This window comes from Pristis pectinata, chromosome 8 (assembly GCF_009764475.1).
Source record: "Pristis pectinata isolate sPriPec2 chromosome 8, sPriPec2.1.pri, whole genome shotgun sequence".
Lineage (NCBI taxonomy): Eukaryota > Metazoa > Chordata > Chondrichthyes > Rhinopristiformes > Pristidae > Pristis > Pristis pectinata.
The window spans coordinates 94968778-95080669 of record NC_067412.1 but is presented as its reverse complement, the minus strand read 5'-3'; the positions used below and the strand labels follow the sequence as shown (position 1 = coordinate 95080669).

Below are 111892 nucleotides of genomic sequence, written 5' to 3'. Positions count from 1 at the left end.
CTAAACATAGGCTAACTTTAGAAAATTGGTTATGTAGTTGTGTTTGTATGTTGGTTTGAGAAGTTACCATCTCTCACCGTCCCAGACACGAGGCATTACTGCACCACGCACTCGTTTGTTATTGAGAACAGAATAGGGTCTATTACTTAACAGTAATATTAAAGTGGTAAGGTTGTTGCTTGCAATGACCTTGTTTATACCGTGCACGCATGTTACATATACACGTGTCCGAAAACGCGAACCATTAATTGTAACTATTGAAAGGTTTTGTAGTTGTACAGTGTTTGCAGGGTCACACTCTGTTGGTAAAGCCCCAATTGTTTTCTTCTTCTTCAGTGGAAAACCCATGTGAAACTAAAAGCGATTGTAACGACACCAAGGGATTTCAGCTTCAGTGGACCAGGCACCCTTTGCTTTATCTACATAGGGTTTGAAAGGGGTAGCTTGTTACCGGGCTGGTTAAACAAAAGTCTTTATATAACTTCGATCCTGTTGGCAAGTCAAAATACCGCAGATGCTGGAAATCTGAAATAAAAACAGTGAATGCTGGAAACACTCAACAGGTCGGGCAGCATCTGTGGAGAGAGAAACAGTTAACGTTTCAGATCGAAGACCCTTTGTTAGAAACCAGTTGCTGCTACTAAGCAGTCCCAGCATCTTCGTTTTGTATTTCCAGATCGTGTAGGATTATGAGTGGCAAATCTCAATTAGGCTGGTACAGGCTCACAACTTAATCTTACCAACAAATAAAACAAAGTCAATCAATCAAAAGAGGATAAAGTAAGCATATATCCTGAAAGTTATATAACTAGCAATGAAGCCCCACCCCTCACCTCTTTACACTGGCTACCTCCTCTCTGACCTTTCAGTCCAGTTGAAGGGTCTCAATTTAAAACATTTACTGCCCATTTCCCTCCACAGACGCTGCCTGACCCGCCGAGTTCCTCCAGCAGCTCGTTTCTTGCTCCAGATTCCAGCATCTGCAGTACCTTGTGCCTCCGTCTGGCAGTGATTTAGAATAGGGGTCTTTCTCCAAGCTTGCTGTCTTCTCAAACAGCAGTGAAGATACTGAGACCAGGGGAGTTGAACTGAAGGACCCGACGTCCAAAAACTTCAGATGCCAGAAATCTAAAATAAAACTCAGAGAATCCTGGAAATGCTCAGTATGTCAGGTGGCATCTGCAGAAACACCGACTTAATATTTTAGGTCAATGACTTTTCAACAGCACTGCCTAGTGCCTGATAAAAACTGGCAGATTATCTGAAATTGTTGAATTCAGCATTAAGTTCTGGATGTTGTAAGCTGGAAGCTGAGATGCTGTTCTTGGAGTGAAATGAAACAGATATATGGATGTGATTCTTGATGCAGAATGTGTCCATAGAATCTATATTGAAACTATTCAAAACACTGCTTTCAGTTCAACAGGAGTGTCTTGTCTGTATTCTGTTAGATTGATGCTCTGGTCGATTTAGGCAGCATGTTTTGAGACACAAATAAGATTTCTTTATTAGTCACATGTACATCGATCTTTATTAGTCACATGTACATCGAAACACACAGTGAAATGTATCTTTTGCAATGGAGTGTTCTGGGGGCAGCCCGCAAGTGTCACCACGCTACTGGCACCAACACAGCATGCCCACAACTTCCTAACCTGTACGTCTTTGGAACGTGGGAGGAAACCGGAGCACCCGGAGGAAACCCACGCAGTCACAGGGAGAACGTACAAACTCCTTACAGACAGCGGCCAGAATTGAACCTGAGTCGCTGGCGCTGTAATAGCATTACGCTAACCAGTACACTACCGTGACTACACTACTGTGCCTGTACCTTGTAATCCCAAATGTACCTGGAGTTTTAAGGAAACAAAAAAAGGGAAAAAAATAACTTATATTTAATGGAGGAATCGAACCTCACCAAGTCAGTAAACTTATTAAATTGGATGAAATGAACCCAGATTAGTTGCCAGATAAGTCAAAGGCTTGTTATTTTGTTAACAAAAAAATTTATGTTCTGCAATCACCGTACCCAAGTGGTGGACGCCAAGTTGGAGAAAAAAAGCTGAGACGGAGGTCATGATGGGTTTTTGAATTTTTATTTGAAAAACACAGCAGAGTAGGCAATAGGATGGCATGAGAGTTATCCAGGGGATGGGGTAATAGACAGATTGCATAGCATTATCGAAAAGGATATAAGGTTCTGTCATTTTGTGCTACATTTTTCATTCATCCTATTTGTGGCATCTTGCTGTGCACAAAATGGATGGTACACTCACTGCACTGGAAAGTTTCCCTGTAGGTGGCATATTTTGAAATATTCATGTAATCTGAAGAGTGGCACAGTGGGGCAGCAGGTAAATCTGCTGGTTGAGAGATTGGGTGGTCTAGGTGTTCAATTGCTCCTGTATATGCTTGTACATGCAAGGTCAACATGCAGGAGAAGCAAGTGATTAAGAGACCAATTGGTATATTAGGTTTTATTTCAGAGAGTTTGAATACAGGAGTAGGGAAGAGTTATTGCAATTATCTAGGGCCTTGGTGAAACTACACCTGTAGTACTGTGTACAGTTCTCATCTTTTCTTTTCAATCTTTTATTAATTTTCAAACTACTAGCGATAAATACATATAACATCGGTAATTATGCACGAAATACAAAGAGATCGGGAGGACAATCATGACATATGTAGTCATAAAGAATAAAAAATATATTCTAGGCCCCACGGTTTCTTGGTAAACTAATATATTACAAAAAAATCAAAAGGAGAAAGAAAAGATTTATTATATAAAAAAACCAAAATCGAAAAAAATTGTAAGTAATAAAATGAAACAGACTAAAAAAAAATTCAAAAGAAAAAAAACTGGACTGATATTTCTCGACGAACAAAGAGCATTATTATGTTGTCAACTCTGCTCCTCTAAGTTCAAAGATTATTGAATCTTGTCCTCTTTTCTAAAGGAATATAATGTGACGTAGAAGGACTGCAGTGAATATTCACTTGACTGACGTTTCCCGGAGGAGGAGAGATTGAGAAGACGGGATCTGTGTTTTCTAGAGTTTAGTTTAGAAGAATGAGAGGGCATCTCATCAAAACATACAAGGTTCTTGAAGGAATTAGCAAGACTAGATACAAGGAAGCTATCTCCCCTAACTGAGGAGGGCATGGTTTTAGAATAAGGAGCTGGCCATTTAGGTTGTGATGAGGAGAAACTTCTTCACTGACAGAGTGGAGAACGTTTGGAATTCTCGATCCCAACGGTCTCTAGAGATTCAGTTGATGTGTTTGTGCAAAGTAGAAGTTGATAGATTTCTGGACATGAACTGAATCAATGTTGTGGAAGTAATGCTGGAAGATGGTGCCAAGGTCAGAGCTCAGCCATGACCACAATGAGAGAAGGGTGGGGGGGCCAAATGACCACTCTTGCTCCCGTGTCTTACATTCTTACAGAAAAATGCCAAAGTAGAGAAACTGTTTCTAATTTTTTAGGTGATGTGAGCATTGGTGTCAGGTCTAAGTTCAAGTTTATTGTCATGGGCAAACATACCCAGGGTATAAATGCCATGAAAATTACCTTTTTGCAGCAGCAGCACAGTACGTTACACACATGACAAACATAAATTAACATAAGATTTCTTTACTAGTCGCATATACACCGAAACACACAGTGAAACGTATCTTTTGCGTAGTGTTCTGGGGGCAGCCCGCAAATGTCGCCACGCTTCCTGTGCCAACATAGCATGCCCACAACTTCCTAACCCATACGTCTTTGGAATGTGGGAGGAAACCGGAGCACCCGGAGGAAACCCACGCAGACACAGGGAGAATGTACAAACTCCTTACTGACAGTGGTGGGAATTGAACCCGCATCGCTGGAACTGTAAAGCGTTACACTAACCGCTACATGACCGTGCAAGGTTAAAGTAATTCAGTATTTATTGTCCAATTACCTTGAGGAGGTGGTGGTGAACTGTCTTCTTGAACTATGCAGCCTATGCGGTGAAGGTACTCCCACAGTAGTATTGGGTTAGGTAGTTAGACCCAGTGACCGTGAAGAAATGATGATATACTTCCAAGTCCAATGTGACTCAGAGGAGAAGCTGCAGGTTTTGTTCTTTCTATGCACCTGCTGCCTTTGTTCTTGGTGGTAGAGATTGTGGGTTTGGAAGGTGCTCTTGGAGTAAGCCTGGGTAAGTAACTGCAGTGCGTTTTGTAGATGGTGTGCACTGCAGCCACTGTGTGCAGGAGGTGGAGAAAGTGAATGTTTAGGATGGTGGCTGGGGTGCCAATCAAACAGACTGCTTTATCCTGGACGGTGCTGAGCTTCTTGAGATTTGTTTAAGCTGCACTCATCCAAGCAAGTGGGGAGTCTTCCATTTCATTCCTGATTTGTTCCTTGCAGAAGGTTCTTCCTAGTTTTGCCTTAATACTGTGGAAGTATGGTACTGCTCCTTACAAATCTTCTCAGTTGGCAGTGTACAAAGTTCATCTCATCTTTCCTCAGCAATGTGCAACTCATGTGGTCATCTCTTGCTAATCTTTCACAATAATTTCACTTGATTCTGTAGCAAAAGTCAAGGCTGTAGTCACTATAGGAAGATCACTAAAATTTGGGCTTTATCATACACCACTAGTATTTATTGACAAGTAATGTAAGACTCACTCAGGAGAGAGAAAAACTTCTATTTTCATATGTTTCATAATGACTTGGCAGGAGAGCATCGATTCCAGTTAATCTATGCTGACTCTCATTCCATATTGATCCCATTCCCCCCATTATTTCCCAGTAACCTATTCCCTCTCATATGCCCAGAATCTCATGCCACCAATCTGCACTAATACTAATTTACAGCAGTCAATTAACCACCCAGCTAATACGTCCTTGGAAAGTTGCCTGAAACAAGAGCACCCGGGTGAAACACGCACAGTCACAGAAGGAACATATAAACTCCACATGAACAACACCCAAGGGCAAGACTGAACCAGGGTTCCTGGAGCTTTACACTGTGCCACTCTTTATATCAAATGAATATTTCAAAATATGCTGCATTCAGTGAAACTTTCCAATACAGTGAGTGTACCAACTATTTTGTGCACAGCAAGAGGCTACAGATAGAATAAATAAGACATCTTTATTAGTCACATGTACATCGAAACACACAGTGAAATGCATCTTTTGCGTCGAGTGTTCTGGGGGCAGCCCGCAAGTGTCGCCACGCTTCCGGCGCCAACATAGCCTGCCCACAACTTCCCAACCCGTACGTCTTTGGAATGTGGGAGGAAACCGGAGCACCTGGAGGAAACCCACGCAGTCACGGGGAGAATGTACAAACTCCTTACAGACAGTGGATGGATTTGAACCCGGGTTGCTGGCGCTATAAAGCATTAATGAAAAATGTACCACAAAATGACAGGACCTTATGTCCTTTTGGATAATGCTACACAATGATTAACATTTCTGTCCGCTGCCCCATTGCCTGGATATCTCTCACTCCGTCCTATTGATAACTTTGCTGTGATTTTCAAATAAAAATTCAAAAACCCATTATATCCTCCATCTCTGTGTTCATCTCTTCAACTTGGTGTCCACCATTTGGATTGTAGCACATAGATTTTTTTTCACTAAATGACAAGCATTTGACTTACCTGGCCTTAACTAATCTCTGTTACGTGCACTACAGTGGATGATGTCACACTTCCACATTATATTCTATCTGCCGTGCTCTTAGCCATTCACTCAGCTTGTCTCTGTCCCCTTGAAGCCCCTTTAAGATAAGGTATCTTTATTTGTCACATATACATCGAAACACACAGTGAAATGCATCTTTTGCGTAGAGTGTTCTGGGGACAGCTCGCAAGTGTCGCCATGCTTCTGGCGCCAACATAGCACGCCCACAACTTCCTAACCCGTACGTCTTTGGTATGTGGGAGGAAACCGGAGCACCTGGAGGAAACCCACGCAGACACGGGGAGAATGTACAAGCTCCTTACAGACAGTGGCCGGAATTGAACCTGGGTCGCTTGCGCTGTAATAGCGTTACGCTAACCGCTACACTGCATCCTCCTTCTCTCTACTCCTAATCCCATCAAACTTGGAAAAGTGACATTTTCTCCCCTCAGCCTCAATCTACTGACATAGATTGTGAATAACTGTGGCCCAAAGACCAAACCCTGTGGTACCCTACATTGCCTGCCATCCTGAGGAGGATCCATTTATTCCAACTCTTTGGGGATCAAGGGGAGACAGGGAGAAAGCAGCAACAGGACACTCTAGCAGCTCATCAGCCACGGTAATATTGAACAACCGAACCCCTACTCTGATATCTTGTGTTACCCAGAATCAGAATCAGAACCAGGCTTATTATCAGTGACATATGTCATGAAATCTGTTGTTTTGCGGGAGCAGTACAGTGCAAGACATAAAAATTACTATAAGTTACAAAAATAAATAAATCGTGCAAAATAGGAACAACGAGGTAGTGTTCATGGGTTCATGGACCATTCAAAAATCTAGTGATGGAGGGGAAGAAGCTGTTCCTGAAACGTTGAGTGTGGGTCTTCAGGCTCCTGTACCTCCTCCCCGATGGTAGTAACATGAAGAGGACATGACCCGGGTGGTGAGGATCCTTAATGATGGGTGGCACCTTCTTGAAGCACCACCTCTTGAAGATGTCCTTGATGGTGGGGAGAGTTGTGCCGGTGATGGATTTGGCTGAGTCTACAACCCTCTGTAGCCTGTTTTGATCTTGTGCATTGGAGCCTCCATACCAGGTAGTGATGCAACCAGTCAGAATGCTCTCCACCGTACATCTGAGGAAATTTGCAGAAGACTTTGGTGACATACCAAATCTCCTCAAATTCCTAATGAAGCAGAGCCACTGGCATGCCTTCTTTGTGAATGCATCAATGTGTTGGGCCCAAGATAGATCCTCTGAGATGTTGATGTCCAGGAACTTGAAGCCTAACATCAAGCTAAGAATTGACCAACATGAGTTGGCAATTGTAAGAGTTTCAAACCTCTATCACTCATTGTGTGAGTTCGGCCTCCTAACTGCAGTCCTGTAAAACCTGGCTCTAATTTTCAGACCAAACCTCCTGGACCTTGAGATTCTAACCAGTGGAAATAATTCTAACCTTGCATCTCTCTTTAGTACCCTGACAATGTCAATCAACACATTAGGTAACTTTCCAAATTCCAGGGAGTTCAGTCTTAGCTTGCATAATCTCTTCTGGCAATTTAACTCTTGCAGTGCCCTGCTCTCTCTCCTCAGTCAACAAGTTGGATTTGCATTCAATATGGACAAATCACTGGAAGCTGATGGTTCAAAATTTTCCAAACTTTCATTGAAATGAAAAATGGTGCCAGCTGATTGGAGGAGATAGCCCTGTTTACTCCAAACATCTCTAATCCGGGTTTGTGCTGAAGTATAATGGGCCTTTATTCATTGTGACAGGGCATGTAGTGGGGTTTGCTGTTTGACTTGCCCTTGCACTTTTAGGTTCTTAACTTGCCATGCAAAACATGCAGGCTGATAATTAGCATTGCAAGGGATATAGGCCAACCAAGTCTCCATTTTGTTCACCAAATCAGGTTGAAGGATTGAGAAGTAAACTGTACAAGGACTGACAAGGGTTCATGAATTCTATATCAAATGGGTATTACAAGAAAAATTAAGATTAGCTTCACAGACTGAGTAAAAAGAAAAATTATGTTAAAACTTACAGTTCTATAATTTCCAAGGAATGAAATGCTACACTTTTATTAGTTAATTTTCACTGCTAGCTGGGTTGACAGAATGAATTTATGTATTATGCTGCTAAAAGTTTACTTACATTTGATGACAGGAACTAAACTCAACAGAAAGTGGCTGGTCTACCAGACATCACACCATTTAATGCACTTTAATGGTGATGTAGACGGCAAATTTGGTTTGTTCATAAGCTACTGTCAAAGCAGCATATCCCAGACCAAAACTTAACCCTGAGTCTGCCACTCACCTAAAGTTGGTGCATTAATTATACAGAAATAACCACTTTCCAAACAGCAAATTCTGGGTCCTTTACATTATCTTGATTGAGCATGATCATCTTGAATGAGTAAGGGATGTTCTCATTGTACTGGGTTTTATATGAAGAAGTATTTCAACTTCAGAGTGATCCACAATTATAATGAGGTGCAGGAGAGGCAAGTGAAGTGACCAAACATGCAGAACATAGAGTTCAATATGGAGAAATAATACATTTCGGAAATAAAACAGGAAAAGTGCATGTTAATTAACAAGTTTCTCTCCAGCACAATGATTAAGCAACTCATTCCATTGCTCTGTTGTTTTGAAAGGGATGGTCTGCGGGAGCTGTCAACACTCCTTTGGACACAGCTTCAGAATAAAGGGACGTCCCTTTAAAACTGAGACGAGGAGGAATTTCTTCAGCCAGAGGGTGGTGAATCTGTTGCCACAGAGGGCTGTGGAGGCCGTCAATGGGTGTATTTAAGGCAGAGGTTGATAGGTTCTTGATTAGTGAGGGGGTTAAGGGTTACGAGGAGAAGGCGGAAGAATGGGGTAGCGTAGCAGTTAGTGCAACGCTATTACAGCGCCAGCGATCGGGGTTCGATTCCCGTCACTGTCTGTAAGGAGGTTGTACGTTCTCCCGTGTCTGCGTGGGCTTCCTCCCACATTCCAAAGATGTACGGGTAGGTTAATTTGGGTTTAAAATGGGCGGCGTGGACTTGTTGAGCCAGAAGGGCCTGTTACCACGCTGTAAATAAAATTTTAAAATAATAATAGCAAGTCAGCCATGCTTGAATGGCGGAGCAGACTCGATGGGCCAAAAAGCCTAGTTCTGCTCCTATATCTTATGGGCTTGTGGTCTTATGAACAATTAAAATGGTAATTGCTTTTGCCAAACCATTGCTTAGTTTAAGTGTACTGGATATTAAAGGTCAAGACGACATTAAATGCAGATTCTCAATAAACGTGGGATAGCCATGCAAAAAAAAAAACACGCATCATCATACCCCTTACTTCTCTGGATGATCGAAAGTATGCCAGTTTGCCAAGTTACAATTCGAATGAAGTGGGTAAACATGACCGCCAACTTGTGCACAAACAGCAAATTAAATGAATGACAACTTAATCTGTTTTTAATGATACTGATCAAAGGAGAGGCATTAGTCAGAACACTGAAAAAATTCCACTCCCTTGCTGATGCCCATAATGTAGAACTTCCTCAGCCGTGCTCTGAGGAGACAGGCTGAATTATATGCTCCAGAACTGGACTGCTTGAAATGTTAAAGCTTCTGACTCAGAAGTGAGAATGTTACCAAATGAGTCAACCTGATATTTCAGTGATTATGTAATGTTGTGATCATGTATGCAAAACTTTGGAGACTGATCAGGGAAATCATATGGTACAAAAGTATTTGGGCATTATAAAATGTACATTATGTATTATAAAATCAGACTTGAATCTTTAACCCATGAATTGTCTTTAAGTCCTAAATAATTCCAAATTACAGTTGATTTTGGCACCAATGCCTCTGTTGGCAGCACTAGCTAAGTGAGAACGTAATCAACCTCAGCCGTGAAGCACTCTATAGGAAATTTGCAAGTCATTGTTCACATGACAAATCTCACACGATGAAGGTCACTTAGAGATGAAATGAAACTATTGAGGATGCAAGTAGAAGAGGGGAGATAGGGAGTGGGAAAGAAAAAGTAATAGACTAAATTATATTTAAATACTTTATTATTTTCCATTCTCCTGATTCTCAGCAGCAATTCAGGAATATAAAAATCCAGAGGATTCACCTTAGACTTAGTAAAGATTTGGTGTCATTAACGCCAAAGCACTGACTCCTATCAATCGTAATTCAAAGTCTTTAATTTAGGATTAATGGGATAGTTCGTTGTGACAAAAGAGTATACACCTAATATTGGGCAAACAGAAACTCTGATTTGGACGGATTATTTACTGGCTTGGTTTGGTGACCCATTCACCTTCCGAGGGACAACTTTTTCACGCAGAGGGTGGTGAGTGTATGGAATGAGCTGCCAGAGGAAGTGGTTGAGGCAGGTACAATAGTATCATGTAAGAAGCACTCGGATAGGTACAGAGGAGAGGGGACTGGAGGGATTATGGGTCGAACGCAGGAAATGGGTTCTAGCTAGGTGGACAATGTGGTCGGTATGGACTGGTTGGGCTGAAGGGCCTGTATTCCTGCTGTATTGCTCTGTGACTCTCTGCACAATGATTGGTTCTTGCATGGGTTAGAAACGTTGCTGGTCTAAACAATAGGAAAGGTAAAATATAGTTTCTTTGATAAGTTATGTAAGTTTTCTATGAGCTTTTATTACATATTAAGTACAAAGTTTGACACAATCTTTTACCATACATCAAGTTAAATGTGATTGAACTAAAAAAAATTTACATCCAATTAGTGATATAAATGTAAAGGTTGGTTCTGTTCACATATTGACATGATTTAAATTTTTATCGTTTTCCTGATCTGACCAGTACTTAACTGTTTACTTAAGTCACAGCATCCATTTTTCCAGGCTTTCTTTTCTCATTTTCCCTCTCACCACAACACCTTGGCTTCCGCTGATGTATTTTACCATTTTAAGTAAACTGCTGGAAACTGACAATATAGCTTGAGTTGACCTATCAAGCCAGTTGCAGCACTATTGATTGACACACTGGTTTGTTTCGTAAGGCCTGACATTTCAACACTGCTGAATACCAGGAACCAATTCAAGTCTGTAATGCATCAGTGATCTCAAATCACAAGTCATGACTTGGATCCTCTGTACACATACTAAAAATAATGCACAAGTTCTCTGGGTACGGCAGCTTTAACAAAGCTAAATTGTCTCCTGTAGATGACTATTGGCAAATTTTTGTTATACTAGTCTGTTTTTATGACAAATATTTGAAATATACTAATCTTGAATTTTGAGAACGCTTCTTTTTTCTAGATCATTTATTTCCTTCAAGATTAGAGCGACATTGTACCGTAACTCCTGGAACTTGGCAACAGGGAGCTGGAAATAAGAAAAGCACGAGAATTAATGAAGTAGACATATTTGCTAGAAAGTTCTGTATCATAAGTAAACAAAGGCAAGCTGTCATATAATGAGATTTACAGCATTTTGTTTTTATCTTGGATCTCGAGTACTTTCCTTTTGTAATTCCCTCAAACCTCCTGTCTTGAGTTTTCTGCAAAGCTAAAAGAACCAAGAGGCTGGTTATACCTATCAGGAGACTTGAACAGGCTATGGCTCCTTGCTCTGGAAATAAAACTGAGGAATGACTCAATAGACGTGACTCAATGAAATGAATGTTTCTGAGTGGAAGATCAGAGCCAGACCATTAAATCAATACCATCACTGATAAATCCAGCAGGGAATTCTGGAGAACTACTTGACCCAGACAGTGATAAGCATGTTGAACTTGCTATAGCACACACCATGAATGTTTTTAAAAGATTAGTGACATAAACATGAGGGAGAACAAAGGTTTTGCTATTAAGAGTCAGACTGAGCAGAACGAAGCAACCATTCAGGTTGGATGACCTTTTTCAGCACTGTTCATTCTATGCAACTTCATATATTTTTAGAATGCACATTTTCAATAAAGTTTCAATAAACATACAATGAAGGAGTAGGAGGTATGGGGATTCTTTTAGCCAAAAGATCTTTCGCTTCAGTTAACTCCTAGCCTTCATGTCTCAACAATAGTTCAAAGGAGCACATTTGGAATATGCTGCAAAAACACCTTGATTCATCTTTATGTTCTGGATTACTAGAGTAAATGGCCCTCGATTGTGTGTGCACTTGAAGGAAAGCAAGCATTAAGCTCTTGTAATGTTAAGGGCTGCTCGGGACTCCATGTACTGCAGGACCAGCTTCAGGAAGACTCTGTTGCATGTTGGATTTGCTCATCTGATGAAGAAATCTTCACATCTCCATCCAACTCTCTAGCTGCGAAGGTTCTGATTCTGAATTTCACTTACCTCAGATGTAACATCGGTCCCATTGAAGAAAAACACAGTGGAGGCACTGAAAGTACCTCCTGCTTAGACATAATATCTGGAAGCTAGTTAGGGAGATATGATTGAAGGGATGGGGCTCTTCTGTAATTTCCAATCTAACACAGTGGACAACTGATAGATGCTCGTCACTTGCAGCAACACACAAAGGAAATGGAGGAACTCAGCGGGTCAGGCAGCATCCATGGAGAAAATGGACAGTCAAAGTTTCGGGTCGCGAACCTCCATCAGTCCTAATGAAGGGTCTCGACCCAAAACGTTGACTGCCCATTTCCCTCCATAGATACTGCCTCACCAACTCCTTTGTGTGCTGCTACAGACTTCCAGCATCTGCAGTCTCTCTTGTCTCTCCATTTTGATGCTTGTCACTTGTCTGCATTGGGCCAGCCAGCATTTCACAAATTCCATATTTGGTATGAGGAGGGACAGAAAAATGGTAGCAAACACTGACCCACAGTGACTTCAAGTCAGACTGTTTTAAAACCTTCTGACACACCAGGATGGCGTACTTTGTTCTTGAACGGATCTGGATGATTGGTAACTAACTAATCATGCTTCGAACTTTGAGGAAAAGTTGTCTACCTGTGAAGTCCAACATATTTTACCAGAGCAGTGCAGCACATATAAAGCACTGTTGATGTAGCATTGAAGTCCCACAGCACTTCACAGGAGCATTGTCAGACATAATTTGACATCAATTGCATAGGGAGAGAGGTTGGTCTTATAAACAGGCTAAACTGGTTCTCACAGTAAACAGGAGAATATCTTTGTGTACCCAAAACAAACTACTGCCAATTCACCTCCTGTTTTGTTGGCTGCAGAAATAGAACAGAAATTGAATTGTTTTACATCATTTCCAAACCCAAATCTTGGAACTACTTACATTGCTAATGAAACCATCCAACAGTAGGGCTTTGAGGATGTATTAAATCCACAGATTCTAAACAAATGCATGTTTTGTATTACAAAGTAGCTAAATATAGTCTGAGGAAACACTGGCAGATGAGGAGAAATGGTGTCTCTCATCCCCCAACTATTATAGATTACAAAAGACAAGTTCTTTGTGATAGCTTACACCAATTGCTTTAAAGCTTCAAGGGAGAGGAATATGGCCAACAAAGCATGCTTTAAATACATAGAGGTGACCTCTTCTGAAATTTGAAGTCAACAGGACTTAATCTCAGAGGCAGAGTTCAACAGGAATAGGTTTTACATTGTGTGTTTAGTGCATACAAGAAGGGATACATTTCTACCCCTGTATCTTTAAGGGTGACAGTAAACCTAGGGAGAAGATGACCACCAATCAGTGAAAGGTTGCTTCAGGATATTCAGGAGAGCCGCACTCAGTTGCAATCGCACTATTATTTATATTCAGAATACCAACAAAATATATGGAATACAATCATTGCAATGGTTATTAAAGAATAACAATGTAATGCAATGCCAAATAAACCTTTAATAAGCATGAGGACTCAGGGACTGTTTGTAGTTAAATGTGTAAAGGGAAGATTAAGAGCAATCATTTTGCAGAGAAATGCCCATGGATAAGAATCAGCAGGCATCCTTAACGATTGATGAGGAACCAGGAACAGCAGTTTTAGTCTTCTCTCAGGCCAGTGGTTGGACGATGAGGAGTATGTTACACTTGCAATTAAGTCAGGCAACTCCCCGAGTTCCTGATAACTGCAGGAGCCCAGTGTAGCGTTACTCCGCTTCACTTGTACAAGAAAGAAACCAAAGATTTTAAACTTTGATCATTTAAATCTGTGATTCTATCTTATGGCAGAGCTTATTTTCCTGTTAGGTGATAGATATGACCATCGGTTCAATGTGGTGACAAAAAATAAAAATTGGACTGTAAACTTGGCGAGAATATAAGATCTCCACTGGGCCAAGAGGCATAATGAGCATGGATAATATTAATGATAATGATGCAACTAATAGAACACCCTTCACCATTGTTGCCCAAGACCACGAGAAATTGCAGAGTTGTGAACACAGCCCAATCCATCACACAAACCACCCTCCCCTCTGTTCACTCTGTCTACACTTCCCGCTGCTTTAGGAAAGCAGTCAACATAATCAAAGACCCTTCCCACCCCAGTCATTCTCTCCTCAGGCATTTTGTGACAGAATTGGATAACTTCAAGGAGAGCACTGAATCAGTAGATCCATTGTAATATGTCCCTGTTTGATGTCAGTGATCTTTAGGGGATAAGCTGAATGAAACAGCAAATGATCTGGTTAGTCAAGATATTCTAATTTTGCAACAGCATTGACTGCCTGAATCTTTCAGTGGTGTAAAGGCTACTGGATCACTGTATATGCTTAGGTCCCAATGACTTATAAAACCATTAAAAATAGATTGTCAATGACAAATGTTGTCACTGCACCTTGACCTGGTCCAAGTTTTTTTTTACAGTTCTACGTGTTTGAAATGTGTTTTCACAGGTGCGTTCAGATGAAGAATTATCATGCTTAACATCTTTCCACACACCCACTGGAAGTTACAGACGGAAATGTCTGTCACTAGGGATCAACTCTGCACAAGTTTTCCAAAGGAAACTGCACGAGTTGGCGGAGGGAACTCAGGGAAGTGAGGTCATTGCTGATGATTTTGTGCTGCTTAGGAAAAGCTGTAAGGTGCGATTCAAGTTATGATAAACATTTTGATGCAATACTCTAGATTTCAGTAAGCAAGGAATAGTGTAAAGAAAAATAGAAGTGAAACTTTGAAGGCAGGGTGTTGCTTTTACATCACTGAGGGCTGGTAACCCGTCTATATCCAGCCAAGTAAGTAAATTGGTAAACTGGTTTATTATTGTCACATGTACCGAGGTACGGTGAAAAACTTTGTTTTGCATGCCATCCATACAGATCATTTCATTACAACAGAGCATGGAGGTAGTACAAGGGAAAAGAATAACAGAATGCAGAATAAAGTGTTACAGTTACAGAGAAAGTGCAGTGCAGGCAGACAATAAGGTGCAAGGCCACAACGAGGTAGATATTGAGATCAAGAGTCCATCTTATCGTACTAGGGGACAGTTCAATAGTCTTATAACAGAGAGATAGAAGCTGTCGTTGAGCCTGGTAGCATGTGCTTAAAGTTAAAGCAGATTTGGAGATGCAGATGTCAATACCAATAGACATGACAGAAATACATTTGGTAGGACTTGTTTGATACCAGATTAAGTTGACCTATTATTAAGACTTGAAGCTCCCCAGATTTACAAGGAAAAATGGACAGTGATTCTGGGGAAAATCCCAAGGAGTTTTACTTCAAAAATAACAGCCACCCCTTCATCAGTCTTTGACATTATCACATCAAGGAAGAGATCATTTTACAACATATTGCATCTCAGGAATTTGGAGCAACATTGAAGCACATGGGCAACCAGTTACCTATGCATCAAGGATATCAAAAAGAGAGTTATGCACAAAGCAAGCAGAAGTTCTTGGCAATCGTATTGTCTGCAACAAGTTTGAATTGTATAACTGTAGATAGGATATGGTGAATGTTGAAAAAGATTATCAACCACTTAAAACAATTGTCCTCAAATCACTGAATAATGCACTGAAGAATGCTGTTGATAGCACTCAAATTTGCTTTGAAGGTAGTGTACAAGTAAAGGGAAAAGGTGGTATTAGCTGAATAAAGCACATCTGCCAGAGGTTACAGGATAACATCATAGAGTCATAGAGGCACCTCACGGGCCTCCAGTCCAAGAAACAACCTTTAACCATCACCCTCTGCTTCCTACCATCAAGCTAATTGTGTATCCAATTAGCCAGCTCTATCTGGATTCCATGTGATCTAACCTTCCAGAGCAGCCCACTATGTGGAACCTTATCAAAGGCCTTACTGAAGTCCATGTAGTACTGAAGCCCTGCCCTCTTTAACCTCCTAAGTCACATCATCAAAAAGCTCAACCAGGTTGGTGAGACATGATCTCCCACGCACAAAGCCGTGCTGACTACCCCTAATCAACTCCTGCCTTTCCAGATGCATGTATATCTTATCTCTCAGAATCCTCTCCAGTAACTTACCTATCACAGATGTTAGGCTTACTGGTCTATAGTTTCCAGGTTTCTCTTTGCAGACCTTAAATAAAGGCACAACATTTGCTATCCTCCAATCTTCTGGCATCTCACCCGTGGCTAACAATGATGCAAATATCTCAGCCAGGGCTCCTGCAACTTCTTCTCGAGCCTCCCATGGTGTTCTTGGATATACCTGGTCAGGCCCTGGAGATTTGTCTACCTTCATACCTTTTAAGAAGTCCAGCACCTCCTTTACTGTAATGCAGACTATCCCCAAGACTTCCCCATTAACTCTCCCTTGTTCTGTAGTCTTCATGTCTTTCTCCACAGTAAAAACAGAGGAGAAATATTCATTGAGGACCTTGCCCATCTACTGCGGCTCACATGGATGTCCACTTTGAGCTGGAAGAAATTGATCAATGTGAAGCATTTCCATGGTGGGGGTGCACGTTAATTATCTGGTTGCAGATGATCCAGTTTAGAAGGAAATGAAAGTCATTATTCAGCAAGGATGGCTGATGGGCTAGATAGAGGAAACTGAACATCTCTTAATTTTAGAGATGAATTAACTGTGCAAGGAAGTCTAAAGGACAATAAATTTTGGCACCAGCTGTGTTATATAAAAGAGTTAATGTCAGTTGTTCATTAAACATTCATTGTCATAGGAAGTTGCACTCACAGAGTATAAGATTGTCTCTGTTAGCCTAGGATGACATTTAAGGTTAAACAATACATTTTGAAGCGTGATATTTCTTTTGCTCATTGAAGTTCACTGAGAAAGGAACCTTTATTTTGACATGTCTTTGTAGCTAAGCTGTGGGCAAAGGTTTGTGCCGATCTTTGTACTTGTGTGTGATTATCACAGCAACTTCATTGAAGTGACTTAGACTTACTTCAAATATAACAAGCAGAGTTTTGAACAAACTTCAAACAATCTTTTCTGGATTTAGAATAACACACATCTTGGATACTTAATGGAAGTAAGTTTATATTTGTAGAATTTGCACTGTTTGCCAAAACATAAAGTTTTTAATATGTGACATCTTAATTTTTACAAAAAATTATTAGAATTCTGTCAAGATGTTTCACAAGTTGAAGGAGTTTGGTAGATCTAAAGTGATAGCTTTGTTGGACTGCCACAATATAATAAGTGAATCATAGAATCATAGAACACTACAGCACAATACAGGCCCTTTGGCCCACAATGTTGTGCCAACCTTTAAACCTTGCCTAAGACTATCTAACCCCTTCCTCCCACATATCCCTCTATTTTAAATTCCTCCATATGCTTATCTAGCAATCTCTTGAATTTGACCAATGTTCCTGCCTCCACCACCACCCCAGGCAGTGCATTCCACGCCCCAACCACTCTCTGGGTAAAAAACCTTCCTCTGATATCTCCCTTGAACTTCCCACCCATTACTTTAAAGCCATGCCCTCTTGTATTGAGCACTGGTGCCCTGGGAAAGAGGCACTGGCTATCTATCTATTCTTCTTAATATTTTGTATACCTCTATCATATCTCCTCTCATCCTCCTCCTCTCCAAAGAGTAAAGCCCTAGCTCCCTTAGTCTCTCCTCATAATGCACACTCTCTAAACCAGGCAGCATCCTGGTAAATCTGCTCTGCACCACATCCTTCCTATAATGAGGCGACCAGAACTGGACACAGTACTCCAAGTGTGGTCTAACCAGAGTTTTGTGAAGGAATAGGACAGGTTGTAGATGTGTGGCAGCTTATCCTACTGCAGATACCCAACCCCAACCTTGATATTCTACCTTGGAAGAGACTTTTACACTGGTCAAAATGCCTGAGATTGTGGAATGCTCTGTAATGCAGTCAACTGAGCTTCTCCGAATTGTCCACAACTGACAAAGCTGGGCACAATAACTAAAACAAATATTGTGGATCCCATGAGTTAAATGCCTAAATGCCTGTCACTGATTATAGACCTGGAAGGTGGTGTCAACAGCCAGTGCAACTGAAGGGCTGTGTATTTTATTGATGCTCATGTTTGTTTTGGTTCAACAGTGAATTTTTTTTTGAAGACAAAGATGTAAAGAGACCTTTGACCTCACTAAGTCAATACCACTTCTGCAGTCATTGAGGTCATGACTAAGCATGTCTATTTACCTTGTTCCAGGGTTCTTGTCTGTATTTCTCAATGAAGCAGCAAGTGTTTAGACCAAATGGTTATATAAGGTCTATAACTGGCAGCAATTCATCCTTATATAAGTTTGATGCGTCTCAAGTTCCAATTACCATTCATTTTCAACACTGACCACTCAGTGCTTATTGGGTAACTCAAGCTACAGGCAGATCATACACTGTCCAAACGTCGAACAACAACAGTAAGCTAAGAGCCTAGGATGTATCTGAGCAATTTATTCATGGACACAGGTCTTCTGTTCTTTTAACCCTTGATAAAACAAACCAAAACTCACAAGCTGAAGTCAATCAGTTGGGGAGTCCCTCTATGTTGCTTCTGAGTTCAATACAAATATTTCATTTCACTTTAAGGTTGATTTTTCTTTGTAATTATAATTAAACAGGAATCGATACTGGGCCTCGACAACTGAAAGCACAGTGCCAATCGTTAACTGAAGGCACAATATTGCAATCTGACATTTGTACTTGATGTGAATTACAAAGAATGCAGGGGTATAAGATTAAAGACTTTTATCCAGCTTTTAAATGAAAAAGGTTAACCAGCACAGTATCAGAACATGTCATTAAAGCTAATGGGACTGGCATGCAAAATTAGTTAAGGGACAGAAATGCAGAAAAGTTCAGACTAGAGAAATTGTGGTGATTGTAGTTTGGAAAAAAAAATGACAAAGAGCAGGAGAAACGATGCCATGAATAGATTTAAACGTGTTAAGAATTTTACAGAGAGGGAAGGTCACTGGGAGCACAAATAAACCTGGAGAGGAATGAACTTGGTTTGAGATGGGATACCGACACCAGAGTTTTAGATGAGATAAAGATCATGGACGACTGACAATGGAGGAGCTGCGGAGGAAGGACTCGAATGGTCAGATTTGTATTTTTTTTAAAACAGATCTTTTAACGGGCCAAAGTTCCAATCCAGATGCAATGTGTATGCTACAAATTCTACAAGATTAAATAGTTCTGCTCTCATTTTGTCACCTTTAATAGAAGTCAGTACAGCAATGGCAGTAGACCAAATGGTTATATAAGGTCTATAATTGGCAGCAATTCATCCTTATATAAGTTTGATGCATCTCAAGTTCTAATTACTATTCATTTTCAACACTGACCGCCCTCGGTGTTTATTGGGTAATTAAAACTACAGGCAGATCAGTTACTGTGCAAAAGTCTAACACCAACAGTAGAAAAGAGCCCAGGTTGTATCCTAGCAATGTACTCATTGGCACAGGTCTTCAGTTCTTTTAACCCTTGATAAAACAAACCAAAACTCACAAGCTGAAGTCAACCAGTCAGAAAGTCCCTACCTCTTTCCCTACATGTAGCTGTGCTCCATTTCTATTTTTGGTTGTATTTTTAGGCTGGATGGACCTTAAATGTGGCAGAACTGGCAGTTTGTAAGGGTCCATTCCTGGCACTCTGGGAGTAGGGTACAAATCATCAATCATTAAAGAATGTAGACAAGAAGCCTTTCCAAAACTGTTGAGAATGACAGCGTAATAGTTTAGTTCCTGGAATAATAGTACTGACACCTTGACAACTGATCCAATGACCGAGTTCAAATTCCACCACAATAACTTGAAATTTAATATCAGTTAATTACATAATCAAGATTTTTAAAGAACTACTAATACTAATTATGGTGACTATGAAGCTAGTAAGTTTCAAAATCCACCAGTGTCCTTTGGGGTGCCTACCTGGTCTGGCCTATACATGACGCAGACCCACATTAATGTGGTTCACCCTCAACTGCTTTCTGAAATGGCCGAGTTATAAAAATTGTTCAGTCATGGGCTGTGGATATAGAGTCATACAGCAACGAAACAGGCCCTTCAGCCCAACTGGTCCATGCTGACCAAGATTCCCATCTAAGCTAGTCCTATTTGCCCGTGTTTGGCCCACATCCCTCTAAACCTTTCCTATATCCATGCATCTGTCCAAGTACTTTTTAAATGTTGTTAATGTACCTGCCTCAATCACTTCCTCTGGCAGCTTGTTCCATATGCTGACCACACTCTGGGTGAAAAAGTTGCCCCTCAGGTTCCTATAAACCTCTCCCCTCTCACCTGATACCCCTGTCCTCTAGTTCTTGATTCCCCAACCCTGGGAAAAAGACCGTGCGCATTCACCCTATCTATGCCCCTCATGATTTTATACACTGACCTTATGTTACTGGCAAAACTGGCATTTCTTGTTCAATCCAGATTTCCACTTGTACTTTGTGGTGTGCTAGCAAAGGGAAGTTAACAGTCAATCACACTGAGTCTAGAGTCTCACGCTAACTAGACTGGATAAGGACTATGGACTTCCTCTCTGAACTGCAGGCAGGTGGCTCACCACCAACAGAGGCAATTAGGGATGGACAATAAATGTCTATGTCCCAGAAATAAAAATAAATCATGGTTAACCCTGTTGGCATTAGAAACTTTAAACAAAATTAAACTTTTTGCAGAGTGCACTCCACACTGCTGCGTCCTCCCTATTCAAAAGTCAAAGTCAAGTTCATTGTCATATGCACAGGTAGATGTCTGCACAGGTAGATGTCTGCACAGGTGCAATGAAAAACTTACTTGCAGCAGCATCACAGGCATCTCCTTCTTCGCGTTTTCTATTTTTTTCTTCCAACCACCAATGTTATTTTTTATATTTTATTTTCAGCTATTTCTTTATATTACTTTTGCCTTTTGGTCTTCAAGAGGTGGTGCCTCAAGAAGGCGGCATCCCTCACTAAGGACCCTCGCCATCTGGGACATACGCTCTTCTCGCTACTACCATCGGGGAGGTGGTACAGGATCCTGAGACCCACCCTCAACAATTCAGGAACAGCTTCTTCCCCTCCGCCATCAGATTTGCGAATGATCATGAACAACTTGTTATTCCTTTTTTTCTGCACTATTTATTTATTTTGTTATTCATAGTTATCATATGTCTTTGCACTGTTCTGCTGCTGCAAAACAACAAATTTCATGTCTTACAAGGCAGTGATAATAAACCTTATTCTGATGGTCTCTGTGCATTTGGTTCCTCTGCCATCACTTGATATTTGGAAAAACAAAGGTGGTGTTGATTTTCAAAACTAAGCAGTGAGTAGAAGTGGGCTGGTGGTGTGTACCCCTGGACCACACCAGGCCAGCAGCAGAAACTTTCAGTAGTGCCTTCCCTACCCAAGCTATACTGCTATAACCATTCCTTCATTCTCTGGAAGCAACTTTTATATTTTTACTGGACTCATTATCATCTCCTGTTGCTTTGCACCAACACTACTTTCGCCATTTACTTCCTCTTGCCCTCGATTTTGGCAAGGATATGTAATTATGGGACTCTTTTCCTGACTCCACTCTGTAGCTACAGTGACCTAGTGGTAATGTTATTGGACTATAATTTCAGAGGCACGGGCAAATGATCTGCACACATAGAATCAATTCTAGAATCTAAAATAATGACAGAGGAGAAACAGCCAACAATCTGCTGGAGGAACTCAGTGGGTCGAGCAGCATCTGTGGGAAGAAAGGAATTGTTGACATTTCTGGTTAAAACTCTGCATCAGGACTCACTTCAAAACAATGAGCATTATCATCTGATAACTTTAACTGCATCAGAAGCATCAACAATTCCTTTCCTCCTACAGATGCTGCTCGACCCGCTGAGTTCCTCCAGCAGATTGTTTGTTGCTCCAGATTCCAGCATCTGCAGTCTCTTCTGTCTCTATTGACTGAGGTGAACATGGAATTAACGAATTGTAGTAAAAACTCATCTAGTTCACTCTTGTCATTTAGGGAATGAAATCTTCTGTCTTTCCCAATCTGCCCTACATTTGATATCAGGCCCATTGTAAAGTGATTGACTCTGCTCATTCAGCTTTAGGGAAATTAATAAATCCTGGCCTTGCCAGCAATGCCCACATCCCAAAAATATGAACAAAAAAATTGGTGCAGGCCCTGAAAATATGAAATAAACCAGAAACCTGAGGAAACACTCAACAGGTCAGGCAGCATCCACAGAGAGAGAAACAGTTTATGTTTCAGATCAAATGACCTTTCATTAGTTCTGACCAATCTGAAACCTCTCTGTCTGTGAATCTCACTCCCTAAAGTTGCAGCTTAGCCAGCTGAGTGCTTTCTATTTTATTTTAGGGGAGTTAAGCAGTTTCCTTAATAAGAAAAATAAGCTCACAGTTTTGACTTTCTCCCCCATCCCTCAACACATCCTCCTGGTGCTGCCTTCTGAATCATGGAAATTCCCTTCTGTGGTTCCATAGTGGATTAAGACAACTATGAATCTAGCAAGTGCAATGAAAGCCTTCAGCTCTATCGAATCAATTTCATGAGGCACTAAAAGATCAAACTACGCCATCAATGCTTTATATTAACCAGCTCCCACACTTCATCCAGGCATTGTGCCAAGGACCTGCTGTTATAGAAAGTACTGTTGTAGTCAGCACTACAAGTTGTAGAATGTCGCACTTTGAGATATTTAAGTAGTGGCTTTGTAAGCCTCCACAAAAGTGGCAGTGGCCCTGCCCAGGAACCAGCTGTGAGGAGGCTCATGCCATTGTCTCAGAGCCGTGGAAACATAGCACCCAAAATAATTCAAATAAACTTCAGCTGTCGCAAGTACTCACTTCAAAACGATGAGCGCTACCATCTGACAACCTTAACTGCATCAGTATAGCTGGCTGCAAAGCACGGGTTAAAGAACTGTAAACAGAAAATCAGGGTCAGTGGCCAAAAAAAAGGAAGAATGAAATATAACTTCTCCATGTGCCATCAAAACAAAAATCCTTTCCCCGGATTCTAATGGCCACATATTGCCTTCAAGACAGATTTTGGTTGATTATAGGCACCAATGAGACAGGCAGATAATGGAGCAGAGGTGGGGATTTGCTATCATCTGACTGAATAGTAGAACAGGCTCAAGGAGTTGAATGGTTTCCTCCAACTCCCAGCACATCAATATAAACTACTGTCAAATTGAGTAGCAATTTTATTACCTAACCCACTCGCCTTTACAGTAATTTTGTTACTGCATTTTTTAAATGTTATATTATAAATTCAGTAATGGGACACAAGTGGGTTTAAGTTGCAAATAAATTACAAGTAAAATACTGGATAAGTTCCAGTTCTAAACAAACCTTTATAATTTATCATTTGTTCTTTAGGTTAAATTTTTTGGCACTGTTGCTTATAAATACAGAAAATAGTTCATGTTTCCGATATCTCCAGCAACAAAGAATAACATACCAGTTATTTCAGTGAATTTTCACTTAAAACAATCATTCTAATTCTAAGCAAATTTATCGGGACTTGCAAACTGATCATGGCATAGGTAAGTCAAATAGATCAACTCTAATGCAGTTTCACAATGCACAATGTCAATAGCAACAGGCTACATTTTTGATGGGGAAAATTCATTATACTTCTGTGTAACATCTAAAAGTGCGTTTGGGTATTAAAAGTAACATTTGATAGTCTGGAAAATCTATCAGTCTGGCACTACCAGATTCGCCGGGGGGCCAGATTAGCAGATTATTGCTGTATTTTTATTACAACAACAACCACACTACTGATTGCTCTATATGTGCATTTTGTTGTTGAATATGCCATATCACACCCATATGCCAGCCAGGATTATGCAGAGTATTGACACACGTCTTCGCAAAGGACAAAGTCAGAAAATGATGCAGATTGAACAGAGACCCAAATAACAATTTTACCTGGAAGAAATAGCCACATCAACTCGCCATCTGAAATCCAGAATGCTAGGCAATCGATTCCCTTGTTGCAAGGCTGCAGCCTCTAACACCGAGCGTCTTAAGGCAAAACATATCATTGTATTGCAAATATTAATGCATGGTTAATTGGAAAAGTTTAAAATGCAGGTAAAATACAATCCTTTCCAAAAATCATACTGTCACATAACTGGTTAATGGAGAGATAGCACATCATTGAAAGATATTTCATGAGTCCACATGGAGAAAACATAAATTCACAACAGGTTTTAAATTCAGCAGCAAGTTCTTTCCCAGAGTTTTAAGCATAAAAACTGGACTGAGTATTGGGAGAAACACAGAAACAGGTTACCTGTGCTCACCTTCCTTCCACATCAATATTCGTCTGAATTCCACATACCAAACCCATTTGCCTTTTCACCCACCCACCTTAAAGTCTTGATAAATGAATAATTTCATCACGTGAATAGCTAACAAAGAGCTGGCTCACTACCTCCTTCTAAAAAGTAATTACGGATTAGCAATAAGTGGTTGCTTAGCCAGAAACCCCCTTGCTCCATAAATGAATAAAATAATCCTCCCATCCTTACCTAGATCCAAAAACTATGTGGTGAAATATACAAAAAAGGAAACTACAGACACAGACAAAATACTAACGGTGCATCAAGCCCTTTTGCAATCTAAAACAAGCACAAGGTGGCAGTGCATCTTGCAAATAACACAACTTGTTGGCCTGAGATCCCTTTATCCAGCATCCTAAACATACAGAAATGATTTTGTCTATGACGTTTGCACAGGTCTGTCCCAGAGATAAAGCAGCATTTCCACTAGCAAGGATGCTGTGTAAAGTAGTTCCTCATTCTACTGAAACTTTTAAACAGAACTTTCAAAATCGCCAGTACATGAAGACCTAGAAATAAGGGCAGACGACGTCGGTGAATGATGGGTCTGTAATACAAATGTTTCACTCTATTTACTTCTCCCAGTCAACCTGCAGTGAATGTTCTTTATCACCTCAGCATAAGGAGATTATTCAAGGGTGCCAATTTTCATTTTGGCAACAGTTAATTCCCTCAGTTGATGACACACACAACCTTCCAGCAAGGAAGGGGGTGGGGTGGGAAGGCTAAAATAGAAAGCCATCAACACCTGGTATTTGGTAATTGTTTGATTATTGTCACAGGTACCGAGATACAATGAAAAGCTTTTGTCTGCATGCCATCCAGACAGTTCATTCCATACACAAGTACATTGAGGTATCACAAAAGGAACAAGAAATTGCAGAATATAGTGTTACAGTTACACAGAAAGTGCAGTGCAGGTAGACAAATAAAGTGCAAGGGCCATGACGAGGTAGATTGAGAGACCAAAAGTTCATCTTTATTGTACAAGAGGTTTGGTCAAGAGTCTTATTATAGTGGGATAGAAGTTGTTCTTGAACCTGGTGGTATGCGTTCTCAAGTTTTTGTATCTTCTGCCCAATAGGAGGAGGGAGAAGAGAGAATGACTGGGGTGGGAGGGGTCCTTGATTATGTTGGCTGCTTTCCCGAGGCAGTGGGAAGTGTGGACAGAGTCAGTGAAGGGGAGGTTGGTTTTCGTGATGGACTGGGTGGTGTCCAAAACTCCCTGCAGTTTCTTTGCTCTCTGAGGTGAACTTGCAGTCAAACACACATGACTGCATCACATTGTCAACCAGCTGCAGGTCTATGGAAAACTGTGAGTGAGCTACAATGCATGCATCAGTGCATTCACGACATCCACAGGCATGGATAGTGCTGGAGGTCAACTGCAGATGAATCTGACCTCTTGGGACTCAGCAGAGTCGAGGGACTTTCTGCATTGAACTGAGGGGGCGGATTCACTTTGTATCTGATCGCCCAGCTTTACACCAAACATGGAGACTCCATCCAGTGGGGTCGCTGGTTTCAGATAAGGTTAGCCAAGTTTTTATTACTTATTTTTCTTTATTTGGCTGCATGCTTAATTAACAACAGTACGAGTCTTTAAATAAATTATTAAACTTTAAGTAATTGTTAATATTTTACATTTCATTCAATTTCAACTGGCTCCTTCTATCAGAGGTTTTCTAAAACAGTGAAGCACAAGTCGTCAAAGGTCATCAGCGTAGTGCTGGGCAGGGATGTGTTGTCTCGGATTCTGAATGTACCACTTGTTGAACAGCAGTGGAACCAAAGCCTTGAGGTTGCAGAAGACAAGTACAGCTGTGGGGGTGTGGGTGGGAAGGGCGTTGGATTGAGCACTATCGGGTGCTGTCTGTATGGAGCTTGCATGCTCTCCCTGTGACCACGTGGGTTGCCCCCCCGCCCCCACAGGTGAGCTGATTTCCTCCCACATCCCAAAGATGTTCAGGTCAGTAGGTTAATTAGACCCTGTAAATTGTCCTTAGAGTAGGCAGGTGGCAGAATCTGGGAAGGAAAGGTTAGAGGGAAAACTAGAGGGATTTTTCTGCGAGCTAGCATTGACTTGGTGGGCCTAATAGTCTCCTTCTTTGTCATAAGGAAATACGGAATGTGCGCAAGGGTAAATCAGTAGCGTACAGCACCTTGGACCTGTGGCTCTGCTTAATTTTGCTGAAGCTAAGTAATGGCTATTCACAGGCACTGGTACAAAACATTACAACATTTAGTACATCTGCCCCAAAGTCAAAGTATTTCTCGGTCAATGTGTTCTCTGGCAACGGGCATTATATCAGACAGCACAATCAATAAACACAAAGTACACACCCATTACTGTGTTTACAATACTGAACATCAGAATGTCATCAAAACTAATTGGCAATGTAATCTCTCACATCAAATATTCTACATTAAGACTGTTTGCTGTCAGCTGATTAGCCATAATCCACTGAGATGTTTAAGCAATTAACACTATCAGACAGCAGTGAAATCACTATTATAGAATCACAGAAGGCCATTCAGCCCAGCATATCTGAGTCTGTCAAAGTAGGAGCTACCCAGCCTAATGCTCCCAGCACTAGATCTTCACCTCCGAGCTCCTCTAGGTACTTTTAAAAGTGACAAGCCTCTCTGCATTTACCACTCCTTCAGGTTCCAGATCCCTATCGCCTTTTTGGTGATTATTTTTTTCTCATTTTCCTATTAATCCTTGTAAAAATTCCTTTAAATCTATGTCCCTGGTTCTTGTTGCTAGAGGAAGTGGGTCCTTTCTATTTGCTCTATCTAGCCCCTCCATGATTCTATGCACCTTAGTTAAGTCTTCCCTCATCCTTGTTTGTTCCTAGGAAAGCAATCTCAGCCTATCCTACCTTCAAAGGTGCTAAACTCTTTAATACATCCTGTTTATCCCATTCAATACTTCACACTCTACCTTCTTAAATACAACAATGGCATCGCTTCCCTCTTTCCCTCATTGTATAAGGAACTTTATCCACATCTATAGGTTACCCATCTGATCCCCAAATGGCCTCAGTCTTTTCTTGGTTATCCTCTTATAAAGCATCATTGAAGTTGCCACTATTTTCTCACCCCCTTGCTTTGCTTTCCTAAGGTTCCCTTTTAATGTGACCCCTCCACTTCCTATACTCTTCTGGACTTCATGCAGTATTAAGTTCTTTACGTCTGAGATAAGCTTCCCTCTTTTGCCTCAGCTTAATGTTAATACACCTCGTTATCCAGGAGACTCCAGATATGGCAGATCCATTGCTTTTCTTCAGGGGAAGCCATTTCCTTTGGATCTCCTTCTTGAATGCCTCCCATGCCGACTCCTTCGACTAGCAGTTCCCAGTCAACATTTGACAAACCACTTCTCAAAGTTGAGAAGTTGGCCTCCCCTAATGAAGAAGCTTTACTCCAACCTTTTCTGTGTCCTTGTCCACGACTACGCTGAGTATAACTGAATTATGAGTGCTGCTGTAAAATTGCTCCTGCCTGATATTTAGGACATAGAACAGAACAGCACAGGAATGGGAGCAACACACAATCTGCTGGAGGAACTCAGTGGGTTGAGCAGCATCTGTGGGGGGGGGGGGGGGTGGGGGAAGGAATTGTCGATGTCTCGGGTCGAAACCCTGCATCAGGATTTTCAACCCAAAACATCGACAATTCCTTTCCCCCCACTGATGCTGCTCGACCCGCTGAGATCCTCCAGCAGATTGTTTGTTGCTCCAGATTCCAGCATCTGCAGTCTCTTGTGCCTCCAGCACAGGACCAAGCCCTTTAGCCCACAATGCCAAATTAAACTAATCCCATCTGTCTGCACATAATCCATATCCCTCCATCCCGTCTGCCTATGAGCATCTTAAATACCACTATTGTGTCTGCTTCCACAACCACCCCTGGCAGCCTGTTCCAGGGACCTGTAAAAGATAGCTGGGAATGCAAGGGTTAATGGCTGGCAACGTAAGGGTTAATTGTCTGCTTCTCATTGTCAGATGTTCTTCCCATGGTAAGGAATTACCTCAGCCATGGGGTGTCTATAGTTATGGCTGGATTTGAGGCCAGGTGTGGGTGAGAAAGAAATAAGTTTTCTCGTACATATCTTGTTTTGCTAAAGCTTGCTGTAAGCAATTACCGTAGTAAGTGCAACTTCCCACCAAGCTTTCCTACGAAGTGGGTATAAAGGTACACAGTAACCGGTGCATCTTTGAGTGGGGTTCAGTACAGAGCTCGGGTGGCGCTGTTTACTCTTTCTCTGTATCCCTCACTCCCGCTAGTGATAAACTAATAAAGCATTGATCGTAAGTTCTTTGGTTCTGCTGTTGTCTGATTTATTACAGAGCACGGGTCGACTTTCACACACCCACCACTCTGAGTAAAAATACCCTGCACATCTCCTTTAAACTTTCCCCCCCTCACATCTTAAAGCTCTGTCCTCTTGTATTTAATATTTCTACCCTGGGAAAAAGACACTGACCATCTACCCTATCTATGCTTCTCATAATTTGATAAACTTCTGTCACTATTTCTGCCACCTGCCCAGCTTTGTTCTCTTGAACTAAATCCAGAATCATGCCCTTCTTGTTGGGTTTGCTGCACACTGGTTAAAAGTAGTTCCCCTGAGGTGTTTAGTGCTCTTTATAACTTTTACACTGGTTGTGCCCCAGGCAATATTACATATTGAGTCATAGAGACATACAGCACGAAAACAGGCCCTTCGGCCCAACTGGTCCATGCCGACTAAGATTCCCATCTAAACTAGTCCCATTTGCCCATGTTTGGCCCATATCCCGCCACGTACCTGTCCGAGTGCCTTTTAAATGTAATTAATGTACCTGCCTCAACCACCTCCTCTGGCAGCTCATTCCATATATGGACCACCTTCTGGGTGAAAAAATTGCCCCTAAGGTTTCTATTAAGTCTCTCCCTCTCACCCTAAATCTATGCCCTCAAGTTCTTGATTCCTCAGCCTTGGGAAAAAGACTATGCACATTCACCCTTTTTATGCCCTTCAGGATTTTATACACCTCCATATGATCCATATTATACACCTCCATATGATCACTCCAGTCTCCTACGCTCCAACAAATTAAGTCCCAACCTGCTCAACCCCTCTCCATAACTCAGCTCCTCGAGTCTCGGCAACATCCTTGTAAATCTCCTCTGCACTCCTTCCAGCTTAGTGGCATCTTTCCTATAGAAGGGTGACCAAAACTGAACACAATATTGCAAATGCGGCCTCACCAGTGTCTAGTGCAACAGGGTAACTGAAATGCCCCACTATTACATTTGCTAGAAATATGTCTAAGGTGTTATCTTCTATCTTTTTGAACTGTTTGGAGTCTTTGTTCATTCTGAGTAAAGTGACAGCCGCCCTTTTTTTTGGTTCAACATTTCTAGTCACATTTGAGGATTCTTCTCACGTCATACTCTTTCTCATTGCTACAACTGTCTCTTTAACCAATATTGCTAATCCAATCCCTTCTCTTATCCTTCTCAAACATACAAGATCCAGGGTAGACGCTGAGATGTTTTCACTAACAGGAGATTCATGAACAAGGGAGTCACAGCTGCAAAATAAAGGACTGGTCATTAAAAATTGATGCGTAGAAATTTCTTCTCTCAGAAGGTACTGAGCCTCTGGAACTCTCTGCCCCGAGGCTAGTGGAGGCCAGATCATTGGATATACTTATGGTGGAGATAGATAAATATGTGAAACATCGAGGAATTGTGGGTTAAGGGGAACTGGCACAGAACAGGGGTTGAGGCCGGCAAAGATCAGCCACGATCATATGGAATGGTGGGGGCAGGCTTCAGGGGCCTGGGGGCTGACTCCAGCTCCTATTTTCTTGTGTTCTGTACTTTCAGCCCCACGGATGGACTCCTGCTCCAGAGTTCTGAGCTCGAGCTCGAGCTCCTCCTGCTGACACTTGCTGCCCCTGTAGTTGTCTAGGATATGTGAAATGCCCTGGAGTTCTCACACGGCACAGGGGTCTGAGGTGCCCTGTCATGCCTCTTTTTATTAGGGTAAGGTACTTAGCAGCAACTCATTCAACAGTTCCTTCCCGTGCTAACATCAAGCAGCCAATCAACTCCTTGCTGTCCTATGATGACACACCTAGATTTTTTGGAACTCAGCTTTTGCTTTCTTTCTTTCAGCTCTTGCTCCTTTATCTCCGCTCTCAGTTCCTGCCATCTTCTGCTCTCTTTCAGGCTGTTCCCTGTTTTATTTTAAATAAGTACGTTGCCACATCCCTTCCCTCACTGAACTCAATTTTTAATTTAGTATTCTGCAGGGGCAGTGAGCTATGCTAAATACTCCTTAAGTTACCAAATAATATTTTCAAAAGACAACAACGAATCAAAGCAAACATTGCTCTAAATGATTTCTGCCACCCATGACTGGAGTTTTCTGGATTTTATCAGCTGTGTACCCATATTACTCACACTCTTTGAACAAGCAGAAGTGATAAACGCACCTGTTACCAAATACAACACTTGCAAAGTCAGAAATAAGCTCCTCTGGAATCCTGAAACAGATAAATATTAAAAGTTAGTTAGATGTTGAACAACGTGGTTCAAAACATGTGCATTAAAACATGGTGTGAAGGTTATGGGAAAGGGATTTTTTTCCTCCATATTTACACTAAAATCATTCTGCAACACACAGCTTCAGACTAGTGAAAAGTCATGCTGGAAATCTGAAATTAAAACACAAAATTCTTGAAGCACTCAGCTGGTCAATCTAGTGCACAGTGTTCACAATATTGTCACCTCTATATTGGAGAAACTAAATGCAGATTGGTGACTGCTTTGCAGAGCACTTGTGTTCACTCAGCAGAGGCAGACTGCCTGCCGCCTACCACTTTCATTCTTCAACCCCTCACACTCTGGCGTATATGTCTGTGCCCTCCTGCATTGGTATTGGTACTGGTATTGGCTTATTATTGTCACTTGTACCAAAGTACAGTGAAAAACTTGTCCATACAGATCAATTCATTACACAGTGCATCGAGGTAGTACAGGGTAAAAACAATAACGGAATACAGAGTAAGGTGTCACAGCTACAGGGAAGTGCAGTGCAGGCAGACAATAAGGTGCAAGGTCACAACAAAGTAGATTGTGAGGTCAAGAGTCCATCTCATCTCATTCAATAGTCTTATCACAGTGGGATAGAAGCTGTCCTTGAGCCTGGTGGTATATGCCCTCAGGTTCCTGTTATCTTCTGCCTGATGGGAGGGGAGAAGAGAGAATGACCCGGTGGGTAGGGTCTTTGATTACGATGGCTGCTTCCACAACAAGGCCCAATATCAGCTCGAGAAACAGCACCTCATTTTCTGTCTGGACATGCTGCTGCCTTCGAGAATTAGTATCGAATTCTAAAATTCCAGGTACTCACTTTCTCTACGTACATCAGAATGGGTCAGGCCACGCATTTGTGATATTGGTTCAGTTTTTTTTCTCTCCATTAGCACAGCCTCACCGGCTCAGCATGTTAGCCCTGCATTTTGCAACTTTTACATTCCTTTGCTTGTGTTCTTACCCTCTAACTGCCCTCATGTTGTAGATGTTATGAACAAAGGACCATGTTCTCTCTTCCTTACTCCCCCCGTCAACCAGGTGACATTGTTTACAGCTTATCCCCATGACAACCCTAGCCTCACCTTCCTTTTATCCTCTCCACCCCTCCTCCACATTCCTTGGAACTCAATACTAATTTATTTTCTCTCCTTCCCAGTTCTGTCGAAGGATCTCTAACCTGAAGCGCTAACTCTGTTTCTCTTTCTGCAGATAAGCTTAAGACAGAAAATGCAAAATCCTGTGGATAATGGAAATCTGAAAATCAAAATAGAAACTGATGGAAATACTCAGCAGGTCGGGCAGCATCAGTGGCAAAAGGAACAAAGCTATCATTTCACATCAGCGCTGCCAGAGATATACCTTCGACCTGAAACATTAACAGGTTTCTCTTTCCACAGATGCTGCCTGACTGGATGAGTTCTCTCAGCATTTCTGATTTCTTTCAGATTCTAGCATCTGTAGTTCTATTTGTTTTCCAAGTTTAGATATATGAGTGGTCTTAAGCAAATTAAGAAGCAGGGAAAGGGAAGGTCTGTGATCAATGCATAGATTAGCAACTGAAAACCATAGGCAGATCTACATGGAGTCCCCTTGTACAATTGCACCTCATTTGTATTAATATCCAATATTTTTGTAAAATAAAATACCAACACTCTGAATCCACTAACATTGTCTCCTCCTTCCCCTCCCCCCCCCCTCCTTACTGCTCCATTCCAGAGTGGGAAGTGACCCACTTCCCCTCCCTCTCCGTTCTCTCCCCTTCAGGTAGTTTCTGTTCTTTCCCTCTCCGGAGAGCTCTTTACAGGACTCCTTCGCCTCTTGTGTCTGTGCCCTTTCGGTTTGGGATCCTCACACGCACAATTCTCACAGGGCATATGCGGGGAGCGTGCTTCCCTGGGCTAAAGAGTCTAGAACCAGGGTCACAAGTCTCAAAATTCATGTCTTGGCCAACTACTGTTGATATCAACAAGTGAACTTGGCCTCACAATCCCACGCAATAAGCTCCCGATTGCAGATAAACTGAATGAACTTTCAACAACAGATCAAGTACTTTCCCCAGAGAGGAGAAATGAGAAAAGCATTGCACTGGCCTTTCTGCAGAAATACTCCAGCTGTTAATTTATTTTTAAAGCCTCTTCTCCCCCCACAAAGAAAACTGGTTACGGCATTGACTTAGGACGTAGCATTTCCAAATTTATAGGATGGCACCACGGCATAGTCTGTAGATTAACACAGATTTAGTAAAGGTGCTCACAATTATGAAGGGTCTCGCAACAAACTGTTTCCACTGACACGAAGGTCAGTAACCAGACATAGCAGGCTAAAGACCCAGAGGAATAATGAGGAGACTCTTCTGTAAATATATCAAGTTGTTATGATCTGCAAAGGAGGTTGAAATCAGATTCAGTTTACAAAAACAAATTGGATAAATTATCTGGAGAGAGAGACTTGCAAGGCTAAGGGGGAAAGAATAGTGGCCTGTATGTGGATCTAAGACCTGAGTTTCAGCTGTCCTCTGAAGTGGCTCAAAAAGTTGACCACTTGTACCGAACTACCACAAAGACAGTGGTTCAAGAAAGCCACATTCTTAGGACAATGCTGGTATAATACCACTGAATCCCAACTCAGCTACCGAAGCATACATCACAAGGATGGATTTTTTTTTTAAAAAGTGCAACTCCTCTAATAAACATTTCTGCAGAATTTTGAAGAATTTGAAGCAGATTTTATTTATTTTGAATCAGTGCTTTAAAGAATGAATGTGCATTTATATAGCACCTTTCTTGTTGTCAGAATGGCCAAAGGCACTTCACAGACAATGAATTGCTTATAGTGAGCATTCAATGTTAAGCAAACTCAGCAGTTGATCTTCACTCATCAAAAGGCAATGAGATAAATGAGCATTTAATCTGTTTACAGTTCCATTAGGCAAAAGTTAATAAAGTTCATAAAAAGAAAAAAAGTGACCCCATTGTACGTAACAGTTAACCAAAAGGACTGCTTAATCTACTTCAGCTCATTAAATGGGTGATAATATTTATCCAGAGGAGCTCTGAAGAAAGCATTCAATAAATTAGGTATAATGCAGTGGAAAGTTCTTTATGTTATATGTATCACAATTTGTAAATACTATGAAGGTCTTGACAGATTAGTGCAAGCACACAGGCCCAAGCAGAAAAGTATATCAGTCTCTGATGGTTAAAATTACAAAAGCTCATCATTGAAAAGGAAAGTGATTCCAAACTGAAATAAAATCAAAGCAAATAACTTCAGAGAAACACCAGTGACTGGATGTGAAAAGGGACTGAATTATACCAAGCATTGTTCATGTGAGTTTTTATGTTAAAAAAAAGTGCAACTTAATGAGCTTGGAGACTGAAACAAGAGCATGAAAAGTTCAGACATCATTTACTAAAAAGGCACATAGGTTAGGGTTCCAGCCACAAAGCCATTGTTTCATGAGTGACACTCTAAACGTGGCAATGATTATAACGTTGAAAGTGCTCCACATTTCATTGAATATTACTTCAATAAAGTCAGAAAAATGGCAACCAATTTGCTAAGAGCAAGATTCCACAAGTTGCAAAAATAATTGAATAACCTATTTCGTGTTTGTGTTAGGAATATATATGGGCCAGATAACACTTTCCAAACTTCTGTCTTAAACCTTCAACCTGATTGACAAGAACGTAATATATTTAAAAGAGCAAGATTTCTGAGGGAACGCTGGCAGATAAAGTTGAGGGGCAACATTTTTTGACACATAGGGTGGTATCTATAATGGAATAAGCTGCCAGAGGAAGTTGAGAGGTACAATAACAACTTCTAGAAGACAGCAGAACAGGGAAATGGATTGGAAAGGTTTAGAAAGCTATGGGCCAAACGCTGGCAAATGGGACTAGCTTAGATGGGTATCTTGGTTGGCATGGACCAGTTGGGCTGAAGAGCCTGTGTCCGTGCCGTAGGACTCTATGATTAAGTGAATGGGCAAGAATGTGGCAGATGGAATATAATGTGGGAAAACGTGAGGTCATTCACTTTGAAGTAAATAGCAGAAAAGTACAGTAGTTTTTAAATGGAGAGAGCTTGGAATCCATGTGGTTCTCATCACCTCCTTTACTTATCGATTCCAGCCCTTTGTCTTCCTGCCTATCTCCTTTCAACAGCTGTCTCCAACCTTCACCCTTCCCTAACCTCGCTCCATCTGCCTCTCGTTACTTTTTTCTTTGTCTCCCTCCATCTATCATCCATCTGCCACTTTCTTCCAACTCAACCCCCCTCCCCTCCTCTCCCTGCTTGTCATTTTTCACCCCTCCTCAGTCCACCAATCACCTCAGACTCCTGTCTCACCACTCCCCCATCTCCTCTTTATACTGGCCCTCTCCCCTCAGTCCTGATGCAGGGTTTCAAACCGAAATGTCGACAATTCCTTTCCCCCTCGCACAGATACTGTCTGACCTGCTGAGTTCCTCCAGCAGATTGTTTGTTGCTCCAGATTCCAACATCTGCAGCCTCTTGTGTCTCCAGTGTTAGTGTTCACAGAAACTTGTTTGGTCTTTCAGACAGATCACTGAGAGTTAACATGGAAGTCGAGCAAGCAATTAGGAAGTCGAATGATATGCTGGCCTTTATTGCATGAGGCAAGATTTCTCGCTTCCAATTATATAGCACTCTACTGAGACCTTATCTGGAAAAGATATTGTAAGATATTTATAAGATATTTATTTTATTAGTCACATGTACATCAAAACACAAAGCGAAATGGGTCTTTGTGCACTACTGAGAATATACTGGGGGCAGCCCGCAAGTGTCACCACTCTTTCAGCGCCAACATAGCATGCCCACAGCTCCTAACCCGTACGTCTTTAGAATGTGGGAGGAAACCCACGCAGGCACGGGGAGAACATACAAGCTCCTTATAGACAGCAGCGGAATTGAACCTGAGTCGCTGGCGCTGTAATAGCGTTACACTAACCGCTACACTACTGTGAGGGTACAGATGGTACAGATCTGGACTCTCTACTAAAGGAAGGATATCCCTGAGAGACATGGATTGCAGCAAAGGTTCACTAGATTGATTCCTGCAACGGCAGGTTTGTCTTAGGAGGAGAGAATAGGCAGACTAACTTTATACACTCTTGAGTTTAGAAGACTGAAAGATTGTCTTACTGAAATGTGTAAATTTCTCAAGGTGTTTGACAGACTACACGCAGAGTTGATGTCTCCCTCAGCTGGCGTGTCTAGAACCAGAAGTCACTGTCTCAAAACAAGTAGTCAGCTGCTCTGGACAGAGAGGAGATGAATCTTCGAACTTCTCTACCCAGGAGTGTTGTACAAGTTCAGTCACTGAGTATATTCAAGACAGATCAATCGATTTTTATATGCTAACGGAATCAAGGGGTACGGGATTAGTGTAAGAAAAATGGAGCAGTGGTAAATGATCAGCAATGATCTTACAGAGTGGCAGAACAGGCCTATTCCTGGACCCATTTATTATCTTTACAAGGACAGAGTTTGGTCTTTCTGCACAGTGTGTAAGATTTCACACCCACTTAACTTAAAAACCTCATTGTCTAGTGAATCTTTGTTCATTTCCATACAGCAGAACAAAACTCAGTCAACAAGAACCACATCAGAGAAATGAGTTTGATCTTCTTCACTGATAAAAAATTACAAAGGATGATCAAACCAGAAACATGCCAAATAAGGCCCAAATCAACAACTGGAGCTGGTAACCAACCCTCCAATAGGTACGGAAACATCAGTGGCCAGGAGCAAACCTACTTAAGTTCCCCCTGAAATCCCACAGCACATCGGCTGGAGGCTATACCAATAGAGATATCCAGAAAGGTGCTCTGAAAATCAGTCGATTATAGAAATGGTAATAGCAGTAGATGTAGATAAACATCATCGAACAGAAACACCAGCTGCTTTTCTTTTTGTAGATGTAGTGTACGGACTTGCTGAGCATTTTCTGTTTTTACTTCAGATTTCCGACATCCTGAGTATTTTGCTTATATTTTACTTAAGGGAAACCTTTTAAGCCAAATAGGGTTTGGTAAGTTATCCTGCAATTCCTTGTGTGATAATGCATTGAAGCAAGTCTAAAACAAGCAACTCAATATCAAACTGCCCATGATGGATTGCAAGAAAATGTTGAAAGTTTATAAAGACCATCGAACAGGCAAGCCAAACCTCTTGCTTTCTTAGATATACAGTTCAAACTACAAAGGAATAAACTCAGTAGAAGAATGCAAAATGAGAACAACTTCAAGCATTTCTGTTTCACTTGTAAATGCTGTCATTAAAAACAGGTAAAGTATTGATAATTACCTTATTTCTCTTAAATCATCCTTAAAAACCTAAATGAAATGAAATGAAATAAAATTTTGATCAGGAATCACATTCTCCAAATCAGTAATGTTTCCCAGTGAGAAATTTCAGAAGGACAAAGAACGTGCTCGAAGAATATCGGCAAATCCTTGATAAACTGCAAACATCCTCATTAAGTCGTGGGAATCCCCGGCCCACTCACAATGGAGCGGTGAGCACTCCGAGTCCCTTCGAATGGGAGCACACGGAGACAAGGGAGAAATGTCAGAAGAGTGTGTGGATCCCACATCAGATTTTTCAGCCACCGTATGGCTAGAGGGGAGATGGAGATATCATCGAGCCCAAGGGGTTTAGAAGGAAATTTACACTTGAATGCTGTGGAACTATATACACTCACAATTAGCACATCCTGACATTCATAATGATGAGCATTTTCAAATCATCAAGTCTGCATTTGCTTTACTCAATGATTTATAACCTGACCAACAGTTGAGTGGACATTCCCCAATTCCAATCACTTGCTTCCTACTTTTCAGACGAGTTATTTATAACTATTAGCAAGCTGCCATACATTCAGTCCAAACACAGCAACTCGGGTCCGCAGAACTGGTTCTTATCCTGCCCTGTCCTCTGAAAGGCCTGGATAGACTGGGTGTGGAGAAGATGTTTCCAGTAGTGGGAAGGTCTAGGATCCGAGGGCACAGCCTCAGAATAAAGGGACGTCCCTTTAGAATTGAGACAAGGAGGAATTTCTTCAGGCAGAGGGTGGCAAGTCTGTGGAATTTGTTGCCCCAGAGGGCTGTGGAAGCCATGTCATTGGGTGTATTTAAGGCAGAGACTGATAGGTTCTTGATTGGTAAGGGGGGTTAAAAGGTTAGATCATAGACCACAAGACCATATGACAAAGGAGCAGAAGTCAGCCATTCGGCCCATCGAGTCTGCTCTGCCATTCTATCATGAGCTGATCCATTCTCCCGTTTAGCCCCACTCCCCCGCCTTCTCACCATAACCTTTGATGCCCTGGCTACTCAGATACCTATCAATCTCTGCCTTAAATACACCCAATGACTTTGCCTCCACAGCTGCCTGTGGCAACAAATTCCACAGATTCACCACTCGCTGCCTAAAGAAATTTCTCCGCATCTCTATTCTGAATGGGTGCCCTTCAATCTGGAAGTCGTGCCCTCTTGTACTAGACTCCCCTACCATGGGAAACAACTTTGCCACATCTACTCTGTCCAGACCTTTTAACATTCGAAATGTTTCTATGAGGTCCCCCCCCTCATTCTTCTGAACTCCAAGGGCTACAGCCCAAGAGCTCCTTGGAGAAGTCTGCACAGTACTGAGAGAAGGCAGGAGAATTGGGTTGAAAAAAATATCAGCCATGATTAAATGGCGGGGCACTCGATGGGCCGAATGGCCTAATCTTGCTCCTGTTGTCTTATGGTCTCTGCTGACCTTTAACTCCACTCACCTCTTGCTTGAGGGAAGATGGTGGCAGCCGCAGAGCTTCTTGTAGTAGTGTGTACATGCCTGCCAGGATGTGACTCAGCTGCTCCTCTGACAGACCCTCCGTCTCAGCGATGCTCCTCACGGACTCTTTGGAATCTTTTCCTTCCAGTGAGTTCACGACCGCTAAGAGAAATGATCATAATTTTTTTTTAAACAGTACTCTTTCATAAATGATTTGCCCATTTCAAATTTCTGCTTATTTATTGATCTAAAAAGCAATTGAATTCTCAAAACCTGCTTCATGTTTTGAACCATGTTTTGCAACCTGCCCTGCTAAAATACAAGAAGCGACAAAGATTTTTACTAACAATCTTTTTTGTTCTGCTATATTCCAGAAAATCTCACTCAGTATTGTTGGTGAATAACACTACAGTGGTGGAAGAGTGAAATATGGGAGGAAGAGAATACAGGTGATAAAGGTGCGTCGGGAGAGAAAGGTGCCCATGGTTTTGGGGGTTCTGCAAAGAAAGAGATATATTGGGTGCAATAAACTTTAATTCTAGCACAGTGGAAATGCAGAGCGAGAGAAGAACTGAGATCTATATCAGACTTTTCACCATCTCAGACTAGGAACTATCTGTGGCAGCCAATTTGGACACAGAAAGCTCCAACTGCAATGTAATCATAACCAGACAATCCATCGGTTGCAGAATAAATTCTGACCAGGATGCTGAATATTCCTTCCCTATATTTCTTCAAAAAAAAATTTGTGCGTTAGGTTTAGGACAGAGGAGGTGGTATCACAGAAAGATTGAATGTTTCCAATGGCAAACTACAGGCTTGGGGATAAGAGTAAAGCTCAGGGGAACGGTAACAATAGCATTAGTGGTAAAACAGAGACAGGAATAGGATGTTGGCTGAAGGATAAACGGTGACCAGGACACTGTGGAAAACTCAGTTTTTTTAAATTATTCATGAGATATTGACTTAACTGGAGATACCAGGCAACACCCCAGAAGGCTAAAGAAATTTGGCATGTCCCCTTTGACACCAACTCTTATCGATGCACCACAGAAAGCATCCTATCTGGATGCATCACGGTTTGGTGTGGCAACTGCTCCACCCAGGACTGCAAGAAACTGCAGAGAGTTGTGGACACAGCCCAGTGCATCACAGAAACCAGCCTCCCCTCCATGGACTCTGTCTATACCTCTCGCTGCCTTGGTGAAGCAGCCAGCATAATCAAAGACCCCACCCACCCGGGTCATTCTCTCTTCTCTCCTCTTCCATCGGGTAGAAGATACAGGAACCTAAGGGCACGTACCACCAGGCTCGAGAACAGCCTTTGTCCCATGGTGACAAGACTATTAAGTTGTTCCCTTACAAGATGAGATGGACTCTTGACCTCACACTCTACCTTGTTTGACTTTGCACCTTATTGTCTACCTGCAGTGCACTTCCTGTAGCTGTGACACTTTATTCTATATTCTGATATTGTTTTACCCTGTACTACCTCAATGCACTGTGTAGTGAATTGATCAGTACAAACGGTATGCAAGACAAGTTTTTCACTGTACCTTGGTACAAGTGACAATAATAAACCAATACACATCAATTTATTGTGAAACCCAAAAGACAGCACTATCACGCTCCTTTTTGTCTCTTTTAGAAGAGACTTTTGAGATTGTTAAACTCAATTAAAAGGGATGTTGATGGGGATAGGAGTACTTCTCATAAAAGAGTCAAAATGCTATAAATTCAAATACAGCAGCTACATTATGTACCCAGTGCAATGAGACCATTAAATTACAGACACCTTGTACACCAGCGCTGCCAGTGTGCTGGAATTAATCTTTATTGCACCAATTACACCTCTTTCCTCGCAGAACCCGGCCGGTTTTAATCACCACCCTCCCCCAACACCCAAACACTCATCCCCATTTATACTCTCTTCCATCTGAGCAGTACTATTTGGTGAAGCTTTCTGGAATGTGGCAGACATAGCTCTGCAAGAATTCAATCCCGGAGAATAGAGTGGATTCTATGCTGACAGGATGGACGCAGGTAGAGAGTCTGCCATTCCACGTAAGTGATTTCGTTCACAAATTCCACCACTATCTCACACCGATTGCATAATACAGAATCCGGAGTTGGCCATGGCATAGGGTTGGGGGATGTCAATAGTGATGAAAACTAAAAAGAAAGCTGCAAGCACGACTGATATGACCCAGTGAAAGTCCATGGTCCTAAAAAAAACTGTAAAAGATGAACTCTTGATCTCCTCGTTGTGGCCCTTGCGCTTTAGTTTTCTATCTGCACTGCACTTTCTCTGTAACACTATATTCTAACTTCTGTTTTCTTTCCACTGCCACAGAAAGCATCCTATCTGGATGCATCATGGCTTGGTACGGCAACTGCTCTGCCCAGGACTGCAAGAAACTGCAGAGAGTTGTGGACGCAGCCCAGCGCATCATGGGCACCAGTCTCCCCTCCTTGGACTCTGTCTTTACCTCTCGCTGCCTTGGCGAAGCAGCCAACATAATCAAAGACCCCACCCACCTGGGACATTCTCTCTTCTCTCCTCTTCCATCAGGTAGAAGATCCAGGAGCCTGAGGGCGCGTATCACCAGACTTAAAGACAGCTTCTACCCCACTGTGATAAGACTATTGAACAGTTCCCTTATACAATGAGATGGACTATGACCTCACGATCTACCTTGTTGTGACCTTGCACCTTATTGCACTGCACTTTCTCTGTAGCTGTGACACTTTACTCTGTACTGTTGTTGTTTTTACCTGTACTACCTCAATGCATTCTGTACTAACTCAATGTAACTGCACCATGTAATGAATTGACCTGTACAATCGGTATGCAAGACAAGTTTTTCCACTGTACCTCAGTACAAGTGACAATAATAAACCAATACCAATATAATTATGCATGGAACGATCTGTCTGAAGGGCATGCAGAATAAAAGCTTATCACTGTATCTCTGTACATGTGACAATAATAAACCAATTACCAATACCAACTTGGTGTTTGAAGCATGATTGCATTTGGCAACTAGCATGTGCCTGCAGTTCTGAGTAACTCATGCACAGTTCACTGTGGAAGTTGTTTGGGTGTCTCAATAAGTGTCTGTTTTGGAAGTGTCCGTTTTGGAAGTGTCCATCTAGAAAAGCTTCATTAGATGTACTTTACGCTTAATATAAATACCAATCTCAAATCATCCAGACAAGATAAAAATGAATCACCTAATGTGCACCTTCTTGTCACAAATCTGAGCCACAAGCATTGACACTTACTCTTGAGTATTTTTCTGAAGATTTCTCTGTCTAAATCCTTCAGCTGTTTCACCATCAACTCAACTTCCAACGGCGTCCTGGCTCCAAGGAAACAACTCCTGTGGGACATGCTAGAGGAAGCGAAACAAAAGCACACTGAATGAGATCACTTTCTATCAATTAATGACCTCAATGATACGAAGGGGAATTGCAGAAGGTCATTCAGTTACTTCAACCTGTGCTTTCACTTAATGAGAGCCTGGCTTAATCTGTATCATCTACCACAGTGCTTAATGTGTTTATCAAACCAAAATCCATCAGCCTTTGATCATCCTGAAGTTCTCAAACAGATGATCCTTTTACCATTCATATTCAAGGGAACCAATACAATTTATCTTCATTACTTAATCCCTCCTCCTTTATTCCAAATGGATTCACTGCACTCAACTCAAATTTGTGTTCAAAGCCTGGTTCAATTTTAGTTCAAGGCTTTGGTCTTTATAGCAAATCTATGTTCCTACAAGTGGAAATGAAGTCTGTGTTAGTTCAGCTTCACATATTTAATCAACATTGCTGTTCAATTGTCTTTTACTATCCGACATTAAGTCATTATACACTCACGATTACATTCACAGCTCCGTGGCCAGATTCTGCTCTAACTCCATCTACAAATTTGCAGATGACACCACAGTAGGGGGCCGAATCTCAAATAACGATGTGCCGGAGTACAGGAAGGAGATAGAGAGTCTAGTGGCATGGTGTCATGACAACAACCTATCCGTCAATGTCAGCAAAACAAAAGTGCTGGTCATTGACTTCAGGAAGGGGGGGTGGTGTACATGCTCCTGGTTACATCAACGTTGCCGAGGTCGAGAAGGTTGAAAGCTTCAAGTTCGTAAGAGTCAACATCACTGATTGCCTGTCCTGGTCCAACCACATCAAGAAAGCTCACCAGTGCCTCTCAGGAGGCTAAAGATATTTGGCACGTCACCTTTGACCCTCACTAATTTTTATCAATCACCCGGGATGTCTTCCAGTTTATCTGAGGGTCCAAGATGGAGCAAGTCCAACGGCTCACGCTACACAAGTCCCCAGAGGATGGGGGCAAAAGTGTATCCAACATTGCCCTCATCCTGATGACCACCTTCGTGTGTGGCTGTATCAGGTGGTGTGTGGACCCAAAGTATTTGGGCACCAATTATCACAACTTGCTAAGGTTTTACCTGTCCCTGGTGTTGCAGAAGATAGGCCTGGCCCCTCTACCGCGCAACGCCCCAGTCAGCTGGACATTGCCGCTCTAACTGTCCTTCGTGGAGTTCTTCCAAGTAAACACATTTAACCACAAGTCCCTCAGGCAGTGGTCAGCACAGAACGTCCTGCAGTCACCAGGACAGGGACACTATGGATTCTGCAGTTTGTTCCCTAAGCAAACAGTCCAAACCATCTGGCAGAACGCCTCATCACCAGATCTCACCAACAAGCACCAAGACCTCACTTGGCTAGCGGTGCGAGGTGCCCTCCCAATCAGAGCTTTCTTCTAGGACATATCACCTCCAATGTATGCTGCTCTCAGGACGGCTGCAATGGGGAGGATTTGGTCACCCACCTCTTTGCAGACTGTGGATTTGCTAAGAGGCTGTGAAGACGAGAGGCAAGAGTCCGTGTCCCAGTCCCCTGACCAGCTTTTATTTTAAATTTAAATTTTTAAATATTTAAATATTTTAAATTAAAAAATTTTTTAAATATTTTATATTTTAAAATATTTAAATATATTAAACTTAATGCTGCAATAGCCAAACATCAGCTCTCCACCCCACCCATTTTAATGCTCCTCCCCTCTCACCCCACCTCTCAGTTGATGCTCATTCTTTAGCTACACCACAAACGTAAAGGCATCATCACTGCTCAGGCTGGCAGGTGTGAGAGCACTAGTCCCCCTGCACCGAAGAGTCTCTTATATCAGTGACACCAACCCAGAATTATTAACTCAGAGTTAGCAAGATGGCATTGGAGCGTGGCGACACGTTGCAAGCTGCTCTCTACGGATCTACTCATTACCTTTACTATGATTGTTCTACACTTTTAAATTTAAACTCTATGTCACTAACTATAATCTGTACTGTTATTGTTTTTACCTGTACTACCTCAATGCACTCTGTACTAACCCAATGTAACTGCACTGTGTAATGAATTGACCTGTACGATCAGTATGCAAGACAAGTTTTTCACTGTCCTTCTGTACAAGTGACAATAATAAACCAATACCGATATTGGTATAAATGAGCATTGGGAATTTCACCAGCGAGTTTGAGACTTTTGAACGGAAAGCTCGAGAGAAACAAGACGGCCGAAGAGGGCGGTCGGTGGTGACCGCGCCGAGGGGCGGCCGAACAGGGCGGTCGGTGGTGACCGCGCCGAGGGGCGGCCGAACAGGGCGGTCGGTGGTGACCGCGCCGAGGGGCGGCCGAACAGGGCGGTCGGTGGTGACCGCGCCGAGGGGCGGCCGAACAGGGCGGTCGGTGGTGACCGCGCCGAGGGGCGGCCGAACAGGGCGGTCGGTGGTGACCGCGCCGAGGGACGGCCGAAGAGGGCGGACGGTGGTGACCGCACTGAGGGGCGGCCGAAGAGGGCGGACAGTGGTGACCGCGCCGAGGGGCGGCCGAAGAGGGCGGACAGTGGTGACTGCACTGAGGGACGGCCGAAGAGGGCGGACAGTGGTGACCCCGCCGAGGGGCGGCCGAAGAGGGCGGACAGTGGTGACTGCACTGAGGGCTGCAGTACCTGATGGGTTACTGAATGCATGGAGCTCTGAGATGGATTCAGGGGGCAACACTGGTGCAAGTTCTCCTGCAGCTGGGAGGGCACTGCAGGGGTATGAAGTATCAGAGACCTCAGGGGACGTTCAGGAGCCGGACAGCGGGGGGGAACAGGCCCAGCAGCACCGAGGGGGCACGCAGCTGCCACCCTGTGCACAGCAAGATCCCAGGAGAGGGAGGAGCCGTCAGAGGGACCTTGCCCGGGAGGGGGGCGGCGGATGCCCTCCGCGCTGGGGCCGTGCACCGCCCGCCGCCCTCGGGGAGCGGGGCCGCAACCCAACGGGGCAACCACCGCGCCGTCCCGCCTACCTGCTCCCTCTCGACGATCCCGCACCACCGCATCCACTTCCGCCCCGCAGGCTGCCCCACTTCCGCCTCCCCCACAGGACCAACTTCCGCCCCGCAGGCTGCCCCACTTCCGCCTCCCCCACAGGATCAACTTCCGCCCCGCAGGCTGCCCCACTTCCGCCCCACTCGTTACCTAACGTCCATCCTTTCCCCTGCTGACAGGCGGCACTGCCCTGGGTATATTCATTGCAGTTCCAAACATTCAGGTGGTTGACTGGTTTGCTGTTCAAACAAACATTGTTTCTCACATATTTTCATGCATATTAAATTATATGAATTGTGTTTTCAGATTGAAATATTTGTTAATAAAATGTCACTTGATTTTCAACCAACTCTCCCTTCTCCAAGGGCAATGGTGAAGTTACTGGGGGATTATCCAGAGGTTCAGAGACATGCAAAACAAAGTGTTTCACTGTACTGTGGTACATGTGACAATAATAAACCAATTTAGTCTTTTAAAATGCAAAGCCTGGGATCTTTGTCACCCCTTTCAGGGACTCCCCAGCAAACTGCTCCCACTGAAGCATGTTTGTAGTGCAATGGAGCCTGTTGTCCAGCTTCAGCACCCTGTGTGTGAGGGGCACTGCCTGTGGTGGGGGAGCCAGCACCCTGTGTGTGGGGGGCACTGCCTGTGGTGGGGGAGCCAGCACCCTGTGTGTGGGGGGCACTGCCTGTGGTGGGGGAGCCAGCACCCTGTGTGTGGGGGGCACTGCCTGTGGTGGGGGAGCCAGCACCCTGTGTGTGGGGGGCACTGCCTGTGGTGGGGGAGCCAGCACCCTGTGTGTGGGGCACTGCCTGTGGTGGGGGAGCCAGCACCCTGTGTGTGGGGGGCACTGCCTGTGGTGGGGGAGCCAGCACCCTGTGTGTGAGGGGCACTGCCTGTGGTGGGGGAGCCAGCACCCTGTGTGTGGGGGGCACTGCCTGTGGTGGGGGAGCCAGCACCCTGTGTGTGGGGGGCACTGCCTGTGGTGGGGGAGCCAGCACCCTGTGTGTGGGGGGCACTGCCTGTGGTGGGGGAGCCAGCACCCTGTGTGTGGGGGGCACTGCCTGTGGTGGGGGAGCCAGCACCCTGTGTGTGGGGGGCACTGCCTGTGGTGGGGGAGCCAGCACCCTGTGTGTGGGGGGCACTGCCTGTGGTGGGGGAGCCAGCACCCTGTGTGTGGGGGGCACTGCCTGTGGTGGGGGAGCCAGCACCCTGTGTGTGGGGGCACTGCCTGTGGTGGGGGAGCCAGCACCCTGTGTGTGGGGCACTGCCTGTGGTGGGGGAGCCAGCACCCTGTGTGTGGGGCACTGCCTGTGGTGGGGGAGCCAGCACCCTGTGTGTGAGGGGCACTGCCTGTGGTGGGGGAGCCAGCACCCTGTGTGTGAGGGGCACTGCCTGTGGTGGGGGAGCCAGCACCCTGTGTGTGAGGGGCACTGCCTGTGGTGGGGGAGCCAGCACCCTGTGTGTGGGGGGCACTGCCTGTGGTGGGGGAGCCAGCACCCTGTGTGTGGGGCACTGCCTGTGGTGGGGGAGCCAGCACCCTGTGTGTGGGGCACTGCCTGTGGTGGGGGAGCCACCGCTTGGTCCGGGGAGTTTCCGGGTTGTTGTTGTCGGCTGCGCACCAACACCTGGCGGTCGGGCGGCCGCTGCTGCCCCCTGGCGGCTGGGCGGAGAGCGCGGGAGGAAGCGGCGGGGCGGAAGTGAGGTCAGCCGCGGGGACGGAGGCAGCGGGACGCGGGGCCGCGGTGGCGGCGGGTGAGTGAGTCCGGCGGCGGGAGCGGGGGGGACGGGCTCCGGGCTCCGGGCTCCGGGCGGTGTCCGTCCCCGGGGGGCCCGGCGGGTGTGCGGCCGGTGAGAGCGCGGTGTCCGTTCTCCCCTCCCGCCCCCCCTCCCCTCCCTCCCCTCCCTCCCCTCCTCCCCTCCCTCCCCCCCTCCCCTCCCCTCCCCTCCCCCCCCTCCCCTCCCCGCCCCCCCCTCCCCTCCCCTCCCCTCCTCCCCTCCCCTCCCCTCCCCTCCCCTCCCCCCCTCCCCTCCCCCCCTCCCTCCCCCCCTCCCCTCCTCCCCTCCCCTCCCCTCCCCTCCCCTCCCCCCCTCCCCTCCCCCCCTCCCTCCCCCCCTCCCCTCCCCCCCTCCCCTCCCTCCCCTCCCTCCCCTCCCCTCCCCTCCCTCCCCCCCTCCCCTCCCTCCCCTCCCTCCCCTCCCCTCCCCTCCCTCCCCTCCCTCCCCCCTCCCCCCCTCCCCTCCCGCCCCCCCTCCCCTCCCTCCCCTCCCGCCCCCCCTCCCCTCCCTCCCCTCCCTCCCCTCCCTCCCCTCCCGCCCCCCCCTCCCCTCCCCCTCCCGCCTCCCCCCCCTCCCCTCCCTCCCCTCCCGCCTCCCCTCCCCTCCTACCCCCTCCCCCCTCCCCTCCCTCCCCCTCCCCCCTCCCCTCCCTCCCCCTCCCCTCCCTCCCCTCCCCCTCCCCTCCCTCCCCTCCCCCTCCCCTCCCTCCCCTCCCCTCCCCCCCCCTCCCCTCCCTCCCCCTCCCCTCCCTCCCCTCCCTCCCCTCCCCTCCCCTCCCTCCCCTCCCCTCCCTCCCCCTCCCCTCCCTCCTCTCCCCTCCCTCCCCCTCCCCTCCCTCTTCTCCCCTCCCTCTTCTCCCCTCCCTCCCCTCCCCTCCCCTCCCTCACCTCCCCTCTGTCCCCTCCCCTCCCTCCCCTCCCCTCCCTCCCCTCCCCTCCCTCCCCTCCCCTCCCTCCCCTCCCCTCCCTCCCTCCCCTCCCTCCCTCCCTCCTACCCCCCTCCCGCCTCCCCTCCCTCCCCCTCCCCTCCCTCCCCTCCTACCCCCCTCCCGCCCCCCCTCCCCTCCCTCCCCCCTCCCCTCCCTCCCCTCCCGCCCCCCCCTCCCTCCCCTCCCGCCCCCCCTCCCCTCCCTCCCCCCCCGCCCCCCTCCCCCTCCCCCCCCGCCCCCCTCCCCTCCCTCCCCCCCCGCCCCCCCTCCCCTCCCTCCCCCCTCCCCTCCCCTCCCTCCCCTCTCCCTCCCCTCTCCCTCCCCTCTCCCTCCCCTCTCCCTCCCCTCCCTCCCCTCCCTCCCCTCCCTCCCCTCCCTCCCCTCTCCCTCCCCTCCCCTCCCCCTCCCCTCCCCCTCCCCTCCCCCTCCCCCTCCCCTCCCCCTCCCCCCTCCCCTCCCCCCTCCCCCCCCTCCCCCCCCCTCCCCTCCCCCTCCCCTCCCCTCCCCCTCCCCTCCCCCTCCCCTCCCCCTCCCCCCTCCCCCCCCTCCCCCTCCCCTCCCCCTCCCCTCCCCCCTCCCCTCCCCCCTCCCCTCCCCCCTCCCCTCCCCCCTCCCCTCCTCCCTCTCCTCCCCCTCCCTCCCTCTCCTCCCCCCTCCCCTCCCTCTCCTCCCCCCTCCCCTCCCTCTCCTCCCCCCTCCCCTCCCTCTCCTCCCCTCCATCTCCTCCCCTCCCTCTCCTCCCCCCTCCCCCCCCTCCCCCTCCTCTCCCCTCCCCCCCCTCCCCCTCCTCTCCCCTCCCCCCCCTCCCCCTCCTCTCCCCTCCTCCCCCCCTCCCCTCCTCCCCCCTTCCCTCCCTCTCCCCCCCTCCCCTCCCTCTCCCCCCACCTACCCTCCCTCTCCCCCCACCTACCCTCCCTCTCCCCCCACCTCCCCTCCCCCTCTCCCCCCACCTCCCGTCCCCCTCTCCCCCCTCTCCTCCCCCCCCGACCTCTCCTCCTCCACCCCTTTCTCCCCGATCTCTCCTCCTCCCCCCCCATCCCCCAACTTAGCCCTGGGCCCTCTGTCCGTGTGGGTGGGGGGTCCGGGGTTCCTGTCCCCCAACCCTAGCCCCGGGACCCAGCCCCAGGTCCTGTGGGTGGTGGGACCTCGGTCCCCGTCCCCCTCTCCCCTTCTCCCCAGCCCAGCCGCGGGCACCTGTGGCTGGTGGGTCCAGGGTCTCTGTCCTCTCCCAGACCCCCTCCCCACCCCCAGCCCAGCCCCGGGATCCAGCCCTAAGTCCTGTGGTCTGTTCCCCGCCCTCCCCTAGCCACAGACACCTGTGGGCGGTGTGATCTCGGTCCCTGTCCCCCTCTCTTCTCCCCTGCACCCCTCCTCCCCCCCCCCCTCACCCCAAGCCTAGCCGCCGATACCTGTGGGTGGTGGGGCCTCCCTGTGCTGGGTGGTCCGTGTGGGTGGTGGGTCTCTGTGCCCCCCCCTTCCCCCCCAGCCTAGCCCCTGGCACCTGTGGACCTGTGGGTGGTGGGTCCGGGGTCTCTGTGCCCCCAGGTCCTGTAGGTGGTGGGACCTCAGTCTGTTCCCTACCCTGTCACCCCCCCCCCCTCCCCCCGCAGCCGCAGACATCTGTGGGTGGTGAGACCTCCCTGCACTGGGCTGGTCCTGTGGGTGTTGGGACCTTCGTACCTCAGTCCCCGTGGGTGGTGGGCCCAGCGTTTCTGTCCCCCATCCAGCCTCCCAGCTTTGTCCCCCATTTAGCTCCAGGTCCCATAGGTGACGGAACATGGAACCTCTGTACTTCAGTCCCTGAGGGTAGTGGGACCTCGGTCTCTGCTTCCCCCACTCCCGCTTCAGTCCTGGGACCCTGTAAGTGGTGGCACCAGGGTCTCTGTGCCCTGATCCCAGCCCCAGTCTGTGTGGGTGGTGTGACCTCAGACCCTGTCCCCCTAGTGCCGTGCCTGGCCCAGGACAGTGACTCCCCTGCCCCAAGGTAACTGGAACCTCAAGCCCCAGGGCTCCCATCTGGTACCCTGGTCTGTTCAGCTGCGGCTGCTTGGGTTACCTCCAAACACCGTCTGAGGGAGGTGGGCCGGACTGAGGCTGGTGCGGTGGGTGGCACCTGCTGTCAGCCTTGACTCAGAGCCACATTCCACCCTCCTCCTCACCCCTGAGTCAGATGCTTGTGGGTTTGAGCTCGCATCCAGGGATGTGCTAGGGATCACACCTTCAAGGAGCTGACTCAGGCAGCCTCTGCTCTCTGATTCCATGAATAGTGATTTGTGAATTATGTCCGTGATCCAGACCACAGTCCAGAAGACTGTTTTCAATACACACCTGCTTAATGCTCCCTACTTGCAAGATTGAAAAGCATGCTGAAGATAATTTTTGTTAATCTTTATTAACTGTATTTTTGGCCTGTTATATCTTTAATGCAACCTCTTAAATCATCGTTGTAATTTCTGTGGGTACAGTGGTGGTACAATGGTTATGTTAATGGACTGGAAATCCAGAAGCTTGGACTCTTAGTCTATCAACCGGAGTTCAAGTCGCACTGTTATGACTAGAATTTAAATTTTGTTTATGACCTGAAATGAAAAGAGGCATGGTAGTGTAGCGGTTAGCATAACGCCTTATAGCGCCAGCAACCCGGGTTCAAATCCGGCCACTGTCTGTAAGGAGTTTGTATGTTCTCCCTGTGTCTGCGTGGGTTTCCTCCGGGTGCTCTGGTTTCCTCCCACATTCCAAAGACATACGGGTTAGGAAGTTGTGGGCTTGCTATGTTGGCGCCAGAAGCGTGGTGACACTTGTGGGCTGCCCCCCAAATCACTACGCAAAAAGATGTATTTCACTGTGTTTCGATGTACCTGTGACTAATTAAAAAAAAACTAATCATTAGTAATGAATACCACAAATCCACTGAATTGTCATAAAAATCTGGTTTATTAATGTCATTCAAATGAGGAAATCTTCCATCCTTCCCTGGTCTGGGTTCAGACTCCAGATCCAACAATATGGAGACCTGAGAGACTGCAGATGCTGGAATCAGGACCAAAACAACAAACTGCTGGGGGAACTTGCTGAGTACCAGTCTAGTGGGTTGTTTTGTCCTGGGTGTTTATAGAAAACTCACTGAGTTCCTCCAGCAGTTTGTTTTTTTTTGCTCCAACAATGTTGTTGACTCTCAAATGCCTTCTGGCTAGCAAACCACTCACTTTAAGGGCATTTAAAGATGGACAATGAATCTGGATGCCCAGATCTTAAAAAATGAGTAAAATGACAAAAGAAAATTTAGTAAAAATGTCACATCTTCACAAGTGGAACTGAAGGCAGAAAGATAACTATAAAGGCATCCTGGAAAGTTAATATGTCCAGCCTGTTAAGCCCAGACCAACCCTTCATTTGCTGTCTATGAGTGGGACTCCTGATCTGTGCTTCTATATAATGCGCAATGCTGTGATGCAAGTTCACCAAAGGTGTTCTCACTCCTATAAATATCACCTTATCAGTGCCAGATTATTTTTGGAGCCTGTTTAGGATAAGATGCATGGGATTTCTACAAATGATCTTTTTATGGAAGTGCTCTAACTGCGGTGTGCAATGCAATTACTAGCAGGAACCACAGTATGTTAGAAGTGTGGTCACTGTGATTTGAAACGAGCCTACTTTAGATAAAGTAAGAATCTCATTAAGTAGAAGGGAGAAATTAATACAAAACAACTTCCCATTTAGACATGGAGATTTTGTTAATTGCATTGAAGAACATAGGCAGATTAGTTTTACACAGATGTGATTTTTTTTTGGGGGGGCTGGCGTTCATGCTCGGAGACTTGCTATGCAAGTGGAGGAGTTGCCAGTCACGCGGACACCGTTGCACATAGCAAGGGATGGGGAAAACCTGTTGCATGAGATGGTCAAAGCTAACATACCAGCAGATGTCAGTTACAAATCCATTCCAGAAAGGGCCATAGACTGGAAACCAGACACCTGGTCACGTGTCCCTTTGATGTGTTTAGCATGGCCAGAAAGAATAAAGAGCTCTGCTTTTCATAAAACAGACTTAACATTTAGATTGGGCACGTACAGCAGTGAATGTGAGCTGGTATACATGTTCTTCATAAGATTTTTTTTCACAACTTTTTATCTCAGACCAATTTAGAGACATATTTACTTGTAATGTGTAATTATTTAATCTTGGGATGTTTCCATTGATTTTTGTTTATAATGCTTAAGCTGTTCTAGGTTACCAATACTTACAAAAAGTAAGTAAGATTGCCTTTTTAAGTTTGGTGTTGCTTTGCATGTACAATTGTCCAATGTGATTCAAAGGGACTAATTTATAGTGTAGGCAAATGTTCACTTTCAATTTAAAATGCAGAGTAATGTTAACCGCTAAAAATATATACAAAATACAGAGCATAAGACTTTTATTTGTAAAACATCCTTAATCCTTTTTGGAATGTTCCAAAGTATTTTACCACGAAAAAGTACTTTTGTGATTTGGTCATGGTTGTAACGGAAACACAGCTGACAGTTTGTCTGTTCCCACAAGCACTAATCCTATGGAGACACATGAGATTCCAGATGTTGGAATCTGGTCCTGATGCAGGGTTTCGACTCAAAATGTCAACAATTCCCCTCCCCCTACAGATGCTGCTCGACCTGCTGAATTCCTCCAGCAGTTTCTTGTAGCACTAATCCCATAACTACCAGAAAATCTAATGGAATTGGGTGAGAGGTAAACTTTTGTCAGAGTCATGGAGAGAATTCCCTTGTTCTGTATCAAAATAATTTCCTCAAACCATTCGCCCATCCAATAAGCAGGTTAATGTTTTTGTCAAAAAGATGACACGTTTCTGTGCCGTGCCTCAGTACCTGGAATGAGATTTGATCCCGCACTGCAGATGGGTGACATTTGTCCTGAAAATCTTTACTTTCCCAATACTATCAAATTGCAGATTAGAAAGCTCTCATTTAATTAATGCGTGTATGTTATAGTGAGAAAGAAATGAACAGGAAGATGCTTCTGAATTTTTGGCTCTTTCCTAAAATAGCAAATGCTGCAACAAAATATTTGTTTGGGTCCACCTTAACATTTATGGTATCACTGCAATCTTTTGAAACTTTTTTTTTGGCAGGTTTTATACCCGTACATCAATTATTTAACAAAAGATGTCGGATGATTTGTATGGCAAGTTCCTGGCACCGGATGAGCCATTTCCCTTGTTACCACAGAGGGGGCACACCAGTGATGTTGCCAGTCTTGATGTCAGTGACTTTGGGTGCCAGCTTTCATCGTGCCATAGAACTGACCCACTGCACAGACTCCACACCAACAGGTAGGTAATAGAGGTGAAACCATTGTTCTATATCCTTTGGTAATAATAGGAACGATTTTATTGTTCCACTGCTTGACAGTGAGATGGAGTCACGATTTGATGCTTGTTAAACTCCTTTTATGGAGTGTGCAGAAGGAGTGAATTTCCACTGGGAAAGTGGACTCTTCTACACATTTCATTCACACTAAAATTATTTCTGCAAGTTACTTAACATTGTGTTAAATAAATCTCTCTGGGTGCTGGTTCACAAATTTATTTACTCACACCTACTGGGCCCTGTGTTGTTTATAATATTTGCTGTTATAAAAAAAATCCGCAGAGTAAAACTGTTAACAGTTATTTGGCTTTTGACCCATATACTGAATTGGAGCCACATTAGGGTGTGTCCAGCTCAAATATTGTGAGAGCTCCTTGTTATGTGGACTTGATGACCGAGCCAACAAAGTTTATATTGATTTTCTGCCAGCAGCTTGTGTTGCCCGTTTTCCTTAAGTCTGGACCTGTGTGTTGCACTAGCCTGCAGAAATCTTATGAATCTCTTGGTTTGGGGGGGTGTGGGGGGGTAGTCTTGGGTTCTGGAATAAAGACGGTGTCTTTGGTGGTTCTGCTACTTGTGTTTTGGTCCTGATTGTTCGCATCAGAGAATGATTGTGTTGGTTGAGCTGGTTTCTAGAGAAGATATCACTTTGGAAGGCTGTGCAATTTATATTCCTGTGAAATGTGTAGAGGCACTTGAATGGCGCATTTGTGAATGGAGTGTTGCTGTTGTTCGGTTTTGCATCTTGTGGTATTGTCTTTTGTCAGGTGTTGTCTTTCTTCTAGCTGCAAGGTTTGACAAAGGAACCCAGTGTGAACTAGATGATGGTTAGAGCTGTTGGGCTGTTTCTAGAGTATTAAAATGACCACATGTAGCTGGGAAACAGAGTCTACAAATCTTTGTGGTGGTGCTGGTAGAGATTGGTGCTCAGCTACGTGTGGAACAGCAGGGGGACATTCAGCCTTGGGTTGATGCTGATCTGGTTCTTACCTATTGGTTTCATTTACCTTTACTGGACAATATCTCAGTCTCATTTTTGCAATTTTCAATCGTTCAGTGTTTTTAGGTGGGATTACTTCAGATTTCCACTTCTTGTTGTGTGCAGTAATGCTTCCTGGCATCCCTTTCAGTGGGCTTCCTACCAGAGGAAATAGTTTTTTTTAACCATGCTATAAATGTTTTCATTCACGTTAAATATCTCACTAGATAATTCGTAGTCTGTACTCAGGGTACTTGAAACCTGTTCAACATGTCCTGACAATCTAACTCTTAGCCCTGTAATAAAATTGGTGCACCCCTACTGTTCGCCTGCCAGTCTTTCCTTGCTGACATGTTTTCCAGCCTCCTTGAAATAGAGACCAGCGCTCATTAACACAGTCAATTTTGTATTTTTGTACTTCATTATAATTTCTATTTGTGTCTCTAAGTCTTCTGTAACAGTTCACATCTTGCCACTTAGCATTCCAGGTGGATGACCTTGCTTCACCACATTGCTCTCCATCTCTCACAGGTTTGCCCACTTTCCACTCCCATCTGCACTCTATACTGTGCCACCTAAACTGGAGGTGTTTTATAAGGTGACTGAAGTGTGATTAGCTGATGGCAAATGAATATAAAATGCCATTAGTACCAGTTTTTTTTTGCTTCCTCTACCAGTGATGCTGTTACCTGAATTAGTCTCAACAGATCAGTGCAGCACATATTTATACAGCTCACTTTCCTTTACTGGCACTGTCACTGATCTTGCAGTGCTTTAGGCTGAGAGTAGCAAAACATAATCATACAGCACAGAAGCAGTCCCTTCGGTTTGTTAAATCCACACCGACCATTAGGCATTTACACTGATCCTGCATTAATTACATTTTTATTTTTCCCTATGTTCCCGCCAATTCCTTCCCAGATTCTACTAATTGCCTACACACTAGGGGCAATTTACACTGGGCCAATTAACCTTCCAACTGACACATTTTAGAAACCAGAACCCCTGGAAGCAACCCACACAGTCCAGGATAATGGTGCTGTCTGTGTGGAGTTTGCATGGATGGCAGGATTGAACCTAGGCTGCTGGAGCTGTTGGCACTGTGCAGCCTCAGAGCATGACCTTTATTTTACTTTTTTTTCAAGGTGGTGTCCAAGCAATTCCTGGAACCTCCAGGATCCAATGAGAACTGGGCTGGGGGGGTACTTGCTGTGAATGTGAAGGAGAGGGGGAAAACATTTTGAGTTACATGGGGGAGAAAAAAGAATTCCTACTTGTTTTGGTTATTCATATACTGCTGAGTTGCATTTATATTGCAGTATTTCCTCACTGAGGATACATTGCAAAGGAATTGCCGATGGTTTAAGCTCTTGCCTGAACCAGAGCATGTTAATGTGTTTGAGATACTTTTATTAATGAATTATATTGTCTTATCACTCATGATCAAACTAATGATCAAAAGAGGCTGCAGAGGGTTGTAGATTCAGCCAGCTATTTAATGGGCACAACCTTCTGTGCCATCGAGGACATCTTCAAGAGGCGGTGCCTCAAGAAGGCAGCATCCATCACTAAGGACCCTCACCATCTGGGACGTGCCCTCTTCTCATCACTACCATCGGTGAGGAGGTACAGAAGCCTGAAGATCCACACTCAACGATCCAGGATCAGCTTCTTCCCCTCCGCCATCAGATTTCTGAACGGTCCCCGACCACTACCTTGTTATTCCTTTTCTGCACTATTTATTTTTGTAACTTAGAGTAATTTTTATATCTTGCACTGTACTGCTGCCACAAAACAACAAATTTCACAACATATGTCAGTGATAATAAACCTGATTTTGATTCCAATGCTTTCCAGAAACTTTTAGAAGTGTTTTATTTGAGTACAGATGGAACCTGACTTCTTGTGGAACGAGTGTCGCGAGCTCCGAATGCAGCGAGGAACTCTTTTCATCAGTTTCATGTGGCGATCAGGAGGACTGTTACTCCTTGCTGGATGATCAGGAATTCACTCAGAATGCATCCTTTGACCTCTTTCCAGAGGGTAGTGTCTGCAGTGATGTGTCTTCCTCGATCAGTACCTATTGGGATTGGTCTGACAGTGAATTTGAGTGGCAGGTGAGCTTAAACAAATCTCTGCCTGCAATTGTAGAATTAAAGGTGTATTCAGCTCAACATGCTATTTGGCCTATATTGCATGTGCCATTTCCTTCAAAGAACTCTAGTTAGTTTCACTCACCACGTCTGGAGATTATTCTCTTCAAGTCCAGACCTTATTCCCTTTTGAAGTTATCGATTCTGCTTCCACCATCTTTTGAGGCAGCTTATTACCTAAAATATCTCATATCTCCTTTGGTTCCTTTGCCTTCTGTCCATTAATGCCCAACCCTTTTATCAAAGGAAACAGTTTATTTTGATTCATTCTATTAAAGTAAACTTTTAATAATTACACTAATGTTGAGATTAATTATGCTAAATTGGAGAAAGGTAAGAAATATAGCCAGTTGGGCATGTGAATATTCTAACTCAGTGAGGAATCAGCATCTTCAAATGATGGGTGGAAAATGATGTTAACCAGTTTTTTCTTGGAAAAGAAATGCTTGGCACTCTGTGTGTAGTAAGTTGTCAGTTTTCAGACATTAAATATTGAGTAAATTACTGTAAAATACCCACTGTTTGTATAACTTCACCCATTTCCAATTGTTGCTTTGAAAAGTTGAAATGCTCCTTGAAAGTAGTATGTTGACTGCATCCTTTCTGTTTGGAGAATTATTAATTACAGTTGCGCCATTGAGTTTGAAGTGCATTACAGTTAAAATCTAACCCCATTCCTGATCTTAAACGTGTGGCAGTGTCGCATTTCGCAGGTCAGTGTTTTGAACCTCTGTCTTATTAGTTTGTTCTTAAAATTTACCATTTTCTTTTGAAGCTGGCAAGCAGTGATTTTGCAAGTGGAAGTGATGTCTTGTCTGATGTGGTTCCCAGCGTCACTAGTTCTCCGTGCCCAGCTCTAAAGAGAAGAAATAAGCAGCACAGAAGCTTGGATGAGCTTCCGTGGAGTGCAATGACCAATGATGAGCAGGTATCTGGGCTTTCCTTTTACACTTTCTGTGGTGTGATTGAGCAGTGGTTATGTTACTGGGTTAGCAATCCAGAAATTTTGGAGTAATGATTCAGAAACATGATTGTTTGAATAAATTTTGTATTCATAAGGATGACCATAGCCATGTCTCCTAGGGAAGAGATTTGAGATCTTTGATCTATGCTTGACTCTTAAGTATCCTCTGAAATACCTGAACAAGCCATTCAGTTCATAGGATGCTCACATCCCATGAATAATTTTTTTTACAAATGAAATTTACTATAGCACCGTTTACTAATTACGTACTGGATTGTACCGGTTGTGTTTCACTGTGTAACAAAAGCAGCTCGTACAACCTGGTCATTCATAGATTTTTTTTTCAAGGATATATATTGTATGACATAGAGTCAAAAGCTATACAGCATGGAAACAGGCCCTTCGGCCTAACTTGTCCATGCCGACCAAGTTGCCAAACTGAGCTGGTCCCATAATATGTTCACTTTTGAACTCAACATTGGGATCCAATAAGTTAAAATTTAAAAGAAAAGCGATTTTAATGGGATGGGGAACTATAGTGCTAAAAAGTTCCAATTATCTGGTCATTTGAATGAAGCCACCTTAGAACAGCAATGTTAGCATGAACTAGGGCATTTTTGACTGTGCCACATATAAAGTAGTCTGTCAGGTTTTATAGTAAAAATGATCACTTCTCAGTGCCTTGAAGATTGCAATTCAATCTCTTTAAATTGTATTTGTGGAATAATGTTTTCCATAAGTTTTCAATTTGAATTGGGTTTGTTAGATCTATTTTTCGCTCCTGAAAACGTTGATGCCCCAGGCAAGCAAGAATTACAGTTAAATAATTTATAACACTAAAGTTTTTATAAGATTTTGATAGAGCCTTAAATTGACTCGGACACAATCAATCTTTGCTATGGTACAAATGGCAATTGCACTGTTGGCTAGTTTTATCTGTAGAGTTCAAAGTTTTGCATTTAAGGAAACCTTGCCAATTTTTATGCTTTCCCAGAGTTGTGTTTTTCAACATTAAAAATCACAATAATTCCACGAGAAAACCTTAATTCTGTAAGTTGCATTACTAAGGGCAGGAAAATCTGCCCCTTCTACAGGTGAACATTTAATCCTTCAAACCACATCACAATTTTCTGAAAGCAACCATCTGATGGTCTTCACGATGCTATTTACAATGTGTTTCTTACATTACAACTGTTGCTTCATTTCGGAACTGCTTAATTGGCTGTAAATTGCTTTGAGACATCCTGAGACCATGAAAGTTACTGTAAGTGAGGAAGTCCAGCTTTTGTTCGTCAGTCTTGAGTTAAAAAAGGCCCTGTAACAGAACAGGTATCATTTGTAGGTCAATACAAATCAATTTTTCCAACATATCCTAATTATTTGATAGTTCTTTCTCCTTTCTCGTGATTCTGTAAGTTTTAAAGTTGGGATGTAGAGGTGTCAGAGGATGTGGAAATGACTGGTTGTGGGTTTTAAAAAGTAACGATATTGGACTAAGCACCACTGCTATTTCAATGAGTTCTGGCCAATTAGTCTCCTTTAATGCTGCAAGATGCCATGATCAAATCTAAAATTAGGAATTTCCTGCCATGAATAACACTATTTCCCCTTTTTAAACAAAAATCTGGGGTACCCTTCATTTAAAACTGATGAAGGTACCGTCTTTCAGACTCATTTAGTCAGCAGATGAAGCTGTTGCTGGTTGGCAATTCCATAGAGAATCACCAACTAGCTACAGTGTAAGCATCGCTCACTCCCATCCATTGCAACACGGAAGTCGGGAGCATGGTTACCGGTTAGCGTAATGCTATTACAGCGCCAGTGACCTGGCTTCAAATCCGGCCACTGTCTATAAGGAGTTTGTACGTTCTCCCCATATCTGCGTGGGTTTCCTCCGGGTGCTCCGGTTTCCTCCCACATTCCAAAGACATACGGGTTAGGAAGTTGTGGGCATGCTATGTTGGCGCCAGAAGAGTGGCAACACTTGCGGGCTGCCCCCAGAGCACTCTACGCAAAGATGCATTTCACTGTGTGTTTTGATATACATGTGACTAAGAAATCTTATCTTAACCTCTCCCTATAACTCGGACCCTTGAGTCCTGGCAATAACCTCATAAATCTTTTCTGCATTCTTTCCAGCTTAGTGGCATTCCCCCTCACCACCCAACATCCCCAGAATTAATTGAAAACCACGTTTATGGAGTACAACCAGAAGAAAAATAAACTGCAAAACTAAAATCTTATAATGCATTGGTTGTGTTAATAATGTAAAGGGCCACGACCTGTTCAAACGCTACATCAGTTAGGACTTGTTAATGTTAACCTTCTTGCTGTCTTTACTTGTTTCAGGTTGAATATATTGAGTACTTGAGTCGTAAAGTGAGTACAGAAATGGGACTCCGGGAGCAGCTTGACATTATTAAAATCATTGACCCAAACGCTCAGATTTCACCCACGGATAGTGAATTTATAATTGAACTCAACTGTCTGACGGACGAGAAATTAAAGCAGGTAAATCTTGACACGTAATGAAAGTCATGTATTTGCCTGAAGATGAGAATGATGTTGTTACTTTTACCCTTTATTATAGAGACAGAAACATCTTTGCCTTTAACGAGAAGTGTTTGGTTACTACTTAGAATTCATAGAATCATAGAACAGTACAGCACAATTAACTTCCCACCCATTACTTTAAAGCCATGCCCTCTCGTATTGCGCATCAGTGCCCTGGGAAAGAGGTGCTGGCTGTCCACTCTATCTATTCCTCTTAATATTTTGTACAGCTCTATCATGTCTCCTCTTATTTTCCTTTTCTCCAAAGAGTAAAGCCCTAGCTCCCTTAGTCTCTCCTCATAATGCATACTCTCTAAACCAGGCAGCATCCTGGTAAATCTCCTCTACACCCTTTCCAACGCTTCCATATCCTTCCTATAATGAGGCGACCAGAACTGGACACAGTACTCTAAGTGTGCTCTAATTATTATTAATATTACTAATGCTATTATAATCTATTGAACTTCACTAGAATTGTGCATGAATCTCCCAGAGTAATGGGTGGGAAGTTCAAGGGAGATATCAGAGGAAGGTTTTTTATGCAGAGGGTGGTTGGTGCATGTAATGCGCTGCCTGGGGCAGTGTTGGAGGCAGGTACATTGGTCAAATTCAAGAGATTACTAGATAAGCATATGGAGGAATTTAAAATAGAGGGATATGTGGGAGGAAGGGGTTAGATAGTCTTAGGTGCACATTTGTGGTGCGTGGTATGAGTGACCAGCCCAATTGACACACCGTATCTCGTTTAGGTGAGGAATTACATTAAAGAGCATGGTGCCCGCCAGCGATCTGTGCGTGAAAGCTGGAGAAGAGGGAGTTACACAGGCTGCGGGGTCGGTGGTCTGAGTGGGGCCAGTAGCAGCAGTGCCAGCTTGGTAAGTTCAGCAAGCAGCAGTGGATCCAGTGGCAGCAACTCTGCGTCTGCTTCAAGTGCCAACATGAGCCGGGCTCACAGTGATAGCAACCTGTCCACCAGCGCCGCTGACAGGATAAGAGACTCGAAGGTAAGAGACCATTATTTAGAAACAATCTTATCTCCTCTGTCATTGCAAGGTTCAATATTGTTTCATTATTCATGCGTCCAACACCACACTCCTGAATCAGACACAGATGTAATATTTAGGGATACACTCTCTGAAGAATTGATGAGTTGTGTGGTACCTCTTGGTTGACCATGTTGCCCAAGCATTGTCCGTTTCATTGTTAAGTTTTCTTGCTGTACCAAATTTCCTGGAGGTACACTCCTGCTTTTATAACCCTATGGCTACTATGCTGTAGGATTTAGAACAGCACAGCACAGGAACAGGCCCTTTGGCCCACAATGTCTGCACCCAACACGATACCAAATTAAACTAAATTTCTTCTGTTTACACATCCCTCTGCCTCCATTCCCTGTATATTTATGTGTCTATCTAACAGCTTCTTACCTTCTACTGCTTCCACTAGTCCCCCAGCAGCCCATTCTAGGGACCTACCACTCTCTGTGTATATATCAAAAAAAATTATTTCCCCACACATCTCCTTTAAACTTTCCCCCTCTCACCTTAAATGCATGTCCTCTAGTACTGACATTTCTGCCTTGGGAAAAAGATTCTGTCTACCCTATCAATGCCTCTCATAACTTTATAAACTTCTATCAGGTCTCCCCTCAGCCTCCAACGCTCCAGAGGAAACAACCCAACTTTGTCCAATCTCTCCTTCTAGCTCATATCCTCTAATACAGGCAGCATCCTGGTGAACCTCCTTCTGCACCCTCTCCGAAGCCTTCACATCCTTCTTGTAGTGGGGTGACCAGAATTGCACAAGAACTCTTAAGTAGGACTAACTAAAGACTTGTGTCGTTTCTAAACTTACTACCAATAAACGTGGTCTTCTGAGTATTTTTGGAAAACCAAGTCTTTAAAGTGGATAGATGTGGTGTGGCAATTGGTAACTTCCCTTCTACTGTTCTCGTTCTCTCTCCCTCACCCCAACTCCACAACGGTTTGGCAGAAGCGATCCAAACAGCGCAAACTGCAACAGAAAGCAATGCGTAAGCGCCAGTTGAAAGAACAGCGCCAAGCAAGGAAAGAGAGACTGAGCGGGCTCTTCCTGAACGAGGAAGTGCTCTCCGTGAAGGTGGCTGAGGAGGACCACGAAGGAGATGTGGACATATTAATGTGACCAAATGTAAAATAGCAATATATATTGAATTTAAAAGATAGTGGATTATCTAACCAGTGGGAAAGCTGGAGCTGAAAGTTGAGACACAAGCTAAAAGGGGCTGATTTCTGTTTACAATTTAACATTGTGTACTTTGTTTTTAAAACAACTTGGTAATTCTATAAAGCTGCTGAAACATTAATTTGTATAGAAAATGTTAAGTGTAGTTCAGTCTGTAAGATATCCAAATGACCTGGCGAGAACAGTATGCTTTTGAAACTATATATATTCCTATGACACTAACGTGTGCACTATTTTAGTAGAAATATATTTCATTTTTTTGTGCTTTGCTGTGGTATTTGAAATATTGCCTGTGGACTGTATATAGATATTATATATCAGGATATTTCATGTTTTGTTACAAATATTGTGTAAATCCTATGAAACTTCGGAAATTCAGCAACATCTGACAATGACTGTCACTAGTGCATTTCTTATCTGAATCACCAGACTGCATGATTAATCCAGTCAACTTTTGCCAATTTTATCGATACAATCCATTTTGTTCTGGTTGCACTTCGTCTAAGTTGGATCAGTTGAATCTGTTTGCAAGAATTGGGACAAACAAATTACTTTATAGAGAAAAAAATCTGCTTTGTTTTATATTAACAGAACTGACTTAGAAAATAATAGGATAGAATTTTGTTTAAAAAGTAAGGCTGCTTACTCCAAAACCTATTTTTACTCACAACTGATCGATCTGTGTTGTCATCAATGAATAGAATCCAAAGTCACTCCTTGTGAAACAAAATGCTGGCAATGGTTACAGAGCTGTTAGTAATGCGTAACATCTTGGAAACCACCAGCACTCTAGCCTATTGTTCAGACATTGGAGTGACATTCATGACAATTGTAAGTCTTGACTCCAGTGGATCCTGCTTGGAGTTAGGGTGTTGTCACCAGAGTGGCTGAGAATGGAGACTCAGTTAGTGAGCCTACTGTCATAAACATCCCTGCTAACCGAACAGAAAAATAAAAGGAACATCTCATTGGTTTTCTGCAGAGATGACTTCACTCCCCTCCTCCACTGAGACACTTGCTTTCCTTCTCTCTTCACTGCATTAGGGTATAAGCTGCAGTATAAAGGGGGGAGAAATAGCTTAATGTCCTTTTGTGTACAGTACTTCTGATATAGGTCAGTATATATTTGCAGTGCTGTACCTGTAAGGACTGTACACTAGGTAGATGTATTCGTGCATAAGGTAATTGAAAATTGCTTGCTTTCATGTGTGAAGGAAAAAATGCAGAAGCATTTGTGGACCATGTTGGATTTTAATTTAACAAGGTAATCACTGTGCTCTAGTGAGCAAAGATTTGTGGCCTTTAATGCCTTTTAGTTACCCTTCACTGCATTTTTAAAATCTTGCCTTGTGACTTTTGTTGCAAATAACTGATATTTGTTGAACCTAAACAAGATGACTGGCTAGTCAGGTGCAAAATTTACATTAAATGAGTAGTTTGATTTTGGATATGGATTTGTACTATGATTTCTTGAATAGTTGAATTACGCAAAACTCGTACTTGAGTTATTTTGTGTTTGAGTTCATTGTCTCAGGTTTCTGAATAATTCTCAGGGTAAAAGCTGGGTTAAAAGCTAGGCGTGTGTTGTGTTGGGTGCAAATTACTCCTGTAGCTGTATCACAAGAGCCATCAGATGCAATTAGGTGCAACACTCTTGGTGACATTAGATCCACAGCGTTGTTCATCAGTCTGGTATCTTCAAGGCAGTGCTTTGTGTGAATGTTTCCTCTAGCCTGCCCTTGCCTATTTCCGTAAATTGGTTTATTATCGTCACAAGTACTGAGGTACAGTGAAAAACTTTGTTACATACAGATGACCATACAGATCATTTCGTTACAACAGTGCATTGAGGTAGTACAAGGGAAACCAATAACAGAATGCAGAATAAAGTGTTACAGAGAAAGTGCAGTGCAGGTAAACAAGTTGCAAGGCCATAAGTTCAAGTTACTTTATTGTCATTCACCCATATGCTATAAAAACACATGGTGGAACAAGACGTCGTTTCCCCCAGACTCTCACAACAGAGGACATACATAAAACAGAAGACATACAATAAATGCAGACAAAAAAATTGCAAGTACAAATCATGTAAAAAATGGTATATACAGAATACAATTTAGTATTCTGAATGAGTAGACTGAGGTCAAGAGTCCATCTTATCATACTAGGGCACCATTCAATAGTCTTATAACAGCAGGATAGAAACTGTCCTTGACACTGTGGTACGTGTTTTCAGGTTTTTGTATCTTCTGCCTGATGGGAGAGGAGAATGTCCAGGGTGGGTGGGGTCTTTGATTTTGTTAGCTGCTTTACTGAGGCAGTGAGAAGTATAGACAGAATCCATGGAGGGAAGGCTGGTTTCTGTGATCTGTTGAGCTGTGTCCGCAACTCTCTGTGGTTTCTTGCGGTTCCGGGCAGAGCAGTTGACATACCAAGCCATGATGCATCCTGATAGGATGCTTTCTATGGTGCATCTATAAAAGTGTCCGTAACTATCTCCAACTACGCATACCTTGCATCTCTGAGCTCATTGAGGGCAGGATAATGTTCATTGCCGCACTATTGTCAACTCTGTTTTCAGTTGGTTTGGTCATAAGGGCATAAGATTATAAGAAATAGAAATGGGCTCCTCATGCCTGCTTTGTCATTTGATAAGATGATTGATTTTCCACTTCATTGACACTTTCTGATGTTCCCCCATACCCTTTGATTCCCTTAATATCTAATTAGTTTCTGTCTTGAATATAGTCAGTCCCTCCACAGCCCTCTTGGGTAGAGAATTCCAAAGATTTACTAACCTCAGTATAAATTCTCAACTGTGTCCTGAATGTCTGATCTCTTTGATGCCTGGTTCTAGGCACACCAGCCATGCATAACATCAGCTCCACATCTACCCTGTCGAGCCTCTTAAAAAAACTTTGTATGTTTCAAAGAGTTCTCTAATCCTAAAATTTAGGAATATAGGCCTGGTCTCTATGATATCCCAGGAATCAATCTGGTGAACCATCACTGTGTCTCTCTATTTAAAATACCATTCCTTCGGTAGGGTATCTCTTGTATAAACTCCTCTTGCAATAAAGGTCAACGTATTGTTTGCCTTCGTGATTGCTTGGTGAGCTTGCGTATTTTCATTGATTCAAAGCAAGGGCACTCTGTGCATCTTTTGAATCTCTCAATTTTTTCCACCAATTGAGGATGGTGTTATAATTTTCCAAGTTGTATTCCATCTACAGCGTCAATGTTTAGCTTGTGTGTATGTTTGGAAGCATCTTTACACCCTCTTTATAGCCCACACCACTATTATCTGCTTTTGCCTCTTCATCTTTTTGCCTTTCTTTAAAGATGTCCCTTAAAACCTACCTCTTTGGTCACCTCCCTAAAAGCTGTTTGCATGGCTCAATGAAAAAGATGTTGCTCCCAATTAGGAAAGATTTGGAATATCCTTGTGGGGACAAATCAATTTGTATAGAGCCAGAGTCAAGTTTATTGTCATATGCACACGTACACATATGCACAGGTGCAATGAAAAACTTATGTGCAGCAGCATCACAGGCTCATAACATCATATAAGCAGCATTCACAAGAACAACAAATTATACATAATTTTTGCAAGAAAAAAAGCACAATGAGAACAAAGAAAAACAAAGTCAATTTTAGTGCAAAGTAATCAGAGTGGTCATAGTTGTTGCTAAACTGTAGTGGTGATTAGGGTTGTGCAAGTTGGTTCAAGAACCAAATAGTTGAAGGGCAGTAGTTGTTCTTGAACCTGGTGGTGTGGGACTTCAGGCTTCTGTACCTCCTGCCCGACGGTAGCTGTGAAAAGATGGCATAGCCTGGATGGTGGGGTTCTTTGATGATGGATGTTGCCTTCTTGAGGCAGCGCCTCCTGTAGATACTTCCGACGATGGGGTGGGATGTGCCCCACTGCTACTGAGTCCACCAGAGCTGTGAAATAAAAATGTTATGCCCATGCTACTTGTATCTTGTGATCAGGTCTCCATATAGTGAGGTAGCCAGAGGACCAAATCTTCAGAGAAACTGGAAATGTGATATAAGGGGACTTTAATTACTGGAATATCAGTATAAATGATAGAATGAAGACTGAGGGGAAGAATTTCTGAAGTGCATTCCTTTACTGGCATTTTCTCAGTCCAGCTTGTAAGGAGGCGTTGGTGGAACTTGTGTGGGCAAGGAGCCAGACAAGTGTCTGGGAGAGCAGGAGTAAAAGTGATCATTTTATCATAAAGTTTAGATCAGTGCAGTGAAATGAGGAACAATTAAGGTTGAGATTCTAAATTGGAAGGGGGCGAATTTCAATAGGGTGAGAAGGGACCTATCCAGGGTAATATGGAACCAAAGATTAACAGGTGAAGATGTATGGAACAATGAGAGAGCTTTGAGAATATACTTGAATTAATTGAGTTTATTGTCATGTGCACAAGTACAGTGAGGTATGGGTACGATGACAAACTTGCAGCAGCATCACAAGCATGTAGGTACAGACAATACACAGAATATAAATTATACCATACAGTGACCAAAAGACTGCAGAAGCAAGACAGAGCAAAAAAAACCAAAGGCACAACCGAAGACAAGTCCATAGTAGTTCAAGAGGTGGTGCATTATGTTGCGTTACGTGTATTCCCAGAAGAGGAAAAGATTGAGGAACCAAAGCCAGGAGAGCAAGAGAGATAGACTTCATGAAGACGTGGGAAAAAAAATGATCTATGATGCACGTCAGAGGATTTAATTTCTTTAACATTGTTAACGGTGGTGTTTCCCAAGGGTAAGTTCTAAGATGACTGTTTGTTTTGACATGTACAAATGAATTGGAGATTATACACGGTCATAACAGGTTTGAAGAGTTGTAGAATGGTATAATATGAAAACAGGCCATTCATCCCAACTCATCCATGCCGACCAGTAGGCACCTTTCCATATTAATTCCATCTCCTGGCACTTGGTCCATCGCCTTCCATGCCTAGGCGGTTGAAGTGCTCATCAAGACATTTCTTAAATGCAGTCAGTGATCCAGCTTCAACCACTTTCTCAGGTAGTGGATTCCAGGTACTCACTACTCTCTGGGTGAAGAAGGTCCTCCTCATATCTCCCTTCTCAATCTCTTCTCCCTTACCCTAAATCTATGTCCTCTGGTTTTATCTACCTCTCATGTAGGGAGAAGTTTCCTGCAGTCTATCTTATCCATACCCTTAATAATTTTATATACCTCAGTCATGTCCCCTCTAAACCTCTTCTGCTCTGAGGAGAACAGATGTAGCTTCTCCAGTCTCTCCTCATTACTGAACTGCTCCATCCCAGGCAACATCCGGGTGAATCTTCTCTGTACCCTCTCCAGCACTATCATATCCTATAGCATGGTGACCAGAACTGCAGGCAGTACTCCAACTGAGGTCTGGCCAAGGTTCTATAAAGTTCCTCCCTACTCCTGTATCCAATGCCCCGACTAATGAAAGCCAGCATCTCGTATGTTTACCTAACCACATTACCTACCTGTGTTTCCCTTTCAAAGATCTATGGACTTTTTGGACAAGCCCTTCATTCCTGCAATCATTCTTGTGAAAATGTTAGTCAGCAGATCCATAGAAACCTTCTCTTGGACACCCCTCATCTACATGAAATGAGAAGCCAGTTTTCTCCTTGCTAAATATGAAAACAAGTGGTTAGCTCTGATCGTCAATGATTTCCAATTTTCCTGTAAGTACAGACATTTTTGAAATGTTACAACGGCTACCTTTGTTAATTTTACAAACTGATATGTAAAACTTTCACACCGAGTCAGGTCAAACAGAATCTAAGTGGGAAGTAATTGATCACAGCCTCTGACTTTCCAACCATATTCATATATTTTTTAAGTCACAAACCTTTGGCCTATTATGATTATTTGTAGGAATATATCACTTCTGTTGACACACTTACTCATTACTGAAGAAACTGAGCGTTCAATCTGATTTGTTAATTACCTCTCGGCTTTATCTCTGTTATAACAACACATTAATCCTACTCTTCTGCGATTTTAATCTGAAATATTGGCTGATAAAGCAGGAATCATTTGCAAGGATTGCCAAATTGGGCTTTCATCACCCTTGCAAATGTATTGGTGATGTGTTATTTTTACCACATCTGTTGATAGGTTCAATATGCAGCAAACTTGTCCTGCGAATTGCTGTAATTTGTCTTAAACACATGGATTCATTCGTATATTTGCACAGTGCAGTGATGGATGCTGAAAGTGCTTGGATATGGATTGTAATTCATTTTTGCTTTATTGCACACAAATTTCCTGTGTACTTTGATGGTTTATGTTTAGATTTGCAGGATAGAAATGACATTAGCTTGAATAAATCCATTATTCCTTTGAGTCCTGATAATCTGATTTTTTGTAATGGAAGCATGGCTTTAATATGTAACTTGGTAACATTGATTTTTGACCAGTCTTTATGAAGCTGGAACCTCTGACTCACCTGCTATTAGTGCCATTATACAATGCCATTTTCTTCCACATTTGTTTAACTACATTGACACAGTATAGTCAATATGCAAGCATTATGCATTATTTAAAAGACTACAAATCTCCCTGATAATGTTCCTATTATTAATGTGATGTTTATAAACTTACTTTTATAAATGATAAGTCTCTGCTATGATACCACCATTCTCTATGTGTAAAAACTTGAAAGAATTATACAAGAGGAAAGGCTGATCCATCTCCAGATTGCATTATCTAACACAGTTTAAAACACATTTACTTAAAAGGAACAGTATTGTTCTACCAAATGTAATCTTATTTTTTGCTTCTGCATTTTCTCAATTAAAAAATTCATCTTTGGTCACCAGTACTGAATACGTGCTGGACATAAACCTCTTCCCACATTCAGTCCTGTTGAAGTTAATGGAGCTAAGTATTAGGGAGGTCATTGTAACCAGCAGCCAATAAAGCTGCACGTTGATGAGTGAACAAAGACTAATTTTTGCCACGGTTGTGACTCTCAATACCGATCTTTCTATACTAAGGATTTTTGATTACTATTACCACTGCTGCACTTACAAAAACTGGAGGTAGGAAGCAGGCAATTTGGCCCAGGGTGTATAGGTCTAATCTACTTAATCTTTCCTCATATAATCAGTAATCAAACTAGTTAACCCATACAAGTATATCCTCAAGTAGGGAGACCAGACCTGCGCACAGACCTTATGAAAACAGGTTGAGTGAACTCGGCCTTTTCCCCTTGGAGTGACGGAGGATGAGGGGTGATCTGATAGAGGCGTATAAGATGATGAGAGGCATTGATTGTGTGGATAGACAGAGGCTTTTTCCCAGGGCTGAAATGGTTGCCGCAAGAGGACGCAGGTTTAAGGTGCTGGGGGAGTAGGTGTAGAGGCGATGTCAGGGGTAAGTTTTTTACTCAGAGAGTGATGAGTGCGTGGAATGGGCTGCCGGCAATGGTGGTGGAGGCGGATACGATAGGGTCTTTTAAGAAACTTCTGGATAGGTACATGGAGCTTAGAAAAATAGAGGGCCAAATGGGTAAGCCTAGTAATTTCTAAGGTAGGGACATGTTCAGCACAGTTTTGTGGGCCGAAGGGCCTTAATTGTGCTGTAGGTTTTCTATGTTTCTAATACTTCCGACGTGGTCTTACTAGGACTTTATGTAACAAGAGCAAGACATTTCTACTTGTGTACTCAAATCTTCCTTCATTAAAGGCCAACATATTGTCTGTTGTATAAATAGCACCCACGTTAGGCTGTTTGGAAAATAGAAATTTGCCCTACGGAATTCACATATCACCACCCAAAAATTGGAGATACGCAACAAACTGTTCTTATGGTATTTATGTGGGAAAAAATAAATACGAAATGCAAAAGAAACAACATATGTAGTCAATCTTTATTGTTAGTTACTCAATGCTGTGGGGCAATAAGATTTGGGTATCAGAATCAGATTTATTATCATTGACATATGACGTGAAATTTGTTTTGCAGCAGCAGTACAGTGCAAAGATATGAAAATTACTATAAATTACAAAATAAATAAGTAGTGCAAAAAAAAGGAATAATGAGGTAGTGTTCACGGGTTCATGGGTCGTTCAGAAAGTTGACATCACTGTATTGATTAGGTTGGAGGTCATGGGCAAGTCCTTCCTTTGTCACACACTCTGCAGTCCAAGGACCTGTGAACGGATGCCTCAGAGTGCAGTGCTGCCATGCTTTTTTAAGATGAGATAAGATATCTTCACATGTACATCGAAACACACAGTGAAATGCATCTTTTGTGTAGAGTGTTCTGGGGGCAGCCCGCAAGTGTCGACACGCTTCTGGCACCAACATAGCACGCCCACAACTTCCTAACCCATACGTCTTTGGAATGTGGGAGGAAACCGGAGCACCCGGAGGAAACCCACGCAGACACACGGGGAGAACGTACAAACTCCTTATAGACAGTGGCCGGATTTGAAGCCAGGTCACTGGCGCTGTAAAGCGTTATGCTAACCGCTACACTACTGTGCCCTCTGCAAGACGTTTTCTCTGATGTGCTGCACTGTGGGAAGCCACAGTAGTCAAGGCCAATTCCCTAAAGTGATCCTTCGGCCTTTACTCCACTAAGTCAAGATAAGATCTTTATTAGTCACATGTATATCGAAACACACAGTGAAATGCATCTTTTGCGTGGAGTGTTCTGGGGGCAGCCCGCAAGTGTCACCACACTTCCGGCACCAACATAGCGTGTCCACAACTTTCTAACCCGTACGTCTTTGGAATGTGGGAGGAAACTGGAGCACCCGGAGGAAACCCACACAGACACGGAGAGAACGTACGAACTCCAGCTGGAATCGAACCCAAGTCGCTGGCGCTGTAATAGCGTTACGCTAACTGCTACACTGCCATGCCTGCCCATAAATGATTGAGGAAACTAGCACCCAGTGTGGGGCTCGAATCCACAACCCTGGGATTAAGAGTCCTATACTCCACCAGCTAAGCTTGCTGGGCTGTTATACAGCTCGCCGGGCTGTTATACAAGAGAGCCGCTCCTCTGAGCCGGAGTCGAACTAGTGACCTAAGGATCGCTGGTTCGACTCCGGCTCAAAGGAGCAGTTCTCGTTGGATAACAACCCACTGCACTTTAACCCATTAGCTCCCTGACTTCCTTCTACACTACCTTTCTCCCATGAACCCCAATCCTCGAATCCCATCCCTTTCCCTGATATCCCTGCTTCTTAACCCCTTGCTTTCCCCTTGTACTACCTCAATGTACTGATGTGATGAAATGATCTGTATGGCTGGCGTGCAAAACAAACATTTTTCAGTGTACTTTGGTGTACATGACAATAATAAACCAATCACCAATTTCTAATCCACAAGCCCTGTCCATCCCCCTGTGTCTAATGTTGACCTCAGATGTTAAGTACAAACAATCGGTCACGTAGTTGTCTTTGATAAAATGGCTTATTATGGGAGAAGAACATCCTGTGGGAATGGATCTTCACTTATAATACGGGATTCAATGGAAAATAAGCGGATATGTGTTATGGAAAATCGTGACACTGACAGTTTTAAAGTCATCGGGTCATAGAGCTTTCTGGCATAGAGACAGGCCCTATAGCACTCTGGTCAGACCACACTTGGAGTATTGTGTTCAGTTCTGGTCACCTCATTATAGAAAGGATGTGGAAGCTTTAGACAGGGTGCAGAGGAGATTTACCAGGATGTTGCCTGGATTGGAGAGCATGTCTTATGAGGATAGGTTGAATGAGCTAGGGCTTTTCCCTTTGGAGCGATGAGAGGTGACTTGATAGAGGTGTACAAGATGATAAGAGGTTAGATATAGTGGACAGCCAGAGACATTTTCCCAGGGTGGAATGACTACCACAAAGGGACATAATTTAAAGGTGGTTGGAGGAAAGAACAGGGGGGATATCAGAGGGAAGTTTTTTTACACAGAGAGTGCTGGGTGCCCGGAAAGCACTGCCAGGGATGCTGGTAGAGGCAGATACATTTGGGACATATAAGAGACTCGTAGATAGGCACATGGATGATAGAAAAATGGAGGGGTATGTGGGAGGCAAGGGTTAGATTGATCTTAGAGTAGGTTAAAAGGTCAGCACAACATCGTGGGCCGAAGGGCCTGCACTGTGCTGTAATATTCCATGTACTATGTTCTAATGTGCTCCTCCCTAGGGAAAGAACAGGAAATTAGTATCATTTTCATCAATATGGAACAGTCAAAGAGCTAGTATAGGCATAATGGACTGAATGACCTTCTTTCTGTATTGCACCTTACACCATTGCACCTTTGCCAATATAGTCTTGCATCATTGCCGGATTGAGGTGGAACAGACAGAAACATATCTGTTTCATACACTGATCAGATGTATCTCCTTTTGTCTGGAGTGCAGTAATAAGCTGCTAATTCCCTGTACACTCACTTCAGGGGAAGTAAATCGACAAAACAAAAGATTTGCTTAGCGTCAAGCAAAACACAATGCTGACGAAGGTTGTCAAGATTCCAGACATGATTGCGAGTTGGCAGACAGACCTGCCAGCAGAAGGGGATGAAATAACCATGATTTTTATGTGTTCTGCCCTCTAGAGAACGTGTAGCATTGACTGTTGATTTCAGAACCCTTCTGAGAATTATAGTTTTTTCACTTGAACTGCACCATTAATGCTATAATGTTTACAAGTGTGATGGTTTCTTTGGCGATGTTTTTAGTTGCCATCATTTGAAGAATATTAATTTATGCCCAGAAACTTTACAAATAAAGTGATAATGATACACCACAAATACCAGCCCAGCTTCAATGTAGCCAAGGCACCAGAATGTTAATGTTCATTTCTGTATCAGATGATTTATTTTCCTTATTGCATGAATTGTTGGATTAGAAGGTATGCTTTGTTAACACAGAACATTACAGCACAGACAGGCCCTTCGGCCCACAATGTTGTGCCGACAAAGCTAATCCTTCCTACCCACAGAGTGCCCATATCCCTCTATTTTCCTCTCATTCATGTGCCCATCCAAGCCCCTCTTAAAAGCCCCCAGTGAATTTGCCTCCACCACCCTATCAGGCAACACATTCTAGGCATCACCACTCTCTGCGTAAAAAAACGTACCCCTCACGTCTGTTCTGAACCTACCCCCTCTCACAGTCCAACAGTGGCTAATTTTCAGAAAGTCCTGTTTGACTGCAAGGCACATAAAGATACCTAACCTTATCAATAATGGTTTAGAAATGCAAGTTCTTCCTCTATACGATTTGTTTACACAGATCCGCAACATGTTCAAAGCAAGGATTTTCTCACCCGGTTTGGAACACACTGTCAGAGAAGGTGGTGGAGGCAGGTACTTTCACAGTGTTTTAGAAGTATCCAGATGAGCAAGGTTCTCCAAGACATGGAGGTTATGGGTCAAATGTTGGTAATATAGATGGGTGCGACGGTTGGCATGGACGTTATGGGCTGTATGACTCCATCACTCTATGAAGAACACGTTGTCATAAAAAACATTTGCATTACAGACTAATTATTGGGGTAATTTGGTTTATTATTATCAAATGTTCCAAGGTATAGTGAAAAACCTGTCTTGCATACTGTTCATACAGATCATTTCATTACACAGCGCATTTCAGGACCTTCAGAGATAGTCAACGGTATTGTATAATGGTATTGTATGGTAGTGTAGTGGTTAGCATAACGCTATTACAGCACCAGTGACCTATGCTCAATTCCGGCCACTGTCTGTAAGGAGTTTGTACGTTCTCCCCGTGTGTCTGCGTGGGTTTCCTCCGGGTGCTTCGGTTTCCTCTCGCATTCCAAAGACGTACGGGTTAGGAAGCTGTGGGCATGCTATGTTGGTGCCGGAAGCGTGGCGACACTTGCGGGGGCTGCCCCCAGAACACCCTACGCAAAAGATGCATTTCACTGTGTGTTTCGATGTACATGTGACTGATAAAAATATCATATCGTATCATACCTCATAAATGTAATTCATTCTTTTTTTTGTTTCCTCTCTCTGATCTCCTTCCAAATCACATGCCACAAGACCAGATTATTGTTCTGAGTGCTATCCAGTAGTCTTGACCCAAAACATTGACTGTCCATTTCCCTCCACAGATGCTACCTGACCCATTGAGTTCCTCCAGTGCTTTTTGTGTGGTTCATTAATGTTCCTGTTGAGAGAAAATAAGCAGGTGAATTGGTATCGTTTTGGCAGATCTACTGGTAAATTGGTTTATTATTGTCACATGTGTCAAGGTACAGTAAGAGACTTGTCTTGCATACTGTTCATACAGATCAATTCATTACGCAGTGCATTGAGGTAGTACAAGGTAAAACAATAACAGAATGCAGAATAAAGTGTCACAGTTACAGAGAAAGTGCTGTGCAGGTAGACAATAAGGTGCAAGTTCATAACATGGTAGATTGTGAGGTCAAGAGTCCATCTTATCCCACAAGAGTCTGATAACAGTGGGATAGAAGCTGTCCTTGAGCCTGTTGGTACATCCTTTCAGGCTTTTGTATCTTCTGCCCAGTGAGAGAATCTCCACGATGGGTGGGGTCTTTGATTATGCTGGCTGCTTTACCAAGGCAGCGAGAAGTATAGACAGAGGCCATGGAGGAGAGGCTGGTTTTCGTGATGTGCTGGGCTGTGCCCACAACTCTCTGCACTTAGATCCACAACTTCACTCTCTGTAGGTAAATTCGGGCTTTAATGCTGGCATCGGGATTAAAGATCTGCCTCGTTGTTGCAGAGAATGAAAATTGCACGGTAACATTTTAAGCCAACGTTGAAGAGTTACTTAAGGAAATGAAAATTGTAGATGCTGGAAGTCCGAAATAAAATGATGGCATGGGCAACACAGCGGCGCAGCAGGCAGTGCTGCTGACCCTCAACTCCAGTGACCCATATTCGATCCTGAAGTCTGGTGCTGTCTGTGTGGAGTTTGCACGTTCTCCGTGACCACATGGGTTTCCCTTGGGTGCTCTGGATTCTAATTGTATCCCAAAGACGTGCTGGCTGATAAGTGACTTGGCCAGTGTACATTAGCCTGGGTGTATGTGGGTAATAAGGTGGGCAAGTGAGAGAGAACAGGTTACAAAGAAAGTTGTGTTGGAATGGGATTGATGCGATTGCTCTGAAAGCCAGCATAGACTTAATGGGCCAAATGGCCTCCTATCGTTCCAGAAAATATTAAAATATAAGAAAACAAAATGCTGGAAACACTCAGCAGGTCAGGCAGCATCTGTGGGTAGGGAAACAGAGTCGATATTTCAGATGGATGACCTTTCATCAGAACATGCCGACAAAGGGTCATCCGCCTGAAATTTTAACTCCGCAGCTCCTTCCACAGATGCTGCTTGACCTGCTGAGTATTTCCAGCTTTTTCTGTTTTCATTTCAGATATCTGAGGAAGTTGATAATTAGTTCCAAACATTTCAGTCAGGCAGGTAGAGTTCCAGACGGAATAAGCCCTTCAACCCACTGAGTCCATGCTGCTCAACAAGCACTAACCCTGCACTAACAGGATGATGCTGGAGGAACTCAGCAGGTCAAGCAGCATCTGTGGAGAAAAGCAGGTGGTCAACGTTTCGGGTCAAGACCTTTCTTCAGGATAGGAGAAGGGTCCTGACCCGAAACGTTGACCGCCTGCTTTTCTCCACAGATGCTGCCTGGCCTGCTGAGTTCCTCCAGCATCATTGTGTTTTTCATCTGGATTCCAGCATCTGCAGTCCTTTGTTTTACTCACCCTGCACTAATTCCATTTCATTATCCCGTATTCCCAGCCAGTCCCCACAGATTCTAGACAGTTGGGGCAATTTACAGTGGCCATTTAACCTACCAACCAGCACGTCTTTGGGACTTTGGAAGGAAGAAGATCACCTAGAGGAAACCCATACAGTCACAGGGAGAACATGCGATCTCCACCAGACAGCACTGGAGGTCATGGTGTTACCCAGGTAGAGCATTTTTGCGGCCGTGTTTAATCTACCTCATTCACCCATCATCCCTGTGCTCATTAATCTACACTCACTCCCATTTAAGGAATGACTTTAAAATTCCCACCCTTGTTTACAAACCCTTCACAGTCTCAATCCTCCCTATCGTAATCCTCTTGCCTAAACTGGAGGAGGACTGAAATCTCAGAGCGTGACAATGTGATAGGGACAGGATTCAGCCTTCAGCCTCCTGGTTCCTGCACTCTTCCACAAGCTGCTGAGAGTCATGGAGTCATAAAGCATGGAAACAGGCCATGCTGACCAAGATGTCTATCCATTTGCCTACGTTTAGCCCACATCCTCCAAACCTTGTAATTGTACCTGTCTCTACAGCTTCCTCTGGCAGCTCGCTCCACACACATGTGTGAAAAAGTTGCCCCTCAAGTTCCTCTTAAATCTTTCCCCTCTCACCTTAAAGCTATGAGATCGGATCCCCAGCCATGGGAAAAAGACTGTGTGCATTCATCTATGCCCCTCATGATTTTATATACCTCTATAAGATCACCCCTCACTCTCCTACACACCTAGGAAAAAAGTCCTAGCCTGTCCAACCTCTCCCTATAACTCAGTCCCTCGAGTCCTGGCAACATGCTTGTAAATTTTTTCTGCACTCTTTCCAGTTTAATAACATTTTTTCTGTAGCAGGGTGACCGCTTCTCTCTCTAACTTCTTAAAACTGACCTACAATGAGCTTTTAGTTGTCTGTCCTGAATCTTGTCATCAAATTTTGACTGATGTCTGTTTTGTGAAGCAACTTGAGATACTTGACTATGGAAGATAAATAAATGGACTACTTGTTCTATCTGTACTACCTTTCTTTTAATTGCCAGTAACGAAAGGCATTAATTTCTCGCACGTGTGAGGGAAACGCCTATATGTAGGTAGGCAGGTCTGGCTTTAACTGAGTGCTGCTGGATTTGTTCTTTCTACACTGTTTTTTGCAATGTCTCTGTTTGTTACTGGTGTTAATCCTGTTTCTTGCTCTGGCCACCAGGAGGCATGTGTGAGCTGAAAAATAATCTGATCTGGAATATTTTCACGCTGTTCCTGACAGACTGAGATTGGTAAACGAGGCCTCTATAGAAAGTAGAAATAGGAATGTCAGAATTGGCAGGAGTTTGCAGTTGAGAGAATACCCATTGCCTGGTCACTCAGTAGTCCTAAGTAATATCCTCAAAACATCAGTTTAAAAGACGCAGATTGTTTTAACATTATTTCTGTCTGGGTGGCCTTGCTGCATTTCCAGCATTTCAATAGAAGTTAAACTTCATTGACAGAAAAGTGCTTTGAGTTTGTGAAAAGCATTGTATAAATGCTGATTATTTCTTTTACCAGCCCTCCTGCAGTTAAGTGCTTGTCACTTAGTTACTTAGAAAAACCAAGCATGGCCAAGTATTAGTTGAATATCAGATTAAATTAACTGTGCAAACACAAACTATACTCCGATGATTTTTTATTTTGTTTTAACTGTTCATGGATTAAATCTACTTCATTTAGAAATTTCTGGATAAAGATAACAGAAACATAAATACTGGTCTCCCACTGGAATATATAGAACTTAACACTGTACAGTCTGAGAGTATCTCCTTGACTAGATCTGGCTGCTGAATCAGTAGATATTGGGCAGCGTAATGTGCTCAGCTCATGCTAAATTATCCACAGCTTTTTATATTCAGGACTTCCCCAGGCAGGTTTACATGCATCAGTTGTCATTCTCATAAACAAAGATTACATTTACAGTTCAGGTGTGTCTTAGCTGCAGTTTTTGAAAGACGGGCTTATTAGAAGTGGCTTTAATATTGCACTATGTCTTCTACTTGTCAAAACACTGGTTTGATTAATTAACCGTATTTGTTTTGTTCACACAAATATCTCACATACAACGTTCAATGTTTCTCATGGCAGGTTAATGACATTTCATTTGAAACACTCACATTCACCACTTGCAAGGAACAAGGTCGTCATGATAATTAATGTACATTGAGATGAAGATCAGTTATGATGGCAGAAATTATTTTAACATTCTCAGCTGATAAAAGGAATTTTAAAAAAATTAATTATTGGATGTAGGCATTGCTGGCTAGGTGAACACCTTCTGTCCATCCATAGTTACCCTGAGTAGGCAATGCTACAGTTATATACTGATGAGACAGATCCCAAAGGCAGGTAGGAGTCAGCTATATTAGTTTGTGTCAGGAGTCACGTATGAGCCAGATTAGGTAAGGCTGGAAAATTTATAGTCAATGCACCAGTTGGAACTTTTACAGCAATTCAATAACTTCATAAGATTTAAGATACAGACCATAAGATATAGGAGCAAAATTAGGCCATTCGGCACATCGAATCTGTTCCACTTTATGGTCACCTTTACCAATGCTTTTTTATTTCTGTGTTTTTGACTATGAATTCACATTCCCAATCTTAAGAGCAACTTATTTCTATATTTCCTTGTGAAACAGAGGGGGGCATTTTAGCTCATTGAGTCTTTGCAGATTCACAAAGCAATCTCATTTCCCCACCAATACGTTAAGTAGACCAGGCTGTTATTCTCAGGCATTTGGAACAATTGGTCGTGATCCCACTTAAACTTACAGAATTCCTACAAGGAGGAGTCAACGAGGATGTTACTCCTGGCCAAGGAATCTATAACTAGGGGTCACAGTCTCAGAATAAGAGGGATGCCATTTCAGATTCAGATTTAGGTTAGTGTATTGTCATATAGACCAGGGTGCAATGAAATTCTTTGTGAAGCTCATGGGTAAACATACAAAAAAATTAACGTAACGCTATTACAGCGGTTAGCGTAACGCTATTACAGCACCAGCGACCAGGGTTCAATTCCAGCTGCTGTCTGTAAGGAGTTTGTACGTTCTCCCCGTGTGTCTGCGAGGGTTTCCTCCGGGTGCTCCGGTTTCCTCCCACATTCCAATGACGTACGGGTTAGGAAGTTGTGGGCGTGTTATGTTGGCGCCGGAAGCATGGCAGCACCTGCGGGCTGCCCCCAGAACACTCTACGCAAAGATGCATTTCACTGTGTGTTTCGATGTACATGTGACTAATAAAGATATCTTATCTTATCTTATATTAGTGGATGCTGAAGTAGCGCAAAGAGAAATGCTAAAATGACAATAACGGAAGGGGCCGTGAGAAAACGTGGCGGCAGCACCGGGAAGGGGGTGTGAAAGAAGTGATGGGTTCAGAAGTCTGACAGCAGTGGGGAAGAAGCTGTTCTTGAGTCTGGACGTCTGAGCTTTCAAGCTCCTGTATCTTCTCCCAGAAGGTAGAAGAGAGAACAGGGAACGGCCGGGGTGGCAGGAATCCTTGACGACACTGTCAGCCTTCTTGAAGCAACGCACGGTGAAGATGGGCTGGATGGAAGGAAGTGACGAGCCTGTGACGGACTGGGCAGTGTTTGCCTCTCTCTGCGGGTTCTGTCATTCCTTTATAAGACTGAGGAGAGAAGAAACTTCTTCACTTAGAGGGTGTTGACTCTTTGGAATTCTCTATTCTGGGAGGAGATGGTGGAGAATCTTCTGGGAGAAGATGGAGGAAATGGAGATCTTCAGATTTCTGGATATGGGGATAGGGCAGGAAAGTGGATCGAGATTAGAAGATCAACCACATTGTTGAATGAAGGATCACAGGAGCAGATGGCTTATTTCTGCTCTTAATGCCCATGTTATTTTGTGTTCTTGCTTAGCTGCTTTAACATAGTAAAACATCCCAAAGTGCCCGAGAGGAACTTTATCAAACAACCTCTGACAATGAGCCATGTAAGAAGGTATAACAGGTTTGAAGGAGCAAGGAAAGGGAGAAGTTCCTGAGCTTGGGCTCAGGCAGCTGGAAACTTGATTGCCACTGGTGGAGATGTATTGATCAGGGATGAGGGAGAGGGAGAGAATTGGAAGAGCCTGGATATCTTGGAGGGGGGTGGAGAGAGAGGGGGGTGCAGGGCATGGATGAGAATTTTAAAACTGGGGTATTACTTAATCAGGGGCAAATATAGGTCAGTCAGCACAGAAGGGAAGGGTGTGTGAGACGAGGCAAATGAGGACAGAGTTACGTGTGACCGCAGATATACCCAGGCCAGAGCACAAGAGTCATAGAGTGAAAGAGTCATAGAGTTACACAGGATGGAAACAGGCCATTTGGCCCAACTCATCCATGCCAACCAAGTTGCCTATCTGAGTTAGTCTCATTTAGAACATAGAACAGTACAGCACAGGAACAGGCCCTTCGGCCCACAATGTTGTGCTGAACTAATCAAATTAGTAATCAAATGCCCAACTAAACTAATCCCTTCTGCCTACACAATGTCCATATCCCTCCATTCTCTGCACGTTCATGCGCCTATCTAAGAGTATCTTAAACCCCTCTGTCATATTCACCTCCACTACACCCCTGGCAGCGCATTCCAGGCACCCACCACTCTCTGTGTAAAATAACTTGCCCCGCACATTTCATTTGAACTTACCCTCTCTCACCTTAAATCCATGCCGTCTTGTATTAGACATTTCGACCCTGGGAGAAAGATCACAAGATCACAAGACAAAGGAGCAGAAGTAGGCCATTCGGCCCATCGAGTCTGCTCCATGAGCTACACTAAAACTATTCCTATCTAGCCCCAATTTCTGGCCCTATCCCCATATCCCTTGGTACCTTAACTAATTAGATACCTATCAATCTCCTCCTTAAACACCCCCAATGATTGGGCCTCCACAGCTGTATGTGGCAAAGAATTCCATAAATTCACTACCCTCTGGCTAATGAAATTTCTCCTCATTTCTGTTTTAAATTGGTACCCTCTAATTCTAAGACTGTGTCCTCTAGTCCTGGACTCACCCACCAAGGGAAACAGTTTAGCCACATCTACTCTGTCCAGTCCTTTCAACATTTGAAATGTTTCTATGAGGTCCCCTCTCATACCGGCTGTCTACTCTATCTGTGCCTCATAATTTTATAAACCTGTCACGTCTCCCCTCAGCCTCCACCGCTCCAGAGAAAACAACCCAAGTTTGTCCAACCCCTCCTTATAGCACAAGCCCTCTAATCCAGGCAGCATCCTGGTAACCCTCTGCTGCACCCTCTCCAAAGCCTCCACATCATTCCTGGAATGGGGCCTGCATTTGCCTGCATTTGGCCCATGTTCCTCTTGGCCTTTTCTTTCCAACAGACATGTCCAAATTTCTTTTAAACATTGTAACTGTACCTGCCTCTACAGCTTCCTCTGGCAGCTCATTCCATCCACCCACCATCTTAGGAAGGATGTACTGATGTTGGAGAGGGTTCAGAGAAGATTTATGAGGATGATTCCCGGAATGAAAGGGCTTACATACGAGGAGCGTTTGTCAGCTCTTGGACTGTACTCACTGGAGTACAGAAGAATGAGAGGGGACCTCGTAGAAACATTTCGAATGTTGAAAGGACTGGACAGAGTAGATGTGGCTGTTGTTTCCCTTGGTGGGTGAGTCCAGGTCTAGAGGGCACAGTCTTAGAACTAGAGGGTACCCATTTAGAACAGAAATGAGGAGAAATTTCTTTAACCAGAGGGTCGTGGATTTAGGGAATTTGTTGCCATGTACAGCTGTGGAGGCCCGATCACTGGGGGTGTTTAAGGAGGAGATTGATAGGTATCTAATTAGTCAGGGTATCAAGGGATATGGCTGGGAACTGGGGCCAGATGGGAATAGTTTAGTTTAGCTCATGGTGACGTGGCGGAGTAGACTCGATGGGCCGAATGGCCTACTTCTGCTCTTTGTCTTTGATCTTGTGAACCTCTGTGTGAAAAAGTCGCCCCTCAGTTCCCTTTTAAATCTTTCCCCTCTCACCTTAAACCCATACCCTCTAGTTTTAGACTCCCCTACCCCGGGGAAAGGACTGTGACCATCCCCCTTAACACCCCTCATGATTTTATATACCTTATAAGGTCACCCCTCAGCCATCTACACTCCAAGGAAAAAAGTCCCCGCCTATCCCAGAGGGGTGGCTCAGTGGCACAACTGGTAGGGCTGCTGCCTCACAGCTCCAGCGACCCAGGTTCAATCCTGACCTCAGACATGTGGAATTTGCAGATTCTCCCTGTGACCCCGTAGATTTCCTCTGCGTGCTCCCATTCCTGTCCACATCCCAAAGATATGCACATGAACGTGCAAGGAACGGATGGATGTGGACATTGTGTAGGCAGAAGGGATTAGTTTAATTGGGCATTTGATTACTAATTTAATTAGTTCGGTACAACATCGTGGGCCGAAGGGCCTGTTCCTGTGCTGTCCTGTTCTATGTTCTATGTGCGGCTTGGTTGATTAACTGACCACTGTAAATTGCCTCTGGCGCATAGGTGAGTGATAAGAGTTAATGGGTATCTTAGGTTACTGGGAAATAAGTGAGAGAGTGGGAGGAGTTGATGGGAACATGGGAAGAAGAAACTGGGATTAGTGTAGGGTTGGTGTGAATGGATGGTTGATGGTCAGTATGTACTCAATGGATCGAAGAGCCTGTTTCTGTGCTGTATGACTCCATGAACACTATAAACAGCTTAGAGTGGTCAAGTCTAGAGGATTATTCTGTTTTATATTCTCTGAATTAAAGTCTATGAACTACCAGACCTGGAACAGTAAACACTAGGCTACCATTACCCATGTTATGATTTAATATACACCGCCAAAAATAAATCCTTGTAACAAACAGAGCTGCAGAACATGTAGAAGATAAGGTGTGCCACTTTTTTTTAGAGTTGGACTAACAGCTGAAAGTTATTACTTCACAGCATTGCTTTTAATTTGACAGATTATTATTTTGCTGGGTTAAGAGTCAATTATTCCAAGGGGAGAGTTGGTGGTATGAAGCAATTAATGAAGTGCCAACTGAAAAATAGTGTTTGTTGTGTGACTGTGATTAACGCTTAGGCACTTAGGACACTAAAGTGTTAATCTCCACAAAAATGATGACCACAGCTATCAGACTTCAAGGCAAGCATCCACTTAGTTAAACCCTTGTAGAACATATATTCCGCATCTTCACAAGACAAAATAATTGATTTAAAAACAAATGGTTTCTTTTCAAACTATTTCATACAATAAAATGGCCTAATTGTTTCCCTCTTGTGGGCAGATCAACTGTGACAAGAAAATGGACTGGTATAATAGGTTGAAAATAAATGCTGTGGAGACAAAGGGATCTTTGCTCAACAACACAGCATTAAATTGGCCAGGAATTAGTTTTTTTCTGAAAAAAAGGAATCTATTTCCAAGTCTATTTTCTGGAACTGAGTGCCTCTGTACTTTTTTTTGAATCATCTAAAGAAATATTGCAACCTATCTTAAGGTGTGCATCAACAATTCATTCAAAGTGAGCAAGGGGACATAGAGTTAGAGGCAGGAACAGGCCATTCAGCCCTTTGAGGTTTCTCTGCTGTTCAATGTTATAGCTGAGTCTTGACTTCAACAACATCTTCCCATCCAGTCCCAACATTTTCCCATCCCCTTAGTGTCCAAACATCTATTGACCTCACCCTTGAATACACTCAATTACTGCGTAACCACAGTCTTCTGGTGTGGAAGATCCCAAGGAAACTTCTCTTCATTTCAGTCTGAAGTCAAGTCCAACTCATGAGCCTCTGCCCCAGGTAAGTGAAATCATCCAGTTTGATAAGCACTTGGGAGGTGCTATCCAGCATTGGAGGAACAAAGGGATCTTGGATTACAAATGTACCAGTCACTAAAACATGTATCTCAAGTCAAAGTCAAAGTTGAGTTTATTATCATATGCAAAAGCACATGTATGCACAGCTGCAATGAAAAACTTACTAGCAACAGCATCACAGGCACATAGCATCAGATAAGCAGCATTCACAAGGAAAACATAAATTAAACATACATAAATTATACACAGTTTTTACAAGAAAGCTCAATTAGAACAGAAAAAACAAAGTCCATTTTAGTGCAAAGTGGTCAAAGTGGTCATAGAGTTGCTGAACTGTAGTGATTAGAGTTTTGCCGGTTGGTTCAAGAACCAAATGGTTGAAGGGAAGCAGCTGTTCTTGAACCTGGTGGTGTGGGACTTCAGGCTTCTGTACCTCCTGCCCGATGGTAGCTGTGAGAAGATGGCATGGCCCGGATGGTGGGGATCTTTGATGATGGATGTTGCCTTCTTCAATGATAGATGTTGCCTTCCTCAAGGCCATAACAAATCAAAACCAATCCCTGGGGAATTCAGGGGTAGGATTGAAAAGTAGGGAAGCTAAGCAGAACCTGTATCTGGAGGTGGTGGAGTCAGGAACAGTAACAAAGTTTAAGACGCACATTGACAAGTATTTGAATGAGCAGGGTATAGAGGAATAACCTTGGCCTATCTTGTCCATGATGACCAAGAGCGTTTTAGGTGCTAGTCCCACTTGACTGCATTTGGCCGATACCCCTGAAGTTCAAGTTCAAGATTATTGTAATAGGCATATATACACAGGGTATAAATGCCGTGAAAGTTAGTTTTTTGCAGCAGCAGCACAGTGCATTACAAACATGGCAAACATAAGTTAACAAAGATTCTAAGTACTTTTCCTATCCATGTACCCATCTATATGTCTTTTAAACACTGTAATTGTACCCGCCGCTGCTACTTCCTCCATAGCTCCATATACCCACCACCCTCTGTGTGAAAGAGTTGTCCCTCTGGTCCTCTTAAAGGACAATGGAAGCAAAGCGTTTGGATATTTTTAATGCAGAAGTAAATAGATCCCTGATAATTAAAGACATGGAAGTTTAACAAAGGTAGGCAGGAATACAGAGCTAAGGGTATAATCGTGCCAGTCATTAATAATAAATTCAGTTAAAAGCACCTTCATCTAAAATAATTAAAACATTATTATGAATTAAAATGAATTAAAACAAAGCACTTTTCCACATGATATAGAAGATGATAATTTCAGCTGATAAAGTCAATGCTGGTTCACAGAGCCATCCCATTCCTACTAATATTCCCTGTAAACTATTCTCTTCACGCTCCCATCAACTCCCCCCACATTCGACCACTCACCCACACTGGGAGCAATTTACAGCGGCCAATGAACCTACCAACCTGCAAGTCTTTGGGATGTGGGAGGGAAGTGGAGCCCTTGAGAGAAACCCACGTGGTCACAGGAAGATCGTGCAAACTCCACACAGACAGCACTGGAAGTCAGGATTGAACCCAGGTTGTGGAGTCCCTGTGCCACTCCACTTTTAGTGAAGTTTGGCAATCCTATTCAAACGCTAAAAAAACCATCTATGGTTGGCAAAAAGCTGAAGGGTCAAGTATGAACATACCACAATAAGATAAGATGATCTCTTTGTTAGTCACATGTACATCGAAGCGCACAGCGAAATGCATCTTCTTGTGTAGAGTGTTCTGGGGGCAGCCAGCAAGTGTCGTCACGCTTCCGGCGCCAACATAGCATGCCCACAACTTCTGAACCAGTATGTCTTTGGAATGTGGGAGGAAACTGGATCACCCGGAGGAAACCCACGCAGTCACGGGGAGAATGTACAAACTCCTCACAGACAGTGGCCGGAATTGAACTTGGGTCGCTGGCGCTGTAAAGTGTTACACTAACCGCTACACTACCGTGCTGCTTTTCTGTGAATTGTCAACTACTTACTCCCACGACATCGCCCATTGTATTTTGTACTGTCCTGCCTGAAAGAGTGGTGATAGATTCAGCTGTAACTTTCCAAGGGGAATTGGATGGACATTTGAGACAGCATAGTTATGGGGAAAGCGCAGAGGAAAGTGAATCAAATTGGATCACTCTTTGAAGAAGCAAGCAAGCACAAGAGAGGCCAAATGGCCTACTGTTGTGTGAAACTCTTCTTGATGAAGTGCAGCTTGCAGTGGCTGCAAATCTCTTGCAATAAGCAATGGGTAAACGTCTGGTGACTAAGCCCTGAAGTACGAATGTTTGATCTCCAAGATGAAATATGAGGATTTGTTGCAGATTCTCCTAATTGTAATAAATCAATTTAAACATTACAGAGCAAGTTGCCTTTCTGATTGTTAGTATCAATTTTACATTTTGTTCAGACAAAGCAAATAGAGATTGTTTGTTCATTTGCGTCCAGCAGCCTTTGACTTCTGCTTTTTCTGAACTTGATGATACGGTAAAAGAAGTAAGTATTTATCTAGCTGTAATTCAGGTCACCATGGTGTTCTACAAATTGCTGCAATTATGTTCACCAGATAAGTTGCTGCTGGCAACAGCAAAAACTAATAATATTGGTTTGAACTGAGGGTCAACACATTGAATAGCGATAGTCTCTATTAATCAGAAGATGTGCTGGATGGAAATACTTTGCTGTGATTCAGTGAAAATCCTGAATTTATATAGAGCACTGCATTTTGTGATCACCAGTCACCAATAATCTCTTATTGTAATAAGCCACAATGTATATCATGATTTTACACATTTGCATTCATTTATCATGTACAGCTTATACAATAATACAATAATAAGTACTTTCATTGTTTATATTTTCCATCTGCTTCTTTGTTTATCTTAAACATGTAATTTTGTGTTTGCAAAGTTGCTTGGATCAACAATTTACTTTCTAATTTAAGGGAAAATGCATTTATTTATTACAAAATGATTAAGATATTCAAGGTTTATAATCTATTGTTTTTTTTAATTCATAAGAACAAAATGTGATATTTTTTAATCCTCCTTTCTGTTTCTGCCCTGCACTATTCGTGCTGAAGAAGTCGGATTGGTCCATCTCTTAAATACGTTAATGGGCGTTCTCAGTGTAATTAGTGTCTCAGCAGCTGGCATTTTCAAACACTCCAGAAAGACATCTTTCTCTCAGCAGTTGATCCTACCTTCCCAACGACCAGCAGAAAAAAAAACTTGCCTTTAGGAATCATGAACAGACTTGAGAGCAAATAAAAGTCAGAGATTTATGTTTTGATCTGTTTGCTGCTCTGAGATTGTAACTGTGGGGAGATTTGCTTCACCATTTGTTTTAGGTATTGTTTTGCTCAGCATTTTATTGTCTTAGGTTCAGACTGTTGGACGTACTGTCAAAGAAGAAGAGAAACACTTTCGTCTCCAAAAGGTTAAGATGATTTTTCAAATTAGTTGGGTAAAATAGACCTTAAAGAGTTAAAGCTTGATTCACAGCCTAGACAAGATCAATAAACCAGGGGGGGAAAATCTAATAAGGTGGAAAACAATGGGATTCAGTTGCACCAAGTTCTTGGGAATAGTTATTAGGGGAAAATTGCAATGCCTGTCTGCTACTGATTGTGTGAACATTGCCAACAGAAAGAAGTTTGAAGAGACTACAAGGGACTTGAGCAAACTCTGCCAACTTTGGGCCTTCATCACCTAGCAACAAAAGTAAATAATTTCTTATTTACTGAGCTTTACACCACTTTCTTCACTTATTAAAATTCTTTCGGAAAGAATTGACCTTTGAAGGGAGGCCTGAGATCTATTCGTAACTCAATCCCTGTGAAACGACCGCAAAAACTGTTTTTACTTAATGGAGATCTAAATTTAATAACAATCTGATTTCTCTACCAGCACAGAGTGCTGCTTTTACCAGACGAAGTAAGATAACATTCAAAATAATTAATTCACAGATGAGAAGTAACAGTTTGAGCAACGTTATTTGACAGCATAATAAAGTGTCTCCTAGTAATTTAGATGTATCTGTCCTAGTCAGAAGGACATGCTAATGGAACAGAGATACAACTTATGTTGTGTGATATTTTGTCCACTAATAACATGAGGGCTGCAACTCACTAAAACAAATGTGTGGCTCCATAGAAGTCAATTATATTAAAAATATCAAAGAATGTATTATGGGGGTACAACATAATCATTTCTTTAAAAGAAAGTAATCCCCTCCATAAACATCTTAAAAAGAAAGGTGGAAGGACCAGATCTCACTGGATAATATGGACTCGCCATTTAGTTGTCGAAAGACATTAAGCCCTATTCTTCTGTGCCTGGGAGTTCTGGCCTTGCAGACAGCTTTTTGGGGGAATTGAGTCCATCAGTTTGTTCAGTTGCTGGACTCCTTATGGAGGTCATGACTGGAGTTGCCTTGCTGAGAATCCCCAGCAATATCCCGGAACCCTTCTCCAGGTTACACCTGCTGCAGATTCCAAGACCCCATTGACTTCAATGAAGATTGCAGGCCTGTGGATAGAGAGGTATGTCAATTCTTCAATTATTTTGGTTTAGCTTAGTGTCGTTACTTAACTAGGAGACATGAGCCTGCAGATGCTGGAATCCAGAGCAACAAACAAACTGCTGGAGGAACTCAGCGGGTCGAGCAGCATCTGTGGGAGGAAAGGGATTGTCAACGTTTTGGGTTGAAGTGCTCCTGATGCAGGGTGTCGACCCGAAATGTCGACAATCCTTTCTTCCCACAGATGCTGCTCGACCCCCCGAGTTCCTCCTGCAGATTGATTGTTGCTCGTTACTTTAGATTTTTGTAGTTGATATTTTTATTCAACAAAAAAATTAACACATTTTATATTTTATGATTATTTTCTTCAATTTTCAGAGATTTTAAAACTATTAAAATTTCCGGTGGCTTTTACACAGGCAGAGATGGGGACGGGGTTTTGCCATCTATCTTATCGAATGGTGGAGCAGACACAAAGGTGCTGACCGGTCAATTCCTGCTTCTCCTTCTCATGGAACTGTAACCATTTCCCCACAAAACCTGTATCAATTGTAATTTCGGAAGGCAATTGGCAAAGTATTTTAACAAAGAAAACAGTTGATGGTCCTTGGGAAAGAAGACAGGAGTGAATTTAATGAGCGAGCAGTTTCACAGGTATGAGAGACTGAGTGCCTCCTGTGTTATATTATTCATAATTCTATAAATAGTTGTTAGGAATTTCAAGCTCCTTTATGCACCCATTTTGAGAACTAGCATTGATTTTGCTGAAAAAAAATATGCCAAAAGAATCAACTGACAGAACTGTTTGTCCAATAAAGCAGAAAAGTGAACTATATTTACAGGCAGCATTACGTACCTCAAGTGCTCCACAGAAACTAGAATTCGTACGAATGAGTTGCAAATCTGTACTACACAACTTACACAAGGCGTTAAACAATCTGAAGTACATCAATGAAGGTAATATCAATTTAGCTTTAAATAACTTTCCCAAGAGAAAAGTTCGATGGGCTACTTAAATGTTGAACAAGTTAATAATGTAAAGTCAAGGTTATTATTTACTGTTGGAGTGTGCAGAACAAAACATTTAACTGAAGATCACTGCTTTGGTTATGAGTTTCCCATTTGAAAGGATGAAGTAGTCGCTGTTCTGCTTTTGAGAAAATGTGTTACTGAAAAGTTCTGACAATAATTTATTGGAATTCACACTTCCTCCTTCTATGATATGGAATTTGGTGTGTCATCAAAGACTCTCACAAATTTCTATAGATGTATGGTGGAGAGCATTCTGACTGGTTGCATCACCATCTGGTATGGAGGCTCCAATGCACAGGATCACAAGAGGCTGCAGAGGGTTGTAGACTCAGCCAGCTCCATCACGGGCACAACCCCCCCCCCCCCCCCCCACCATCTGGGACATGTCCTCTTCTTGCTACTATTATCGGGGAGGAGGTACAGGAGCCTGAAGGCTCACACTCAATGATTCATAAACAACTCCTTCCCCTCTTCCATCAGATTGCTGAATGATCCATTAACCATGAACACTACCTTGTTATTCCTTTCTTTTGCACTATTTATTTTTGTAATTTATAGTAATGTTAAGCCTTTGCACTGTACTGCTGCCACAAAACAACAAATTTCACGTCATCTAAGTCAGTGATAATAAATCTGATTCTGATTCTGATTCTGATATGTAAATTAAGTAAACAAATGTGCTGAAAACACTGAGCAGATCAGGCAGCATCTGTAGAAAGAATTAACAATTCAGATCAAAGACCATTCATAAGTTAATACTGTTAAAATTTTCACATGTTTATTATGTTTTAAATACATTTATGCTATAAATGTATATAAAAAGGAAATAACTGTATAGTAGCTTCTTCTAGTACAAAGCCAGAATTTAAAGAGACCAATCTTAAAATAACCAATGCTGACAATTTACCTCTAAGTGGCTTCAGGATTTAGTTTAAAGGAATAAGGTGTTTTAAGTATGTCCCTTCCTAGCAGCACAAAAATGCATAACATCTTTCTATTGCCATAAAACAGCATATTGCCAGAGCCACAGGAAGGACAGGGAGGTTGGGATGCGTTGACTTTAGGGGCTTTGGTTTCGATATGAATGAATTGCATAGAAATTCACCCTCAGTGTAGTAGCACCAAACAGGTCTTAGACTGCAGAGAATGGTGGACTCAGCCACCACAGTACATCACAAGTACAGCTCTCCCCACCATCGAGTACAGCTCAGGAAGGTGACATCCACCATCAGGGACCCGCACCCTGTGGGCCATGCCCTCTTCTCGTTGCTGCCATCAGGCAGGAAGTACAGGAGCCTGAAGACCCACACTTCAAGGTTCAACAACAGCTTCTCCCCCACTGCCATCAGGTTCTTAACCCACCTGAAAAACCCTAATTCTACCTCGCACTGTATTTCCCTCAACTTGCACTAATGCTGTTATATTTAATTTTGTTTGTTCTGTTGTGTAAGTTATGTATAATTTATGTTAATTTAAGTTTATGTAATTTATGCTTGTAATGTGTGTAATGTACTGCCCTGCTGCTGCAAAAAGCTAATTTTCATGGCATTTATACACTGGGTATGTATGCCCATGACAATAAACTTGAAACTTGAAACAATTGCATCAGCACATTGTACTCTGCCTCTGAAATACATTTTGTTGAACTCAGTGGAAGTGAGTCTCAGAGTCAGTGTACCAGTGTTGACAAAACTAGATAGTATGTTTGGTGTCTTTGATTGGGGATGAATCCATCTTCATTGGGGCCACAGTGGATGTGTCCATGTCTTGACCCAATCACAACTTACCAGTAACCCAAAACCCTCGTGGACATACTGGAGATGAAGAAAGACCAAAATCATTTACGTTATAGATGCAGGGGTAAAGGTATTGAATAAGAAGCCATGGGGATACTTCCATGGTGGATAGCTGCCCCTAAGTTATGTGCAACCATGCAGTGGCTGTGAGAAGCTGGTGGCTGGAAAGAAAAAAAAACCTATTTACCAAAAGTGGAAGACTGCATGTTAATTTGTTGCAAAGATAACACACAATTTTTCTTTGCAACAAGAGAATCTGGGGGTAATTAAGAGCCTTTCAGATGGAAATTAGTACATTCATGTTAGCATTAAACCAGCCCATTTATTCACTAATTGGTCTTTAAACTGTTCGCTCTTGGAATAAATCACTTTTCATAATCTCGCTCAAGTGCATTTTTTAAAATCACAGCTCTCTGAGCAAAGATAATTAAAATCAAGCCCTTTTCAAAGACAAGTGACATTGTAGTGCATATAATTGAAATTAATGTAATAGTGTGGATAAATGGCATCACGTGGCAGGCACTTGTAATCTTTCTGGTTGCAGAGGAGCTGCACAAAAAACAACAATTGTGACATCAAGAAATTACTTAAGCTGTGACCATTACAGCTGTTTGCTGATAAAGATTTCAAGTATTCTGTTTTTTAGAGTGCTGCTCAATCAGGCTAATGTAACCACTTCCACACCATCTCCCCTTCCCCACCCACACCACAATAAACAGGTGTTTCCCAGCCTTTTCCGACCTAAAGCACACTTACATTAATAAAACATTTTCTGCAGGACACCACTACTCCCCTCCCACCCCCCCACCACCACAACCTTGTACTGAATGGGTACTTAAACCAACACTAAATGTGAAATTTTAGGGAGATTTCTTACAAATTCATTCATCCAAAATCTGAGACAACATCAGAAAGCGGCTGTTACTTAAAGTGTAAATAGTTTGGTTATTTAAAACAGCGCTTAAAGGTCTTTCGTTATTTCAAAGTCCAAATGCATGCCTTTGATCATCAGTAATGCACCTTGTATTGATTCAGCAGGTACCGACTCCGTTACACATGTAACATCTCATAAAAAGCCCATGGAGGAAAGTCATGACCTCATTTCTTGCATGAATAACGTTATCCATTATTGAAAGCTATTCAGAAAATAGTTTCCAGCACTGTAAACTGGAGCTATTAAAAGCAGTAGAATCACAGTAAGAACAAAGCTATTCTTTTATTGTAGCACCCTTATGAGATTCTAAGAAAGGTTGCACAGGGTTTCACTTGCACTGAGTTACCTTAAAGGTGTTGGGCAGGTGTCATTTTCCACCCAGGAAGACCAGTTAAGATAAATGGCGCATCTGGTCTGTCTTCCTTGCTCCTTGTTGAGGGGTGTTTGCCAAGACACACAAGGCAAGGCATGGTAGTGTAGCGGTTAGCGTAACGCTATTACATTGCCAGTGACCCGGGTTCAATTCCAGCCACTGTCTGTAAGGAGTTTGTACGTTCTCCCCGTGTCTGCGTGAGTTTCCTCCGGGTGCTCCGGTTTCCTCCCACATTCCAAAGACGTACAAGTTAGGAAGTTGAGGGCATGCTATGTTGGTGCCGGAAGCGTGGCGACACTTGCGGGCTGCCCCCAGAACACTCTATGCAAAAGATGCATTTCACTGTGTGTTTCAATGTACTGTACGTGTGACTAATAAAGAAATCCTATCTTACCTTGTCTTATCTAAAAACTGCAAGTGATTTTTAAAAGTTTTAAAGCAGAACTGTGGAAAAACTATTAACACTGAATGACCAGAATCAGAATCAGATTTATTATCACTGACTTATATGATGTGAAATTTATTGTTTTGCGGCAACAATTTATAGTAATTTTAAAGACTTAAAATTACTATAAATTACAAAAATAAATAAACAGTGCCTAAAAAAAGGAATAATGAGGTAGTGTTAATGGGTTCATGGACTGTTCAGAAATCTGATGGGAGAGGGGAAGAAGCTGTTCCTGAAGGTATGAAATGTTTTAGCAATCTGCAAAGACAGTGTAATAGTTACCTAATGTATGGACAATCAATAAATAATGAAATGCATTTAAGTCAAATAAAATAACATTCCTTCCCTTTTGCCTTCTAATCTTTTGCCTGCATTGAAATCATGCCTGGATCTGCAGCATGCAATGCCCACTGAGGGAGGGAAGGACAATTTCAGTCTTCCGAGCCTGCAAGGCAGTGTTGGACTAGCAATCCGACACCTGAATTACCGGGACTTTACTACTGCTGAAATCTGGGTCTGAGCCTAACTGTCGTTCAGGAAAGCCACTTATCACCACCTTCTCATGGGCCAATTAGGAAAGCGCAATTCCTGCTGGTCTTGTCACCATCATCCCAACTGAATCAACTAAATTACAACTGGCTAAATGCTGGTGGTTCCAAACAGAAGCACCAGATATAGCCCCAAGTGTCAATTGAAGGCAAAGGAGTGGCACAGGAAATTGGAATGCCACTAAGCGTGAAGAGCTAGGGTGAAAACGTTATTTATACAGCACAGTAACAGGCCCTTCTGGCCCAACAAGCCCATGCCGCCCAATTACACCCATGTTATTCTTTGTTAGTCACATGTATATCGAAACACACGGTGAAATGCATTGTCTGCATAGAGTGTTCTGAGGCAGCCCGCAAGTGTCGCCACACTTCTGGCACTAACATAGCATGCCCACAACTTCTTAAACCGTACGTCTTTGGAATGTGGGAGGAAACTGGAGCACCCGGAGGAAACCCAAGCAGTCACGGGGAGAATGTACAAGCTCCTTACAGACAGCAGCGGGAATTGAACCCAGGTCGCTGGCGCTGTAATAGTGTGACACTAAACCGCTGCACTATTGTGCCGTCCCAAGTTGTTCACAATGCCTGTGTCTCCAATATGGCCTGATTCAGAAAGGGGTAGTGGAGAATAGAGTCTGCTAATAGTAGAAGCGTAAGAGAAGTGATCAGATCCTAATGTTTACTCCATTTTGCTGGGGCAGCACCAAAGTCAAGGTCGAGTTTATTGTCATCTGCACAAGTCCATGTGTGCACAGGTACAATGAAAAACTTACCTGCAGCAGCATCACAGGCACATCACATCAGATTAGCAGCATTCACAAGAAAAACATAAATTAAGCATAAATTATACTCAAATTTTACAAGAAAGAACACAGTCTGATTAAAAAAGACAAAGTCCATTTTAGTGCAAAGTGATCAAAGTGGTTATAGTGTTGCTAAACTGTTGTGATTAAGGTTATGCCGGTTGGTTCAAGAACCGAATGGTTGAAGAGAAGTAGCTGTTCTTGAACCTAGTGGTGTGGGACTTCAGGCTTCCGTACCTCCTGCTCGATGGTGGCTGTGAGAAGATGGCACGGCCCGGAAGGTGGGGATCTTTGATGTTGCCTTCGTGAAGCAGCTCCTCCTGTAGATACTACCAATGGTGGGGAGGGATGTGCCCGTGATGTATTGGACTGAGTCCACTACTCTCTGCAGCTTCTTACGATCCTGCATTCAAATTGCCGTACCAGACCGTGATGCAACCAGTCAGGATACTTTCAACAGTACGTACGTAAAAGTTTGTGAGAGTGTTTGGTGACAAGCTGAACCATTAACAGAACCTGAGATAATTGACAGAGGATTAGACAATGGTCTTGTCTACTTGATTGCGATGTGTCATGTGGGATAGGTTGACCTGGAGAATCAATTAATTGATTCAAAAAAATAAATTGATTTTTTTTATTGATTTATGTCTCGTCTCTAAATATATCATCTTTGAATAGGATGATAATTAAGAGACATGTTGGTAATCAATCAAAAATTATTTTCTCTTCTCCATTAAATAACAACAAGCCTACCTGTCTTCAGTCTCCACTACCTCGTTTCTGAGCGAGGGACTTGAAATATTGGAGTCACAAGTGTTATGACCAACCCTGGTTCTCCATCTCTGCTGACATTCCAATAGACTCTGCCACCAAGAGCAACCAGAGTTGGAATAGATATTCATGAACGAAAACATGGTATCACTCCATGTTATTTTAATTGAGTGATTTGATTGGGTCCTTCCAAATTATGTCTGTGTTTCTCTTTAATGAAATTAGGAACATGTTATTGCCTGTAATATGATATTCTTTCATCTCATTGTCTCAGCTGCTGCTCTGTGGATAGCACTCTTTGTTCTGACTCAGGAGGTTGTAGATTTAACTCCATCGGAGCCTCTGAACAGGTTACAGTCCTGCTTGACAATAGCAGGATTGTTTCTGTTGCAAAGTGCAATGAGTGGAGGATAGTTACCTGATGCAAGTTCTGTGCAAAAACTCATTTGCAGTCACTTCCAGTTCCATTGGCTTCAGAGATGATTGACAGAGGAATTGCCCAAATGCACCATTTTGCAGCCTTTACTTTTTTTCCATAAGTTTTTCCTTTCTCTTCTGGCAATGCTGATTTTCACTGAAGGACAGTTCTACAGAATGTAGTCATTGCTTCAGACCCTATCCTTACTGCATGGCACATCCATAGCTGGAGGCATTGCTGTTAAGGCCACCTCATACTGTCCATCCTTGACTTGCTTGTCGGGGGTGGGGGGGGGGAGGGGGGCTGGTTAAGAATCAACCATGTAGTTCCATATAGTTGTGTTTCTGGAGTCACGTAGTGCCCAGACTGGGTAAGGTTGGCAAATGTCCTCTCCTCAAGGGTTTGTGTGACAATCTAATTGGTAATTGGTTTATTATTGTCACGTGTACTGAGATACAGTGAAAAGCTTTAATTTGCATGCCATCCAGACAGATCATTCTATACCTAAGTTCATCGAGGTAGTACAAAAGGAAAACAATAACAGGATGCAGAATATAGTGTTACAGTTACAGAGAAAGTGCAGTGCAGGCAGACAAATAAAGTGCAAGGGCCATGATGAGGTAGTTTGGGAGATCAAGAGTTGATCTTTATCGTCCAAGAGGTCAGTTCAAGAGTCTGATAACAGTGGGATTGAAGCTGTCCTTAAGCCTGGTTGTGCATGACCTCAACCTTAAGTATCTTCTGCCCATTGGGAAAGGGGAGAAGAGAGAATGACCAGGGTGCAAGGGGTCCTTAACTATGTTGGCCTCTTTCCCGAGGCAGTGGGAAGTGTAGACAGAATCAATGGAGGAGAGGCTGCTTTGAGTGATGGACTGGACTGTGTTCACAACTCTGTGCAATTTCTTGTGGTTCTGGGCAGAGCAGTTGCCATACCAAGCTGTGATGCATCCAGATAGGATGCTTCGATGGTGCATCTGTAAAAATCGGTGAGAGTCATTGGGGACATGCCAATTTTCCTTAGCCTCCTGAGGAAATCTATTAGCTTTATGGTCTGCATTAATGATAGAACCTTTTTATTTAAACCCCAGTTTCCTTGACAAGTCTTGAACTCATATCCCCAGAATATTAGTCCAATCCTCTTGAATAAGAAGTAAATTGTGGCGACTCACCGTCTAGTCAGGCGAACCGGCTCGGCAGTCGGGTCGCGCGGTGTCGGAGCGACGAGGCCCAAGATGGCGGCGGGCCTCATCTTTCCGAGCGACGGGGAGAACCCGCACGCGGGAAAGTCCTGATGACGTAGGACTTACGTCATTGCCGGTTTTTTGGGCGGGAGTTTTCTCCCTTAAAGGGCCCGCGCAAGGCGGGAAAATAAACCAGTTCTGTTTGGCAATCCTCCAAGTGAGTCTTGTTTTATTCCGCGGTAGCAACCGCTACAAAATAAAAATCACAAAACTGCAGATGCTGCAAACTTGAAGTAAAAACAGAAAATGCTGGAAAAATTCAGCAAGTCAGGCAGTATCTGTCGGAAAAGAAATAGGTAATGTTTCAAAGATATCAGCTATATTCACTTTATTCTATTCATCCCTCCCTAAACTTCTCTGCTCCCTAAAACTAACTGGTTTTCTCTCCTGGAGACACAATGGACTGCAGATGCTGGAACCTCAGTCCAGATGAAGGGTCTCGACCCAAAACATCGACTGTTCATTTCCCTCCACAGATGCTGCCTGACCCACTGAGTCCCTCCAACAGCTTCTTTTTTGATTTTCTCTTACCCATTCTGAGGTAGGGTCCCGAATATGAAAAGTTAACTGCTTCTCTTCCCACAGCTGCCATCTGAGCTGCATTTTCTATTTTTAACCCTTGGAGAACAAATCCAATTCCATAACCAGAATGCTTCCATCTGCTGTTATATTAAATATGAGCAGTAGGGCTCTGGGGAGTGTTGTAGAACAGAGGGACCAAGGATTACAGGTACATGGCTCCCTGAAAGTGGCGTCACAGGTAGACACAGTGATGAAGAAGGCTTTTGGCATGCTAGCTTTCATCAGTCAGGGCAATGAGTAGAGAAGTTGGAACGTTATTTGGCTGTTGTACAAGAAGTTGGTGAGTTCGCGCCTGGAGTGTACAGTTTTGGTTAGCCTGTTGTGGAAAAGATGCCATTAAGCTGGAAAGAGTACAAAGAAAATTGCCAGGATTCGAGGGCCTGAGTTATAGGGAGACGTTGGGCAGGCTAGGATCTCATTCATTGGCACGTAAGAGACTGAAGGGTGACCTTACAGAGGAGTATAAAATCATAAGGGGCATAGATAGGGTGATTGCACACAGTCTATTTCCCAGGGAAATGGACTCAAAAGCTAGAGAGCGTCTATTTAAGGTGAGAGGGGAAAGATTTAAAAGGGACCTGAGGGACAAGTAATTCATGCAGAGGGTGGTGTGTATATGGAACGAGCTGCCTGAGGAAGTGGTTGAGCCAGTTACAACATTTAAAAGATACTCAGACAGGTACACAGATAGGAAAGGTTTAGAGGGGTATGGGTGAAATGTAGGCAAATGGGACTAGCTTAGATGGAAATCTTGGTCGGCATGGACGAGTTGGGCCGAAAGGCCTGTTTCCGTGCTGTATTACTCTATGACTCTAAATATGCATGAAATACTGCCACCTCTTAACAATTTTAAACTCTGAAGTGAAAAGTTTATGCTTTTTAATGAGTGATTTGCTTCTGCTTTTTGTATCAAAGAAATATATAAAAATATCATTAAAAAGCAAAGAGCCGTCGATGGAAGTACTTAAAAGTTTGAGATAATTGTTATATGTTGTTTAACGCCATGATAAAAAACAGAGAATACCAGCAATAATTTTTTTTTGGGAATTCAGGTGCTGTAGGTTTTGTTGTTTAATTTAATTGCGTCGGTCTTTCCACTTTCCTGAATGCTGTTCATCCATAATAATCGCTGGGCTGTTATGACTACTTGTCACTTACAAGGAAACGTGGGGCTTCTGGCATTGAATTCACAAGCATCCCTGCTCCTGGTCCTGCCAACATGATGTTTCAATGGATGTTTTGACCTCTGACAGGGGCTTAATGCCTTCGGTAAAGCACCTGCAAAATCTTACTTCTTTATACTTTGCAATCTTTCTTCCAGCCAGCGCGCACTCACAGACTGCTTTGAGATGGAGCAATGAAACGCAATGCTTTTCAGTTGAGCTGGTCACGTTTACTGCTAGCTGCGAATCACCTTCATTCAAGTGGAAATTAAAACCATGATGCTCCCGCTTTGATATTCAGCTATGTATTGGCTTTACTGACTGTCACCTCCCAGCTCAGTCTCGGAAGCAAGTCAATCCTACCTGGAAACTTGATTTGCAACTATCTCTTGGATCTGTTTGCTGCCCAGGATTCCATGTACTGCAGCTACAAAGGATATTCCTGACAATCAATATATTGTACTAAAATATTTAGTTTCACAATGGGTGGCCCAGAGCCACAGCCAGTGGAGCTTCTGCCTCACAGCTCCAGTGACCCAGGTTCAGTCTTGATCTCTGGTGCTGTCTTTGTGGAGTCGCAGAGTCATACAGCAGGGAACCAGGCCATTCGGCCCACCATGTCCACTGGGCACACATCCACATTAATCCCACCCTCTAACACTTGGCCTGTAGCCTTCTGTTCCTTAGCAATTCAAGTGCTTGTTTAGATGCTTCTTAAATGCTGTCAGTGACTCTGCTTCCACCACTCTCTCTGGCAGTGCATTCCAGGTACTCTGGGTGAAAAGGATCCCCCTCAGATCTCCTCTTACCCCTTACCATTTCAACCTTCTCCCTGTGGCCGCGTGGGTTTCCCCCAGGTGCTCCGGTTTCCTCCCGCATCCCAAAGACGAGCGGGTTGGTAGGTTAACTGGCCGCTGTAAATTGCTCCCAGTGCGTAGGTGAGGGGTAGAATCAGGTGGGATTTGATGGGAAAGGGGGACAAGAAAATGGGTTGGGGTAGGATTAGTATAAATCTGTGATTGATGGCCAGCAAGACTTGGTGGGCCGAAGGGCCAGTTTCCATGCTGTATCTCTCTATGACAATCCAATAATGTACGTGGAGGTTTAAGTTACTGTGAATATAAATGTCAAGACATTTACTGAGGCTTACATTCAGGTGGAGTCATAGAACACTACAGCACAGTACAGTCTTTTCGGCCCATAATGTTGTGCTGACATTTTATCCTGCTCTAAGATCTATCTAACCCTTCCCTCCCACATAGCCCTCCATTTTTCTATCATTCATGTGTTTATCCAAGAGTCTCTTAAATGTCCTTAATGTATCTGCCCCCACAACCTCTGCCGGCAGTGCGTTCCACGCACCCACCACTCTCTGTGTAAAAAACTTACCCCTGACATCCCCCTTATACCTTCCTCCAATCACCTTAAAATTATGTCCCCCCGTGTTAGCCATTGTCGCCCTGGAAAAAAGTCTCTGACTGTCCACTCGATCTATGTCTCTTATCATCTTGTGCACCTCTATCGTCACTTCTCAGCCTCCTTCTCTCCAAAGAGAAAAGCCCCAGCTCGCTCAACCTAAGTTCAATGCAATAGTTTCCATATATTTAAAAGTGTTAGCATTTTCTTGAATTAGATGAAGTTAGGTTGAGAGAAATTCAAATTCTGTACCAAGCCTCTAACTACAGACACTGAACATGAGGAACTTATTCATGAAGCCATTAGATGACAAATCCTGAACTCTATTATGGATGGTTGGTCACAACACAATATTATTTTACATTTTATTCATTCATTTAAGTTCCTTGGGTCCTTCTCCACGCCAGTTGCTCTTGCTTTATTAAGAAGATGTGTGCGTATAAACTACAGCCTCTTAATGCTTTGTAGCATCAGTGATTTGACCGCCAAGAATGCTGCTCCTCCATTGCATCCTAGTAGTGAGTTTAATTTGTTATGAGAACGATGGGCTCTCAAATCCACTGAGAGTCAATAGACAAGAGGATTGAAATAAATACACACAGCAAGTTCTGTTTGAACAAGATCACAGAACGACTATTACTGTTCTGTCTTTTGTCTGTGCTCTCATTTGGTGAAAATTGTGTTGCGGACGAATGGTCCTTTTTATTTGCATTTATTTAGTTACATTGCAAAGAGCAAAACTATGATTAGCCTTGGAATATTGCTCAGTTCAAACCAGTTTGAACTTGTTTGTAAAAACAGAAAATGTTGAAATATTAACTGCTTCTCTCTCCACAGATGCTGCTTGACCTGCTGAGCTTTACTGGCATTTTCTGTTTTTATTTCAGAGTTCCAGCAGCTGCGGTGTTTCTGATTTCTAAAATAATCTATTGAACTGTTTCTGTTGCTGTAGTAATTTCTACTTTAAGCTATCTCTGCACATTTCTGTCTATCCAGCCTATCTTTAACCAATACTGCTGGCTCGCTATCCATACCTCCATCCATCCATGCACTGTCAGCCCATCAAAACCTGAGCGTATCCATCTATTCTATCTTTCTCTCCATCCATTCATCTCTTCCTCCATCTATCTTTCCCTCTATCCATTCCTCTTATCCACCTGTGCCTCCGTCCATCCATCCATTAACCCACCGAGGAGCTTATAAATGATCCCCTGGAACAATTCAAGGTTCAGACAAACTCTTCCTGGTGTCCAATTCAATATTTATTTCTGAACTAAATCACTAAATCACCCTTTTTGGTCATCTCCTCAAAAAACTCAACAAAATACGTGAGACATGATCTCCCAGGAACAAAACCATAGTGATGATTCCTAATCAGCCCTTGCCTTTCCAAATGCAAATAGATCCCATCCCTCGGAATCCTGTCCAGTAACTTTCCCACCACTGATGTTAGGTTCACAGGCCTATAGTTCTCTGGGTTGTCCTTGCAGCCCTTCTTAACTAAAGGCAAAACATCTTCTGGTATCTCATCCATGGCTAACAGAGGTACAAAAATCTCTGCCAAGGCCCCAGCAATTTCCTCCCTTGCTTCCCACAATGTCCTAGCTTACACTTGGTCAGGCCCTGAGGATTTATCCAACTTTACGTGCTTCAAGGCTGCCAAAACCTCCTCCTTCATAATGTCGATATGATTCAGGATATCATTCTTCTCTTCCATGAGTTCACTAGCTTCCATGTCCTTCTCCACAGTAAATACAGATGAGAAGTATTCATTTAAGACCTTGCCCATTTCCCGTGGCTCCACACAAACATTACCACACCGATCCTTAAGAGGACCTAGTTTCTCCCCAGTTACCGTTTTGCTCTTAATATACTTCTAGACTTAGTTTTTGCTCTTCATCCAGAGGGGAGAGAACCTTTGGAGTTCTCTATCTAAGCAGGCTGTGGAAGCTCCTTTTCTAAATAGATTAAAGACAAAGACTGATAGATTTTTGGATATGCACGGTAGTGTAGTGGTTAGCGTAACGCTATTACAGCGCCAGCGACCCGGGTTCAATTCCCACCGCTGTCTGTAAGGAGCTTGTACATTTTCCCTGTGTCTGCATGTATTTCCTCTGGGTGCTCTGGTTTCCTCCCACATTCCAAAGACGTACGGGTTAGGAAGTTGTGGGCACGCTATGTTGGCGCCGGAAGCGTGGTGACACTTGCGGGCTGCCCCCAGAACACTCTACGCAAAGATGCATTTCACTGTGTGTTTCGATATACATGTGACTAATAAAGATATCTATCTATCTATCTATCTATCTATCTATCTATCTATCTATCTATCTATCTATCTATCTATCTATCTATCTATCTATCTATCTATCTATCTATCTATCTATCTGTAATTGAGGGACATGGGTTAGTGCAGGAATGTGGTGTTGAGATACAACATCAACCATTGAATGGTGGAGCAGGCAAGAGGGGCCAAATGGCCTCCTCCAGTGTCTGATTTTTACGATACTACGGTGATGCCAATACGTAGCGAAATCATTTACTTTGGGAGTTGAAGGAACTTATCCTTAAAATTAGAGTCAGCCCAAACAGGAAGCATTTTGGAAGCACAAGGATCAATACAGAAATCTCTCCAGGAAAAAGGCTGAGGGAACATGAAGCTTTCAGACCGAGACTGGTAGATGTTATTTGGGTCAGGAAATCAAGAGGTGCAGAGCCTTGGTGGGTATTGGACAAGGTTAATTAATATCAATCACTGTCTAATTGAACAGTGGAGCAGACACAAGATGCTGAATTATCTTCTCTTGGTCTTCCGTTCCCATACAGTCACTCACATGGACCCCAGATGTTCTCTCTTCTCCTCCCTCCCATCGGGCAGAAGATACAAAAGCCTGAAAGTACGTACCACCAGGCTCAAGGACAGCTTCTATCCCACTGATATAAGACTATTGAATGATCCCCTTGTACAATAAGATGGATTCTTGACCTCACAATCTCTCAATATGACTTTGCACCTTATTATCTGCCTGCACTGCACTTTCTCTGTAACTGTAACACTATTCTGCATTCTATTATTGCTTTTCCCTTGTACTACCTCAATGCACTGTTGTAATGAAATGATCTGTACGGATGGCATGCAAAACAAAGTTTTTCACTGTACCTCAGTACATGTGACAATAATAAACCAATTCAATCCAGTTCAATTCAATTTTGTTATCTCTTTGGCACTCATTTTCCTAATGCTAAAACCAGTCGTAATAACTTTACTATGTATTTGCAGAATTATGTGCTGAGTGTAGTTTGTGTGGGGGTTGTGGAAATTGTGTACAGAGGATGGATTTTCTCTGTCTTCTTTAAAGCGGGGCCTCTCTGGTGATAATATGTCTATTATCAAAATTAGTGTTCAACCAACTGGGAAAAGACGAGCCATTAAAGATGTTATGACTGAGCAAATTGACATCAACCACATCTTAACACACAATGCATTAGCAAAAGGACACCAATGAATGAGGCATTTTCTGACAGCCTTGTCAATTTGTCACCCATGTGCAGTCAGGAATGTGTCCAAGTCCTGAATGCAGGACTAAACAAATAAATAAATTGCAATTTTATCTTTGTTGATTGCGCATATTGTAAATGCTGAGGATGTTGTTACTATTAGGTAAGTGGTGTAAGGGGCAATTTGCTGATAGCTAATTTCTTTTGGTCACGGAATCACCTGTCTCAAAATCAGCTCCTGTGGTGCAGACAAATAGAACTATCAGGGAAGAGATGAAGCATTATAATATCGCAGGGGAGAAGGGACAAGCAAAGTGTGCATAAACAGGGCATTTGTTACTGAAGTATAGCATCTAAGATGCTAAATATTTGATTTTGAAGTTACGTTTTGTAGTTTGTGTAACTTAATCATATTTGATTTACATTTCCAGCCACTGTCATATTGAACAGATTACTTTAGGTTAATGAAGTTCGAAGTATTCGCAGTAAAAACAACTGGAGATTTTTTCAGTGAGATTTGAAGCTGAATTTGTGTAATTTAAGTACATCATTATAAAAGGACTATTTAAACCTTGGCATCATGCTGTGTCATTTCATATGCAGTGGACATCAAAAACTGAAAGTCACGATAATTAAAGCAGTAAATTAGTGTCATTCAGATCAAATATTCTCGTCCTTGATGTAAGAGTGATACTCTTGCACAGAAAGCCCCATGAGGAAACTTTCAGCAGTTTAGTCCCTTGAACATCCTTCATCTGTGCTCACTATGCAAGCAGAGAGAACCCCAGAGCAGACACTCAGTGCTCATTTATGTACAGTAAGATAGCTTTACTGTGGCCTAATCTTCTTGGTGAAAATATTGACTTAGAAAGGTGTTTGGAATCATTAACTTCCCCAGAGCATGAGAACCATGAGCAGTAGTGCATCGCAGCTTGGTATGGCAACTTCTGTGCTCAAGATCGGAAGAAATTGCAGAGAGTTGTGAATGCAGCCTAGTCTATCACGCAAACCAGCCTCCCCTCCAGTGACTCTGACAACACTTCCCACTGCCTTGGTAAAGCAGCCAACATAGTCGTACCCCTCCCACACTGGTCATTCTCTCTTTTCCCCTCTCCCATTGGGCAGAAGATACCAGAGCTTGAGAACATGTACCACCAGGCTCAAGGACAGCTTCTATCCTGTTGTTATCAGACTCTTGAACAGACCACTTAGATCATAAAATAGAAACTCTTGATCTCTCAGTCTACCTCATCATGGCCTTTGCACTTTATTTGTCTACCTGCACTGCACTTTCTCTGTAACTATAGCACTACATTCTGTTTTTGCTTTTTACTGCTTCCGTGTATTTATGTATGGAATGATCTGTCTGGATGGCATGCAAACAAAAACTTTTCACTGTATCTCGGTACATGTGACAATAATAAACCTATTCTAATTCCAATTGTAATTCATGCCAGAAAAATTATACAATTGGTCTCCCTGCTTAGTCATGGCCCACTATCAATGTATCTGATCAGGCTATCTTGACTGCACAGCCACCTCTGGAGAAAATGAGCTCCACATCAATTAGAGACCGCAGTCTACTATGCTCATTTGTGTTTTCTTTTAAATTGAATCAGGTTATTTAATCTGCTCTGATTTGGTTTAATTTTTTTTAAAAAATCAGATACTGCCTGGTCTTCACTAGTTATATAAGGTGCAACCTAGTTTGATGAATATTCAGTTATCTTTGTGACTCAAAGGAATGGCCTTGGGCCATGGTTACTGTCAAACATCTTTCTCCAGATCTAGCCTCATTGATTTGCAACAGGATTTGCTTGTCTGGGTTTTGTGTTTGACCTTGGAAACCCACCACCAAAGGTTCTGATAGCATATTTACTATTTCCTGAGTTGGTAGAGTTTAAATTCCACTACATGAATGATAGAGAAATGGAGGGCTATGTGGGATTATTATATAGATTATTATATTATATTATATTATATATATGTTAGATAGATTGTAGAGCAGGATAAAATGTTGGCACAACATTGTGGGCTGAAGGGCCTGTACTGTGCTGTAATGTTCTATGTTCTATGTTAACGTGTGGAATAACAAAATCAAAATAAAATGGCTACTTCCAGTACTGCTGACGTTGAAGCCACTGATTATGGTGAAATTCATGTTCCACCGTGTATAATCTGGAATACAATTCTGGTGACCAGGTTTACATAGAAACACACGGGCCCTCTGGAATCAAACAGCTTCTTCCCCACTGCTGTCAGACTTCTGAACCAATCACCTCTCTCACATCCCCTTCCCGGTGGTGCTGCCATGTTCTATGACTCTCACTTCTACTCTGTTATTAATGCCATTATTGTCACTTTGGCATTTCTTTTTGCACTACTTCAGATTGCACTACTATCCTGCACCATTCTGCTGTTTTGTGCTCGTTGTTGCATTTGTTGTAGTTATTATTACCATGTACACTATTTACTCTGTGAGCTTCACACGAGCTTCACACGTTCCTTCCTCACATGAGCAAGGAACTTCATGGCACCCCGGTGTATATGACAATAAACAACTCTGAATATAAATCTGGGGAGAACTTCTGCTTTGCTTTCTCATACGAACTCGGATCCATAGCAATGCAATTGATTCCTTTGGAAAGGCAGTTTACCCTGATCACTACCTCAGTATAGCAACACTATGACCACTTTGATCACTTTGCAATAAAATGGACTTTGTGTTTTTGTTGTTCTAATTGTGTTCTTTCTTGTAAACATTGTGTACAATTTATGTTTAATTTATGTTTTTCTTCTGAATGCTGCTTATCTGATGCTATGTGCCTGTGATGCTGCTGCAAGTAAGTTTTTCATTGCACCTGTGCACACATGGACTTGTGCATATGACAATAAACTTGACTTTGACTTTAGCAGATCGCCATGAGCTTGGTTCAAAAAGGGTGCTCATCATGACCTTCCCAGGGCAAGTAATCAGGTGGTACGGTAGACTTACCAGTGGTGTGCGTATCCTGTGGCTCTACACAGACAAGGAAGGGAATAGGCCATGAGAGGATTGAAATTTAGGGAAAGAATTTCAAATTGGAGATATTGTATATTGTTCGGCTTGAAGCCCCAGGGAGGTGGAATTAAAGGGTGAGTAGGGCTTAGGCACTGAAACACTCAGCAGGTCAGGCAGCATCTGTGGAGAGAGAAATAGATCTTCAAAGACCTTTCAACTGTGAAAAGTTAAAAATCAAACATGTTTTAAGTTACAAAAACCACTGAGGATGAACCAAGTAAATGAGGCAAATGGAAACCTTCTCAGACAGGGGAAGAGTACTTCTTTAAGGTAGGCACTCTTGGAAGAGAAGTGTCAGGAGAATGAATGATAATCAACAAACAAAATCGGAGGACCTTGGAGCAGATAAGTTTTTCTTTATCTTTTTATTAGGGTTTTAAGTATAAGGCTTAGTTTTTAATAGGGTTGTGATTTATTAGGGTTAGTGTTTTTATAAGGTACTTCTATAAGGGTGTAAAAGTTTTAAGTGGTAGAGTGGGGGCTGGACTGTGCAGGCGTGGCGCGGGCAGTTTAAAAAGCCAACTGCCACATCCAGTGGGCAGCGTCGGAGCTGCCAGCGGAGTGAGAGGTAGCAGAGTGTTCTGGGCTTTGGCTCAAGGGGCTTCGGCGTAAAGGGGCGGGGAAAGGTAGGTGACTTGAGTTAAGGAAGGAGTATGAGTGCGGTTTCCTGTACTCAGTGTCAGATGTGGGAGTTCCCGGAGTCTCCCTGCCTCCGGGAGGGCTACATCTGCCCTCGACGTGTCAAGCTGCAGCTTCTGAGGGACCGTGTTAGGGAACTGGTGATGCAGCTCGATGACCTTCGTCTGGTCAGGGAGAGTGAGGAGGCGATAGAGAGGAGTTATCGGCATGTGGTCACGCAGGGACCATCAGAATCAGGCAATTGGGTCACAGTCAGGATGGGGAAGGGGAAGAGACAGGTACTAGAGAGTACCCCTGTGGCTGTACCCCTTGACAATAAGTACTCCTACTTGAGTACTGTTGGGGGAGACAGCCTACCTGGGGGAAGCAACAGTAGCAGTGTCTCTGGCACGGAGTCCGGCCCTGTGGCTCAGATGGGTAGGGAAGGAGAGAGGAGGGCACTAGTGATAGGGGACTCTATAGTTAGGTGGGCAGACAAGCGATTCTGTGGACGCAGGAAAGAAACTCGGAAGGTAGTTTGCCTCCCAGGTGCCAGGGTCCGGGATGTTTCTGATCGCGTCCAAGATATCCTGAAGGGGGAGGGAGAACAGCCAGAGGTCGTGGTACATATTGGTACCAACGACATAGGTAGGGAAAGGAATGAGGTCCTGAAAAGAGACTATAGAGAGTTAGGAAGGAAATTGAGAAGCAGGACCTCAAAGGTAGTAATTTCCGGATTACTGCCTGTGCTAAGCGACTGTGGGTATAGGAACAGAATGAGGAGGAGGTTAAATGCGTGGTTGAGGGATTGGAGTAAGGAGCAGGGGTTCCGTTTTCTGGATCACTGGGGCCTCTTTTGGGGCAGGTATGACCTGTTCAAAGAGGACAGGTTGCACTTGAATCCCAGGGGGACCAACATACTGGCGGGGAGGTTTGCTTAGGTTACTGGGGAGAGTTTAAACTAGAATTGTTGTGGGGTGGGATCCGTACTGGAAAGGCTGGGGAAGAGGTGTTTGGCTCTCAAATAGAGGAGGCTGGAAGTGGGTGCCGTGGGCAGATGATAGAGAAGGGAAGTGTTCAGACAGGCTTGAGATTTGTCTATTTTAATGCAAGGAGTATTGTGAACAAGGCGGATGAGCTTAGAGCTTGGATCGATACTTGGAGCTATGATGTGTTGGCCATTACGGAGACTTGGATGGCTCCAGGGCTGGAATGGTTGATTCAAGTGCCGGGTTTTAGATGTTTCAGGAAGGACAGGGAGGGAGGCAAGAGAGGTGGGGGAGTGGCACTGTTGATCAGAGATAGTGTCACGGCTGCGGAAAAGGTGGACATTGTGGAGGGATTGTCTATGGAGTCTCTGTGTGTGGAGGTTAGAAACAGGAAGGGGTTGATAATGGTGCTGGGTGTTTTTTATAGGCCGCCCAATAGCGACAGGGTTATTGAGGAGCAGATAAGGAAGCAGATCCTAGAAAGGTGTGGGAATAACAGAGTTGTTGTGATGGGGGATTTTAATTTCCCAAACATTGACTGGCATCTCCAGACAGTGAGGGGTTTAGATGGGGTGGAGTTTGTTAGGTGTGTTCAGGAAGGGTTCTTGACACAGTATGTAGATAGGCCTACAAGAGGAGAGGCTGTGCTTGATTTGATATTGGGTAATGAACCTGGTCAGGTGTCAGATCTCTCGGTGGGTGAACATGTTGGTGATAGTGATCATAATTCTATCTCCTTTACGTTAGCACTGGAGAGGGATAGGAACAGACAGGCTAGAAAGGTGTTTACTTGGAGTAAAGGGAATTATGAGGCTCTCAGGCAGGAAATTGGAAGATTAAATTGGGAACAGATGTTCTCTGGGAAAAGTACGGAAGATATGTGGCAAATATTCAGGGGGTATTTGTGTGGAGCTCTGCATAGACATGTTCCGATGAGATGGGGAGTCACGAGAGGATACAGGAACCGTGGTGTACGAAGGCTATAATAAATCTAGTCAAAAGGAAAAGAAAAGCATATAAAAGGTACAGAGAGCTAGGTAATGTTAGAGATCTGGAGGAGTACAAGGCTAAAAGGAAGGAATTTAAGAGATTAGGAGAGCCAGCAGGGGACATGAGAAGGCCTTGGCGGGCAGGATTAAGGAAAACCCCAAGGTGTTCTACAAGTATGTGAAGAGTAAGAGGATGAAATGCGAAAGGATAGGTCCTATCAAGTGCAGCAGTGGGAAAGTGTGATGGATCCGGAAGAAATAGCGGAGGTACTTAATGAATACTTTATGTCAGTATTCACCACAGAAAAAGATCTGGGGGTTTGCAGTGGGGACTTGCAGTGGCCTGAAAAGCTTGAGCATGTGGATATTAGAAAAGAGGTGGTGCTGAAACTTTTGGAAAGCATCAAGTTAGATAAGTCGCTGGAACCGGATGAGATGTACCCCAGGTTGTTGTGGGAGGCGAGGGAGGAGATTGCGGAACCTCTGACGATGATCTTTGTGTCATCCATTGAGATGGGAGAGGTTCTGGAAGATTGGAGGGTTGCGGATGTTGTTCCCTTATTCAAGAAGGGGAGTAGGGATAGCCCAGGAAATTATAGACCGGTGAGTCTTACCTCAGTGGTTGGTAAGCTGATGGAGAAGATCCCGAGAGGCAGGATTTATGAACATTTGGAGAGGTATAATATGATTAGGAATAGTCAGCATGGCTTTGTTAAGGGCAGGTCCTGCCTTATGAGCCTGACTGAATTTTTTGAGGATGTGACTAAACACATCGATGAAGGGAGCGCAGTAGATGTAGTGTATATGGATTTCAGCAAGGCGTTTGATAAGGTACCCCATGCGAGGCTCATGGAGAAGGTGAGGAGACATGGGATCCAAGGGGACATTGCAGTGTGGATCCAGAACTGGCTGGCCCACAGAAGGCAAAGAGTTGTCGTTGAAGGGTCATATTCTGAGTGGAGGTCAGTGACCAGTGGTGTACCTCAGGGATCTGTACTGGGACCCTTGCTCTTTGTGATTTTTATAAACAACCTGGATGAGGAAGTGGAGGGGTGGGTTAGTAAGTTGGCGGATGACACGAAGGTTGGGGGTGTTGTGGATAGTTTGGAGGGCTGTCAGAGGTTTCAGAGGGACATAGATAGGATGCAGAGTTGGGCTGAGAAGTGGCAGATGCAGTTCAACCCAGATAAGTGTGAAGTGGTTCATTTTGGTAGGTCAAGTATGATGGCAGAATATAGTATTAATGGTAGGACTCCTGGCAGTGTGGAGGATCAGAGGGATCTTGGGGTCCGAGTCCATAGGACGGTCAAAGCGGCTGCGCAGGGTGACTCTGTGGTTAAGAAGGCATACGGTGTATTGTCCTTCATCAATCGGGGAATTGAATTTAGGAGCCGAGAGGTATTGTTGCAGCTATATAGGTCCCTGGTCAGACCCCACTTGGAGTACTGTGCTCAGTTCTGTTCGTCTCACTACAGGAAAGATGTGGAAGCCACAGAGAGGGTGCAGAGGAGATTTACAAGGATGCTGCCTGGAATGTGGAGCATGCCTTATGAAAGCAGACTGAGGGAACTCGGCCTTTTCTCCTTGGAGAGACGGAGGATGAGGGGGGACCTGACAGAGGTGTATAAGATGATGAGAGGTATTGATAGCATAGATAGTCAAAGGCTTTTCCCCAGGGCTGAATTGGTGGCCACAAGAAGAAATAGGTTTAAGGTGCTGGGGAGTAGGTACAGGGGAGATGTCAGGGGTAAAGTTTTTACTCAGAGAGTGGTGAGTGCATGGAATGGGCTGCCGGAAATGGTGGTGGAGGCAGATACGATAGGGTCTTTTAAGAGACTGTTAGATCGGTATATGGAGCTGAGTAAAATAGAGGGCTATGGGTAAGCCTAGTAATTTCTAGGGTAGGGACATGTTCGGCACAGCTTTGTGGGCTGAAGGGCCTGAATTGTGCTGTAATTGTTCTATGTTCTATGTTCTAAAATATGGTGAAAGTTGGAAATCTGAAATAAGAACAGAAAATGCTGGAAAGAGCAGGGGAATATTGACATGATCTGTCTCAAGGTGCTACAGCCACTGGGAATGGGGTGAGGCAGATGAGGTAGTGTCAGGATGGACACTCAACTCAGGATTGATAGGTTGCTGAGGCTGTGAACATTCTGGTTCAACTTGAATCCATACCGGGCAAAATTAGAGTCAATGACAAGGGTTCGGAGTTCATGAGAGGAGCAAAATGTGACACCTCAGTCTATTGAGTTTTGACTTGATATAATATTAGGTGATCCTGAAGGAACAACGTGGATTTACACCGTAATCAAAGCAGCAAATGCTGGAAGTACTCAGCAGGTCAGGCAGCATCTGTGGTAGGAGAAACAGAGTTAATGATTCAGGTCGACAACAATGGATCTTCAACCCTGAAACATTCATTCTGTTTCTCTTTCCACAGATGCTGCCTGACCTGCTGAGTCTTTCTAACATCTTCTATTTTGATTAAAGATTGTCAGCATTTGCAGTTTTTTGATTTGGATTTATATTGCACCTTTTATGGACATAGACTTAAGGACTGAGAATGTAATGTTTGAAATATGATAGCCAATTTGTGAACAGCATAGTTTCATAGAGTCATAGAGCAATACAGCACAGATACAGGCCCTTCAGTCCAACCAATCCATGCCCATTATGTCGTCCACCCAGCTAGTCCCAATTTCTGCGTTCGGCCCATATCCCTCCAAGCCCCGCCCCTCCATGATCCTATCCAAGTGCTTCTTAAGCGATACTATTGTACCTGCCTCAACCACTTCCTCTGGCACCTCGTTCCATGTACTCACCACCCTCTGTGTGAAAGAGTTGCCCCTCAGGTCCCTTTTAAATCTTTCCCCTCTCACCCTAAAT

The 111892-nt window shown here is 43.4% G+C and overlaps 2 protein-coding genes across 4 annotated transcripts; one reads left to right on the top strand and one right to left on the bottom strand.

Annotated features, from left to right (window-relative positions):
* Positions 1–10327: 10327 nt before the first annotated feature.
* Positions 10328–45240, bottom strand: commd5 (COMM domain containing 5). 2 transcript variants are annotated; one of them, XM_052020819.1, is made up of 8 exons: positions 45181–45240; positions 42077–42186; positions 38793–38953; positions 37319–37347; positions 30883–30933; positions 23973–24068; positions 22881–22956; positions 10328–11039 (listed from the first exon to the last, which is right to left on the bottom strand). In XM_052020819.1, exons 2-8 carry the CDS (start codon positions 42183–42185, stop codon positions 10938–10940), a joined length of 624 nt encoding a protein of 207 aa, XP_051876779.1. In that variant the 5' UTR covers position 42186; positions 45181–45240; the 3' UTR covers positions 10328–10937. The 2 variants fall into 2 exon arrangements, with proteins under 2 accessions (XP_051876779.1, XP_051876780.1); XM_052020820.1 differs by lacking the exon at positions 45181–45240 and adding an exon at positions 44837–45155.
* A 1595-nt stretch (positions 45241–46835) lies between these two features.
* Positions 46836–68527, top strand: fam199x (family with sequence similarity 199, X-linked). Of its 2 annotated transcripts, none has more exons than XM_052020815.1 (7): positions 46836–46957; positions 53039–53239; positions 56144–56372; positions 57184–57336; positions 59722–59883; positions 60675–60929; positions 61918–68527. In XM_052020815.1, exons 2-7 carry the CDS (start codon positions 53073–53075, stop codon positions 62086–62088), a joined length of 1137 nt encoding a protein of 378 aa, XP_051876775.1. In that variant the 5' UTR covers positions 46836–46957; positions 53039–53072; the 3' UTR covers positions 62089–68527. The 2 variants fall into 2 exon arrangements, with proteins under 2 accessions (XP_051876775.1, XP_051876776.1); XM_052020816.1 differs by lacking the exon at positions 46836–46957 and adding an exon at positions 49870–49893.
* The last annotated feature ends 43365 nt before the right edge of the window (positions 68528–111892 follow it).

Bases quoted from the DNA above. Each gene is read 5' to 3' on its own strand.
- commd5 (XM_052020819.1), bottom strand. From the start codon at position 42,185: ATGTCCCACAGGAGTTGTTTCCTTGGAGCCAGGACGCCGTTGGAAGTT. The intron at 38,954-42,076 runs GTAAGTGTCAAT...CATTTCTCTTAG, and splicing joins CTTCAGAAAAATACTCAAGA to CGGTCGTGAACTCACTGGAA. The intron at 24,069-30,882 runs GTGCGTTTATCA...TTTTGCCTTAAG, and splicing joins AGTGTTGTATTTGGTAACAG to ACGCTCGGTGTTAGAGGCTG.
- fam199x (XM_052020815.1), top strand. From the start codon at position 53,073: ATGTCGGATGATTTGTATGGCAAGTTCCTGGCACCGGATGAGCCATTT. The intron at 56,373-57,183 runs GTGAGCTTAAAC...TTTCTTTTGAAG, and splicing joins ACAGTGAATTTGAGTGGCAG to CTGGCAAGCAGTGATTTTGC. The intron at 59,884-60,674 runs GTAAATCTTGAC...TATCTCGTTTAG, and splicing joins CGGACGAGAAATTAAAGCAG to GTGAGGAATTACATTAAAGA.